General features: G+C 43.7%; 3 protein-coding genes across 5 annotated transcripts; all 3 read right to left on the reverse strand.

Annotated features, from left to right (window-relative positions):
* Positions 1 to 2,384: 2,384 nt before the first annotated feature.
* Positions 2,385 to 23,450, reverse strand: slc9a5 (solute carrier family 9 member A5). The gene is made up of 16 exons (XM_063468953.1): positions 22,789 to 23,450; positions 15,951 to 16,253; positions 14,857 to 15,020; positions 12,545 to 12,623; positions 12,293 to 12,470; positions 11,841 to 12,061; positions 11,227 to 11,429; positions 9,491 to 9,580; positions 9,337 to 9,407; positions 9,116 to 9,242; positions 6,704 to 6,795; positions 6,428 to 6,554; positions 6,081 to 6,230; positions 4,528 to 4,597; positions 4,141 to 4,266; positions 2,385 to 3,367 (listed from the first exon to the last, which is right to left on the reverse strand). Exons 1-16 carry the CDS (start codon positions 23,141 to 23,143, stop codon positions 2,751 to 2,753), a joined length of 2,973 nt encoding a protein of 990 aa, XP_063325023.1. The 5' UTR covers positions 23,144 to 23,450; the 3' UTR covers positions 2,385 to 2,750.
* Positions 23,451 to 25,420: 1,970 nt separating this feature from the next.
* Positions 25,421 to 79,986, reverse strand: fhod1 (formin homology 2 domain containing 1). 3 transcript variants are annotated; one of them, XM_063480550.1, is made up of 26 exons: positions 79,767 to 79,986; positions 68,882 to 68,988; positions 66,543 to 66,607; positions 51,354 to 51,421; positions 47,158 to 47,263; positions 46,116 to 46,210; positions 45,929 to 46,040; positions 45,647 to 45,741; positions 45,423 to 45,566; positions 43,435 to 43,898; positions 41,715 to 41,822; positions 40,970 to 41,059; positions 36,905 to 37,062; positions 36,641 to 36,697; positions 36,392 to 36,526; positions 36,111 to 36,280; positions 34,849 to 35,451; positions 34,207 to 34,362; positions 33,925 to 34,107; positions 33,646 to 33,765; positions 31,692 to 31,853; positions 31,421 to 31,611; positions 31,122 to 31,314; positions 30,251 to 30,428; positions 29,312 to 29,488; positions 25,421 to 27,808 (listed from the first exon to the last, which is right to left on the reverse strand). In XM_063480550.1, exons 1-26 carry the CDS (start codon positions 79,935 to 79,937, stop codon positions 27,723 to 27,725), a joined length of 4,194 nt encoding a protein of 1,397 aa, XP_063336620.1. In that variant the 5' UTR covers positions 79,938 to 79,986; the 3' UTR covers positions 25,421 to 27,722. The 3 variants fall into 3 exon arrangements, with proteins under 3 accessions (XP_063336620.1, XP_063336614.1, XP_063336606.1); XM_063480544.1 differs by having other exon boundaries at positions 36,111 to 36,277; positions 36,392 to 36,529; XM_063480536.1 differs by having other exon boundaries at positions 36,392 to 36,529.
* A 1,955-nt stretch (positions 79,987 to 81,941) lies between these two features.
* Positions 81,942 to 93,272, reverse strand: LOC134631982 (NACHT, LRR and PYD domains-containing protein 14-like). Its single transcript, XM_063480561.1, has 11 exons — positions 93,189 to 93,272; positions 92,533 to 92,677; positions 90,770 to 91,002; positions 88,864 to 90,661; positions 87,942 to 88,115; positions 87,083 to 87,256; positions 85,363 to 85,539; positions 85,081 to 85,254; positions 84,792 to 84,965; positions 83,025 to 83,198; positions 81,942 to 82,380 (listed from the first exon to the last, which is right to left on the reverse strand). Exons 2-11 carry the CDS (start codon positions 92,664 to 92,666, stop codon positions 82,362 to 82,364), a joined length of 3,231 nt encoding a protein of 1,076 aa, XP_063336631.1. The 5' UTR covers positions 92,667 to 92,677; positions 93,189 to 93,272; the 3' UTR covers positions 81,942 to 82,361.
* Between the last annotated feature and the right edge of the window lie 50,907 nt (positions 93,273 to 144,179).

Below are 144,179 nucleotides of genomic sequence, written 5' to 3' on the forward strand. Positions count from 1 at the left end.
ACCTAACAGCAGCTATACTGTTAGGCAGGGAGTTTCAACTTAAAGATCAATAAACTGAAAATGAAAATTCTTTGGAAAATAAAGAAACTGTAACCTTCTTCCATCCTGCAGCTTGGATTTGTATGTATATGATTATTCTATATTTATTACGGCACGTTCCTGATGAGTGCATCGTCTAAAACTCTGGTTTCAAGTTTTACTGAATACAACACGATGTTCATTTTGGAAATTATGGTCCCCTTTAAACTAAAACATAATAAATAATATTTATTACGTGCCATAAATCATAGCGGGATAAAGCCGGCTGCGATTTACGGCACAGCTCTCTTTAACATCATGTTTGAAGCCCGAGGCTTCAAACATGATGCTGTCTTTTATATACAGTCTATGGAGCATCAGCACTGTGAAGAACAGTGAGATCTCATGTCAGTTTTTTGTTCTGTGTGCTTTCTGGATTGAGAGGCCGACAGGACTTTGAGGGTGAAGCTGAGCGGCTGCAGATGCTGCAGATTTGTGATCGACTGACGGAGTAAAAGCAGCTCGATGAGACGTTAAGGCAAAAAAAACATTCTTTGGCAAAACAAGAGAAAACTAAAGAAACCATCACACAAACATGTTTGCCTGCTGGTGGGATAAGAACCTGCGGACGGCCCGGAGACTGTCCTCCACCTCCACACACACACACACACACAGAAAAACACATGCAGTAAGACATGAACACTGAATCAACACACAGCTGAACACAGACACGACAGGGTAAGGCAGTTACAGACGACGCACGCCATAGATATGTTCATTATGCTTGTTATTACACACTTTGGTCATTTAAAATAAACTATTCTGTAGATTTTATATGTCTGCAGTTTTACAAAATACATTTTCAGATTTTTACGGTTTACGAGCAGCTTTGACAGAATAAATACACACATTCAGATTCGGAGCAAAGCAAAGAACTGAAAAGCTTCTATCAGCTCAGGTTAAAGGGTGGCAGCAGGTGGAGGCCTTAACCCCTCTGTGCAGCAGCGCCCCCTGCTGCTGTCTGCAGCTGGGTTTTACAATCTGCACCAGAAAATTTGCTTCAGCCAGCAACTGATTAAAGGACATTTAAAGGAAAAAACTCTGAATTTGTGAAGGTATTTGATTAGTAACAAATCAACATTAAACAGGTAAAATCAGGCCCAAGTCAGCAGCTGCAGAGAGGGGTTTGAATGCACTTTACTACAACCAAGGACCAAGGATTATGTTTATTGTTTTATTCATAATCTGTGATTATATTGCACTCACTATGTCACTTATAACTCCTTCACTTTGTAATAAACTACATAAAATATGAAATTTTCCTCCAACTTGCAATCAAATGGACTTTGTTAATGTCCACCTGCAGCAAGAATATTCTGATAAGTGATTACATAGTCATAAATTGCGGATTTGATCAATAACACACAGATTTTCCTATGCAGACCTACAGCAGAGCAGCAGCGAGACTGAGAGCTGATTCTGTCCATGAGTATGAGGCCAAACAGAGATCAGACAGTTCACGTACAGACTCAAACAGTCAGTGAAAGGATCTACTAAAGAAGTTTGTCTGCAGGACTTTCTGACAGAGAGACAAAGGCCACTTTGACTTCACGGCCCTGGTCGTGCTTTTAAAGTTACTTATAACTCTCTCCCTGTTTGCCATCCACTCTCAGACATCAGGATAAATAAAGCTGGCAAACATGTTTATGAGAGAGAAGAGCTGACAGGAAGCTGCATATATAATCTTTACTAGAACGCTGCACTTGATGATGTTTAAGGTGCCTTGGTTTTATGCCCACTGTGAGGACATCCATCTGTGGTGCTAGCAGTAGAGCTTTGTCTGATAATCACTGGGTTGGCAGGTTGATTCTAGGCTTGAGTCCCTCCGGATGGTGAACAGATAGTTAGTGTTTTGTGGCCTCTCCACTTTTAAAATGAATCAGAAAGCCTTGAAGGGAAACTTCTCTTGGCTCTGGACTGACTTAGATGTTGATTAGCCTGCCACTAAAAATAGTTCCAAATAAATACACTATGTCCTCCTGTTTATCTGATAAAACTACAGAGAGCTTTCTGAAGGAATTACCAAACCTTTTCAGAAAGCTTTAAGGCTTCAGCACTGGGCTCAGAGCTGAGAGCCACAGACTGAGAAGAAACGATCCCGATGAAACAGCAGCAGGAACTCAGCTAATTTACTCAATCATGTCCAAAAACTACAACCACGTGGAGCTTTGGAGTACCATCGGTCTGACCCCGTTTACCCTGCTTTGAGGTCAAAAGACAAAACTCTGCATTTTTGGGGAAAATGAAAAGGCTAAAGAGGCGGAGACAGGAAGCTGAAAGCCACGAGAGACACAAAAACACACGGCTGCTTTGAGTCTGAACATGAGATCTGACGATGATAAAATCTGTAACATCACACCGTTCACCTGCCTAACAGTCACCTGAATCTGAACACCTGTCTGCACCTGTGTCGACTGTTGACGCGCAGATCAAAAGCAGCAGGTGACCTCTGACCTCTGCAGGGTGGTCACATGGAGCTCAGGCTACAGGAGAGAAGATCGGACCTGCTAAGAGGTGCAGCTGTGGGAGGACGGATGATGAGCTAGTTTCCTATTGGACGGCCTAACAGGAAGCACATCACCTGATGTCTGTGAGTATCCTGAAGCTGCTGATTGGTGGAGTCCAGCCCTGCTCTGCAGGTGGCTGATGTTCCACTGATCTGGGATCTGCTGTTACAGTTGGGTGGGCCCTCTGCTGTGAGGCTCGGGAGGGGGCGATGTCACCAGGCTCCTCAGGTACACACAGGGGGTCCTCCTCCTCCCAGAGCCAGGAGCGGAGCTAGGTGGTGGCGGTGGAGGCGACAACGGCCCGGGGGGCTTCAGGGAAGACATGAGCGGCTGCATCTCCGCAGCCACTCCCCCTTCCACGTCCTCTTCTTCTTCCTCCTCCTCCTTCTTCTTGTCTGGGAAGAGGAACGAGCCCTGAGACACCTGAGGTCCGATGGAGAAAGTGCTGCCCGCTGCGCTGCCGGGTGGCGTGTAGGAAGCTGGGCGGGGTCCACCCAGCCTGGAGAGGGCGCTCACCCGTGGGTGGACGGGCTCAGCAGGGGCCGGTGGGGAAGAGATGCTCTCCAGAGAGGAGATGCTCTGGTTCCAGGCCTGCTGGAGGTCCACTGGGATGATCTTTGTGGCCTCCAAAGACACACAGGGGGGAGGCGAGCCCAGACTGCCTTTCCACGGCAAATGACTGTCTTCACTGGTTGGTGAGGAGGGTGCAGGTGGTGGTGAGGGTGGTGCAGGTGGTGGTGGTGGTAGTAGCGGAATTTGACACCCTTCCAGAGCTGCTGGCACTGAAGGATGAGACACAACAGGGTGACAGTTACTGAGCAGCGAGGCTTGAAAGACTTAAAGGTTCATACTTTAAGAAAAGGAGGAGATTCTGATTCTGCTTTTAGTTAGTCATGTGACTTTAATCAGACGTTCACCTCAGGGACTGCAAATCAAAGATGGATGTAGCTTCTGGATCCAATAAGTAAAACCAAGACTGAAGTGCCCAAAATCTGCAGTCTTCCTAGCAGCCAGCAGGGGGCGACCCCTCTGTTTTCTACAAGACGTCTGGCTCAGTTAAAGTCTATGAGAACATGTCCCTAAAACTCAATCTGTTAGCTCAGTAAACACTTCCCTGATGACTTCACAGCTTTATTTGCTGGTTCAGTTCAGTTTGTGAATGCAACATGACTTTAATTTTGTAAATTATGGTCCAAGGGCCGGTGTCCTGCAGGTTTTAGATGTGTCCTTGATCCAACACAGCTGATTTACATGTCTAAATTACCTCCTCAACATGTCTCGAAATTCTCCAGAGGCCTGGTAATGAAATAATCATTTGATTCAGTTGTGTTGACCCAGGGTGAGATGTAAAACCTGCAGGACACCGGCCCTCGAGACCTGGAGTTCCCCACCCCTGCTTTAAAGCGTGTCTTCCTTCGGATTAATAAGTTGCTACATTATGAGCTTACTGTGTCCCTCTGTCTGCCACTCCACTCCTCACTTATTACATCCAGATTCACACACAAAAGAAAGTCTGAGGTCCACTGAGTTTTTGAGTGACACAGTGAGGTTTTACCCGATTTGGGTCGCTGCTTTGGCGTCTCGGCCTTCCGAGCTATGAAGGTGATCCCGACGTCTTCGTCTTTCTCTGGATCTGAATGTTCAGCTTTGTCCTCCGTCTCCACGGGAACAACCACCGGATCTGAACACAAAGACAGAGAATCACACCTGCTGATAGGTGGAGACGTTACCTTTAGTCTGTAGCTCTATTTGTATCGTGCAAGACACATGAGCTCAATCTCAACCTGTGACTTTGTGTCCTGTGAATAAAAAAAGATCCATAATAAAATCCTCTCTGATGGCAGAGGAATCTTTCCTTAGACGCTCAGAGCAGATGTGTGGATGCGTTGGTAAGTAGAAAGAGCCCGCTGAGGCTGCAGTGCTCTCTCTTTATTTGCGTTACCTTTGTCCTGCCAGCTGACGTTACGTCTGGGCTTATCGCTGCCGTCCTCCTTGACGTCGGATCCTCGCCGCTGTTGAAAGGGGAGAGAGCAAACGCAGTGAGCCACAACAGGAAGCAGCCGGCCTTCAATCAGCAGTCCTTCGTGACAGACAGCGGTGAAAGCCTCTGCGCTGTAATCCAGCAACCGTTTCACAGTCTCAAATGTCATGTTACAGTTAAACAGATTGACGCCGGGATCCATGTGCACGTTTAGACATCTTTGTGAGGACAGAAAATTGGATTGCTACTATACTTATGGGGACAAAATGCCCGTCCCCACAAGTTTAAAGGCATTTTTGAGACTCAAAATCACCTTAAAACCTTTAAACGTCGTCTCTCTCTTTCATCTTCCAGCTGTGTCACTCAGTATGAACGTTTACAAAAGTCTAAAATATAGATTTCCTTGGACCCGTCCAACGACCGATCCACCACGTGTCCATAGTAATCTGCGGACTGCACCGTGTCATTTAGAGGGCTGTTAGTGGTAAAATGGGATTCTTTGTGAAAACAGGTTCACTCCAGAATGTGTTTTTCTTTCTTTGTTTTTAAGAAATAATCCAGTCATTTTCTGTCCGTCTGGTTCTTTCTGTTTACTGAGCTTTCCGCACAGGTAGTCCGCTGCATCATGTCTGCATAAATAAAGCTGAATGAATAACTCGCACCTCCATAATCAGCTTCGCCCACACGACACAAACAGCGAAATTTCGCCATCCAGCCGATCCGTCGGCCTCTCTGTGATATTATGGACCTGAGCTGGAAACTAGCAGGACTTTAAATAAAAATGCAATAAAAATGCTAGATTTGGAGCAACGGTGAGAACAGATGCAGGTACTGCATGATGTGTACTTTAAGTCCCAAAACAAGGCCAGTGAGAGCAGACCAAAACCAAGCTTTAAACAACTGATCAGTGCACAATGAGGCTCAGTGACTCGCTCACTGCTTACTCATTTCACAACACAAAGTCACACAATGACACTGTTTGTCTTCATAACCTTTACCCATAAAAATTTTGCTGTGGGTCTGACACCAAAGGAAACATTTTCCAGCTACAGTACAGTAGATGTAGAAGTAGAAATACTTTATGAAGTACATCTACTGTACTGTATTTTCCTCCATCATCATCATCAGGAGTCATCTGATCGTTCCAGATCCATTCAGTCCAAACAAAGCAGGTCATGGGTTTTCTCTTGATTAAAAAAAACCATTGTTCAGAGCATGCTCAGAAAAGTGATTCTTAATCTCAAGCATTTCACTTCCTGGTTCATTAAAGGTGAAAAAAAATATATCCCAAACCAAACTAAACAACCGCAAAAACCAGTCTGTAACGAGAGCTGTTATTTCAGCATCACAATCATTCTGTTTAACACGAAAAGATAGAGGACCCTGGGACCGACTAAATCCTGGAACAGTCTAAAAGCTGTACCTAAAAAACTGGTGTGTGGTGCACTAAGCAGAACTTTATGTTTTCTCTGCACTTTGGTTAAAGCTTGTTTTGGTGACTAAATGCGTCTCACCTTTTTCAGGCTGCGCTCCTTCTTGTGGCGTTTGTGTCGGGTGGATTTGAAGGTCTCCATGCGGCTCCTCATGTTCCTCTGAAACACCTCCCGGTCCTGGCGCTCCTGCTCCCCCAGCGGCATGAAGTGACGACTGTAGTGGGACTGATACTGAACACAGAGGACACCAGCCTCAGCCTCACGCACTCAAACACATTTCATTTCCCAGTGAGACCTGCTCCCCTGTCCTGATCTTCTTTAAAGATCTCAATAATGACTTTAAAGACCCTGAAACATCTTGAGTGCCCTCCAACACAATCTCCAGAACTTTAAGAAACCTTGGGGCTCCCTGATGGAAAAAAACTTACCCGTCTCCTGGGTTTGTACAGGTTTCCAGCGAGGACATGGTGCGTCTCCATGTCCTCCTCCACTTTGGCTCCAGGAATGTTATCGATGACCTGGAGGTCCAGACACACACCGCTGCCGTTCTCACGTCTGGAACAGACAAACATCAGCGAGCATTCAGGCCAGTCAGAACTGAAAAGCTCACAAAGAGTTTGATAATTCACTTATCAAAGGGCACAGGGTGAAATCTGAAACTTTTATTAGTCCAGCAGGGCAGATTTTGCAGTCATGTGACTCACAGATAGTTTGTGACGTTGGTGACTTCGGGGAACGAGGCTCTGCTGGCCATCGAGGGCAGAGACAGTCTGGCTGAGGTCAGGACATTCCCACCCTGCGCATGCACACACACACACACACACACACACACACACACACACACACACACACACACACACATTCAAAACATGTCTTACTGCAGGTGCACTACTTGCAAATCACCTGGTGGTACAGTTTGGTAGTTCAAACGAAGCGGTGACCTCCACAAAATCAAATGGAACCAACAGCGAAGCACCAAAACTTGCAGTTCCTTTAATGACCACAAGAGGCCCCAGCACTGAGTCAGTCATAAACAGTATTAAATCTGAGACCCTCCTCATTTGTTACAACCCACAGTTAATGTTATTGTATAAATGTTTGTGGTTTTCTGACAGGCAAAGGGACATTTCACCCTGAAGTCAAATTAACAGAGTTTTTTCTTGAAAGGAGCCACCTGAGGAATTCCAAGCATGTCCCACTGGGAGGAAGCTCCAGGGTAGACCCAGAGTGGATATTCCCACCTGTTGTGCTGTTTATCCATCTAAACTGTTTTGGTGTGAGGTATTCAGCCACGTCATGTTGCTCAAAAAATATGTTAAAAAACTAAAAGTCTGTTTCCAGAAATGCTGACCTGGTTTCTAAGAAGATAAAACCACAAAGTTTTCTGTAGGAAAAATGATAGTTACTTAATTTTTAAATGCTGCGTATGGAATCCTATTTTGGGATGGATTTTTAGGGGTGGAGATTTTTATGCTCTCCTAAAAAACACATATGATGGATCGTCATATAATAAAAAGGCTGTCTCGATGTGAAGCAGCATTCTGCTTCATGAAACTTTCCTGTTTTCCTCATAAATCTGGTCCAGGGGTTTTCCTCGTCTCAGTTGGTGGGCTGATAAATAAAACTCACCTCTGCTCTGACTCTAATGTCGGCCTCACGGGGGGACTGACCGTTAGCCTGGAGGCCCCTCACTGTGTTTCAGGCTGATTTATTAAAACGCTCAACTTGTGCAGGTGCGGGTCAGACTGTTTGTGTTTCACTCTGCTGAACAGGAAAGTTCACAGTCGTGAAAGGAGACGCCAACAAGTCCAAAATCAGAGCCAGCTCAGTCTGAGAACACTGAGACAGATTTTAAAGGAAGGACCTAAAAACAGGAAAATTTTCAAAACCATAAAAGAAACGATTTCATGTCTTTTCACAGGCAATTTATCTCCAAAGGTGGGAAATTCTTTTGTCAGAGAGGTCAGTGTAGTCATTCTTCTTCTTCTTTCAGCTGGTTCCTTCAGGGGTCACCACAGCAGATCATCTGCCTCCATGTCACACATTCCCAGCATCCTCCTCTGTCACACCCACGCTCCTCCTCTGAAGTCTTCCTCTTTTCCTCCTGCCTGTTAGCTCCATCTCCATCCTCCTTATTTATCCACTATCCCTGCTCTGCCTCTCTAACTGTCTCTGATGTACTCATTTATAATCCTGGTCCAGCTCGGCCTCCATCTCCAAACCACACATCACAGCAGGTCTCACTGCCATCCTGTAAACCTTTGCTTTCACACTTGCTGCTGTCTTCTGTCACAACTCAACTCTGACACTCGTCTCCACCCACTCCACCCTGCCTGCACTCTCTTCTTCACCTCTCTTAAGCACTCTGTTAATCACAGCATTAAACTAAAACAGGAAAAAAATAAAAAAGCAAGTAGAGCAGAATGAAATAAAACAGAATAATACAAAATATAGTATCTCAATAAGTAAAAGCTAAATAAAATAATAAAATGAAAGATAAAATTCCTGAATGAAATAAAAGTTAATAGAAAAAAAATCACTTTCTAAATCTTTTCAAATTATATTTTCAAAGTAAAAACAAATGATGCTGTTTTCTTAATGCTTCTGGATTTGTATGAACTGATCCTCAGGGATCGACCGAGTCTCTGTCATATTTTGAACGTTTCTAAAGTGTTTTGTGTCGTCTTCCTCCTACACACAGTAAACCTCTGTCAGCTTCACACTGAAGCCTATTGGCTCTAATTCTTGGTTTAGTTCTCCACCTAGTGGCTTTCAGAGGAACTGACAGAGACGGGACGTCATCGCTCATCAGTCCATGAAATATGCAAGTCACTGTCAGCAGAGAGGGATTATACCTCGTCGTTTACGGGCACTTGTGTGGTTTTCTTTATGAATCTGGTCCAATTCCTTTTCATTTTCTGAAAGTTTTCAATGTTGGCAAAACCAAAACCAAAAGCCATAACTGACTTTCATCAAATGTTACTGTGCTGCTATAAAACTACGATAGATGTAAAGCTGACATGCTTTAAAACTCTCTCGATATGACAGTGAAAGACTTGCTTACTGCTTTCCTTCTTTACACTTAATGTTAGTAATGCTTGGATGGTTTTTCCGACCTGGTCGATGACGCTGATGGCGTCTCTGATGTTGATCTTCTGATAAGCCTCCCACAGCTCACTCTTCCTGTAGACGGACTTCCTCAGCAGCAGCTTACTCAGGTAGTTCTTGTCAAACTGCTCCCACCTGAGCTCAGACAGGGCGACAGGTATGAAACACTTTGTCTCTGCAGCGTCCTCTGATGTTGCTGTAACATTGCAGTGATGTCGGGGGAACTCACTTGTCTCTCCAGTGGTGATATCCCTGCAGTCCTGCGATGTCCTCCACCGCAGTCAGGATGTGGTCGAAGGCCTGGAGACAAAACATTAATGAGAAGGGCGAAGGTGAAGAAGAAGAGGAAGAAGAAGAAGAAAGGAGGAAAAAAAAGAAGTCACCCTCTCGTGGATCTCCTCGTTGATGGTAGGCTTCCTGTTGGTGGCACGAGGAACTTTGAGCCACTTCACCAGCGGTTTGATGGTCAGACCCTGATGACGAGAGAAGAGTCTCAGAGAGCTTCTGGTCAAAAGGACCTTCTGTTTTGCTAAAGTCGTGATGGCACTTCCAGTCTAGCATTTTAATCTCAAAGAGACATTTACCATCGAGGTGACAGCAAACCCACCAAAACAGAGCCATCTATCTTCGCTGTATACGCGTCTGAATCCATTAAAGGTGGATTTACCAGCACCGGATTCTCCTGTGATGGAAGATTTAGTGGAATTTTCTTTTGCTTTTCTAAATATTCCTGCGCCTTGTAGCAGTGGTTTTGCCTTCTGGTGCTTCTTTTTATACATATTAGATGAATTTAATGTATACTTTATTGATCCCTGTGGGGAAATTCCTCTCTGGATTTAACCCATTCACTCTATACAAGTATAAGCACTGATTCCACGACATTACAGTGGAGCTAAAACTGGTGCGGTATAGCCCTGTCTCATGTCTCAGCCCCCCCGGAAGAAGACTCACAGCCTCTGAAGCAGTGTTCCAGTTTCTTCTACTGTTTCTCTAAAACAGCCCATAAACTTGAGAAGTGATTTGGTCATAATCCAGAGATGAGTCAGTGTTATCCACCTCTAAGTCATGTTTTTGTTATTATCTAAGTGATAAACCATCATCTGTTGCACTCAGACGGTAACTCATTAACAGAAGACATTTGTGGGAATCACCACCATCTGCCGAGGTCCGTGATTCATGACGGGAATCAAAGGTCCTTCAGCTTCAACGTCAACTCATGACTTACACCAAAGTATACTCTTTAGATTTAGTGTTTAGAATAGAACAGAATAGAATAAACACACACTAACTCAGCCGGCTGCTTCTGATTCCAGGGGATGCTTTTAGCTGGATATGCTTATTAAACCTAAATGAACAAGATACATGCATGTGTGATTAAGGATGAATCTGTGAGTCCTCCTAACAGCCTGAAGCAGACACAGTAATGCTGGGTCCTCATTTTGATTGGTTGCTTTGCAGTTGAGTCCGTTTGGTGACTTGTAATGATGGTGAGAAGACCTTAAATGGGTTTTTTTGGAACCCAAAAAGAATTCCTGTTTGTTATTTGCAGAGACTTCAAAGCACACTGAGTGCAGCATGAAGGACAGGGATGGTTGGACCTGCTGCTAAAGTTTGTTTCACTAAAACTTCCAAAAAAACAACGTAAGAACAAAAGTATCAGCAGAGTCCGACTTTCCTCCAATTTCCTTGATAATTTCACCACTGAATGTAATATTAAAGGACATTTTATAACATCGACACAGCTATTTAACAGTGAACAAACTCGTTTCTGTTTTTTAAAATGCTTAACTTGTGACAGATTCCAGGTCTGACACATCAGATCAACAAGCGAGGCAAATTTCAGTCAGTCAGCAGCCAGTTAGTGAGAAAAACAGAAAAATGGCTGAAGCGAACAGACGCTAATCGGTCAAATTTAAGGGGGGAGGGGAGCAGGGCAACCTCAGGTCACCCTTCAGCCACGCCCCTGCTCCCATCTGTGCAACCCTAACCCTAACCCTAACCCTAACTCACTGGTGTCAAACTAAATTTAATCTGTGTAAAAGTCACTGCCTGGGTCACCTGACCTCACTCGTTTGCTTGTCTGTCTTTCAGGGAGGGCGCTGAACGCCGTCATTCCTACCTGAAACATGACGGTGAAGAAGACGACCACGATCGTCGTTGCGACGAAGTAATCCTTGGCTTTGACTTGCTCGCTGTCTAGCAGTACCACCAGTGCGAACGCCACTGCTCCTCGAAGGCCGCCATATGACATCACCACCTGGTCGATCTTCTCCAGTGGCACGAGGCGGAAGCGGTTCAGGACCCAGGTCTGACCAACCACACCTGGAGAAGAAGGGATGACAGTTTCACCTTTGTGCTGCATGAAATATCTTAATTTAAGGGTGGAGATGATTCGACATATTTTCTGGATTCAGTTTAAATTCTGCGCACCTCCTTTCAGCAGGGAGAGGTGGAGCAGGAGGGGGAAAAGAGCCTTAAAGGTTAAAAAGGAGGTTTTTCTCTGTCTGATACAAGTGTGACATTTGAGCGTGTTCAGTTAAAGATCAGCCATGCAAAAGGTCACCGCAGGAAAAGCAAACAGAAAAGGACAAAGCTGGTTTATTCCATCAGTGATCATCGAGCAGATGCTCCATATTTTCTGCTTTTCCGTGAAGCCGCCGTCTCCTCGTGCACTCTGAAACATATCTTAGTAAGATGCTGAACTATTTTAAGACACGATGGAAACCGACTGACCGACAGCTCTGAAAATGAAGATGAAGACGAGGGTGCAGGACACCAGGCCCGTGTCCCAGGCCCACTTTGACTTGTCCACAGCTGAGATGCCCAGGAAGATGAAGATGATGGTCTCTGCGATGCTGGCCAGAGTCTTCATGGTGTACTTCACTGTGGTTCGAGACTTCTGGGAAATGTTGGCCTCCACATATTTGTTGGCCCCGATGCCACAAAAGGTCATGCTGAGATGTGACAAAAAGACAAAGTGAGACATGCTGTAAAACTTAAAATCAGACCAGAGTAAAAAGATGGATGGAAATGTTTTTGTTTTTGCAACCAGAGAAGTCGCCATCTGCTGACGATCAGAAAGAATGCAGATTTGCGACACTTCTCCACTGAGTTAACACCACAGACCCAGAACCCGCTCCATCTTTTGTACACTGGTAGTTCTGATTTATAGAGGATGGACTCACGACAGGATGGCGGACAGGGAGAAGAGCTCGGCGGTCAGGTAGGCCAAGTAGACCATCAGGAAGACGAGGAGCGGCTCGATGATCCGGACTTTCTTAGTGAAGCGAGTGATGAAGCCCAGGATGACGGCAAAGATCAGACCCACCATAGTCCCCCCGATACTGACGATGAGGAAGGAGGCTGCAGGAGAGGAGGAGGACGTAAGTCACAGGACTCAGGTTTAAGTCAAAGTTTGATCCTTTCTGTGGACTCACCGACTCCTTTGAAGTAATCTGCTGTCTGCACATTCTCTGCTCCCACTTCCACAAAGGAAATGTAGACTTTATATAAAACCTGCAGAACACAGACAGGTTTAGACTGTAGGTGTTTGGAGGTCTGAGCCCACGGATGGTCTAATGTTTAGTGATCTGCGTCTCGGGAAAATCCGCTAAAGTGCAAGTGCTTAATAGCACCACAAGGTGGAGCCTCATTCTTTTTTTGCTATGTGGAGCTGGAGCGCTCACAGACTAACAGAGGTCATCATGTATGATCAGGCAGCAACCTTTGACCCCGGGGCTGATAAATGAAGCCGTCATGAGGTGATAAAAACTGTAGTTCCTTGAGTGGCCACTTGAGGCTGACTTCAAAAAGAGAGTCAGTTCTCTAACGTGTTTACAGCCTGAACCACAAATGGTTTCCATTTATAGCTAATTATTTTGTTTTGTTGTTTTTTGTATCTCACCTGTATAGATTTTGTTCACATTTAAGGACTGGCAGCCTCAGCCGGCGGTTCTCTGCTCAGCTTCACCTCAGCTTAATTAAGTTTTTAATATAATCAGTGTCTCAGCAGTGTGGAGGTTTACACGTATTGCTTCACACGCAAAAGATTCCTGATTTGAAAGCAGGAGGTGACACAGAGCAGCCTCAGGGGTCACAGGCTGGTGTACTCCGAGTGTCAGCCCCGTGGGAAGGTTGTGTCAGGTGGGGCACGTGCTGCAAAAAATCTGCTCCCAATTATTGCAGCTTCATTTGCTGTGGCTTCCCTTTGGGAAACCTCTCAAGAAGTCTGTGCTGCAGTTTCTGTGATTTAAACTCTAATACAATCAAGATGAAGAAACGTGTTGTTGCTGTTTGTTTACTGCCAGGTCACCTCTGTACAGCGCATTTTTGAACGTAATGCCCAACACTAGTGATAACCAGCTGGATATCAGCTCACTTCACTGGGTTATATTGCTTTCTTTTTTATTGTCCTGCAGTGGAAACCCCCTCCCTGCTTTTCAAACACTGATTTCATGTCCTCTACTCTCTAAGCTGATTCACACAGTATGAATCTCCACTTTATACCCACAAATAATCATTTCACAGCAGGAATTCCAGGCATTCTTACTGTTTACAGGACCTTAATGTGCTGCGTGACAACAGTAAATTATAGCATGCGGCTTCGGGGAAGCATGCAGCACTCAGCTGAGCCTGAACAGTAATAACTGTGATATGAAGCGATTGAGCAGCATTAGTGTGCGGCCTGCCTGAGAAAATGAACTCCTTCCTTCGTCCTGTGCTTGCAGGTCATGGCTGCAGTGCTCCCACACTTTGGTTTTTTCCATTTCTTGGTGGGATTAGCTCAGATTCGGAGTGCTGCTGAGGATTAGACAGTTGCAGTGTTAATCTCCTCACAAATGATTAATCTCAGCTTTCTCAAACAGTAAATGTGAGAAAATGTGAAGGTTCTGCTCTTCTGTCCTGGTCCGTGTTCATCACGCAGCTCTGCTGCTCCGATTCATCAGATTCTGTCTCTTCTCTGTCTCTCTTGATGTGGAGTAACATCGTAAATCAGCGGACCTGCTGCCGCTCAGACTGGCACTAGCACCCACACTCGACCTTTCACTGCCACCATCACTTCATACAAATGCAACAAGTGGAGTATGAAGTGCAGGAAACAATATGTTCGCACAAACACGGCCCACAGTGCGTCCTTGTGTGCTAGTCATTGTTGACCTTGTAAGCCGCTCTGTTGCCACAGCAACACACCTGACATGATGAGGCATGTGTGAGAGCCTATGTGTGTGTGTGCAGCTCTGCCTTAACATGTCATGTGTTTCTGTGCTGGTTTTACACCTACTGTGGGGACGTATGTCTGTTTGCCACATTGTGGGACACAAAGCAGTAAAGTGCTCAATTTTAAGATGCGTTTTTGAACAGGAAAATACTGTGTGGGGATGCACGTGTGTGTTGTTTATTTTTTATTGTAATTTAAGTTAGAAAATATGACCTTTGACATCAAGAACTGTTTTGCAAATGTGTCAGCAGAGATTTCACAGAATGAAAAAAAAGAAAAACACATACAGAAAATAAGTTTACACATGTATCAGATTTTCTGGTGATATCATCATGATATAAAAACTTGTATTATTATTGGAGTCTTTCAGGATTGGGTGATAAGTTAAAATTTTAACACCAGTCACCATCAGTAACAATAACCAGCTGGGGATTGTTATTGATGGTGAATAACGGTACACGCATGTGTGGGTGTGCGTGCCACTTTCCATCCCCCATCCCTTGTGCCTGACTGACTGTGTGTGGTTCTCACCACGGTGACGGCGTCGTTGACCAGTGACTCTCCAAACACGATGATGAAGAGCGTTTCATTGACGTGAACCTCCTCGAACACGGCCAGCACCGCCACGGGGTCGACGGCTGAGATCAAGGCGCCGAACAGCAGGAAGTCCAACATTTCGGCCTGCACGTGCTCATCTGCAGGGACACGTGGGAATTATGAAGAGACAGGACAACACAACAATAACCGGAAGTTTCCAGTTTTAAATGAAGCAACTTTAACATTTTAAAGGAAATTATTCTGCGCCACTGGTTCTTAGATGGTCGGGGAACTCTGTCAGTACTGTGTATGCAATGATTACTAAATCTATCACAAACCGTGAAGACAACAGAGAGTTCAGAAGAGAGTGCAGGTAGGGTGGAGTGGGTGGAGATGAGTGTCAGGGGTGATTTGTGACAAAAGGATAGCAGCAAGAGTGAAAGAGGAAGACCTCAGAGAGAACATGCAGGGGGTTGGTGTGACAGAGGCAGATGATCTTCTGTGGTGAAGAAGAGGTGATATGTGTTTGTTTATTTGCTGTCATATATAAATCGTGCTCAAGAGTAAGAAGCATGACCACGACCATGATATACATGACCAAAGTAAGTAAGTAATGAGGTCAGCACACGTCTAAAAAGACCCCTGTGAGAAACGAAGAGTTAAAGGAAGAGGTACAGCGGCTCGTTTCAGACAGAGGATGGACCGGAGGGATACACCAAAGCCCAACATGACAACAAATAAGGACTATCTTGAAATTTGGATTATGGAAAGCTGCTCTTATTGAGTCCAGAAAATAACAATAAAGGTGGAAATGAGCACCATGAATCTCCTTTAGAGGAACTTAATGTACTGTAAATTTACTGCACCGCTGGCACATTTAGCTCAAATTTATTCACAACTCACTCCAAGTTATTTCTGTTTCCTGGAAAGAGGCGCTGCCTTAAAGGCTAAACTCAGAGAACAACAAACTGATTGCTGTAAAGAGCTTGGATTGAGGGCAGACTATAAATCCTCTACACAGAGGTGGGGCTGTGCAGGACTGCAGATGCACACCTGTGACCTATGACCCCTGCACCGACAGCACTGACCTATGAACCCCAGCAGTTTGGCAGCGTACAGGGAGAACCCGGTGCAGAAGGCGTTCCACAGCGTTCCCACCACAGCGTATGTCAGGATGGCTCCCAGGTTGTCGAAGAAGAGCCTGGCCGGCATGAAGTATCCGGCATCACCCACGATGGTCGGCAGCAGGAAGAGGAAGAAGAGGCTGGGCTCTAGCTGGTATAGCTGCTTCTTATTGGCTATGAGGACGACCCCGCCCAGGACCAGACCCAGCAGGATCAGCATGCAGCTCTCTGGGACCACGGTGGTGAAGCGCTGGGAGAAGTGGAACACTGCAGGACAAGATGCACCGATTACAAAACAAGGCATGAAAAAGTTTGCATGACTTCGTTAAGTTTAATTATTTATCTGCTTTTTTTAATTTACCTTCTCTACCTTCTATTTCGTGCAACAGCTCCTCTTTGTTCCTTCTGCTACCAAATCCTATGTCAGCTTTATTTTTCTCCACCTGCTTGGCTCCGCAAACATCTGACTCTGCAGCTCCTGACTCATGCTTCATTTTAGACAGGTCTGCAGGTGTGAACACGGACATGTGTCGCACGTGTGCAGAGATGTGAGGAGGGAATTATTTGCTCTCTGAATTGTTGATATTTTTGCATTTGATGAAACACATAAACAAAAATCAGCGCTGCCATTGTGGCCTTGGACATGTAGTTAGCAATCCATCAAGGCCCGCGGTGAGTCACAACAAGACACACACACACACACACACACACACACACACACACACACACACACACACACACACACACACACACACACACACACACACGCATGCTGGTGATGCTCCTCATAAATCAGGACACAGGGAAAAAACATCAAAGTCTGAACGAACATACTGTGTGCGTCTGTTTCCATGATGATTCATTTACACCAATCAGAAGGCTCTGCTCCATCAGCCAGGGCTGGATCACCATCCAGACAAACTGGGAGTCAGAGGAGCCTCTGACTTCCTCGTTATCATTTCAGTCGACATAATTTGATCAGCTGAAGCAGAATGAAGCAGAACTACAACTGATCCTACAAGTCAGATGAACCCAGAACCTTCAACTGCACTGAATATTCTGCAGACTTCGATACTGAACTTTTCCAACTAAACCCACTGAAATAAGTCTTTTTAAACAGGGTAACTCTGCATTTTATTTAAGCTGGTCATCGGGATCAACGCTCCGTGTTCTCCGTGACCATGGATAACAGCGCTGGGTCATCACCACACTGAATTCTCCACATACACACATGGAGCATCAGCTGTTTGCAGCTTTTAACTAGAATAAAATAACAAAACATGAACAAAACTTTAAACTTCATGTGTGAATGAGCTTTCTGCCTCATATATGAACAGATATGTGTGTGACGCTCTTACAGAAAGCAGTTCAGTTACGTGGTGTACTCGTACACGACTCTAACTGTGCTCTGGATAACAGATAGCAGAGGAGGCACAACAAGAGGAGCGACAGAGACAGCGATACAGTCCTTCAGCTCACTGTAAAGAGCGTTGCATAACTTTTGTAATTTTTCTACCAACATCATAAGATAACGTCTGTCGATCTTTGAGCTTCTGGGTCTGTGTCTTAACACTTTAAAACCTGAACCATGAAATAATTACTTAGTTTGGAAAACAGAGTGTTAATTAAACTTTCGGACAATTAAATTAACTATTCGTTTGCATACACTGTACGAGTTTTAATTTGTACCATTTTATTGCAATTTATTTTGTTTTTTGGGGGAAAGACACACAAATGACGTAAAAGTATCAAAAACTCAAATTCTCATGATACACTTTACATTAAAGGCTTAAACTTGCATTATTTTTAATAGCCAACAGCAGACGACTTCTCTGATTGCAAAGAAAGACGTGTGAGTGTGTAAAAGTTTAAGGGGAACGTTATTCTACTGCCTCTGTGAGCTATGACTCCAGTGAGCGCTTTTCTGATTATTACTAGTTAGAAGTATGAATACGAATGAAGTTACTCTCGATTTCTCAGTCGGATCTGCCCGGGTTTCAAACTCCAACACACCAATGGGAAAACACTCATTTTGAAGCTTTACATCAGGACTTAACAAACGATGACCGCGGTCATATTTTTTATATACTATGCTCAATAAACTAACTGCTGTGCATTCAATGAACACATTTAATAAACTATATTTAACAAATAAAATCTAATAAAATAACAATGCAGCCCATAAATGTTGAGTTAAGAGAGAGCTCGTTGTCTGAACAACATCAGTCTGAAATAAAATCCTAGATTTTGGTGCTTGACGCTTCATTGCTTGTTTCAAGAGAAGCATGTTTAATATTTGCTTTGTACAGTAGTACACACACACACACACACACACACACACACACACACACACAGCTGAACCACCTACACACCAGACGCACAGCGAGGACAAAAAACACTGAGAACATTCAGCTGCTCAACATGACGTCCAGACATGGCCATTTTTACACCACACACCCAAAGCAGCTCTGAAAACAAAGACTGACAACGTCTGAGTCTGATTCCTCAGAGCTGCAGAGCTCCACCATTAAAACTCATCCCTGAGGCTTGTCTAAGGAGCTTGGAAAGAAAAGCGTCTGGACTTCTTTAGGTTAGGTCCAGATGCTTTTCTTTCCAAGCTCCTTAGACTACGAAGACCTGGATGACTGAGAACCTTTACAGACATCCCTGAGGCTTCATCACCATCAATCTACACACATACGGTGGTTTATTCTGACTCACTGCAACATGAATCGCCCTGCTGCCAAACAAAATCTAGAACAACAAACACTGATTCATCCACTGCAGAAAATAGTCCCCCAAATGGTCTATTAACTCCTAAATGACAGTGAACAGTCTCTTAAAGAAATGACTGAGCCTAAAGTTATATATCTGTTATGGAGGTTTGACTTTTGAAGATTAAAAGCTTAAAAAGCACAGTTTTAGCTTTAAGAATGTTAAAAGACACCAGGAAAGAGCACATTTGTCTGAGACCATTTTCAGTGTCGGATTAACCCACCCGTGGCGCTCTGTGATCCTGGAAGAATCTCACACTGACAGGAAACGGGGAATTTAACAGTAGATGCTTGTGTTCGGCTTTAACGACAGGAAGCACACGCAAGAGATCACCAGACCTGCTGATTTACGTCTAAATGATCTGAATGTGTGCAGCCAGCTGGAACAGAGCCACAGTGTGTGTCTGTGTGCACGCATGTGTGTGTCACTAACATTACCACATTAGTAAGCAGTATGTATAGCATATGCGTATTATTGTCTCGCAGTGCAGTGACTCACCAGCAGCTTGGGAAACATCTCAGGGTGGTTTATGTCAACAGGTATTCCTCATGTTGTGGGGACTTAAATGTGCAATCACACTATGGGGACGAGTCTTTTAAACAGGGACGAAAGCATGAAATCGTCAAATTTTTAAGGTGAATGCAGCATTTAATGTTTGTCTTTCCAGGAAGTGAATGAGAGTCATGGAAACATGGCTGTGTGTGTGTACCTGTTTAGACATCTTTGTGGGGACCAAAAATTGGAATGTTACTATACTTATGGGGACCAACAGTCACTTATGAGGATAAAAGTGCCTGTCCTCACGAGTTTGAAGGCATTTTTGAGATTCAAAATGTGGTTTTAGTGTCAGGGTTACAATTAGGTTATGCTTAGGTTTAGGCATTCATTTCGAAGGTTAAGGTTAGAGTTATTGTAAGCGGCTAGGGAAAGTGTTATGTCAATTAGATGTCCTCACTAAGATATCAAAACGAGAATGTGTGTGTGTGTGTGTCAGTTAAAGTCCTGCTGCTGTGAAGCGTTCTGAAACACTGAAGCTTTCGAGGACCGAGGTTCAAAGGTTTCTTTGTTCTTTTCACATTTTAATGCTACATAAAGTTTATTGTTCATTACTATTAATGTTTAACTTATTTTAGTGCTGTTTCTTTCTTGCTTTATTTTTTTAATTTTGTGTAAATGTCAAAGCAACAAATACTGCTGCTTAAAGTGATTACACGAAATGGCTGATAAACATAAAAGTTGATTTAGCATAAGGTTCACGTCCAAGGTGAGATGACAGAAATAATGATGTCATCATTCAAAAACATGTCCGACCAAGAAAATAAGCGATAGAAAAGTGGCAGCGGCTGAATTTTAACCTATACCACCTACTTTTTATGAGGCCAACTGAATCGTTTTTAATGACAATTAATAAATATGAATAAATATTCTGTGATGGATTCATGCAACAGCCAATCCCTCCAGCCTCCAAATATAGTTTTTTTTCTCTCCGTTTAAAAGTGAAAAATATGAATTTTATGTACATGGTGTGATGACCCTGCCATCAGTTTGTCCTCAGAGGTCGGGTAATCCTGGGGTGGAGCTGAGGAGGCCTGGACACCTGGTGGTCATCGAGACTAATTGTAGCCTACACTAGCAGACGTGGCCAGTTCTTGGCTGATGAACAGACTCATCAACCCACTCATCCAAGCACACACGCCACGTAAGCAACCTCTTAATCTACCTACAGGGACTCCTTCAGTTGTGTCAAGATGGAGACATCTTGGGGAAACTGGGGTCTCCTCCGGGATATGGACCCGGGACCTCAAGAAACCCAAAAATTAAGGATCATTCCTCTACGCTCTTCTTTCATCTACTCCTGTGCTTGCTGCTCCCTGTCAGTGGGACCCTTTCCAGCTGAAAGTAGGCTCTGACAAGATGCTGAGGTAGCACCGGTTCAACAGGATGCAGCTGATATCGAGCGGTTAGTAAGCTACTTGCCCCACAGGTTCAGGTTTTGCCAACTAAACTACTCTGTTGTGGAGAAAAGAAGCACTCACTTTAATATTGGGCTTTGAAACTCTTTGAAGTGTATTTAGGCAGCAGTGGGAGTCCTCTTGTGGTATATGCCAACCACAATCCTCTTATTTTTGCACACTGTAGAGAACACAGATCAGCACATGATGAGAAGGTGCTCATTTTAACAGCTCTGCCAGCTGGATGTCCAACATTATGTCTGTTTAATTTTTTTATTTTGGGAGTTTTCTTCTTCAGTTCTCTTAAAAGTGCTTTTTAGGTACCAAGATGCTGAGAACAGAATTGGTGAGCACTGTAATTGGTGCCGCAGTAACTAAGGTAATCATAGTATCTTCATAAATACATTTGTTAGTCTTAATGACTGAAGTATGTAACAGCTGGTGTCACTTTTGCTATCTAATCATAACAAAACAAAACCAGCCATATTTCGGACAGAAAGGGTGTAGGTCGAAGTAACAGCTTCTGTACACCTACCCCTCATACATATTACACAGTTTAACCAACCATGAAGTGAATGCTACGACTCAGTACGTAGAATAGTCAGATAAAAATTTGTCCAGAAACAGACATCAATAGCTGAAATGTCCTGTCGATGTTAAAAACTGTTAAATTTGAACATTTACAGTGATGCAAAACCAACAAATACCACCAATACTACTACTACTAATAATGAATGTTATACTTAATATTATGGTGTACAGTACTGATTTATTGTTGTGGCCTCATTTATCTGGAGTCTTTATTTCTTTTTACGAAAACAATATAATGACTGATTCTGTTCATGTTTTATTCACTAAATATGATTTTCCCATTTTGAACTTGGTGATATCTCAGTTTTCTGATCTCGCTTCTTTTTATGGCCTCCATTTATCGTCTAATCTAATCCCCAAGAAACTAAATGTGTTTTTATTACTTCGACAACTTGTTTATCATCTGAAGATTAGTTTTATTTCTGTCTTCTGTCTGGTTGGCTCATTTTTAAACTAACCGAATAATCAGAAATAATCAGATAGATATAAATAAAAGTTGTTCAACACTGGATTAATTAACATGAAAAGAAGGTGCTGTATGGAAGGCCTCAGGTTTGACGATTTCCTTTGGGTTTCTGTAATATTACTTAGAAATTCAACATTTATTAAAAATGTACACCGACGAAGAACATTTCATATGCAATCAAAATCTTAAAAAGCTCAGTTATTTTAGTTTGTACAGATGCCATTTGATTAAACCTGGTCTTTTATCGAGTTGTTCAGCATGTACAGTGACTGATAAATCAAAGATTTCACAGGAGAACTGCGAGGCTAAAACCAGCAGTTAGTTCTTCCTCCTTATCTAAAACTCCAATCATTACTTTCAAACCCAGAAAATATTTTAAACTCTTGTTTCGTCGATTACAAAAGTGTTCATTATCAGAGAAAACTATAAAAGAATGAAATTATCCCAAGCTGAGGTAGGAGACCCCACTGGGGCATACTGCTAAAATAGCGTGGTCACTTATTGGTTAATATTATTAGTAAAATCTTAAAATTATTGACAGTTATAAGTGTCTTTGTTTTAAAAAAGAAAATATTTGTTAATTCATTAAATGGTTGAAAAATAAGTAAGCCGTCAGCTCAAAGTCACCATCAGTAATGAGCCTAATTCTTCTTTTAAAGTTGTTCTAAAAACCCTGGTAACAATCAAACAAAAAAAATCGTTTACTTTTGCTTTTCTCTACCATTTTTTAAAATTATTATTATTATTTTGGTAGTTGACAATAATCAGGGTTAGAAACATCACCAATGATTTAGACATCAGTGTTTACTATATCAAAAATGGGGTGGGTTCGGGGGGCCCAGCAGGAACTTTCTGGCCCGTGGCTCCGCAGCAGGTGAGTCCGGCCGTGGCTGCAGCCATTCCCTGACTCTCATTAAACTTCCAGTCTGGTTCCAGCTGCAGTAAGGAGACCAGTGAAGTTCCAGTCTGTGTACTGGTGCTGGGAAACAAACACACACACACACACACACACACTTACAGATCTTGGCCACGCTGGCCACCAGTAGCCAGATGGCGATGATGTACGGGGTCTGGACGTAGCTCCACTCCCACTGGACCACCCGGTACCCGCCGCCGTGATGATGATCGTGCTCCCCTGCGTCTTCCTCCTCTCCGGTGCCGGTCGGCTCCTCTGCAGCGGACCGGGCCAAGGCGACGCCGGGCGCCCCGTATTCCGCCCCGGGCTGCGGGAGGAGGAGCGGCGGGGCGGAGGGAGAGGCGGGGACCGGCGGAGAGAAGCCGAGCCCCGGCCCCCGGAGCGGCGGAGCGCCCGTCCCGGGCAGGTCGGCGGCGGCGGCCGGCAGCAGGAGCAGCATCAGTCCGAGCGGCAGCATCTCGTCCCTGGAGCTCAGCGGGCGGACATCCTCCGAGTCTTTATATACACACCGGGACACGGAGAGGACGCGGAGCGAGGCCGGGAGCCGGTTTACAACATCAACAACACACACGCGCGCACGGACCCACGCTCACACACACTCAGACTCCGGTAAGACACGGAGGAGGGGACACCGGAGCCGGCATGTGACCCGCCCAGTCCCCCTTTAAAGAGACGGAGACACTGCAGGTGAAGCTCTCCTCCTGACTGACTAACAGCTGACCTGATGCTCGGTACCGATCGGCTCTGACGTCACACATCAATACTGCTCGGCGTGACGTCAGATTTTCAGTTCATTGACATGTTTGAACTTTGCAAACATCTGGTGATTGTAACTGAGTTTGTTTAAATAAAGCTAGATTCCCCCCCCCCCACCACCCCTTTTCTTTTTCTTTTTCTTTTTTTCTTTCTGTGTTGTTCAAGTGTGCTCTGCTCCTTCTTTGGGAGGATTACTGAGGAGGAGCACCAGGAGGTGATCTGGAGAAACATGGTGAAGGGGCAGAGCCAGCTTGGGGGGGGGGGGGGGGGAAACAAAAAAAACAAAAAAAAAAAAACACTGAATGAGAAGACTTGAGGTCACATCTGGGTCATTCTCCAGCAGAAGGAAAAACTATGTGAAAATTTAATAAATGTATGAACAGATGTGATCATCTTGTAAAACCAGAACATGAACAAGTTAAACTACAGTCCTCATCCAAAACAGCACAGTGTAAAACAGGCTCATGATTAAATGACAGCCTCCTGAAACACAGACTGTATATAGAAGATGGGAGTGATAATCGTGTCAACTCGCTGGTCAGTAAAGTCCAAGGAGTAGATGTGACTCGGGCACACTGCTATTGAGGACCACAACTGCCGCACGCATCGAAATAAAGAATTCTGTGCTTAAATAATAAATTGTACAATAAATTATGCATTTATAAATTCATTATTTACAGAATTCTTTATTTCCATGCGTGTGGCGCTTGTGGTCCTCCATACTTCGCACCCTGCATAGCAGGAGCTTTTTAATGATGAGGCCGCCACAACCTGAGGCACTAATTAAAGCAGAGAACGAGAGTGTTCACCTGAGCCGTAGCTAAAAGCCTGGACCCAAGCTGGAAGGGAAAAACTCTCGCCCCATTTAAAAGAAAACAAAAAGCAGTGGTCAGTCTGAGAAAAATAAGTAAAATTTTATCATTTTTCCATGTTACATTTCACACACCACAGTGAAAATACACAAAACCTCCACACAGAGCAGGGATGTCAAACTCGTTTTACATCATGGGCCCGGTTTGGGCTTTAAATGGCCCAGACCAGTGAAGCTTCTCTGTCTGGGAATGCAAAGAAGTTTAACTGCACATTTAATTCCTGCGATATCTTAATATGAGAAAAAAAAGAAAAAGAAAAGAAAAGAAATGCATACCACTCAGTTTTTCTACAAGATAAAGAAATCTGTCAGCACGAGTCTTTGGGCTTAAAAGTAAAATTACAGAAAAGTTTCTGGGAGCTCACTGAAACTTGTTAATGATTGTCGATGAAATATTTTGGTGTAATATTGTAGTATGAATGCCTGGAAAACCCCCAAACAAACAGACTGTAAAACCTGCAAAATATAGTTAAAAACCCAAAGTTTATGTCCTTCTTCAGTCTTTGCTGGGCCGATTCTGCCCCCCGGGCTTCATGTTTCACACCACTGAAGTAGAGATTGAAGAGGGGTGGTGATTAAAAAATACTTTGAATTTTCAGACATTTTCACACCAGGAACAGAAACCAATCAATCACGGCTGATACGAGAAAACGTCATATTTTATTCATTACAACCATGAAACTTGGGTTAGACCATAAACACATCAGGAAAGTGTTTAATGAGGTTTTAAATCACCGGATTTAATAATCTGTTTCCCCTCAGGCTTCTTTTTGTAACCTCAGTTTCTCTTTAACACACAAGCTTTGGCTGTCCATCTTCTATCTACAGTCTTTGGTTTGCAGCTTCATATTGCTGCATTGTTGAATGCATCGTTCCAGTGTGCTGAAAACCCACAGAGGCTGATGTAAGTGTTAGAGAGCAGCTGTTTAGCATGCAGAGTGGAAAAAGAAGGTGTTGCTTTAATCTGTGGGAAATGAAGGGTGTGGAGCCACTGCAGGTGTAGTGGGTGGACGTCCAGTGGAAGAATATAACATGAGACACGAGGAACGTGAAAATATTGTGTGGCATGAATGAACAGACTGCAAACACGTCTCTGTTCTTAAAAATCTTTATTAATTATACCAGCGACACATTCAACCATCCATTTAATATTTTTATAAAATGTTCGTCTTGCTCTTTAAGTTAAAACAAAGTCGTCATCAGTTTGTGAAAAAAAAAAAAAAAAAAAATGTGAAGAAGCTTTTCACACAAACTGACCTGAAGTCAGCCGCAGAAAGAAACAACCACAAAAACACCTCAGAGTGCAAAAAACACCAAGACCGAACGCACACTGTTAGTCCTGTAATCACTCCCTCCCCCCCTCTCTCACACACACACGCGCAGATGTTTGTACCACGTAAGTGATTTTAGGTTTTAATCCAAGTTTTTTTTTAACATGTGTGATTAAAAGTTTCCAAACTGAGCATTAATCGGTTTGAAGACCACGCCTTCCAGTCCGTGCCATGTGTTTTGACCTGATGAGCCCACGTTCACCTTGAATTTAAATAAAGCTATACAACTGTCAAGTTTTTAAACAGACCACCTTTGTGCTGTTTGTGACGCTGCAACAGCAAACTCTCCAACTCTGTGCAGGTCGGAGTGCAATTCAGCTTCAGGATGACAAATTTTAAATCTAACAAGAATCTGACCTTTTATTTGCAACGTATTCCTCAGATAATCCTCAGAACAGCCACTAAATGGACCCTGCTGTTTGATAATTATGTCAGCTGAGCTTTCTATGAAGTACATTTGCCTCCAAATCCATCAAACGCACTTTCATTTACATAGGAAAACAGGTTTAAAATTGTAATTTTATTATATTTTCTAAAGTCTCACAGTCTCTGGATTTAAAGTTAAAACAGACCAGTTAATGAGCTAAACGTGAGGATATTTCACACACTTCAATAAGTTAAATATATTCACCAGCCTGTCGTTTCTATTGAATTTTAAAGTTTACCCTCTGAGGGAGGAAACTCGCAGCCGTTTCTGCTGAACTCTCAGACTCTTCCTGATCCTGCGCTGACAGTTTTTGGCTGTGAAATAAAGAATTTGAGGCCATCCAGTGTGACGAACCTTTAACAGAAGAGTCCATCCTGTGAAATACGACAGCACAGTAAAAATAAAGCTTAGCTTACCATAAAAACTGGAAATGCAGAGAACTGGAGCCTGGATCACCTGACAGCAGCAGTAAAGCCCACCAATTAAAAATGTTTTATGTGCCGGATGACTTATTTCCCTCGATTTCATTTTTGAGGACGGGCGTTTGGATACGTGGCCAGTAAAACAAACTCAGACTGCTCCCATGCCAGTTTCACTCATGATGTCATGTTCAGACTCGAGCGCGTCATCTCACTGTTCTCACTGGCATTAAATCTGCATCCACCTTTGCAGACGTGCTCAGAAACCACACACTGTTGTGGCTCCCTTATTATATACTTTTTACACCTAAATTTAGGAAAAGTTCATATTAAGAACAGCTGTGAAATTTTATTCCCAGTTTATAATTTAAGGAGGTTCCTTCACATCGCTGATCGTCTGTTTACATGCGCTCTAAAGATTATGGTAACACTCCAGTCCAGCAGGTGGCGGTAACGCAGAAGACCGAACAACAAAAATGAGCAGGTACACGCGACGTGTGTCGGAGAGGCCATGCTCGACTTAAAGCAAACACACAGACTCTATAAACTGGGGAAACTTCCCAAAGTTATCTTAAAGTCAGTGAAAATGTAACAAAATACCAAAAGTTTAAATTTAAACTAATCACCAAAAAACCCAGAAACAACTTTCAAAACACCAAACCCCCGGCCTTCTAAACAGCCGGGGTGGCGTGCCCGAGCGTGCCACGTGTTCGAAACCCAGAAACTCTGTTTTGAGATCTCGATGAGCTCGAGCCGAGAGTCAGACAGGAAGAGACACACAGACAGTGACGCTTCAGAGTCAGCAGTGATTCAAGTTAAAACTCCAAAAACAAACATGGGAGCAGTTCGAGAGGTCGAAGGCTTTGCTGCGCTTCTGCTCTCATTTCATTTATCCGACTCTCACACTTTCAGTTCTGGACGGACACCTGACAACGAATCCACCTTAAACTCATTTCTCAGTAAGACCGCAGCTCTGCATCCAGATTTCCTCGTGAGCATCGTGAATGTTTCAAAGCTGCAGGAAACCAGTAAAAATCTGTCACGTGAAAAAAATTCTTCTCACAACTATTTCTACATCAAAGTGTCTGAACAGCTGCGGCAGATGTGCCGGTGGAAGAGTCTCCAAATGCAGAGCGCACGTCTCCCGACGTCTGCTGGAGCCGCTCAGCTGGTCTGGGTTCAGTCTCTGTAATCAATAGTTCGCCGATTTATCGATCAGCTGCAGTCGCAGCTCAGACTCTGTCTCCTGCCGTCTTGTTGTTGAGTCCCAGAGCCTGAACCACATCCACACCGAGGCCGCTCTTCAGAGTCCTCCTCACTGAAACACACAGAAACAACGTCAGCATTACAGGAAGCTGGGGATCAATTTTCTTCTTCATTGATTTTGATTCTTTTCACAAAACTCTTCAGAAAATCTTCAGCCCAAAAATAAAAAGTTAAAATATCTCCTGCCTCAAACTCATTTCTTTGTGTCTTTGGGGCTTTAACGTCTTAGAACAGACCAAAGAGGAGGCATGGGTGGACCAGCGACTCCCAGCTTCTGCCTGATAACAACTATTTTACTTGGAAGAAGAAAAAAAACAGCTATTTATCTCCTCCTAGAAGAGAACGTTTGAGGAACTCATTCCTACAGTTCTCTATAACACGTCTTTCTGTGCTATAAGATTCCACACATATTTCTCTATTATACCATCTTTCAGCCTTTTTCTCAGATTTATAGTGTACATGTACTAATTACTCATGTAATCTGCACTAGTTTCTTGCAGTGTCAGTCTTAGTCATGCAAATGTAAATAATAATAATAATGATAATAATAATAATAATGAGAATAATAATCATCATTTCCTCGAATCTGAGAAGCCAGAAGCTGCAGATTTGGACGTCTTTTGCTTTAAAACACCTTGTGAAGGTCAAACACTCCAAAAATGTTCCAATCAAAGACTTCAGTTTATCGTACTGCCGCCAAGTTACTTAGAAATGAGTCTGCAGCCTGCGAGCAGCAGTTCATCGTGTCCTGCGCTCAGCAGTAGGATGGCTGGACCTGATGATTATCTGCTGCTGTGGACAGATTTACTGAGGAAGAGCAAACAGTGATATGAAGCTGCACAGATATCAGCTTGTTTTGGACACACAGCTGCTGTTGTGTCTCCACGCAGTCTGAACCAGACTGAAGCTCAGAGGACTCGACCTTCAGCAGGACGGGTCCCTAAACCTTGAAAACACAGCAGGGGGAAAGCGAGGGGCAGCCGCTTCCCCTCGGTCAGGTTTTGTTTTTCAGGTCGTTCTTTGGAAAGCAGCGTTGCGTTCATCAGTTTAAACTGTGAGTGGAAAAAAGTGACTAAAGTACAGTAAAACAAAAAGAAGCTTTGAAGAATTCTCAAAAGCAAAAATGTAAATGTGAGCGAAACGGTCTTCAGCTGTGTTTGACCAAAGTCATAAAATTCACTAAAATTAAATAATAAGTAAATACATAAAAGTGAAAGATTTAAAAAAGAAATCTGGTTTTTCTTCCGGGTGCCCCTCAGCAGGCTTCTGAAAGTTAGCCAGTTAGAAGAAAGCACGTATGGAGGGCGGAGCTTAAAGAGACAGGTGCTAGTTTCAGACAGATGATGAACTACATGAGACTCATTTAAATGAAAATGCTGATTTTAAGCTAATAGACCGCTTTTGCAGAAATGCACCCTGGGAGTTGAAGTCACATAAAGCCTCGACTATACTCTGTTAGGGACGCGGGACCGCTCCGCCCACAAGTCTGCAAGGTCACAAAAAATTATTAATGATGTCACAGCGAATCAATATTAAGACGTAAATTCATACTCACGTGACTTCCTATTCAGTCGGGACCGCTTGCGGTTCTTGGGGCTGGACGATCTGCCGGAAGGATTCTGGGTAACAGACTTGACGAGTCGGTCCATGATCTCATCTGTGGCGTCGTCCTGGGAGCTCGTCCCGTCTTCTTTGGCTACAGACATCTTGGGCGGCTCCACCCTGCCGAGACCTGAGGACCAGAACCGGAACATTAACCAGGAGCAGGAACGCGATAAGAAGCAGGACGAGGGCGCCTCGGTGTTCCCATCCCCAGCTGCTCGAACTGGTTCAGAGTTTAGGAAGAGTATTTATCCCAATTTTCAGCTTAATTTCAGTGTGACGCAGCATCTACCAGACTCACTAGACGACCGAATATTTAACAGTGATTGGTTTAAAAACTAAATTAATTCAGAGCGTGCCGAAACAATCGCTCATTACGTTAGTTTATATATGGAGTCATTATGTTGATGGAAATGTTCGGAAAAGAAAACACTGCAGTTTCTTTTTTTCCATTTTAACCACCCAGAGTAACTCTGAATGAGTCCGGAAGGATGTTTCTACAGCGTCCGGTGGAGCGACGCCGGCTCTACTCAGATTTAAGCAAAAGAAAATGATTTCACTTTTTTCGCTGCAGCTCCAGCAGAGGTGAAAATATTCAATTTTTCATGCTTTCCAGTAAAAAAAGAAAAAGCTGATTTAGCGTGTCTGAGTTCAAATCACGACGCTCGTCACATTTTTCTGCGTCCTCACTCTGATGAAATCAAAATGTGGGGAATGTCGTGCTGCAGACTGGATCTCATAATGTCTGATTTTACTGGTTGAACGCTCATTTCTAGCAAAAGCAGCACGAGCCTGACGGCCTTAAAGTTAAACTGATGCTGGAAGTAAACGTGGCGCTGACAGTCAGTTATTGTGGGAGTCGTGTGGAGGTGAAGAAAGCTGCTGGTCTTACTGCGGACGGCTCGGGAGCGCCTCAGGCCTCTCTGATCACAGTTCAGGGTGCTGCTGTGACTGACCAGCAGGTTCTTCATGTTCTCATGCTCCTCCTCCTGATCTTGGTCTGCCTCTGCTGCCATAGAAACGGGGGACGGGCTGTCCGGACGTGGCACCGCCCCTGAAAACTTCTCCGTCTGAGGAAGGGAGAAAGAGGATAAGCCCACTTTAAAATATAATATCTGTAAACAGTGATGTAATCTCTAGATTGTAAAGGTTTTATTTTATTCCTCTCTGTGCAACAGTGAATTCTGGTGGCATCCTCTAAGGATCGAAGAAGCGTCACAAACTGCAGTTCCTCAATTGGCCACTGGAGGCATACTCCAAAAGTGAGTCACTCCCCATAGACTTCCATGTTAAAATGTCCAACTTTACAGCAGAATTAAACACATTTACAGCCTGCTGCAAAAAAAATGTTTTGGTCTGTAAAGCTGATTTCCTCCTTTGCAATAATCACACAGGCAGTAAACTGATTTATACCTCGTCCATTGGAATTTAATTAAAGCCTGAAGATGGAGGCGTGGCGGCTCTGATTGAGAGGTGTGTTTGCAGTGGTTGTGCCGTTTAGAGTGTTTAAATTGTACTGAAAGATCATCCGAGAAGTTCAGTGAGATTCAACCATTATATGAATCTGGTATTTAAAAACTACAAACCTGGGAAGCTAGAAGTCTGTGGGTTTGGGTGCCGTTCTCTAATGAATACAAATATTTGATATTCTATGTAGATAACGGTGTTAACTGATTGGCACTGGTTTAAATCAAGTAACTCAGATTTTGCGATTCTGTTGCCGCTGACCTCTGACCCCTCTGACAAGCAGGGGAGAATCTTACCTCGGTGATCATCTTTCCTCGGGTCTTGGTGCGCTCTCGGTGAACTGCGCGTTTCCGTTTGATGGTGAGCACTCGCTCTCTGGTGGTGCGATATTCCAGAGCGAACTCGCCGATGATCCGACAGAAATTTGTCACCTTGATGTCTCTGACCGAAGACGACGGCTGACCCAGGAACAGCAGGAAGGAGTGGAACCTGGAGGAGGAGGAGGTTAGTGCACCATCATGCCGAGGACAGTGTGTGTGTGTGTGTGTGTGTGTGTGTGTGTGTGTGTGTGTGTGTGCGCGCGCTGATGTGTCACCTGTTGATGACTCTCCTGTGGACGACCTTCAGGATGATGATCCTCTGCGTGCAGTCCTTCAGGAAGTCCGTTAGTTTGTTCTTCAGCGCCGCTTTGGTTTCATGTTTGGCCACCACCTTCAGGTTGTCCCATGATGCTTTGCAGCGTCTCTCAAGCTGGACCAGGTTCTCTGACAGCAGCTCAAAGTCCACCTGGAGAAAAAAAGTCAACTGGTCAGCACCAGGTGATTTTACATCAGGGCGGCGTAAAAGTGAGAAGGACTGAACTGTACTTTGGCCGAGCGGGTGATGGCGGGGATCTCAGAGTAGACGTCAGAGGATTCTGGGTAATTTTCCACCACCAGGTTACAGGTGTGATGCAGCAGAGACTGACGGTGAACCGTGTCCTTCACCTCCACCACTTTCTCCAGGTAACTCAGCTCAAAGCCTTTAGCCTACACGCACACACAGACACACACAGAGATTCAGAGGACGACGTTCGATCTCCGCCTGAAATCTCTAATCTTGACTCTTTATTTAGAGGAATAACAAACTGGCCCTCGCCCTCAGAGATAACTTCTGGATGTAAACAAAGCACCACGCACGTGTTTGAGATTCTTACCCATCACAGAGGCGTCTCATTGGCCAGATCTAAGATCCCAGATGAACTACCGCTTGAAGACACGTAACCATGGTAACCAAACCTCACCCATGACATGATCCAAGTAATAATGATTAGCACATGTGAAAAGTACACTACACCTAGTAAAGTAAAGATACTTGAACTAATAGATCATCACCATCCAGCAGTGTCTGTTGTGACACAGGTCACTACTGCATTGCATTGTGGGATATTTTATTACAACATTCCCACAGAAATAGCTTGGACGTGGTGTAGTGTCCAACAAAACAGCCCTACAGTGCTTTTTAACTGTTCTTTGTGACTTCAGCAAGGTCAAACAGGGCCGGCTGTGATCACTTCCTGGGATCTGTTTTTCTGACTCAACTGATAAATTAGTACATCAGAGGATTTGAATAAATACAGATGTAGACAGATAGTATGTGCAGGCTTTTTAAAGGCCTGATTCAGAGTAATGAGTCTGCCAGCACATGGAAATAAAGCTTAAATCAAGCTCTTTCAACCTGATTTCATCTCACTTTTAATAATGTGCAAATACATAAACACAAACAAATGAAAGCTTCAGCCGAAAGTCAGTTTGAGAGCACAAACCTGCCTCTCGATACAGTACTGCAAAGTCTGAACTTTCCCTTTAGAAATGTAAAATGCTGCTGCTGTGTATTTATTCTAGCTTGGTTTGCTACTCTGTAACCTTTACAGTTTAAACTGTGCAGTGATGAGGAGGAGGAAGATGGCGACGACATCCTAACAGCGCCTTCAATCCCTTTCTGTTAGGGCAGCAAACACGATGCACAGCCTCTGGAACAGCCCTGCTTTGGTTTATGTTCAGTTTTCTTTGATGTGATAAAGTGAGGAGGACAGCAGCTGTTAGCAGACCTGCTGCTACATCCTTTTTAATCAGCCATTCAATATTTTAAGCCCTGGTTCATTTACTGTCACAGATCATAAAATTCTTCCTAAACACTGATGTATTCAGTTTTTATAAAGAAGTCGGGGAATAAACAGCTGCTTCCATCTTCCTGTGAGTAACCGTGCATACAGCCTGTCTGTGAACAGCAGGGTGCAGTGAAGGAAAGGTGAGGCTGTGGCTCTGGTGTTGTGTAGCAGCTGCTGTCAGCTCAGACTAAAGCACCGCTGACCTCCCTGCTGCTGACTGGCTACAGTCAGAGTGCTGTCACATGTCGCTGAACCACCAGGGAAAAGTGTTTTTAACCTGACAACCAAACTACTCTGTGCAGCAGCTGCTCAGTTTATTTGGATATGTCTGGAATGTTTTATCACTGCCTGCTGCAGCAGTAAAATCACTCATATGCAAGTATGTTTTTTTTTAATGACATGTACAAACTGCACATGAGTTTTTCTAACCATGGAGGGATTCACATTTCCTGCTGCGAGAGTTGAGAGTTTCTACACCTCGTCATGTTCTCTGTGTGTGCGCGCGCGTGCGTCTATTTAGACAGCTTTGTGGGTACAGCTAGGTTATGTTATGGTGAGGCCGAGGGTTAGGCATTCATTTTTGATGGTTAGGGTTAGGCTGAGCGGCTAGGGAAAGCATTATGTCCTCACTATGATATCAAAACTAGAATGTGTGTTGGGTCCCTCCTCACGTTGGAGCTGTTGAGGAAGTTTCCGATGGCGAGCAGCGTCGCCAGGATTCTCCTGAAGGTCTGATTGGAGGCGAGCTGCTCCATGCCGAGCTTCAGGTCAAACAGCGGTTCGGCTATCTCCTGCAGGGGGCGACACAGTCACAGTCTCAGCATTACAGTATAACAGCCTAACTATAATCAGATCCAGTTTTTCTGTAATCTAGCTGAGCTGAATTCAGGTGACTTTCAGCTTCTCTGTGACGTGTAAATCTTCTAATAATCTGCAATCAGCTCGTTTACTTTCTCCAGAGCCTCGTAGTTCAGTTTGAAGGCCCAGAGCTGAAGGCGGGGGGTCAGGCCGTTGATGGAGGCCAGGGTGAGCAGGAACTGCTCTGCTGTGCCCAGAGGGAGGTCGGGATTGGCGAGCTGAGCCTCCTGGATCTTCTGCTTCTCCTCCTCTGTGGGGGTCATGGTCAGGATCTTCTGCTCAGGACAAAGAGAGTGCCCATAGCGTTAAAGTTGAAGATGAAACAGCAGACCGATCAGACTGTGATCCGTCTACACACAGGAAGTCAGCCCTACCTCGATGCCCTCTTTGCTAATGGCGAACTCGTCGAAGCTGAGGATGGCCGACTTGATGACGTGGATCGCCGGCAGGACGGTCATACCGATGTTGATGGCGTTACTCCTCTTTGAGTCCAGAACCAGAATCTCAGTCTTCTTGGTCTCCGGTCCTTTCTGCACACAAGCGACATGTTAAAAACGTGACGAGTGCGACAGTTTTCCTGCTCAATAATTCCTCCTCCAGCTTTGGAAGAGAGCCGCTCGCGCACAACTAGCAGTGTCAGCGCTTCCTGTGATGTCATAAAGTTACACAGTAACACTTCTTAACAATCATCACTTTTAATGGTAAACTGATAGTTGGTTAAACTAAATACACTGATCATGAGTGCTGTTCGTTTTCTGTTTAGTAATCACTGCTTGTTTAATTTGTGGTTTGAGTTGAAACATTAAGTGTAAAAGTGAAGGGATTTTACAGCCCGCTGGAGCCCCCTGGTGGTCAAACTGTGGCAGACCGTTTTAAATGAGCTCATATGCGTTTGACATTAGATACTCTTTCTGCAGCCTGTCTTTTTGTCAGCCTCTCGAGTGCATCTCATTTTGCTCTCTGTGGGTCTCAGGCAGGGTTTTAAGTTTTTTTAAGAGAATCTATCATCCACCCACCTTGGCTACAGGGAGCTCCTTGCCTTTGGACTCAAACAGATGCTCGAGGCGGGCGGTGTCCACCGCCACCTTATCCAGAGACGCCCACACCGTCCCCCGACCGAAGCGACACTTCTTCGGTCCGTCTGCCTGCTTCAGCTCCTTCCAGAACAGCTTCACCGTCTTCTTCTTCTTCTGAGAGGCCTCAAGAGAAGGAGGAGGAGGGGGGACACCTGGTGGAGGTGGAGGAGGAGGGGGTGCGAGGCCTCCTGGTGGAGGAGGTGGAGGAGGAGGGGGTGCAAGACCTCCCGGTGGAGGAGGTGGAGGAGGAGGGGGAGGAGCCCCCGGCATGCCAGGAGGGGGAGGAGGAGGGGGAGGGATTCCAGAGAGGGTGAAGGATGAAGCGGAGCTGTCGAAGGTGTCTATGTCCAGGACGTCGATGTCCTCCTCGTCCAGCAGGTCAGAGAAGTCCAGGTCCTTGATGCGTAGGGCGGCGGCGCTCGGCTGCAGCTGGTCCCAGGCGTCGTTGGAGCTGCCGGGGCCTAGCGGGGTCATCTGGGTGGTGTCCAGACTGCCGGCGTGCGCCTCGGCGTCGATGCTGCTCTGCTGCCGGATGTAACGCTTCTGATGGTGGATGGAGACACATTTATCAGCTTTATGTTCAACTTTCAAACTGTTTCACGCACACATGAGCCAAAACATGATGCGGCCCCGCAACTCCACCTGATCTTTAGCACCAACGTGAAGCCAGTGGGCCTCAAACTGGAGCCACTGATGCAGGCGGGTGTGGGAGGGGCTACAACAAGAAAGCAGCACCACTTTAATAAAACAGAGGAGCTGCAGCAGCATGCTCTCTGTTATTGTTGCATGTCATGATTTGTAGAATAAATTTCATGAAAAGCAAACAAAGCTGATTTGTTCTGCTCGCCATGAACGTCGTGTCTCAGAAATGACCTCAGCGCTCGTTACAGGAACTCTGCTGAGCTCCTCACAACACTTCAGAGAATCTCTAGAGTCCTGTTGGAGAGGTTCAGCTCCTCACCTGAATGTTCTCATAGACCCAAGAAACTCAACTTATCCAGACCATCATGTTTTGGCTCATACCTGTACAGTAACTCGGTGCATCAACTAAAACCCGGTACACTTTAAAGAGAGATGCAGATAAGTGACTAAAGAACGAAGGATAAACAGAGTATAGAAACACTGCTTTTAAAAACCTGCGGATCCGCAGAGAAGAAGAAGAAAAGCATCTGCAGACAGAATAACGTCCTTCATGTTCTGACCTGTTCTTCAGCCAGTCGGGCTCGTGCCGCCTGCGTCGAGCCTTCCAGACTCTCCAACTCTGCTCTGCGGGAGGCGCTGCTCTCGTTGGAGGTGGAGGACTCTGCCGAGAGCGCTTTGAAGCTGGACAGACGCTCAGTCACACGACCTCGAGCAGCCACATCGTCACCTGCTGGGAAAGGGAACGAAATCACAGAAGAACATTTTTGCAACTTTATTAATATATATGACAATAAATAAAGTCTGGGATGTGCAGCGAGCTGCAGAAAAGTGGCTCTCTCACCAGGCACGAAGCTCCCCTCTTCTTCGTTGGTGTCTGCAGGTGCAGAGGGGCTCATGGGTCCCGTCTTTGAGTAGAGCATGTCGAGCATGAACTTTGTGTCGTTGGATAACGTGCTGCCCTGTCGCTGCACAGACGCTGCTGCAGACAAAAACACTGGTTTTTAAAAGTTTATACCAACAGACGGATTCAGGAGAAGATGTGTCCTGCAGTTCCCGTCTCTGCCTGTAGAGGGCAGCTGTAGGAATTCACCTGGGTCATCCTGGGAATCTGAATGTCCGTTTGTTTCCAAACTGCTTGATGTTGAGTCTGAACGAACGAACGCACACACACACACACACACACACACACACACACACACACACACACACACACACAGTAAGCAGAAGAGTGGCTGTCAGCTTAACTTAATCTGGAGTCACAGGAACAGCATTAACACCATCACACAGTAACAGAACCACGACGCGTACATCAGGAGGCTGTGTGCAGCTCTGTGACTGTAATGTGAAGCTTTACCGTGACGTGACGGCACTTCGGCTGCGCCCTCGTCCGCTGTCCCCTCCAAAGTTGGAGTCACAGCATCATCAAGTGAGGGCAACTTAATCTCGCTCAAGTCTTTAGTCCTTCGCTTCCTCTGCCACTGTTGGGCAGCCAGGTTGCGCAGGAAGGTGCCTCTGAGAAAAGAGAGAGAGGAGAGGGGGGAAGGGATTAGACCTGATCCCAGACTTCGAGGCTGCTTTGAGGAACCGGGAGGCAAACTCTGGACTTCTCGCGTCAAGTTAAAGAGGACCTTTTCAGTCTCTTCTCTTATTTCCTGTCTTCTTCTGATTGTTGCACTTTTGGACGATCATATTAAACAAAGGTTTGGCCAAAGTTTCAAATAAATAGGTCAACATTTTTAAAAGCTCAGGTGCTACTTATGGAGGTTTGCCAATCAGGAGGGTGGGTGTCAAATTTAAGTGGAAAAGGTCCCCCTTAAGTTACTTTAACACCGAATCATCGCAGTCAAACTGATCTCAGATTCATTTTTATTCTCAACTGCAAACCAAACCAGCTCCTGGCAGATTAAACACCAGCAATTAGACTCCACCCAGAGTTACAAAAGACAAAACCAAACCAAACTCAGGACCGGAGGACGCCATCAGCCCCACCACCAGCAACACACCCCTCCCCCCACATCCGACTCTGCAGCACTGAAACATCCCACCGGCGCAGATTTATGACTTTAATATGTCAGGATTTGGACAGACCGCTGAACCGCGGAGCCAAAAGAAACACACACAAACCCAAACACAGAATTTTTATACGGTGTTTTTATTATTCAGTTGTTCTTGGCCACCAAAGAATCTCTTCTCATTTCAGCGTTCAGAGGTCCGCGCTAATTTAACATTTTCTAGTTAATTTTATGAAATGAGACGCTCTTTGGTCCCATGAAGGGGTCAGTTTGGATGCATGGTAATCATAATGTGTCTGTTTGTGACAGCGTGCAGTTTCCTCATCTACGACTGGTTCTACAAATTAAAAAAAAAAAAAAATGCGCCCAAACAAAAAAAAAGAAAAGAAAAGAAAAGAAAAAAAAGCTGTGAGTAGGAGAGACTCACAAAACGATTGGTCCCAAAGTTGGACCCAGCGATGGGCTCCTCCAAGAAAAGTCATATTTAGATAAAACTGGAGCAGAAGCAGGAGACGCTTCTGAAAAGTCCAAACCACCTTCCAAAACATAACCGACTGTGTTACTGCTGAAAACAGGGCCGTGTGGGGTGTTTTCTGATTCTTTGTGGTTGTTTTGCATCTTTTATCTGAGGTCACTTCGTACAGAGACACGGGGGTCCCGGTTATCGCTGCCCATCCACGCCTGTAGAGCAATTCACTGGGACTCTCACTTTGAAAGCATAAAGAGTATTTTGTAACGTTTCCGTAAAATGTGCAGAAACTTTGCATTAGTTACATATTCAGAAATATTATCATATCATCTTCTGATTAGTTTAAAGTCTTTAATGCTGGCAGAGATTTGGAGGCGTCTTAAGATGTTTCTCTCAGTCAAGTGGAGAGAACAAAGTTCTTATGTGAGAAATTGTTTTTATTGAGGTACAAGTACACAAGTTTTAGCTGCAAGCGTACTGAACAGTACGCTATAGCATGTATATCAATACACATGTAGTTAGCTTATTTCTACCAGTACAGTGCAGTACAGTGGAGTAGAGAGCGGTACTTTTGGAGATGGACCGGGTCCAGGTCCGGGGGACCGCAGAGCTGCCGGGTTCGGCTCTGCGATCGACAATCTGGGCTTCATGTCTGTGTTTAGTGGCTGCAGCTGCCTCCCAAAAATCACACAGCTACATTTTTGCTTCACTTTATGAGTTTCTATTGTTCTGGTCTGAACCACAGTAGGACAACAGATCCAGACCAGGACCAGGACCAGGAGAAAACTACAGCTCAGGAGGGTTTGTGTGCTGGGAAACAGATAATCTACATTTAGCACAGAGATACTGGAGGATTTGCTTGTGCTTCTCATTTGTGTGAGACTTGAGCTGAGAACATTATAGACGGTGTCACTTTGAGCTTCTTTGATCCGTTGCTGCACATCCTGCTGCAAAATGTGACCCCGCAGCAGCTAAAGACCCTGACATGCACACAGACTGCATGTAACATGTGACAATGCATGAATGCATCCAACGCATGTTTCCATGCTACATCCTGCTGCTACAAACAAGCTTCAGCTTTCTTTGAAGGAATCCATGTCCATCTACTCTGAGCGTTTCCTTTTACAGTTCTGCTTTCTCTCTTTGGTCAGTCGACACAGAACGGCAGCCATCGTTGGCTGAAAGATCATGACGAGACCGTGCACGGCGTCATTACACCGAACGACATCGGCACGATTCTTTCACGCCGGTCGCCTCGTTTGAAAACCCAAAATGACAAAAGCAGCAGCCTTAAATCTGCATTAAGGGAGTTTAAATGTCACTCAGACAGCTTCATAACACACAACCCAACCCACTGAGGTGATGTAGTCCAACCAACACACACACACACACACACACACGGGTGAGTTACCGTCACCTTGAATCACATGAATTAATCACTTCCTGCTGACTCACCTTTACTCCAAACTACAAAGAGTCCTAAAGTTGATTTCAGTGATGACACACACAACCCAAACACAAGCACCAGAGCCCGACAACCATCCCTGCAACTCCCAGCATGCAGTGGGGCTGCACCAGTACTTACTGAAACTTCCTCAGCACCGGCTTGTCCTGATTTACATTACAGTCAACTGGGCTGTAGAGACACAATACACATCTGAGCATGACACACACACACACACACACGCACCAGCAGGCTTTCATCATCCTGTTCAGGCAGCAGCTGCATGCTGTAACCGGCTACTTTAACGTAAAACCTGCTGACGGGTGCTCAGCTGCATAAAAACCCTTAAAGGAGCCCCTTCAAAGTCAGACCTCTGTATATGTGGCCCACCTTCTAACAATGAGACAATCCAGAGAATCACGTAAAAAAGCAGAAACCGAAACCAAAAAAATAGAGCCTGAAAAGAAAAGCGTTCAGCACTGAGAGATGAATGAGGTCAGTTAAAGGTTCCCCTCCCTTATTGAAGCACCTGAATCCAGCCTGATGTACAAAAGTGTTACTAGTCAAAGACTCATTTTATGTAGCTGAACACCAGACTGATGACTACAGACACACAGGACGATGAGGAGGAGCAGGAGGAGGAGACGTGTACTTACCAGAAGAGCTCCTCATCCTCCCCAGAGCTGGGAGAGGAATAAAAGGAGACGGGAGGGGGGGGAAAAAAAAAAAAAAAAAAAAAAAAAAAAGGGAGCAGGAATTTTGGAGGAGAGAGAAACAGACAACACATTATAATGTTATAACTGAGAGAGCAAGTGCGCCGAGAGTAACGTAGAGAGCGAAGAAGCTGCGGCTGAACTTTTTACCGTCTGCAGCCCTTCTTACTGCATGGTCACAGTTTTTATCAAACTGAATATCAGAGCCAAAAATCATCTTTGACAGACAAAAATGATTCTGGATCACGTAGAAAAACTAAAAGAAAAGGTAACGAGACATCAACAACTTAAACATGGAAGAAAAAGTTCAACTAAAATGATCCAAAAAGTTAAAAATGTCAGATTTTAAAAGATTGCAATAAAGATAATAATAGATAAGATAAAGAAACAGTCCTAAAAAAGTATCATTTTAGAAAGCAGAAATAAAAACAACGTCAGGAAATTATCCAGGAAAACTGACATAATCCATCTCAAAATAATAATTACATTTTCCGGGATTAAACGGGAAAACATCAGCCAGGAATTTAAACACAGAGTATAATCAAGTTTTTACAAAAGAAAAATAATGAAGGTTACAGAAATGATAAAATAAACAACCCACAAAGTTCCAGAACAACGCTGGACCATTTAAAGGGCTAAACTTGATCCCTCCTGCAGTGATAACCCTGCACAGCGATGCCAGATACACGTGGTTTAACCGTCCGTTAAACAAACAAACACAGAAAAAACAGAGCGCCCCCCCCCCCCCCCCAAAAAAAAATAAATCAACTGATTCACTTACTTCGCTTTAGTTTTGGGGTCCGTCTTGTTGTCGGGCTGCTGCAGATTCGACTGGGAATTCTCGCGCAGAGAGAGATCTGGCGAGGATGGACTGTAACACACACACACACACACACAGAAAATAAGCAAACAGCCAAGAAGAGAGAGAGAGTGAGAGAGAGACTGCTTTAAAAACATTGCTCTCTGCCAGTTCATTCCACCACTGCTCTGTCTGTGTGTGTGTGTGTGTGTGTGTGTGTGTGTGTGTGTGTGTGTGTGTGTGTGTGGCTCCACGTCTGCAGCGACCATCAAGAAAATCAGTGCTACTGTCAGCGTCTGGCTGGTCAGTGAGGAACATGTGACCAGATGTTAGATGAACCCTTAACGAGTTCCTGTTATAGCAGGTTTTTCACAGAGCTGTGTGGACAGCAGAGTGGATGTGACCGAGTCCACGGTGAGTAAGACCGAAAGCTAAAAGTTCAGCTACACGTTATTTAGAAAACACCAGTTTACACAATAGTTGCCTTAAGCTTGTGTGGTATGAGAAATATACATGATAGTGAGAAGCGCATGTTATTGGTCTGTGATTTTGCAAAAAAACGTAAAATAAATAATGACAGTGATTGTGAATACTAAAGGGACTGAAGGCATGGCAGTGGACAGAGTGCTGCAGGGAGCACTAGCATGACTGCAGAGTGTTTGTTAGTCTACAGCAGACAGGCAGGAGTCCTGGTTGCAGGTCTGAGGTCGGCCTCAGTGCTACAGACCTGCCGTCGGCCCGATGCTCCTCAGAGATGGAGCTGGTTTTGGAGAAGAACCTGGACTTCCTGCTTAGACCCAGAGACGACATGTGGTGGCTGAGGAAAGAGCGACTCCTAGTGGTCAAGATGCAGGACAGCACAGCGAGAGAGAGAGAGAGAGAGAGAGAGAGGGGGGAGGGAATCGGTGGTTAAATCAGAGACAGGGAACCGACACCAAGACACCCAGATGAGGGAAAAAACAAAAAAACAAAAACAAAAACCCAAACAGAAAAAGAGCCCGAGATAAGAGGAAGAAAAAAACATAACCAGAGGTGAGAGAAGGCGTCCACGGTGGTGTGATTTGTTGAAAATCACCACAACTGGAAAATCCTCCTGATTATTCTGCCATCATGACAAAAATCACCATTAAAAATATTTACACCCGTTTTTAAATCATCAAACCAGTCAGTTAAATAAAACAAGAAAACTTAGAAGCATTAATCTCTCCTGGGATAAATCAGCAGATATTAAAAAAAAATAACAGGTAATAAAACCAGCTGGCTAACACGTCTCCATTGATCAATCTGATCCCTTTGAGTTTGTACTGCAGAGTTTGGCGAGCGTATGGCAGTGCACTGCCGTAATCTCAGGGAGGACCACAGCCATGAGAGACGGCGGGGCGTTTGGTGTGCAGTAATGTTTAGGCCAGGGGTGGGGATCTCCAGGCCTCGAGGGCTGGTGTCCTGCAGGTTTTAGATCTCACCCTGGGTCAGCACACCTCAATCACATGATTAGGCCTCTGGAGAACTTCAAGACATGTTGAGGAGGTCATTTAGACATTTAAATCAGCTGTGTTGGATCAAGGACACATCTAAAACCTGCAGGACACCGGCCCTCGAGGCCTGGAGTTCCTCCAGGCGGTGGTACATGTTCAAATAAGGACCACATGAAGGCCAGGATGCAACGTTTCCCAGCAAAACATTCCTCTGTAGTGACAGGATCGCTGCTCCTCACGTCAGCTGTTTTCAGTGTTTCTGTTGTTACGGCTGATTGGTGTTTAGATTATAATATAGATCATGACGGTTAACTCTTTAACCTCTACAACAGCCCGTTTTTCACGAACTTTAACAACTCTTGGTTGTGAACCCAGAATGACTGAAACCAGTTTCCTCTCCGGCTCTGCAATGACTAAAACACGACTAACATTCGACCTGCCGGCGTCCCTTTAAACGCCCGTTTCTGCAGAGGCCAAACACGAGCAGAAAGGTTTACCCGCTGAGGACAAACATTCCTGCTGATTGAACTCACAGAAAAGCTGCTTCCAAACAAAACACGCCCCCCGTCTCCCCTCCTCCTCGCTCCGTCTGTCGGTCTAAACTTGGTAAACTCTGAGCAGCGGGAGAAGGCGACGGCGCAGACCACAGCACCCGAGGGAGACGCAGTCTGACCGCTGCCTCCGATTAACAGCCGACACGGCGTTTGACCTGTAGGAGAGTCACGATTGCAGGAAGGACTTCAGGTCGTTTCCTCCCACAAACCAGCAGAAAAGCACGCTCGCACATCTGAACCTCCGCTACTGCCTCGATTAAAGGTTTCTACTTGGGCTCCGTTTAGCGAAACGTCTGGAGCTGTCGAATGTTATACGAGCTTCCTCGAGATTAAAGGTTACCTAGCTGTCATTGATCAGTCTCATTGATTATTAATGATCAGAATCAGGACGTAAAGGTCACGAGCAGAGTGAACTCACGGGCTTGGCGGCGTTTTTGTTCCCTGCTCCGTGTCCACGGTGCCGTTGGGGGACGTGTGGGGAGGCAGTGGAGATTCTCTCCGGGATCCGGACGGACTGGAGGCAGAGCTGCTGTGCTCGGAGGCCAGCGGGGACGAGGCCCTGCTGCCAAGACCTGACGTGGGGCTCGGGGAGGAGATGACCGGGGAGACGGTGGGAGACGCAGCGGGGGAGACTGTGGGAGAAGCAGCGGGGAAGGCGGCTGGTGACACTGAGGAGTTGACAGAAGATGACGAGAAGAGGGTAGGAGTGGTTGGGGCGGTGGAGGGAGACGAGGGCGAGGTGCGGGCGTTGAGAAGATTCTGACTGGACGAGTGGCGGCGGCCCCTCGGTCCGTCCTGCTCGCCGGTCGCCAACTTTCTTCTCTCTTTACGTAGGAGGGGGGAGGAGTCATCCACCTCACCGTCTTCGTACTTCAGAGTATTCTGCACACACACACACACACACACACACACACACACACACACACACACACACACACACACACACAAAGACTGAGCATGCTCTAAGATCTGTGTCCCTCATATAAGGGGTAACAGAAGTCACATGACTGAATGATGATGGTGCTGGCTACAGACGTGCAGCTCATAAATTCAATGCTTCTCATATTAGCGCCATAAATCCTGCGATTGCTGCTCGTTACACACTGAAGCGGTATCACTGTGCACTGACATACATCCTAAATCTCGCCGTATCAGCACTCAATGTTGGGATGTTGTGCAAAATGCAAATAAAGCTGAGATGGAGCCACGATTTTTTATTGATAACAGTAAATGTTTTTAAAGGTTGAACTGCAGCAGGGCAGCTGTAGCATTCAGGACCTGCTAGCAGGGCGCTTTCACCGAGAGACTTTCACTGAAAAAGACTTCTGTTTGGAGGCAGCATGTGTTCCTCAAAAATGTAAATGTATTTAATAGGGGTGCAACAATACTCGTATCGATATTGAACCGTTCGATACAGTGCTTTCGGTTCGGTACGCATATGTATTGAACAATACAAAATTTTTAATTTATTTTATCAACTTTTCTTCTGACGATGCTGTCTGTGTTGAGAGCTCAGTGGATCTGCGTTCGACTTATCCGCATAGGCTGCACTGTCGAGTGCAGATCCACTGAGCGCAGCGCAAGCTAGCGAGACAGAAGTTGCTCATTGCAACATGGCAAATTGAACCTCCCCCACCCTCATTCAGATCTGGCCTTTGGAACTATTTTGGTCTTCTGTAAAGTATGACCCTGAAGGTAAGCGCATCATGGACAAAAGTAAAACAGTATGTCGGATGTGCCACGCAATGCTCAATTACATGGGTGGGAACTAGTGCGTTAGCGCAGTTAGCTTGTTAACGTGTTGACGCCGTCCAGCCCCACACACGGGACGATCCGCGGTAGCTCGTTAACGGAGATTTGCGGTGTTGTGGCGTTAACGTCATTTCAGATTAACGCTGACAGCTCTAGTGGGAACACAACGAATATGGCTGCACATTTACGCCGACATCATCCTAGTGCGAAGACAAGTGGAAGCAGACAAAAACAACAAGCACGCATGCTATAAACTTTACCCGAGTCATTTAGACAGCCGTTAGCACATGATTCTCCTTATGGGGACCTGATATGTTTAATATGCTGCTGAGAGTATACCCCAGAAGAAGCCTATAGTATAGCTTTTATTTTGGAAAGAGCCATTTCTCTGTAATAAACTCTTTTTCCAAAGATGAGGGATTTCTCCATCAGATAGATTTATTACTTTGTTGTTTCAGCAACATTAAATTTAAAAACTGTACTTTTGAGTTAAAATATATATTTATAATTTTAATAAATGACAAATTAAAAAGGCATGAACATTTTTTTGTATCGAAAAAAATATCGAACCGTGACACCAAAGTATCGAACCGAACCGTGAATTTTGTGTATTGTTGCACCCCTAGTATTTAAATCCCTGTTTTTCGTCGTTACCTCATATATGGTGAACTGCGTCCGCAGGTCTGGCTCCGTCCCCTTGTTGTTCATGTGTTTGCGGATGACGGCCTCCATCCCCAGCAGCTCCAGCTTGTCCGTCACATCGTAGAACGAGTCCTGGTCCGGGAGCGCCGCCAGAGTCTGAGAAGCACACGGAGGAGTGAGTTTGTAGACCCTCCGAACTTCTGACCTTCTCGCTTACATTTGGAAATTTTGCTTACCTTGTTGATGAGTGTCATGGCAAACACGAGCAGCTCCGTGTCGGCGCCGTTCCTCTCCTCCAGGACCTCCATCATATAACTCCATGGCTTCACACCTGCCAGACACACACAAACACCTGATCATCATACGGCTGAGCACCTGGTGAAGCTACCCATGTCACATTCAGGGCATCCGTCAGAGGAAGAGGTGATAGGTCACATGGAGCAGCTAATGAGAGTAAACATTACAGACACGTTATATGTGATCTTACATAAAAACATCATCTGCGTTTTTGTGCGCACCTCTCTGTCCAGCCACGGTGTTGACGGCTCTGATGAGCAGAGGACTGTTGGACTCTGAGTACTCCACGAAGACGATGAGCAGCTTCAGGGCAGTTTTCACCACCAGGCGAGACTAAAACAGAAAAACGTGTTGAGTGTTTGACCAGCAGGTGGCGTCGCACCACTGCTCTGAGGTCCGAGGACTCACCGAACTTCCCGTCAGCGTGTACAGCCACTGCACCGTCTCGTTGTGGTTGATCACTCCGTTCATGCCGTCCACAAACAGCATGATCTGACTGAGAGCTGAGGACACACAGACAGATGGATGAGCGCTGGCGTTTCCACAGAAGGCTCCAGCAGCTGCAGACGAGCCTATAATCTGCAGCGCTGACTCAGCTTTCTGTGGGTTTGCTGGACTTGTGAAGCCGAAGCTCCGTTTCCATTCTGACCGAACACGAGAGCATGCGCCGATCCGAGCACGCGGCCCCAGGTCTGTGCTTCTGCGCTGGCGCCGTCGGCACGTTCCCAGTGAAAGCGCCAAGTTTCACTGCTGCCACTGTTTGTGTTCCTGTCATTTAGGTGAAATTGTGCCTGCCGGGCAGAAAGTGCTGCAGCTGACACAATAATTTACACATTTGTTGCTTCTGGGCTTGTTTTTCCTTTTCCAGTTATACTAAAAGCTTCCAGCTGATCCAAAATGCTGTAATTCAAAGTAACCTCAGTAAGCTTTACAGCAAATCTCACCATTAAAAAACACAACACACATCTACACTTTGCATCAACTGAACCAATATTCGATTTCGTCTACTATAACCTTCTGATATTAAATTAAACTAAATCAATTTTCCTGTTAAACTGAAGCTGGTGTTAATGTTCCTGTGTCGCTGTAGATCTCCTAAACGCCCGAGCAGGTGGATTACCTGCAGGATTATGAGCTGCGTTTAGTGCTCAGACCAAAAACTAATCCTAGTCCTACAGTTAAACACACAAACCTTCACATCAGGCAAGTTCACTGAGTGGATATCTGCTTCAGACAGGCTTCTCACAGATCTGTGTTCAGCCGTGTGACAGCTCAGGCACGATGAATCATAAAAAATTAAAGAAGTTAAAGGAGCGTTTTTGGGATTTACAAATGCTTTTTAGCCTTATGTGAATGACCTCTGTGCGCTGAGCATCTCTGCGCACACGCAAACATTCAAAAGGTTTCACAGCCTCCCTTTAATCCTCAGTGAGAGTAGGTGGAGTCTCACCTCTCAGGATGTAGTTCTGGTAGTTGTGGTCGGCCTCCGCCCCGACTTTAATAAAACACGTCAGCCCGTCAGAGGCCACAAACTCTGGAACCAGGTCTTTATCATCCTGCAGACAGAAAAGACTCGTTTAGGAGAGTGTTCCAGCCGGTGTTACAGAGACAGAGCTCCTGCTGCAGAGGCAGTCACGCTGCAGCTTGTTTTTAATACTGAAGTCAGACCTTCGTTCCCCGAGGTTAGCCTGCAAGGCAGCGGCTCCTCACAGGTAACAACAGCTCGCACAGACAGAAGCATGAAGCAACACATTAATATGTCAACAGTTAATCTCAAGAACTTCAGGCCCTTCACAGTTTATGTGCTGACCTTCAGAGTCTGTCGTTTCTCAGAAATGGCTCATGTGACTTTTGTGCTTTATGTGTTTATATTATCTTTGCCGACGGATTAATATAGAAACAGGACGTCCCTGCAGCTGCTTCTCACGGTGAAGCCAGTTTCTTTGGGGGCGATTGGCTCAGGGGATTCGGAAGCTCATCTGTAACTGGAAGGTTGCCGGTTCCATCCCCCTGCTCTCTCTGTCCTGGTCGTTGTGTCCTTGGGCAAGACACTTTACCCTACCGCCTACTGGTGTTGGCCAGAGGGGCCGATGGCGCGATATGGCAGCCTCGCTTCTGTCAGTCTGCCCCAGGGCAGCTGTGGCTACAACTGTAGCTGCCTCCACCAGTGTGTGAATGTGAGAGTGAATGAATAGTGGAACTGTAAAGCGCTTTGAGGGTCTCGAAAAGCGCTATATAAATGCAATCCATTATTATTATTATTATTATTATTATTATTATTATTATTATTATTATTATTATTATTATAATAATAATAAACTCATATAATAATCAAATATTTCCTCATATTTTGCCTTTAAAATGCCAGTTCTGCAGCGTGGGGAAGGCAAGTGCGGGAACGTCGTGTTGAAGTGTATTGTTATGCCTCGAAGTGGCCTCGAGCAGTAAGAAGCCACTCGCTGATTAACTTTGATCAGGAACACCAAACTCGGCTCCTGCAGTCACTTGTTTTTCTAACGTGTGCGTTCTTGTGAGTCTGACTTTGTGTCTGCGTCAGTGCCTGCTGCAGTTACAACATTCATGCCAACGGCCACTGAAGAAATCTGAAGACTGTCTCATAATTACCAGATAATATTACAGGAACCAGCAGCAGTGTGACCTGTGTGACCCATTTCCTTTAATCATGCAGGATAAACAGATCCGAGAGGGTTGTTCGAATTTTTGTTTGAAGCTTTAAACAGCTGGTTTGCATTTAAGACGTTTTTACATCATCGTTAGCCAAAGACACTACGTCAGGTGGCTGCCATTAATTATTTCCACTTTTAGAGGAGATTCTTTTTTCTAATGTTAATCAGAATAAACCTGAAAAAATCCACTTAGAAACCAGAGAAACTAAAACTACAGCCACAGAGCAAACGACAGGTGCAGGCGTCTCCCAGGCTCTAGCTCAGACTACTAGATGAATGCAATCAAGACCTCAGCTGAAAAGAAGTACAGTATTTTTTGGACTATAAGGCACATTAAGCGAAACAAAACAGTCAGATAAGTCAACTTTACTCAACTCGTTCTTTTTGCTTCTTTTACTTCTGTACCATTGATTCATTAATGCTGAATTCTCTGGCAGCTGCTCTATTCCCATGTTGTTGCAGTATATTAATGACTAACCTCCTATTGTGGATGGATTATCTCAGTTGTTCTCCTGACTGAAGTTTGGTCCGTTTACAGCAGGGGTGTCCAAACTCCGCAAGTAATTTTATAAATAGAATATGGCCCGCACTTCAACTTTTGCTTGAGTGTATTGCACTTCTTAGTTTTAACACCAGGGGGAGCTGCTGTTGATCAAGGCAGTTGCGCCACCAAAAAGGACAATCACAGAAGAAATTTACCCCAAGTTATCAAACATGGCAGAACCAAAGAAGCGAAAGGTCGAAAGTGAGTGCAGAAAATTTCAGACACGGTGGGAGAGTGAATATTTCTTCAAAGAATTCAAGGGAAGTGTGTCTGTTTGATTTGCACTGAAACTGTGGCAGTTATGAAAGAGTATAATGTTTGACGTCATTATGAAACCAAACATCAGGCCTATGCATCCTACACTGGTGCTGAGCGAGAGCAGAAATTAAAGCAAATGCTAGCTGTCCTGCAGGGTCAGCAACAGTATTTTTTTCGTGCTCAAAAGGTCCAGGAAAAGGCTCCAATAGCAGCTATGAGGTCGCCCAACTCATCGCAAGACATGGCAAGCCTTTTTCAGATGGAGACCTCATAAAACACGGCCTCATTAAAGTCACCGAAATAACGTGCCCGGAAACAGTGCAGGACTGCAACAACGTCAGCATGTCCAGAAATCCAGTTGTGCGACGCATTGAAGACTCGTCAGCCAACATTAAACTGCAGCTGTCTGACAAAGCTGTGCTTTTGATTTTTACTCCATCGCATGCGATGAGAGCACCGATGCCACAGACACCACACAGCTGCTAATTTCTTTGCGGGGAGTGGACGAGAGCACGAGCGCTTTAGGTGAGTAAAAAATCTATTCTACAGTACCCGTGTGTTAATAAGCATGCATGTGCAGGTACACATGCTTCAAATATCAATAATGCGCATCAATTCTGTCACTACCCTGCTTTTGTGCACCACTTTCTTATATGCGTTTTTCTTGTTAACACACACAGAGTACACACCGCTGTGCACAGCGCACGCAGTCAGCTGATCTCATCTGATGCAGATCTGCTCCTTGATCAGGTGACATTTGTCCAGATTTTTGGCACGAGTGGCGGACGATCAGCACCGCAGCTGGATGGCCCGATTTACATAGCCAGCGCAGCTGATACTCACCAGAATAATTTACTAAGATTATATGCACTCCTGTTATTAAGTCCAGTTCAGTCTGTTAATGTTGATAATCGTTTCAAAACGGACATGAATAGATGTTTTGCTAAGCCTAATAACTTAAATAACAAACTTGAAATTTAACCGTCCCATTTTCCCCTTTATTGTTTTTTCTCTGTGCTGTAAATCTTCTGTCTAAGAAGAAATCTGAGGCTGCTGTTCTGAGAATGAGCTACCAAAGCTTTTTCTGAATAAATCAATAAAGATCCATTTATGGAAAGCTGTGATGAAGGCAGTTTTGTCTTTAATTATATTCAACAATATAACACATTTGACCACTTTTAAGTGATTTTTCTAACTTTAATACAGTAAAGTTAAGGTTATATACCTAATTTCTAGTAAGTGGCCCAGCCCGTCCTATATTTTTATGTATGTGGCCCTCAGTGAAAAAAGTTTGGACACCCCTGGTTTACAGCATCCTGCCATGCGATTGCATTTGTCCCTAACCATCAGGAACCCTCACATTAACTTTTACAGAGTGGAATAAAGTTAGCGTTCATCCTCCAGCTTCACTGTGTTTATGTTATGCTAACATAGCTGTGTCGCTAGCGATCACGTAGCACATCATTATATACCAGCTAGTCCAACTTCAGTAACCCTACAGTCACTGCTGTTTAGTTTTCTGTCTTCATTTATGTTGGAAGTGATAGCAGAGCTGTACGTTTGAATTGTTTCAGAAATCTCTCAGTCAGAACATGTTATATCATGCTTAGGTGGAAGCTAGCGAGCTAACTTCCTGCTAACTTCTAACTACGTTAAATTTAATAAATTCTGTTTTCATGGATGCCTGGATGTTAAACTTAATTGTTACACCTGATAAAGCAGCAACGCTGATCATTTTATTAAAGACAAAAGAAATTACACAGGTTTTACCTTTCAGTGATGCTGCAGTGTTTTGGACCTGAAAGGACGGAGTTTAGGACCCAGATTACTCCGCGAGACTCCTAACTACGGTAGCCGTAGTGCTCTGACAATCCATCAAGCGGTGCAGCTTCGTAGCTTACCAAAGTCTTACCAAAACATTTTTTGACAGATTTTTGAGCGCCGTGTACCACATAAAATCGGTTCGAGGTCAGTAAGCACAACCAGAATTCATACATAAGGTGCACCGGATTATAAGGCGCACTGTCGATTTTTGAGAAAATTAAAGGATTTTAAGTGCGCCTTATAGTGCGGAAAACACGGTAAAATCATTTCACGTGAGTGTAAGCTGAGCTGTGCTTAAACGAGAAGTAAAGTTCCGACAGGTGAGCGTGTTACCTGGAAGAGCTGTTTGAGAGAGAAGAGGGACCGCCGGAGTTCTGGACCCTGGGAGTTGTAAAGTTTCTCTGAAACACAAGGACAGATGCAGGAAGTCACTTCATAACCAGTGGTGACATAAAAACTAAGTACCACAAGCCTGTCTTCAAGTTTTAAGCACAGCACTTAGTACTTAAACTTAACCTACGAAGCTTCCCGTAAACAGAGGATGGAGATGGGGGGGCTAAAAACAACCATTTCCTGTTTTTTTACCCCCCTACCACGGCCTCTGATTTTCTCAGTGTCAATGATATGTTTGAAATGTAGCCGTTCAGAAGAAAAGGCTCATTTCTGATGACACAGCAGTTTAAGTGAATCTAAACCAAAATATCATTCAAATATCATCAATTGCACAAAATTCTCAAACACTCCTTTTACTTTCATTTAAACACAGTGAATCTCTGCAGAGAGCTGAGCAGGAATGACTGGTTTCCACTTAGATGAACATTAAGCGTCTTTACAGCTCTTAAACACAGACTACACCTGTGCAGGTGATGTGCACGTACAGATCTCTGTAATCCGGGAGGAATGATGCAGGTTTCTGAAATTTGAGTCAGGTCAGATCAGGACTCTCAGGTCCACGACAACACAAACACGAGTAATCAGAAAACAAACAAACCTGCAGTTCATCAAACAAACAGCAGGTGGCGCAAAGAAGCTACAGCAGAGGAGACCACACTCATTAAAAAGCTCAATTAAAATGTGCGTTTTCTGACTCCATTTCCACTGCTCAGTGCACCAACCACAAGCATCTTACAACCAGAATGATTGAGTGAGCCCCTGCAGTTTCAGTTGCATGCTCTGTCTTTAAGCCCACTTTGGAATTTTTGGAATTTCTGTGTGAAACTTGACATTCTGCCTGTGTTAGCCAGTAACTGCTGTTTCAGTTGTAAGCAGCACTCAGTCTATAGGAGTGAGCTTGCACTAGTCTCTGCTCAGTTTCATGGTCATGGTCGGTCAGCGACACTGTCATCCACCTGTATGCAAAGCTCTACCAAATTTTCCTCCACGACAGAAGCAAATGGCAACAAAAAGCATCAAACTGATGTCTCACAATTTTTTGTTACCATCTTCTGTGAATTTATGAAGCTGTAACACAAAATTAAAGATCAAAGTCAATATCTGGCTCTGAATCAGCTACAATGTAACCAAGACAGACTTCTCAGAAAATTTCATGCAAATCGCTTCATAATCCTAATTACAAACAAGCTGAACCAATCCCGTGTCCTCTTTGGTGACACCAATGACCCCATAAATCTGTGTTCTGACCTTGTTTTGGGGGAGCCGGCAGAGGACTTCCTTTCTACTTTTTATTTTTTTTTAATCTCCCATTAGATGGAGCCTTATTAGCTTTTTTCTTACAGCAGTACCATAATTAATATGTTCAGTTTTTACTGGTTTCCAGAGTCTGACTGGACCACTGCATGTTGTGGAAACACTGCCCCCTGTCCTGCAGGCGGCCTCGTAACCACGTGTGAGCCTTCAGCCTCAGGCCTCTCGAGACTGGCACCAAAAATGAGTCAATCCCCACAGACCAAAAAAAAAAATCCAACTTCAGCATTAAAAGGCATATTTATAGCCTGGTACAAAATAAATGCATAGTTTCCACTTTAATCACAACAGGACACAATCAAAGCAGCCAAGCCCTTAAATTTAAGATTTAAGGGCTTGGCTGCTTTGATTATGCCGCTGTGATGATACAGGGAGCTGTAACTGCTACACCTCTGAACCGGACCTCCACATCATGTTTTAGGAACAATTATCTGACAATAACTCTGCTTTCTGTTACAGCTCGTCTAAGAAGTTTGTGCTTCGGTCTGGCATGCACTTGAGAGCTGCGTGCATCTTTTATATACCAGTCAGACATTTTTGGTTGCAATGCGATTTGTGTGTCCACTCAGAGTGTGTCCACTTAAAGGTCAACACTGTCTGGGACATTAGAAACGTATCAGCATCGTGCTCAGAGACGTCTCCGCTATTCCTCAAGAGCTCTGGGAAATAATCTCAATCTGATGCTGAAGCTAAATAAACTGGAGACAGTTTGAGTGAAAGTAGAGAAACAGAGAACTGATTATAAGAGTTCATGAGAAACTGACTCTGGAACACAAATCAAAACAAGGAAAAAAAAAAAGGATATGAAACAGAAATAAATACAAACACACAGTAACCAGGGCCTATCGCAGAGGGAGGAAGTCACGGGAGGTGTACGTCGCTACAGCCACATAAACCATAAATCACTCCTGAATGGCCCGCGGTCACCAGCAGCCGCTCGTACACAAATACTGACTGATCGATTTTATACAAATGTGATTGGCTAAGAGCCTCGCTGGCAGCTATGACATCTAACCAAAACAAGGAAGTTCAGTGTTTACACGTCAGACAGTTAAGAGCCTCTTTAATGATGAGGGATGTTTGCATGGTATCAAAACACAATCGTGCACAGAGTTTTCTTCAGACGGAGACGGACATCAGGTGGACGAGCATGGAGAGACACATTTCCTCCATCGCCCTCGGCGCTACAGTGACGCCAGCCCTGCAGAAATAACAGGGGCTTAATAGAAACTTGTGTCGAACAGCTTTGCAGCCTGATGTTAAACGGCTGGAGAAATATTTCACCGGACGGCGTGACATTTCTAAATCTGACAGAGCCATCCAGAAAAGCTGCTCGTCAGCACAATCAGGAGAAAGCATCGCAGGAGCGATTCCCGACACCTGCAGGGAAAGTGAGGACACACACCTGCAACAGCCACTTTCATCGGTTTGCATCTGCACTGCCGACATGAACAGAGTTTGTACGATGTAATAGCCAGCCTGCAGTTGGCATGGCAACGATCACAACAACAACAAGATAGAGGATGCTGTGCGTTTGTTGTGAGTCCTGGTTTTAAGATGGTGACAGAGTTTGCAGGCAGGGTTTCCACCAGAAATATTATGAAGCTTTGAAAGCCTCTACCAGCTACCAGCACTACTTCGACTAAACTGCTTAATTTAAAGGTGAAAATCTGTTTTCAGTCACATCTTAATTGATTTAAAAAAAATCCTCTGTGCAGGTGTCCAAAAGGCAAAAATGGCCACAAAATCTTGGACATGACTGTAATTCGGGCGTATTTTCTGTTGCGGATGCGTACAGACATAACCAAACCTGGACTTCACGTTGTGACCATCTTCTTCGAGAGCTCACTGCTGCTTCCACAGCTTATGTTTAAGTCATTATCTGTAACATGCTGGTCAGTTGTCCTACACCAAGATTTGCTTACCATCATATCTAGACCAATCACCGAAAACTTACATCATTCAAAGGTTCCTGTTTTCCTGGAAAGAAGTGACACTAAAACAGGAACAAAAAAAAGAAAAAAGAAAAAAGAGATCCAACCAAACAGCCTTCAGCTCCTTACGTGTGGATCGAGACTCTTCAGAGAGCTAGAAGATAAACCTGAATGGTCACGCTCAGGGGGCATCTCTTATCTTAGCTCCTGTCTCTTTAAGGCGACACCTGAAAAGCTCCAGCTGTTCTGATTGGTCAGCTGGTTACAGCATACTGTGACCCTGATTTCTTTAGGAGCTGCTGGTTGGTAACCAACATGCACGATGGAAGGAGAATCAGAGCCAGCACAAGTAACACCTCCTGCAGAAGTCCCTCTGTCACACAGTCACTGATCTCTGATGGTTTGCAGTGGGATGATTTATTCTTCCCCAAACTTTGCTCCTGTGTCTCACATTAAAGCTGCAGCTGGTGTGTTCGTCTCCAGAGGTTTAAGCAACATTTCAGAGGCTCAACTGAAACTCCTCAGTGGGCAGAGGCGACTTATCATTTCAAACTAAATTACAGCTGACAGATGAATAGTTGGTGATATTTCAGACAAACAAAGTGAGGGAGATTACAGAGGTGCAGACACAGGCAGGCGGGGGGAGGGGGGCTGGGGGGTGTCGCTGCAGAGTTCCTGTCAGCGGACACGAACACAAATAAAGCTCAATCTGAGGAGCTTTACCAACGTCCGCCCCGACGGGAACGGCGGCCCCCTGCAGCTCCGAGGCTTAAAACAAAGGCCCCAATCAGCCCAGAGTCAGTCTGCACATCTGGGATGGAAAAGATGGAGCTGAATGGAAACAAGTCCTAAAATATTTCACAACCGCTCCAGTGTTTCACCACAGAGCCAAAAATAAAAAAGATGACGTCAGAGGGATGAGTGTTCGCTTCACCACAGAGTCACAGGAGCCACTCTAGCTCCAGTTTGCTGAGGGAACCAATACTGGTCATCTTCATCTGGACTCACTTCATATCAGTCATTATGGACCGTCATTCAGTTTTATTTACAGGGCACAAAAATAACAGCAGTCCCCTCAGAGTGCTTTATAATATAAAGTAGGGCTGTTCGATATAACGATATATATCGGATGACGATATAAAAACGTCTATCGTTTCATTTTACGCTATCGTTTGTTTCGTGGTGTCGCAAAATAAACTGTTTACGGCAATATTTTTCATCATTTTGATGGTCACTGTAGTGGCTATATTAATTTCTTAAAGTTCTCTCTTTCTCTTATAATTAATATAACCACACTACAGACAGACAAGCACTTGTTTTTATGCGTTGTCGTTAGCAACAACGACGGTAAAACCATCGCGTGTCCGCTTGTTTATTTTTCCACATAAACCTTTCACAATAAAGCTCAAGATCCTGTTGAGACTTTTCAAAATAAACTGAATCACGTGAAAAATGCAGAGTATTTACGGATGAGAAGCAAAAAAGAGCCGTCAGGTGCTAAAAAATAAACCTTAGACTCAAACGTTAGAACAGGCTTTTCCCCGCAGCACGCCGTGTAATAAATACTCAAAGAAAACAGCGGCCGTTACAATCTATGTCTAAAAATATATAGTTTCACACATCAGTTAAAACACTCGACTCCAGGTACATGACGCCCAGCTGGAAACACTTCACGGAAGTCGAGCTGCCCGAGGTTCACAGAATTTACAGAAAATGTTGCATTTTTGTGATTTATCTCGTTATCGGACGATAGATGTCTTAATATCGGGATATGAGATTTTGGTCATATCGCACAGCCCTAATATAAAGTAGAGACCCTACAGCAGGGGTTTCCCAACTCCTGTCCTCGAGAGCTACTGTCCTGCTTTTAGATGCATCCCAACTCCAACACAGCTGAATCAAATGATTAGGTTACCTCTTCAGCATGCCATCAGGTTCGCAAAGGCCTGGTAACAAGCCATTCATTTAATTCAAGTGTGTCAGAACAAGGATGCATCTAAAAGCTGCAGGACAGTAGCTCTCGAAGACTGGAGTTGGACACCTCTGCCCAACAATAATACAAAGAATAACCCAACAATCAAATAACCATCTATGAGCAAGCACTCTGGCAACAGTGGGAAGGAAAAACTCCCTTTTAACAGGAAGAAACCTCCAGCTAACCAGGCTCAGGGAGGGGCGGGGCCATCTGAAGTGACTGGTTGGGGTGAGAGAAGGAAGACACGCTGTGGAAGAGGCAGAGATGATTAATAACTGATGATTACGTGCAGAGTGGTGTGTAAGCTCATAGAGTGAAAAAGAAACAGTGCATCATGGGAAGCCACCAGCAGCCTACACCTATTGCAGCATAAGTAAGGGACGATTCAGGGTCACCTGATCCAGGCTGTGCTCTCACCTATGTGTGCATTCAATACTGGCTGAGGAAGACTATGAAAATCAGCTGCGACTCAGACGCCGCCCTGTGTCACAGCTCAGGCCCAACATGCTCCTGTACTTGATCCCACCAACAATATGTTAGCCTAATGCTGAAGAGGCAGAGTGGGGAGCAGCAGGCTGGAGGCGTATCAAGAGCATGAATCCTGAACTCACAGAGAGTCAGCAGAGAAAGCCAGGTTTGTTTACTGACACAGCAAGCTGCAGTTCTGTAGCTCACATTAAGACTCAGGTAATATTCTGACCCGGGTCAGACTGGGCTGTCCGCCCTCTGGAAGCACTCCACTTCACCGCTGCAGACCATTAACAAAGATAACCATCAGGCGGCCGCCTGCACAGTTACACGGAGACCCAACATCAAAGACGCGCAGTAAGAAAAATGTGGAAGACTCCGGCAATTTGAGTCAAATACAGTCCAACCGCCTCTCCTACAAAGCTGCAGTCACACCTGAGTGCAGTCAGACCTGCAAGCCTCCTGATGTGCTCGTCTGTCTCAGCACTACAGACTCGCTTACCTTGTCAGTGACCTTGAAACCTGCCCAGCGACACGAACAGGATCAACGGGAAGTCGCAGCCACTGGTCATTTTTCGCATTAGTATTTCAGTAACAACCCCCCCCCCCAACAACACCAACACCCACCGAGTAACTTAAGCCACACAAGTTCCACCCAGAAAACACTTCACCTGTAATGTGCTGATCTCCGTTTCCTAACAGTAACAAATACCACTTTTAAGCAACGTTACTGTAACCCGACACGCAGCTGCACAGTCTGAGATATTTAAGGATGGGAAAGAAAAAAAAAAAAAAAAAAAAAAGCAAAGCAGGCTGCAGATTTTAATTAACTGTTCATTTAAAAAGCTGGTCAGGTTTAGCTCCCAACAAACAACAAATACTTCCTGCAAATACTAACAGAAGAATACAACCCCGCCAAAATAAAACCAACAATCAATGCCTTGAGATGATTGATGGGATGCATTTAATCCTGCTTATTTTCTCTACATTTCTATTTTTGGCACTCCGTTAGAATAACTTCATGACTGAGTTACAACTAAAAATCCCAAAATATGATGGAGCCCGTTTGAGTAACCAGCAGTTTCTTTCTCTCACGTTTTAGCTCCTGTCTGTGAAGCCTGTTGCCGTATTACTGCTCTGTTTACTTTCCAGAATCAGTACTTAATATTTCCTTCTATTATGGAGCAAAAGTATTGATCTGTTATAGCAACAAGGAAGTGGTTCCACCTCCAATTATGTCTTTCTACTTCCTGTCTGCACAAGAAATGAGGTTGTGTCTCGCTATATAGACAGACATTTCGTGCCTGCACCTGCAGTTTATCACACATATAAACAGCTTTCCATCACATTTCTAACGTGATGAAGAGATGAAGGAGTGAACTGGAATAGTTCTCCTGTACTGACCTCAGATCAGCCCTTTAAACCTGCTGAGCTAACATCCAGCTACGACTTGTGAGCCATTTAATGCTGCATGCCATTTTGCTCCAAAGACTTTTGAAGGAGTTTTTTAATCTGATATGTGCAGTGGACACGGTCCTGCTTTGGACCGGAGTTTAAAGAACCGTTCAGTCTGCTGTATTCAGCTTTTGTGTGCATCTGCAACTGTTGCAGAGCTTTGATGTAACGAAGCACACTACATGCTGTGTATCAGGTGAAAACGTGTGAGCTCCTCGTAGCTTATCCAAGATTATTTGTTGTCACCGAGAACGTTAGCACCTGTTGACAGCAGCTCAAGATAAAACGCTTAAAGTTACTTCTGTCTCTCAGAGGACCGCGAGTCACTCAGACACCCATCTTTGACCCAAGATGGCCACCAGCCAGCCACAGTTTCACTGCCGCGGCCGAGCACCGAGGAGGGAGCGTGCCGGGATTACAGAGCTATAACTGCTTTATGATGCAGCGCAGACGCAGCAGCTGAAATTCCTCCGTCCTGACTGAACTCCCACACTTAGACTGCATGAAGGGCGAAGGATTCATGTTGCTTTTCCACCAAGATCAGACTAACTCGTTCTGACAGCAAACAGAAAATCATTTCAAGTCCGTTTCACCCTCACGCTGGCAGCAGGGAAATAAATAAACAGGCGAAATACAAAAAAAATAACATAAAAAATTAAAATCAGCTGACCCACTGGTTTGTTTACATCCGTCTGACCTGATGTGAAACTTATGAGAACCTCAACCACATTTCAGCTCTCATTTTGTTGGATTTTATTTACAAAAAAAGCATTTTAAGAATTGAATTTAAGAAAAAAAAATGTAACTACAGAATTGTCTCACTGGATGTCTGTTGGTTTTTAGCTACAAACTATTCACATGGTTTTATATGATCGTGAGGCTTAGACTGAAACAGCAGACTGGAAACATTATTTACAACTTTATGAATCAAATTTAAGGTTTTTTTAATATTCTTGAAGTCTTTAAGAAGTCAGACTGTTAATATGAGGCCAAATCTGAAGCTTGATTTATAGCACTGCTTTAATTCTACAGTCCAGCCTGATGTGCAGATTCACAGAGACATCGGTGCAATGCAGACTGTAACTGTGTAGGTCTGTCTAATAGTAATATGAACACGGTATAATGATAACGTAAAATTACTAAGTCTCTGTGGAACAAGCTGTAACTGACAGGCTTGCTGTCCGGTCTGTCCTGAAGTCTAATTTTAGAAAACATATTTTATCATCTGGAAAAGTTCTTTTCATGTATTTGTGTGATTACGGCACTTTGGAGCGGAGGCAGTGTTGCAGTCTCCGGTTCACATCCCGTGCTCTTTCACATTAGCCCTACCAGAAGTCATGCTGGATTCCCTGCTGAGTCTCCAATTTGCTGTGCACCATGTCAGCTTTAGTAACTTCTCAAAAATGGCACATTTGGTTTGACGGTCATTCAGCAGTCCAGCTGAAGCAGTGAGTCGGGTCACTTTCACAGAAGTTTGTCTTGTTTTTGTTTCCTTCAACTGCTTTTGTTTGATTTTCTTTGTTTATTTCCTGGTAAATGTCACCTTCCTCCCTGTGAATCAGGCCCGCTGAAGTGTTAATCAGTGCATCTGTATGAATGCGGATACAGCAGGTCGGAACCACGGATCTGAAGAACTGCACTCATTAACAACAGTCAGAGTCTTCTTTGAGTCGAAGGAAACGTCAGCAAAACGGGAAACATCAAACAGGCAGAGGGACACAATGGAAAGAGGTCAAACGGTGCTTTTGGTGTGTTGACGTTTCTCTCCGGCAGCGGCGAGCAGATGCAGCAGAACATGAGAGATTCCTGTTCTGTGTAAATAAAGTTTGTTTACATCCGTCTGACGGAGACAAAAACACATTTCTAGAGATTTATTTTTCAAGCGTTCCTCATAAATAAAGCCCATCAGACTGCAACAGCAGGGCCCTCGTTGAGCTGATTAATGAGCATGATAGCGATGACTGAAACAGAGGGACACTGGGAAGGATTCCTGTGTTTGTCCTGTGGAGACAGGAAGTGAGCTACATTATCTCAGCGTGGTATTTCCTGTTAGTGTCAGCGTTGCTAATTGAGTCCAAGCCCAAAAGGGAAGAAGCTAACAAAGAACTTCAAAAGCATAATTTACTATAAAAAGTATCAATATAAGCAAAGGCATGTGATCTCAGAGAAGCCATGATTGTAGTTTTCGCCTGACTGCATGGCGTGGAGCTCACGCTGAACACAAAAGGATTTCCCCGAGAGACACAATCAGCTCGTCAATCAGCTGTTCAGCAGGAGGAACACTTTTCAGCTGGAAGGACTCAAATAATTGTGTTTAGCTTCTTGACAATAAGATTTAATGCTTTTTTTGTCCCACGTGACAGGTAACTGAACATTTTCGGGTTTTGGAAACAGTGACACGTTCCTAATTTTTTAACTTAGTATAGACAAAAGATCCATCAAGGAAGTAAAGACCCGAGTTTAATGAATTTAATGGGCAAACTCTGAGATCATATCAGGCTAACATTCACTTCTGGGATGTTTTTTAGCTTTGCAGATGTGAAGATTTGAGGTTTTTCCTTTGCCATTGTTTTTTTCTGATGACTGGGTGGACTGAGTGGCACTTTATTCTATTTCTGACATTGACAAAGACTCTTAGCAAGAACGAAACAATGGCTGGTTGCAAACCTCAGTATATTTATAGCTGACACAGCCCAGACTCTGTTTGAAATGTACAATTATTATGAAATGAAATAAACATTTTATTTTTAAGTGACATATCTGCTGATTTTTCTTCTCTGAATCTTTGATGCTTTTCCTTTTTCCTCTCAAAGTCAAAGACGTCATCTTGGACTTTACAGAGAAACAGTTTTAAAAGATTTGGTAATAAACAAAATGTGATCTGAACTCATGATCAGGAACACCAAGTAAGTGTGTCAACATCCAAGGAGCCGCCACAAAGGAGGGAAGGAAGCACAGTCGGTGCATTATTGATGACATCATCACGGCCGCGAGCCAACAGGACACACAGACAGACACACACACAGACAGACACACACACAGACAGACACACACACAGACAGACACACACACAGACAGACAGACAGCATTGCTGGAAAAATGGCACTATGAGCTTCATGTAGAGTCTTGTCAGGATGTGACTTTAAGGTTCAGGTTGAGACAGGTGAACAAAAAGAAACACATACATGTTTTTACCTGTAAGTTTACAGTAGTTGGCAAACTTAAACCTGAATCTGTGTCTAACCTAAACCCTGAAACCTGGTCTGAACCCTCCGAGGGTCCCAGTGGAAGGACGTGGCCTCCTCGTAATGTGTTAATCTTTTCCTGTGGGCTTCAAACTGATCCCAGAACAGTCGTGTTGCAGTGCTATTTTACTTCATAAAGCAGATAAAGAAATGGATCTTTTTCAGTCTAATAAGACTGGTTCTACAGAAGAAGAAGCAGAGAGAAACAAAAGGTAAGCTCTGTCACTCCAGCGAGGACGGATAGCTCTCAATCACAGACAAATCACAGCGAGGGTTCCAAGGAGTACACATTCTGGGAAATCCCCTCCGGAGCAGGAAGGGTGGGGTCATGCCAGGCAGCACGGGAAGGAGGGAGGGAATAAGTGGCTGACAGCGGGCACTCTGGGAAAGTTCAGCATTTCCCAGGAGAGGAGATTCTGACCAACTGAAGACAGACCTCAGCAGCTACCAGAGAAACGGACACTGATCTCAACAAACACATGGAAACCTCCAACAACCCAAGTCTGAAGCTCTTCACAGGATCCTGAGATTTGAAGACACACAATAACAAAGAAGTGCATAACAATTAAAGAGAAACAAACGGAAAAAGCTAAGTGTAGTTGATGAATCTCAGGGCTCCTCTGTGTCATTTAACAGTCACTGGATCCCCTGAGATCGCTCCCGTTTCACACTCGGCCTGCAGAACTTTCCTGATTGTTTCAAAAACGCCTTAAAGGAAATGAAAATGACACCTTTTGAGTCAGAATGATTCAAACCAGCATAGACGACAGAGAGACGCACTGGTCTTCTGAACAGAACTACTCCATCTACAGGTGGAACCTTTTTGAAAAATGCATTTTAATGATGAGTTTATGGCAAAACACCGTGCTACTAAACACAGTTATGTGTAGTTTATGAGTGCAATTGTCTCAGGATGTCCTCTGGGTCATTTGATCTCTCTCGCTTCTCACTCTGCCTGCAGAACTTTCCAGCATTGTTTTAAAACTCTTAAAGAAAATGAAAGCGAAGGCTTTCTGCCTCCGGCTCTGTCCTTTCTGACGCTGGCGTGTCCAGCTGCTGCGAGCAGCAACACCACAGGCGTAGATAAGGGCAGAAAAGGGCTAAAAATAAAAACCCCAAAACCAGAGTGGAGCTTTGGTCTGCTGGGATGAAAACAGCTACAAACACAGAAGTGTTCAGTGAACCGCCGAGAGGCTCGGAAGACCATTTTAAACAACCATCGTGCCCAAAGCCAAGACACAGTCAACAACAATAAATAATCAGCCACACGCAGAGCAAGAGTGCAGATGAGGTGAATCCGCTCAGTTTGAGCTTCTTCATGTTGTCTGTATTCACTGATGTACACGACTCCGGAAAGGTTTTAGGTAACAACCACAGGGAGGCTTTTAGACCACGATGTGAACGCAAACACGCAACCAAATTTCCATTTACACCACATCAGGATCGAACTGCAGAAACATACCCACAGATTTATTTTTACACAAACTGCTCTGTGGTGTATAAACAGACACTGCCCTTATTTTAACATGGACAACCCCTGCCTAATATGCATTTACTTCTTTGCATATACATCATTCTCATATTGAAATATTGACGTCCCTAATATCGTCCTCAGGAAGTTCTCTTAAAGGCAGAGGAGCTAAAACTGCTTATTTCAGACAGAATGAACTGATAGGTTCAGTATAAAATAAAGTTTTATTTTATTTTATTTATGAGTAGCAAAGTATGCAAAGCTACTATATACTAGTCAGAGACTAAAAATATAAAGCTGGAAACCAGGACAACAGGTCCCCAGATGTGTTCCTGACAGATACAGACAGCACAGCAAATACAACAAAGTGACCAACAATAAAAGCAGGTGGTGCAGATCTCTTATACATGTCCTTATATGCCCTCATTTAACGTTCATGTCTCCTTTTTCACTTGAACACCAGAAAGTGAGAGCCAATCAGAAAGTTAATTTAAAGTGGGTGGGGCTAAACTGGCTCATTTCAGACAAAGGATGAACTCAGACACTAGAGCAAGGCCCAATGTAAGATGATTAAGGAGGATTATGATCTGTGACTCATGCAGAGCTATTCTAGTAGGGTCCTCTAATAGCGTTACATAAATGACTTCCTGTTTGACTCACAATTAAACAACATGATTAAGAAGAAAAAGCCAGCTGGTGTCCAGAGATGAGACTCATTAACCTGCAGAACCCAGAGAGCCGGTCTTTAAACGATCAGCAGCAGGCTGAAGCACTTTAAACCGCGCTCTCCGTTTATAAACAACAACAAACAAAAGAGTATAAATAGAGCATTCAGCCTCTTTGTTTACAAACAATAAAAAGTTAACTATTTGCAGGCTCTGCCCCTCGCTGAGCTCCTCGGGGTTGTCTGATGATTACCAGTCATGAGTCGGTCTATGAGCGTTCAGCACGCAGCCACACCCAGCATGCACCTGCTGCAGCCCGGTGGCTGTGTTTGATTTGGATCTGTCAGTGTGTGCACCGGATGGTGCGCTGGCAGCGATTAATTAGAGGGAGGCACAACCGTTTCTTTAAACTTATGCCAAGCTAATGCCTCAAAATGTGCCTTCCTTTACTCTGTGCTTGCCCCCCCACCACATCCTGATAGTCTGCGCCAGGTCGTCTTTAAGTCTGCGAGTAGGTGTGTCACTTCCATCACGGTGCTGACAGATGAGAAACCTTAAAGTTTAAAACTTATAATATCTGACAGCTTTGAGGAAAATGACAAAACAAACTGGTTTGATAGTGCTGACCTGTAGCCACCAACAGGAACAAGGCTGCAGGCTGCCCTGCTTCATATTACAGGTCTCACGCTTAGGTCTGCTCCACGTGACTGTGGAGGTTTAAAACTGGTACAACAACACCCCTGACAATCAGAGGTCAGAGGTCACAGAAGGAATATAACCAGACACGCAGTGAGTAGAGGAAACGGGAGCAAAGGGAAGCTTTTAGAGATGGAATGAAAAGGTAAATCAAAGCACAGGATTTACAGAAAGTGCTAATACTGCCGTGACTGATAACTGATTCGTTTCACTCGCTCTTTCCCAGTGAGCTCAGATGTAAACTGGTTTATGTGGAAACATTAAAAAAAAAAAAAAAAAAAATCAGAGGGGTAGACTGATGTTCAACACAGCCAGGCTCTCCTTGTGTTAGCTGCCTCGACAAAACCCAAAATCATATTTGAGATAACGGTGCGATGATAGTGGTTATCATCTTTCTCTGCTAATCCCTGCATCCTGGGTGGCTGTAGCTCAGGAGGCGGAGCAGGTCATCTGCTAATCAGAAGGTTGGTGGGTTGATTTGATCCAGTCTGCATGCTAAATATCCTTGGACAAGATACTAACCCAGAGTTACTACAAATGTGTGAATGCTAGATAGAAAGCACTTGCATATAAAAAGTCTATAAAGAACAAAAATAAAAATGTAACACTGCTGCAAATAAGACGAGAGGTTCATACTGCAGAAAATCATCAATCTGGTGATTACAGAGCTGCACAGAGCAGTTAAAAAACCTTTTAATTCGAGGTAAACACTCCCACTGGTGACGGCTAAAACTTAATATTTAAATGGATCCAGTTTAAACTTGCTGTCCTGCAGCCTAATAAAGGAGATGACTGCACAGGTGTTCCTGATGGTTTCTGTGATTTCAGCAGCTTGAAAGCGATGAAGAGTTTAATTTTATGCACAGAAAAGTATCAGAACATTTACATCCTTCCTGCATCACCAACTCCGTACATGCACAGTTCACTGACAAGTTTGCACTCTAAGTTTATAGCTGGTGCCATGTTAGTAAGGCACAGGTGAAATGGAAAGCCTGAAGATAACCTGATCCCAACCAGCTCCTGCATTCAGCGTGAGTTACCACAGGGATCTAAGACGGTAAAAACCACAGAAAGCTCCGACTTTAACCTCGACATGACTCGCGATAGCATTACTCTTGCTTGTTAAATACACTCCTCGGGACTGAAACGAGGCAAGCAGGAGCCACGACTTCATTTTGTTTCTGAAGATGAAATCGGTGATAAACGAGGCTGCTGTGAGGAAACCGCTGGATGAAATGAGTGATATCATCAGGAGATCCACAATATTTCCTAATATAGTCCTGACACTCTTCAACATGCCCGCGCTCCTCCTCCTGTTGTAAACGCAACCAGGACGAGTCCGGACAGGAGCTCGTCTTCTCAAGCCAATCCGTTTCCATGGAAACCTCAATGGGAGATTTTTTTCTGGTCTTAAAAATGTCTGCAGTATCAGACTTTAGTTGGAGCTCACTGAAGTGAGAAGAGTCATGCTAATCCTGTCTTACTCACATTTACATGCAGCAGTGAGCTCCCTGTGGGGTCAGTCTGCAGGAAACTACATTTCCCAAAATGCACTTAAAACCATGAAGCTTTTAAAGACTTTCAGCCTTCCAGCAACCTGCTCAGAGGACACCTCTGATCCCTCTACATAAGCTTCAGAGGAGCTACTGCTAACCTTTCCCGGTGTTCAGCGCCTTCAACAAATAAAACAACAGCTGAGCAAAACTCTAAACCTGAGCTCCACTTCATGTGGAGAAAGTAACCGCTGTATTTTCTAAGCTGCAGACTCAGAGAGAGGAAATCCTCCCAGCTGAGTGCAACACGTCACTGTGGTGGAAGATGGCGAGAGTTTCCCCTGAGTCATCACTCCTGTGCTGCAGGAGAGGACGGAGGGAAAAAGTAAAGCAGAAGACTCTGAGGACATAATTACCCAGGATGGAGTGAACACGAACAGAGAGCTGAGTCCTCAGAATCAGGATGGGCTTCCTTCCTTTCCTGTGGAAAAATAAGAAACCGTTTGAGTTCAGAATAAAAACAGTCACGACTCAGAGTTCAGGTTCAGTCAGAGCAGCCAGCTTCGTGACAGACATGTAACCAGATTAACTTTTGTGTAATCGAATCATCATATGAGAGGGACATGGCACTCAAAGAGTCCCGAGTTGGCATATTTGAGTATGAGTCAGCAAAGACGATGGAAGAAGAACCTCCAAAGTGGGTTTAAGTGGGTTTTATCAGATCTGAGTGCAGTTTTCATACTTCAACAAAACTAAAGGCACTTTTCACAAAGACTTGCTTCTACAAGGAGTCCTGATCCACTGTCAGTGTGATCAGTGTGTGCAGACAGCTGGTCTGAGGTGATCCCAGAACAGCTAAGTTTCCACATACAGTCAGACTGCGGCATGCTGGGATTAGAGTATGGAAAGAACGACAGCATGAAGGTATGGAAAGAATGAGAGCGAGAGAGAAGGAGAAACGGGAGAAGGGAAGATGTAAAGGTGGGCGTGTTTGTCTGGAGGCTAAAAGAGGAATACGTTTTTCAGACGCTCTTACAGCATCGCACAGAGTTTAAACTGCTGGACACACACACACAGTCACCAAGCAGCTACAATGTGTGTGTTTCAGTTCCACATCACTGAAATGACTGATTCTTCACAGAAAGAAGGTCCAGTCTGAGGCCTGGATTTGAACCCAGATACTCCAGCTTCCTCCCACAGTCCAAAGACATGCATCGGGCTAGGAAAACCAACCATAGGTGTGCAGGGTTATCTGTGCACGTTAGTCCTGTGACAGACTGACCTGTCCAGGGTGTCCCGGGCCTCCTGCCCTGTGACAGCTATGATAGGCTCAACCCCCTCCTAACCCTGAATGGGATCAGTGGAAGAAAACGGACGGACGGTTATCTACTGCTTATTTTTTGCTTTTTCATAAATTTATTGTTTTAAAAATTGATTTAAATTTTTTCACTAATTCTACTTCTTTTACTCCTTTTATCCATTATTTTGATTATTCATATTTTTATTACCTCTACCAAGGAAGTTATGTTTTTGGTGCTCCTGTCTGTAAACACGATACCTGGAAAAGTTTTGATCGAGTGGCGGTGATGAGCGGGGGCATGTTAACAACTGATTAAAAAATGGCTTCCATCCCCCGAGGTCTTTGTGGTTAACTTCATGATTTATTGGCTGAAAATTGACGACAACTTACAAGCGTGCTGTCTGTTGGCAACATGTGAAAAGTAAAAATTTAAAATATCACCTTCAAGGTCAACAGATGGAGCTGAAGGTCAAAGCGATGATGCCATACAGACTGACTGAAAACCATGTTTCTGACTCAGACAATGTTTAGGTGCACAGGACCTCTGAGCTTCAGATGTATATTTTAAAATGATTATATATTTTTATATAAAATAAAATGGCAATCATCTTTAACAATTAAATTTAAAATGGTACTTCCTGTGATCTCACTTTCACATTTCACACCTGCCTTTTTTTTTTTTTTTTTTTTTTTTTTTTTTTTAAATTGACCCCAGAATGTTTTACACCTTTAAAGAAAGTGTTGGCAAGAGCATACAGTATTTACAGAATAAGATCAAATTATTCCTGTGCATCTTAGCTGATGTCACAATTAGGCAACATCGTTATACTCTGAGGCACGTATGTTCTCGGGCAGCCGGTCAGTATGAAGCTGCCGCCTGCAGCGAGCAAAGCGTTTAAAGTGCTCGACGACAAAAACTGTTTTCACTTATTTATCACTAAACATGTAAACAACTTTTACTAAACAATGAATGTTACACATGTACTATATGAACATAATTAAAATGAATAACAACAATAGTACTTTAAATTACATAAAGTGTATTATAATGAGTAATGGTAAACTACTATTGTTTTATAAAAAGGATAAAAATGTGATGTGTCTTTATTTTAACTGGGCTATTTTTCCACATATTATTTTTTATTTTATTTTAATATTTTGAGTATATTGTTGACAGCGTTCGTTTTGGTGCGGGTGGGGATGCAGGTGGAAGTGGGGGGGAGGGGTTGTCTGTGTGGGTCCAGTGCTTCTTTTTTCTGTGTTTGTGGGGTTACAAGGACGGCATGTCTCTGCATGACGTGTTTGGCTGCAGCATTAATGAGTCATGTTCCCAATAAAAATACATGTTAAAAATAGACAATTGGCAGGACACACACACACACACACACACACACACACACACACACACACACACACACACACACACACACACACACACACTAAAGCTTTTCTTACGCCACATCTTCATAGAAGCTCTCCAGCTCGTCTCGCTGCTCAGCCAGAGAAGAGTCCAGGTCCAGATAGTTTCCACTGGGAGACAGCTGGAGGGTGCAGTCTTCCAGCTGATGGACACACAGACAGAGTGACATATGTGAAGATCAGGTTTAACCAATGCTGAATTACGACAGAGCTCAGCTGTGAACAGATTTGTTTGTGTGTGAAAAGCCGAGGCAGAGCGAGGGACACCGATCTCTGGTGTCAGTAGAAACAGATCCTGCAGCCGCTGCAAACAAACAAAACCGACTCGACCGGTTTAACCGATGAGGTATGTGGATCTTTGCCTCTATATTCATGTGGGAGAAAGTAATCTGCCCGGATATCTGCTAATCTGGATGAGTCTCACACTAAAGCTGCACCCAGATTTCTAAAGGATCTTCCAGCCTCATAAAGCTGAAGACATTTTGAGATTTGGTAACTAATGCGAGGACACCTGCTGTCTGAATAAATCACAGACTGAAAACAGTCACATTTATGGCAAATACAACAAGATGCAACAATCCTCCAATATCAGGAGTCACACCTTTTGCAAAAAACTTGCCAAAATTTAAGCCACCAACTTCAATTAGCTGATTAATAACAGCTTTTCTGGATGATTGATACATGCATTTATTTACAGCACAGTGTAGGACAGCTGTAGATCCGATGCTTGGCTGCGACTTCTATTTTGTGTCAACTCTAAAGCCACAGCACAAGAAAAACTCCTGACGTCGATTTACTCCAGGATCATATCGATCCATGTTGTCCTCTGTCAGAGAGAAATGCCATTTATACTTCAATATATTTATTATATTCTTGGTAAAAAACACAATGGAGTCCCGGTGTATCAATGTAATGTAATAAGACACAATGTTGTCAAATTCAACAGCAGCAGAAAACACTCGACTGTTGTGCCGATGCTTTAGCTCAAACAAATGTGATTCCTCCACCATCGTTCCTGCAGAACGCCCGATTTTACTGAATTTGCATGACATGTAAATATTCTGGCTGACTGGAAAAATAAAGACAAAGAAACGAATTATCAAGAATGAACCACAACCATTATAAAGCAGGACCGTATAACAACTCTATTGTATTTATATATAAATAATTCATAACAATGGGCATCTCAGGACACTATATTATAAGAAGGTACAGATCCACCAACGTTGTTCAACAGATGCAGTGTTTTCAGTGGGAGAAACGTTTCATCACTGATCCAGGTGACTTCTTCAGTCTCAGCTGACTGCAGGTTTCCAACCTTATAAACAGTACATTTGCACAATGACTGAAACCAGCCCACTGAATTTTTTCTAAACCATTTTTTCACCTATTCACACCTACAGGCCAGTGGACACTCTATCAATGATGAGGATGTAACATCCTGGACAGGGAGAAACGCTGGTTTGAGCGCAGAGTCAAGGAGGCCATTTACGTGAAAAGGGAAAGACCATCTCTCAGTCGAGGAGGGGGCCTAAGGGTACATCTTTCGCCATCACACAATGCTGTGATTGCAGCCATTCCCCAACTCTCTGTGAATGGTACTCATTGATCAATGGGCTTTGATCAGTGGTTGTTGATCAATGGTCATGAGAATTTGCGCATTAATGATGAAGGAACTGACCTCCCAGCCCATTGTTCCTTCAGTGGGCTGGTTTCAGTCAATGTGCAAATGTGCTGTTTATAAGGTTGGAAACCTGCAGTCAGCTGAGACTGAAGAAGTCACTTGGATGAGTGACGAAACGTTTCTCCCACTGAACAGAATCAACTTTTTGGGATTTACTTACCTGGATGATTGAGTATGCTTCAAGACATTATTCAACACAACTCCTTTAGTTACACGCCTAGAGGAGCGTAACTAAAGGAGGGTTTAGGGTCATCAGATCCTCACAGCCAGTCTGCTTCCTATTCTACTCTTCATCACTCTAAGAACCACAAGAAAGCCCACAGTCTGAGACTGAACAGCCATGTAGGGAAATGTAGGAATAATATGATGCTAATAGGTCTTTAATATTACCGTTTGATAACTCACGAGTAGTTTTCCAGAATGTAAATGATAACAGAGACACGGGAGGTTTCGAATTTTTATAGTAAGCAGTCATACATATTTGTTTAATGTGTTTGTTGAAGGAGACACTGATTAAAGTGACTCAAAGGTTCCTTGCAGTGTTAATAGAGGCCAGTGTAATGCCATCAGATTAGGCAATGTGTTTCTGAGGTTAAATACAGTAACTTCAATTTAATCTGAGTTTAGCAGCAGGAAACAGGAGTCGCCCTTTGTCTTTAAAACATGTCTGTAATTTAACTAACTGACTTGTGTATCTGGTTGTATTGCTAAATATAACTAGGCATTATCTGCAGAACAATGGAAATGCATGCAGTGCTTTCATGTTACACATTCTTCCCTTTGGCAGTGAAAATAATTGGTCCCAGCACAGAACCCTGGGGAACTCCATGGCTAACCTCTGAGTGAAGGTGGCGCGCCGTCCAATTAACTTGGATTTTTCTGAATGATGAGTTCCAGTTTCAATAATAAAAATCAATGTAATCTGTAATAAAACCGACTGCTTCATGCAAACAAAGTTGGTTTAGGCTGAGAGAAGCTAATTAGTAACCTTCGCTGCTGTAAATGTTTTACAGCCATTTCTAAAGCTGGAGCTGATGTGTGACATTTGTGCTGTTGGATAATCATACAGTTATTCAGCCGTCGTACCGTCAGCTGTAAAACATGAATGCTGCTCGCGTCAGACGTTATTCTGTTTATTTTAGAAAAGGCTGTTTAACCCCTCCCTCCTTTTGTATCTGTGGTTTCTGTACTTTCACTGTTTTTATTTACATGTGACAGAAAGTTGCTTTACAAAACCGATCCAACAGGTCACACACGCTCTGTGTTTTTTTGGGGGGGGCAGTATGCAACAGGAATGTGTCTTTTACTCTCTCAAACAGTAAACAGGGTCTGTGTTCCACATCAGCTTCATGTCTATTTATAGCCGCCCTGCTCGGCCTGGCAGCATGTTTGTAGCAGAGTCATGGCCAGGTACAATAATCAGTTATCAAACACATCAGGTCTGCTTTTGAGTGTCAGACTCTAGACCTGCAGGGCCACATTCTTCTTCTCCAACAACACAGATCCTTCCCGTCAGCCTGGAGCTGCACGGAGGAGGCAGAGGAGGCTCACCTCCACATTTTAAACTGATGGTGTAACTGCAGGTCACGTGGTTGTTCATGGATTTACATTTTCTTCACTATAATTTTCAGTAAGAATTTAAAGAAGACCTGAAAGTGAACTTGGACAGTGACCATAAAAGCAGCTCCAAACATCCCTCTGACTCAATCTGCACATTTTCAGGTTTAACTAATTTTACATCTGAGTCTACAAAACCTTCCAAATCTTTCTGTGAAAAGTTTGTTGAGTTTGCACTCACATTTATACAGCGTAGTCTAAGGAGCTGGGAAAAAAAAGCGACTGGACTTCTTTAAGTTTCTTGAAGACGTTTCATCCAAGAAGCTTCTTTAGTTCTAAGACCAATTGGCTGCGAGTCCCAGATTATTAAGGCCTACTGGGAGTGTCCCTAAGAGGGTTGTTGACCGACTATTGATCATCTGAGTCAAGGTGTGGAAATGGGTGTAGGTCATTATCAGCCAAGGTTTCAGGCTAACCCATAGTGACACCGTGCCCTACCCTGTCATGTGATTTATTGAGATCAAATGGTCCAGGATGCGAGTGGGCGTTAAGGCGTCTGGGAAGGATCTCAAAACTGCATTATAGATGGCACAGTGGGTGTCATAAGCCCCGCCCTCTGTTCAAAGATGGTTGTTCACAGTGGACATAGATGCCTCTTTCAAACCATTTGTCTTCTCTGTCCAAAATGTAAACACTGGTATCCTCAAAAGAGTGACCTTTGACCTTTATATGCAAACTGAAGAAGCTGCTTCTCGTATGAGAGGTGAAATGTCTTCAAGACACTTTAGTCCAGTTGCTTTTCTTTCCAAGCTCCTTAGATTACAAAGACCTGGATACTAAGAACCTTCAGACTGAGAGCTTTTCTAGTCTTACCAACCACTCAAGGCGCTTTAACGCCAAGTCACATTTGAACCATAGAGCACATCTACCTCACATCCATGGTAATCTAGAATCTCCAGTTAAGCTAACAAGTGTTTGGACCGTAGGAGGAAGCTGGAGTACAGACACAGGAAGCACACACCGACTCTCCATCTCACCAGGATTCTGCCCAAATAAAGGAGTTCGGCTGTGAGTGTTAGTATTTTAAGGAGATCTCCATGAAGTGGGGACAAAATGGTTAAAAATGTTCTGCACTGTGATTTTAAAGCTTTACGTCTGTTAATTATAGAAAAAAAATATATAAATAAATCACTGGCCATTATTGCAAATATTTCCAAAGGAAGAAGCACATCATCCTCTTCCAAAAAACAAAACGGTGAAGAAGAAGAAGAAAAAAAAAAAAAAGATTGAAGTGATGTTTTAAAAGTCATACATTTTAATTTTTCCTAGTTTCTATTTTTGCCTGCTTTTTTAAAACCTAACATCTTAGAGTTGACAGGAATGGCTTAAACACATGCGCACGTCTTAAACAGAGTGTGGAACAACGCCGCCTTGCTCCTCTAACTCCCCCCCCCCGTCATCATTGATTAGCATCCTATTGACCCACTGGGTCAAAATGTACATGCTTCCGTTATGCAGAACTGTGTCATCACTGTGTTTATTATTTTGCAAAACCAAACAGGAAAGGTTGAAGAACACTCCACCTTTTCTAATTTGAATCAGCTGGATTAGATGCCCTGCTACAAACTCTGAGGACAGAGACGGTAACCATGCAAAGAATTCACTCCGAGCACGAGTGTGTGTTCTTGGGCTGCACAATTAGTCAAATCTAAATCTCAATCACGATTTTGGCTTCCCACAATTAAACGAATGTGATCGACCAATACTAAAAAGCGTGCTCTGCCAATATAATGCAAAGCAAAGGCAAATGACGCCCAATACTGTGCCTGATGACATGGCTGCATGTGCCAATGACAGCTGTTCCCTGTTCCAGTCTGTATGAGTAACAAATGTTAAAAGACAGATTTACAACAGCCTGTCAAAACAAACATCAAATGTCTGACACAGCAGGAAGTGAAGAGCTTGCCCCCTGAAGGGGATCATCATCCATTGTTTGGAATTACTTCAGATTTGGGGCAAGTGACGTTAACCTGGAAAGAATCACATACAAAGAGTGCTGCAGAGTTATGACACACAACTGCCTGAAAACACAGAGGCAGAGAAAAACAATGCAGTGGTTGCAAATGCGACTCGTCCAACATCAGCTCGGACGAGTCTGTACAGCGCATCGGCCTATCAGCATATCCATCCAATCACATTTGACTTGACTCTAGATAAGAGTCCAGTAAACACGGGGAGTAATGAAGGCTTTGGGAAGACGTTGAGCTAATTGGACGCCTGATACGTTATCCTCTCTCTCTGTTCTTTTGTGGCAACACCTGACAGGGGAAATTAGAAGAGGCCCCTCAGCTGTTTTGTTCACATTCATCGTGCAGGTACAACAAATGGAGTGAAACCTTTACTAGGAGACGCTCTCATGCCAGGTCAATAAACACCTCGTCTGTCTGCAAAGAAGTTCTAATTGACAGGAACGTAGCATGGCAGAAAAGTGAAAGTGGTGCCCGGATGACTTTGTGTTTTATTTAATTTATGAATTTTATTAGAGCAGTCATCTGTCTGAACTGGTTTGGTTGAGGAGAAGGCGAGACGTCACGCACCGCTTAAACTAAATGAAGTATTTCCAGTAATGACAAAACATATGTGGAGAATCTTGTGCTGTGTGTGCCAAATGCAAGACGGGACAAACTCAGACGATGCTCAGACTGTTTCCGCCGACACTGTCCGGAGATCGTGTGCAAACACAGCTTTACACTCGATTTAAATAAACACTGCTGCTAATTTACTTTGATCCTCTTTAAAGCCGACACTGAGCGTATGAAACAAAACTCATCAACAGACTGTTTGTGCAACTGCTGCCTACAAATTTTAGGAAGGAAAAGCCTGTTCAGCTCTTATCAACACATTGCTCTTAGTATTACATCCGTCCATGCATCCATCCGAGCTTATCTGCTGTTTACAGGTCCCACCCTTTTCCTCCAAAAACCAGGCAGTGAAGCAGGAGGACGGCGATGAAATAAAACCAGCTTCGTGCAGCACAGCAGATGTAATGGCTGTGTACCATTCTCATTATCTCACTGAATCTATCAAGGAGGCGGGGAGCTGCCTCAGGTCGAGCCCTGGGGCAAGATGGGAACAATTAGGGGGTCAGTGGAGGAATGTAATCTATAGGGACCAGCGTTCTCTGGTGCTTATCTGATGCTCGAAATTCCAGCCGGGCTCCGACCGCCTCGCGGCAGGCTGGTGTCGGGCTCACATGATGGCTACAGAACTTAATTTGAAATAGAACTTAATTTTTTAAAAAGTGAGAAATCGCCGTCCTCCTGCTTCACTGCCTGGTTTTTGGAGGAAAAGGGTGATCGAGAAATCAGCACTAATGTGGAAACACACTAGTGTTTCACAGAAACAGTGCAGAACACGTTCAAACAAAGACTGCTGAGCAATGATTGCTTCATCCTTCTTTTAATAACTGCAGAGGGAAAAAGAGCAAAATGTGACGTCAATAAGATGGATGAAGGCAAAACTTTAAATCATACCACTGTAAACTTTCAACTATTAGCAATAATAAATATCTGAAAGTCTGTACCTGGCAGCTCACACGGATATATTTCTATTGTTTTTGTGCGCTGCGCTGTAACTTCTCACCTTCCAAACCCAAATCACTATTGAATGCTCGTAGTTACTGTAGTCTGATTACTGTCTAAAGCGGCACAGTTACATTTCTTCTACATTTTTCCGAGCATTAGCGGAAACATGAGGAGTTTCTCAGTTTGAGCAAGTGTGGCTCTAAAGCCTCCATCAGCTTCTAGAAGTTACGGGTCCCATTTCCTTGTCTGCAGCTATGACCACGGTAGCTCGAGGCTGAAGCTTGTGAGAGCTTTTGATCGCTTGAAAGCTGGAAATTTATCCTGGAAAACTACTTGTGCATTTATGGCAGTCGGGTTAAGACAGATGAGGGAACCATGAGATTCATCACCAGTAAATTGCTCTTGTGACGCTGACTGGATGGACTAACCATTAAAACACATCTTCAGATATGTCATCGTCATGCTTCGGTTTCACTGTTAAAGCTGTGTTTGCACTGCAGGGACTAGGAGGCTTTGGAAGAGCTCAGTGTGTTTCCACTGCCGGGACTCTGTTCTTCACTGGCAAAGAAACCACTTTACAAAATAAATGTCTGAGGGAATTATTATCTTAAGGTTCTGGAACTTTTGGGTCAGCTTTGCAGCTCGAAACGCTCCTGATTGGTGCTCACCACTATTATTAAAAATTTAAAAAAATGTAGTTGTAGCTAATGCGTTTGTTTACTATGCTGTGGCCTTACAGCAGCATGCCAAACATGGACTGAAAATAAGGTGTAGTAGAGTCGTGCACAGAAATGACATGTGTGACTCATCTGGAGTGGAAATGCAGAGAACTAAAGGCCAAAGGTGAACAAGGCTCCTGGGACTAAAGGTTGTGAGTACACTGGGTTTTATGGCAACTTCCATTCTTTTGCGTTACCACCAGATGAAACAAGGTCTAAATTAAGCTCCAAGTTTTACCTCCAAATAATTCCTGATCCAACTTTCTTTCATAAGTACGTGCAGTTTCTTGCCAGGGCTTGCAGCTCTGAACATTTCTGACTGGTTGAGTTATTTGGAGTTTTTTCAACTATTTTTTCAAAGACCATAAAAAAAAAAAAAAAAAAAAAAAAAAAAAAAAAAAAAAAAAAATACTGAAACTACAACATAGAGTTACAAAAGACAGATGGAAATGACCACAAAGTCCAAGCTTCATTAGGCTGTAACAGTGAAGAAGAAATCCACGGGTACAGACAGTTGTGAGCAGCTCTTTCTTGGTGTGTGAAAATAATGCAACTTTAATTCAATTCCAATTAAATGCAGTGGAACTTTATATAGCATCAAACAACACCTCAAGGTGCTTTATTTTTAAAGGTAAAGACCCTAAAACAATAGAGAGAAAACCGTAACAACCAGGCGACCCATTATGAGCACGCATTTGGCGACTGTGGGAAGGAAAAACTCCCTTTTAACGGGAAGAAACCTTCAGCAGAACCAGGCTCAGGGTTCTGCTGCGAATAAAATACTTATTATAAATACCTGTGATAAAAACCTTTAAAAATTAAATAAAGACAGAATGTGAAGAAAAAAGATGCTTCTTTATGTACAAGGCTGCACTTTAGTGTAATACCACTTTTCACCACAAGGTCGTAAAACGAGCGTATCTCTTTTAACCAAACACGTAATTAAGAAGACATAAGGGTCTGGAAAAAAAGGCTGAGCTAAAGTAAATAAATAATAAATATTTGACTTGTAATAAACCCCTCCTGACAGTGGACTAATTAAAACTTGCAGAGTGTCATTACAAAAGGCAGCTTTAAAAACAGCCCTTGCTTTTCTTAATAAGTCAGGTAAATAATGACGTTCTCAAGGAGCTTTAGTACGAGTGAAATCAAAGCTTCTTGGAAATTTTGTGGAAATTAGGTTCGTGTACAGCGGTTGTCACGAAAACCATCAGCCTCAGAGAAATCGCTGCTCTGAAGTTAGCCTGTAAGTTTCCACAGCTTTATAATGCTACCTAATGTCAGACAGTCCCACAACACTGGCACCATCAGGGCTCACTGAATTATAACACTGCTGCTAATCTTCATTTAACAGGCTGCAATTAAAAGCTTCTCGTATTACAGCCCATCATAAACTCTGTAGCCAAAAGTCATTTAGATGTTTCTGACAGTCGCCCATTAAAATGAATCTCATTTCATTTTGACTCTTAAATCAGACACCGCTTTTGTCAGCGATGTTACGCAATCACTTTATTGTGGCGTGTACTTCAGACTATCAGAACTGTGGAATGTGTGCTTACATGTAAAATGACTAACTGCAGTGTAACAGCATGCTGACATAATGCTGAGTGAGCCTGAGTGACATGACGCTGCAGTCACTTCCTGTTTGGAAAAACAGACTCCTTAGCACAAAGCAGCATCATTAGTCACCCAAGCAACAGGAAACAGGACCACAGAGCTTATTCCGCTTTTCCAAACAACGACGTATTAAACTCACCATTTTCAGCCACATTTTCAACTCCTTGACAGAATGGACCATTGTGAAGCGGAGCAACACGACTTTCTTAATTTCATGAGGCAAAACTGCACATACGATAGCTTCAAAGGGCAGGAAGACTACTTCTTCTTCATTTTGAATCAATCCAGTTTTATTTATACAGTCCCTGTTCACGACAGTCACCTGCAGACACTTCCCAGTGATACAAATGTTCAGAAGATCCTGTGTGAGCAGCACTTTGTGACAGTGGGGAGGAAGAACTTCCTTTAAACAGGAAGAGACCTCTGGCAGAACCAGGCTCACGGAGGGACAGCCATCTGCTGAATCAGGTTGGGTGTAAGGGGAAAGAGAAGCAACTGCCCCTAATCTTAAAAGGCTCCTGAATCCAAACTGGGACAGGTTCCATAAGAGAGGGGTCTGTTCCCCGAAGGTCTGCCTCCCATTCTACTTTCCCCTTTGGGGAAGCAAGAAACGCGGGAACCACAAGTAAGCCTGCAGACTGAGAGAGAAGTGCTCTGTGGGGATAATATTATTCTGTGAGGTCTTTACAATATGACACAGCCTGATCATTCAGTTCGAGAGGGAAACAATAGGACTTTATTAAAAAAGTGTCCAGGTTTTGGACCCTTGCTGTTGTCCCCCCTCCTACAGCTTTCAGGCATTAAATGAACATGACATAAAATGGTCTTTCTGATGAAAGACAAATGTTTTGGTTTTAAACCCGTGATGAACACAGAGTCAGCAGGGTTCACCCTGTGGGGAAGACAACCAAGTGTACAAAATGTTGTTGACATTTCAGCCTGAAGGCACAGGATGCTGAACGTTTTGTTTTTTTCCTTTGAGACTTCCCCGTGGGGTCATTCAGGTCTACCTGCTGTCCCTGGAATAAACCTAGAGTTAGAGTCCAGTTTGAGTTTGTTAATTGAACCTTTTCCACTTATCTTACCTTCACTGCACCTGCACTTATTCAGCTCCTAACCTTTAATCTTTCTGAAGGCACATTGTGCATTTTTAATATTGCCTTCTGCCCCTTTTCCATCTCGATTAAACAGACGACTTTATTTTGTCTCAGGATGCTGCTGAATGCCTCTGCTGTGAAAATAACCCTGTAGTGATGTTAAGCCTTATTGATTATGTTCTGATCGATTCTGAATCCCTGACAGAGAAAGGGGGCTTGGGACTAAGAGAAGGAAAAAGCTCTCACGTGGAAAATCAGACTGAAAAAAGAGAAACGGATACAAGTCTAATTAAAACGTTTTCTACTTTAATGAGGAGCAGGTCAATAAAGTCCTGTTTCTCCTACACTTACATTGACTTCAGTATTAAATGTGTAAAAGGAATAACAGCTGCTATCCTGTTGAATGACTCGTGTTTCGGCTCCAACTCGGACACACCAGGCTGTATGATTTTAAATGGAGTCCGGTGTGTGTTTTTGGACTGCAGCAAACATAAACGCCTCTTTGACACCTGAAAACTTTCGCCTGACTCGGATAATTCGAGGCATTTAAAACTTATTCCCACCCCAGCCTCTCTGTCCGGTCCGGTTTCGCAGGTTTCCCCGTAAAGGTTTAAGCTCCCCGGCAGGACTGGCGTTAACCAGGTAGTCCCGTCAGTGACCCACCTTCAGCGGCGGCTCCAGCAGCTTGTGGATCCCGGCGATCTGCTCGCTGAGCGGCAGGTTCTCTTCCAGGTTCACCGTCGGAGGTCTCCGAGGTTCGGGGAAGTTTGTGCAGATAAACGGATCCGAGTCCTCCAAGTACTGGACCCGGCAGACGATGGAGGCCATGGCCATGCGCCCGTGACCCGACTGCGGCTGTAAAAGTGCGAGCTGTCGGCGAAGGTCCGTCCTCCGCTGGAAGAAACTTTAAATGAGAGGAGAAAGTTGTCCGCTCCAGATATAAAGCCGCCACACTCACTTCCGGCGCCTTCAAAGTAAAACTAAACTGTAAAAGAAAAACACATGATTCAAAAGAACACTTTATTGATGATGAGATTATTTCTTGTTTATTTCTTATTTTCATCAGATCTGGATTAGGTTATAGATAATATTTCTTAGTGCATATCAGTGAACTCACCCTCCAATCTGCTCAGACCACCCAAAGTTATGACCACCCTTATGAGATCACACTAAAAGACCAAGTTTTTTTTACTTAGATTGAGGCATTTGAATGGTACTTTCATTCTAATTAAAATTATACACAAAGGTCTGACAAAGTATACTTCAAGATAATCAGATAGCAATACAAGACCCACTTCAGGAAAATCCTAATCTCAGTATTCACTGACCGTTAGTTGGACTAGTCACTGATAACTTGTGTTCTTGTTTGCAGCAAATGCTGCATTTTTTATGCAGACTGGTGGTTTTTGGTGTCAACCAGAAAATAGTCCATCAGGCTGTGCCAGAGACCATCATAAGGTTTAGGATGTCACTGCGGGGTGGCACGCTCTCTGTGCGATTGGCTCAGTCTGTCATGAAAGTGATGGCGAGGACTGAACGTCTTTATGATCGGTCGGTATTTAGACAAGCACAGAGGTTCTGTCAGATTGATCACATGTCCTCTATGCTGAGTATGAGCCGAGCATTGGCTTCTGTATGTCGCAGAACATACGGTGAACTGCTTTTAAACTTCATTCATGTTAGTCAAGCTTTTCAGCAAGTTTTTAAAAGTTATCTGCACATTAAAAAAATGTTTATTGATTCTTTGTGAAGGCAGGTTATGTGACAGAAGCTGAGCACATGTGGTATTGTAGTTTATGTTGGTTACATATAAGAAAACATATGTAACCAATCAAACTGTCACGGGCAGAGCTGATGGATGAGCATGCAGCTCCTGGAGCCTCGGGGTGCAGTGTGTTAGGCTGCTAATCCAGATTTTGCGGGGAACTTTTATTTACTAACCGCTCCATCCTCACGAGGCCCGTCAGCAGAGCTGTTTGTTGATCAGCAGCGTCCTCTGGTGGCTGACTGACTGTAGTACAGACATTTTCAACGACACATTAATGCTTGTTGTTTTTCTAGCCAGCTTAAAGAGTGATGCCGAAAAAACTGTCATTAGGAAATTAAAAAAATATACACCTGCAAACACCTGCGCCTTTTCTCTGTCATAAAAACTGCTTAAATCCCCACAAAGAACTTGGACTCACTTTTGTAACCCCTAGGGATACAGATGTATAAATGTTCAAATGTATATCAAATACTTCAGCAAAAAAAAAAAAAAAAAAAATGAAAGAAAAAAGAAAAATAAAAGAAATATCCTTTCAGAATATTTCTTTTTACATTTCATGTTGCTGAAGTTAATGCAAAAAAATCAGAATACTTTATTAATCCCTAAAGAAATGATATAAAGCTACACACAACCTACATATGCACGCTGTCATAGTCAATCTGACATCCAAGGTATAATCTTACCATAATCATTGTAGCATAAGTATGTATGTCTGTTCCCTAACTCCTGCTAGAGGCATCAATCAATCTGGATTAAACTTTATCAACATCTATGAAGCTTTTAGGAATTATTTTTATGTCACTCACATACTTACAAGTTATATAAATTATGTGCAGTAGCTGATCTTAAAACAAATGGCAACATTACATCTATGTTAAGCAGTTTTTAGCACAGTGGGACTTTGAGACAATTGTAACTAAATGTCAGACAGTGATGCTAACAGTGCCTGTAACCCATCACTTTGTCTTATACAATGAGTATGTAGCTTGAAGAGAAGAAGAACAATAAATACATGTTTATTATTCATTTATTTGCTGTTTATGAACAGAAATTTTCATCACCTGATCATATACAGTATTATAATCAAAATAAAAAAAATAAATTATAAATGATCATACATGTCCATCTTTTTATACATGAGCAAAGCAAAGAACCACTGCTGGCCTGGCAAACACACAGGGTGCTTCTTGTATGATACAATGATATCATGGGTATAATTACAGTTTATCCTTCCATGGTGGAGTTCACATGGTTGGCTCTACATTGTCTGACAGGTGAAATGTTCTCTGGGCATTTCGCACTGCAGCACTCATAGTTTTATGCGCTTCTTCCGATTCTTATATCAGTGACTGATGGGTGGAGCTCTACTTGACACACCACATCCCAGTAACATGGAACAGTGAGAGACTCTATGCACAAACTGCTGCTGCTTTGACCTCTGTGGATCTGTGGACTCAGTTCATCTTCTCTCAGCACATGCATTACCCCATTTACCAAAATGGCAGCCATCTGTGGAGAGAAGAAGAAACACTGAATAAGTGTTTATGTGCAGCACATCCAGTATAAAATACATCAGAGATTCAGATCTCTTCAGAGCAGCAGTGGAGAGGCTGTGCAGTGTAGCTAGCGCTCTCTTAGTTCTTCATGTTAACATGTTGGTGTGAACATGCTGAGCTTGAAGCTCACAGACCTGTAGATGCTTTTAGCATCAAGTCAAATCAATTTCATGAAGTAAACTGAGCGCCCCACAGGCTTCATTACTGCAGAAATTCGTTAGTGCGGATAGATATACACAAATATAATGACAGGACGTCAGCGGGGAATTTAGTCTAGTCTGTGGCTACTAAACAGAGTGAAATCAGATGCGATACTCTGAGAGCGTGATGAATGAGGACTATCTCTGTACATCTTGTAGGGCTGTCAGCTGTAACCGAGCTTTTGTTGGCGTAGGCATGAACACAACAAAAGTAGGCAGTGCTATATCACAAAAAGTGTCTGACTGGCTCATTGAGTTGTCTTTTTGTCTGAAACCTGTCTTCACTCTCCTCACAGACCTTCAGGGAAAGGTTGTGAGAACCTGTACACACTTTTACAGGAAACACTGGATTTAGTACAATACTGTTCAAAGCAACTGGCTCCAACCCTTTACTGACCTCAGAGTCTCCAGTGTAAAGTCTGGATGCTTCACAAGATCAACCAGCTGTTGCACGCCTGAATTGTGCAGCTTATTTCCTCTCAGGTCCAGCTCTCTTAGATGGGAGGGGTTGGACTTCAGAGCTGAACTCAGAGAAGTACAGTTGATTTCTGCTGAGCTGCACCAATGCAGTCTGAAAGAATAAAGACATATAGATAAAATGATTTCCATTTCAGTCACAAGATGGTTCACTGAGATTGTCATGTTAAAAAATGTTCTAAAAAGGCCCAAAAATTTAGATTAGTGCCATCAATATATTATTATCACTGCAAATATAATACTCAGAGTCAACATGTTCATATCTATAGAAAATCTGAACGTCAGAATCACACCTCACAGATAAATTTGATCAATTTATAGATCACATTTGATGGTACAACAGTGTGAACAGATAATGTTTGTAGGCTTTGTTAACAGGAGAACCTTATTGAAACTTCTTTATATCTTTACCAACTATTTTCAGCTGTTTTAAGATTTGTATGACTTAGCTACCTCTTTGCCACTCTGAACTGTGCCGTCCACACATATTTAGTTCTATTTCAATTCAGTTTTATTTATATAACACCAAATCACAACAATATTGCCTCATGGCACTTTATACTGTAAAGTAAGGACCCTACAGTAATACAGAGAAAACCCCCCAATGTCACGGCCCGTGGCTCGGCATCCAGGGAGCCGTGGGAGGCTGCGGTGGCCACACCCTCGGGCTGGGCCGCCTCCAAACCACCTGCGTCTCATCTGAGGCAATCACCGGAGGACTACTTCAGCCAGCTCTGACGGCTTCTCCTCGCCAGTCCGTAAGTCTCCTCCCAGTGTGACCAGCATTCGGCGTGGAAGCCTGTGGCCTGCCTGTCCTCCTGCCTGACTGCCTCCCTCCCTAGGATTCCCTTCCCGGGCACCTCTCCCCTCCAAGCGCCACGGTCCTGCTCTACCTGTAAGCCTCGGCAACTTATGAAGTCTAGCTGTTCATTTCTTGGCAACCTGCGTGCTGTTAACTGTGTCTCCCCTTTCTGTTGCAGTTCCCCCACGGTCCCGATTACGGCGCTCCTGGGCTCCACGCTCCTCGTTTTCCCCCGTGGCATGAGCCTTAGTTTTTCGTTTCCTTAGCTTTGTTAAAAGATTACTCAGTTGAATAAAACTTGTACATAGTTCTGAGCTGCGGTGTGCTGAGTCTGCTTTTGGGGTCCTGTTACCTGAACACTCCGTGTTTTGTGATACCCAAAATCAGATGATGCCCTGTGAGCAAGCACTATGGCAACAGTGGGAAGGAAAAACTCCCTTTCAACATGAAGAAACCTCTGACAGAACAAGGGGTCATGGAGGGGTGGCCATCATCTTTTGATGTAAAGGGCTGGGTGATATTAAAAAAAATTATAACATAATAATTTTTTCCAAATCAATCGATATTAGTATAGATCATGATATAAATCAAATCACTAAATCTTTATACTTTATATTGATTCAGTCCTAACTGGCACAAGTTTATTTTATATATGTAATATAGCTGTAATCTAGTTCTCAAAAACTGTATGGTTATCAACTCAAACACAAGACCACAGCAAGCTTCTGGTTGAATGTGACTGCTTGACATAAGTTATTATCACTGTTCTCCTCTCAGTTGTACTCATGAAAGCCTGCAGGTTTACAGGAAATGCCGAAGGGTTGATACTAACTTCAGTTCACTGTTCCTGAAAACCGTGTGGACCGACTACCATCGTTTACTGACCTCAGAGTCTCCAGTAAACAATGCGGACTCTTCATGAGTTTAGACAGCTGCTTAACTCCTGAATCCTCCAGGGTGTTGTGACCCAGGTCCAGATGTCTCAGATGGGAGGGGTTGGACTTCAAAGCTGAGCCCAGATAAGAACAACTGGTTTCCGACAATTCACAGCCCCTTAATCTGAGTAAAGAATAAAATGTGGAGATAAAATAATTGATAATCCAACCAGATGTGTTCAGGTTCTAAATGTGCAGCTCAAGAATAATGAATGCAACAGATAAAAAAGTAAACTGACCTCAGAGTTTCAAGCCTACAGTGTGAACTCTCCACAAGGCTAGCAAGCTGTTTCACTCCTGAATCCTGCAGCTTGTTGTCACTCATGTCCAGATGTTTCAGATGGGAGGTGTTGGACTTCAGAGCTGAGACTAGAAACTCACAACTCATTTCTGACAAGCTGGATGCCCTTAACCTGAATAAACATTATAACATCAGGTTTAGAATAAACTAAAAAAATCTAGTGTCATCACAACTTCATATCATATTCATCCCAGTGCACAACTAAAACATGGTGTCTAACCTCAGAGTCTCCAGTCTGCACTGTGGACTCTTGAGAAAACCACACAGGTGCTTCACTCCCGAATCTTCCAACTCCTTGTTGTGGCTGAAGTCCAGAAGCTTCAGATAGGAGTGGATTGCATTCAGAGCTTTAGCCAGGGAAGAACAGCTGGTCCTTGACAAATTGCACCGAATCAGTCTGAATAAGAAAATAAATTATATACATTAAAATCACAGATAATTTGATCCAGGGTTTTCAGGTTTTACATGTGCATATTTACAGCATTACTGTAGTGACCCAAATCAAACTCTTCATCAAATGGCCACTGAACCTTTATTATGCCAAGTACATTTTCCAAACTGAATTTGGAAGGAAGTGTATGAACAAACAAACAAAAGCTGGCTCTGGATCAGTTCCATTCAAAGAAAATAAACAACATAGGCCCATAGGTCCCCAACTGGTTGTGGCAGATGGCCGCCCCTCCCTGAGCCTGGTTTCTTCCTGTTAAAAAGAAGTTCTGCCTTCCCACTCTTGCCAAAGGGCTTGCACAAAGGAGGTCATATGATTGTTGGGGTTTTCTCTGTTTTCTTTGTATTATTGTAGCGTCTTTACCTTACAATATAAAATTTTGCAAGGCAACTGTTGTTGTGATTTGCCTCTATATAAACAAACAAAATGGAACTGAATTGAACTGAATCAATTATGACTTAAAATTAGGGCATCCACTGTGTAAGACATTTTTTGCATATCTCTACTGGAGCTTCTGAGTATTATTTGAAGTATCACAATAATAGTATACTGGGATGCCAACCTTGCAAGAGTATGGAAAAAAGGAAAACAATAAAACAGTCAAGGTGACAAAGCTCAGTGTGTAAAGCAGTAGTATGAAAGGTCGTGAAAACAGGCACTATACTGGCTGCAATGAACATCTTAAAGGAGTTTTTCTCTAAATGTAACAGGATTATGGCACCATAGCAGAAATGAAAAAGGAGATAAGGGATTATTCTGAAAGGGTGAATAAGCCAACCTGCAAATGTATTCAGCTGAAGATGAAATTACTTGTTGTTACCGAACAAAACTTATTATTTAATAACGTAATAATGTGTTTAACTTGTAGAGAAGATAACAAGTGTATAACATTGGGCTAGTAAAGCGAATACCCCTCAGAGACCACTAACAATAAAGTTTCTCAACCGCAGAGATAAGCTTGTAACAGTCACAATGGTGTGGTGTCTCTTTAAGACAATGTAAGGCCAGAAGTATGCACCACTGCCCTCTGTGGAGTATGAGAGCAACGTGCTAGCACGTGAGTGTATGGACAGACATGGACTTTATATGTTTTACCTCTCTAACAATTTGCAACGTTACGGGTTGTAGGAACACTGTGATTCATGTATGATAAACAGTAGCCGTTCAACTGGGCCTTGTAAGGTTGATGAAGAGAGTGTGCATTAAAGGACAAGCACTGTGGAATTCCCAGTACCAGTGTGGTCGTGAGTTTTTCTGACTGTCCTGCTAAGTGTTTCTACCGCTCCTCTCAACCACTGAGTACAACCCATGTTAGGCACAGTAATTAATTTAAATTGTACAGTGTGTGCTAATGAATGTTATAAACCTTCTTTATAAGCTCCTCTTTGAGGAGCAGACAGTCATTTGGACTTCAATGGAAATAAAAGGAAAATTTGTTTTTAGACAAAACTTTGAACAAATTCTGCAGACAGACCAAGATTTTGAATTTTACCTCAGAGTCTCCAGTCTACACTCCGGGCTTTCTAGAAAACCACACAGCTGCTGCACTCCTGAGTCCTGCAGCATGTTGTCACTCAGATCCAGATGTTTCAGATGTGATGGGTTGAACTTCAGAGCTGAGCCAAGAGATGCACAACTGAACTCTGACAACCTGCAGTCCTTCAAACTAAAGAAAGAATAACAAGAATCAAGAATCCAGTTATTGCACAAACATTTACATTTTTAATTGTGCACTTCAGTATTACTATAAATAACCAGTAAGCTTTCCATAAATGAGTAGAGTGACCTTGTCCTTTTGCAATTGTGGTTCAAACTCCTGAACAATAACTCATGTCAACACAGATCAACAAACATGCTGCTGTCCTCAGTCAAGTCTCATAGCAAAATTAGTATCAGCTCACACATAAAAGCTGTATATATTACATATGATATATGTAGGCATTTGTCAGGCTAAAAAATCCAAATAAACCTATTAGAAAAATAGTAGAACCTTTAGGTGTGGCCACATTAACAATCTGATATATTATTAAAAATGACATGATGCAATTTTCAGCTCAGCAATAGCAAAAATTCATGGAAAACCACAGAAGAGTGGATACTGATAGAATTCTTTCCCTGGTGAAGAAGATATGACTCACAACATTTACCCAAGTCAAGAACATCCTCAAAGCGTATCTTTGTCAAAGTCTACACTCAAGAGATGCCTTCTATGTACAATGTACAAATACAATTTACAACAGGGTGCAAACCACTGGTTATATTTAAGAACAAGAAGACCAGATTAGACTGCCATAACACACAAAACTTGGCCATTGGCCCAAATCTTATCAAACTAAAGTCTGTGACCTGACCTCAGGTGCTCCAGTCTACAGTTTGGATTCTCCAATGCAGCAGACAGATGCTTCACTCCTGAATCTTGCAGTTCATTGTAACTCAGGTCCAGCTGTGTGAGATGGGATGGGCTGGACTTCAGAGCTGAGGCCACAACTTCACAGTGAGTCTCTGAGAGTCTGCAGCCACAAAGTCTGTAAGGACAAACATTACCCTTTAGATCTACTTTACACATTTGATGACAGTTGAACATATCCCACTAACATGTCAGCTTATCTTTTTTCTTTTAATTATTTTAATAATTGTTTAGCTTTAATCTGCAGAAGGGACTTAAGTTGCATTCAGGCTGTGCACAGTTTGTTTACATGACCTGATTCTGCAATTGGCTCCAAAAAGTTATCATCTGGATCCAAATAACATTTTTACTGGCCACTGTGTTAATGTGATTTTTGTACTGGGTTACTCATTAAACAATTCCAGTTGTGAACGATTATCTTTGTTTGCTGCAAGAGTCATGTATGAATTTAGGATGAAATTTAAATGGTTTTCAGACCTTTGGTTAATGGTGTTCTCTGTGACAGATTTGTGCTTAGCATACACCTGGGTTCTTTTTTTTAAACCACAGAAGTCATTTAGAGACTGGTGATGTAAACAAAGCATGTGAAATTGATAGTTAATATTAGATACTTACGTTCAAAGAGGGGAAATGGGTTACCATATGTTTTGTAGATAATCAAAATCTGATGATTTTTAAATACTTGTAGGATGCTGAAATAGACTAAGCTGATAGATGTTAATCTGTCTGTGAATGGCGCTCGAGGCCATTGATCAATGGTCATGACAATTAATGATCATGAAACTGACCTCTTTGTTAGTCAGTGGTGTTATTTCGCTCATTATGAAAATGTACTGTTTAGTACACTACGTCCAGATGGAACTCACCCAGCCCTTTTACAGTTCCTCACAGCTGGGATCAGTCTCCGTTTTCCTTTCTCTGATGCATTGTATTTCCTCAGATCCAACTCATCCAGAACCTCCTCTGACATCTGCAGCATGTAGGCCAAAGCTGAACAGTGGATGTCAGAGAGTTTCTTATCTGATCTGTTCTTTGACTTGAGGAACTCTTGGATCTCCTGATGGACAGAGAGATTTTTCATCTCCATCAAACAGTGAAAGATGTTAATGCTTCTGTCAGGAGACATTTCATCACTGTTCATCTCATTCAGATTGTTTATGACTATTTGGACATTTTTTGAACTGTTCTCCGTCCGACCCAGCAGACCTCCTAAGAGTCTCTGGTTGGACTCCAGAGAGAGGCCATGAAGGAAGCGAACAAACATGTCCAGGTGGCCATTTTTACTTTGAAGGGATTTTTTCATGACTCTCTGTAGAAAGACATCCATAGATGGGGAGCTGTTTTTGTATTCCCAATCTCTCTTCAGGAAGTCCTGGAGCACTTCTGTCTTTCTGTGGGTGAAACAGTAGAACAGATAGACTGCAGCCAGGAACTCTTGAATGCTCAGATGAACAAAGCAGTAGGCTGCTTTCTTGAAGATCTCACACTCTCGTTTGAAGATCTCTGTACAAACTCCAGAGTACACCGAGGCTTCTGTGACATCCAACCCACAGTGCTCCAGGTGTTCTTGGTAGAACAGGATATTTCCTTTCTCCAGATGTTGAAACGCCAGCTTTCCCAGCTTCAGGAGAACTTCCTTGTCAGCCTCTGTCTGCTCCTGTGGATTCGTCTTATGTCCCTCGTGGTACTTGTTCTTCTTCCTTTTTGTCTGAACCAGCAGGAAGTATGAGTACATGTCAGTCAGGGTCTTGGGCAGCTCTCCTCTCTGCTCTTTAGTCAACATGTGCTCCAGAACTGTAGCAGTGATCCAGCAGAAGACTGGGATTCTACACATGATGTGGAGGCTCCTGGATGTCTTCATGTGTGAGATGATTCTGCTGGACAGCTCTTCATCACTGAATCTCCTCCTGAAGTACTCCTCCTTCTGGGCATCAGTGAAGCCTCGTACTTCTGTTACCCTGTCAACACATGTAGGAGGGATCTGATTGGCTGCTGCAGGTCGGGAAGTTATCCAGACGTGAGCCGAGGGAAGCAGATTCCCCTCGATGAGGTTTGTCAGCAGCTCGCTGACTGATGACTTCTGTGTGACATCAGACACGAGCTTCCTGTTGGTGAAATTCAGTCTGCTTTCATCCAGGCCGTCAAAGATGAACAAAAGTTTACAGACAGCGAGCTTCTCTGCTGTGACCTTCTGTAATGTTGGATGGAAAACATGGAGCAGCTCCAGAAGACTGTACTGCTCATCTCTGATCAGGTTCAGCTCCCTGAATGAAAGCAGAATCACCACACTGACATCTTGGTTCTCCAAGCCCTCTGCCCAGTCCACAGTGAACTTCTGCACTGTGAAAGTTTTTCCAATGCCAGCAACGCCGTTCGTCAGAACCACTCTGATGGGCCCCTGTTGGTCAGGTAAGGCTTTAAAGATGTCGTGGCACCTGACTGGAGTGTCATCAAGAGCCTCCATCTTGGAAGCTGTCTCCAGCTGCATCACTTCATGTTGAGTTTGAAGCTCTTCACTCTGCCCCTCTGTGATGAAGAGCTCAGTGTAGCTCCTGCTGAGGAGGGTTCTACTTCCTGTTTCATCACTTCCTTCAGTCACACGTTCGCATCTCCTCCTCAGACTGATCTTATGTTCATCTAAAACCTCCTGCAGACCAACATCTGCTGAAAGACAAAAAATCAATGAGACTAAAGAGAAAGAAAACTCCTAAATAACACAAGAAGTCGAGTTTTCAGAAATGAGTCTATCAGCAGACAGATGTTCAATCGTACTTTGTACTTTGCGTTCACTGGCTGTCTGCCGTTTAGCTTCTGTTGTGGGGATTTTTCCACACTGGGGACAGAAGAAGTCTCCTGATGAAGCACACGGGTCCCAGTATGAACAGACACACTGTTTGCAGAACCAGTGTCCACAGCTGGTGAAGACTGGATCCTTCAGGACGTCCTGACACAAAGCACAGCAGGACAGCTGCTCCTCCTCAGGAACATCGCTTGTCTTCTTCGCTCTGGACACAAACAAAAAATTATTCAATTTTCTGATAAAATACAAAAACAAAAGTTTAATACCAGCACTGGCTTACAGGGAAAATATTGTTTTTTAAATAAAAACATAAAATGAAATTATAACAATAATAATAACTTATAGACAGAGGGCTGGATCCTGTATCCTGGGTTCTGCTCTGTGCCTGGCACGTGTTCCTGTTACTGGACACTGGGGACAATTTTCAATGAGCAGATTTCATGTGCAGATAGATTCCTTCACTCTGAACAGAGCTGTACAGTAAAAGCTTTAAAAAGTGTTCATTCAGTCTGTAACCCAATCTCAGCATCACAGGAGCATGTGTTGTATTGATGATTCATCCAATCATCAAACACAGACACATGTTATAAAGAAGCTGAACATTCAGATGTCTCTGAAATCTGAGCAAATCAGGTGGCTGCATCCCAATTTTTTTCTTTAAAGTGAAACTTTTAATGCTAAAATGTATGTAAGAGACTAGATTTGAAAGAAAACATCTTCCATCCATCCATCTTCTTCCACTTATCTGGGGCTGGGTCGCGGGGGCAACAGCCTAAGCAGAGAAGCCCAGACCTCCCTCTCCCCAGCCTCCTCCAGCTTGTCCGGGAGAACACCAAGGTGTTCCCAGGCCAGCCGAGAGATATAACTTCTCCAGCGTGTCCTGGGTCTGCCCCGGGGTCTCCTCCTTGTGTGACATGCCTGGAACACCTCACCCAGGAGGCGCCCAGGAGGCATCCTTGTCAGATGCCCAAACCACCTCAACTGGCTCCTTTCGATGTGGAGGAGCAGCGGCTCTACTCTGAGCCCCTCCCAAATGGCTAAGCTCTTCACCCTATCTCTAAGGGAGAGTCCAGCCACCCTTCGGAGGAAGCCCATTTCCACCGCTTGTATCCACAATCTCGTTCTTTCGGTCACTACCCACAGCTCGTGGCCATAGGTGAGGGTAGGGACATAGATCGACCGGTAAATTGAGAGCTTTGCTTTTACGCTTGGCTGTCTCTTCACCACGACGGACCGGTACAGCGTCCACATCACTGCAGCCACAGCACCAATCCATCTGTTGATCTCCAGCTCTCTTCTCCCGTCACTCGTGAACAAGACCCTGAGATACTTAAACTCCTCCACTTGGGGCAGGAATTCATCCCTGACCCGGAGTGGGCACTCCACCCTTTCTCGGTTGAGGACGAGAAAACATCTTCAAGTTCCTGCTCTCGTTTCTAATGCAGCTAAAATGCAACCTAATTCAGACCTTACAGCTAAGACGCCAGCTGGTGACCTGGTGGCTGTTAAATGCATCAAAGGATGGTGTTGTTTAAGAGCCACTGATGGCTCACATTTATGTACCTTGTAAAAGTAGCCTTAATAAGATGTTGGTGTCAATAAGGACCATGCTGTGAAATGCTCCCAGTTTTAATTCAGGATTATTTAAGTGTCACTGATCTAATATATCACTCAGGCAATCTTCCTCGTAGATACATGCAGAACAAGTTGGTTTAAAGGAGAGACAGTCACTTACTTTATGTCTGATGATAGAGGTTCATTACTGAAGTTTAAAGGCTCTCCTTTGGACCTATCACTCTTCATAGATAAACACTTGTACTGCTTTCCTGGAGACTCTGGTGGAGCCTCATCTTCCCCCAGATCACTCATCTCTAGTCAGTCTGAGAGGAAAACCAGCAAAGGTTCATTTTACAGAGGCAGAAATGAAAAACACCAGAAAACCACGAGAAAAGTCACGCATGTTAATCTTTCATTGGTTTTATTTAATATGTCACGTGCCCTAATTTGTCGTTGGAGAAATTGCAAATTTTTTCTTTTAGCTGAACGTTTAGTGGGTGGTGACGTCACTGCTGTTAGTAAAGGCCCTGCAGTATCAAAGAGGGAAATAACGAAACTATTTATTATTTAGGGAATGTAAACAGTTCTTTTTAGGGTAATTACAAAACAGATACAAGTTTACTTCAGACAATTAATAATCTTTATCAAGAAAAATGAAGCTACTCGATCCCTCTGCTGTTTACATCCACGGGAGGAGCTCTGCAAGCCGTTTATAAAACGGTTCAGTTTGCTGCTGCGACCTGCGAGACTTTCATGTCACTTTATTATTTCTCAGATTATTCTATTATTCTATTCTAACACGGCATAAATAAATAAATACACAATAACACTCACCTCGTTGTCCTTTTGTTGTGTAGACTGTAAAATAGAGTCTGAGCTCATAAACGCTTTCACTTTCACTTTCAACCTAACATTATCCCGCCCCCAGACAACGTCACAGATGTGTGACATCAGCTTCTTACAGAGAGATGAGCGCCTGTATTCGACTGAATACTACAAATATGAATCTAAATAAATAAGCGTGAAAGGATGATACTTGGCATCACACACAGACCTCAGACCTCCGTGATTCTACACACATAACCACAGCTGCTGATGCTGGATATAAAGTGTCACGGTGGTTAGCTGTGGTTTGCAGTAATGACCAACAGAATGTGAAGAAAAAGTGGAAATATGAGGATGAGCTGTTGCTGATGTGACAGGAAGCCAAGAAATGGAGAAACGTTTGTAACTCAGTCCAACAAACTCATTTATGAAGTGAAATATGCTGCAGCTGCTCTGTTTGCTGTAATAGTACAGTAAAGTAAAGCTTTTGTGGATCTGAACATCGCCTACAATTCCAGGTGCTGCCATTTGGCCTGTCACTTGGACCAAGACTCAGGTGGTCTCATCAGGTGTAGGCTCCTCCCCCTTTACATCCTTTATGTTTTGAAAAAAGTTACAAGCTGCTGTGAAATGTCAAAGCTAAAAATAAAAAACAAAAAACACTGGATACTGGCATATAAACTATATTAACCTCCCAAGACTCTTCCATGGTATGCATTTTTAATTTCTCTTTGATATTTGGGCTGATTGGCACCTGATGAATGTAAAAACAAAGAATTACCAGATTTTTTTTTTTTTTACCTAATTTTTGTTCCTGAGAAAAATGAGATTCACATATGAGGATATTTGTTTAAAATTTCAATAGAACAGTGGCAGTATAATGTCCTCGTAAGTGGATATCAGGCCCTTGTAGAGCAAAATGTAGTATTTTGGTCTAGACAACCCAAAATGTGATGTCCACATATGTGGACGCCAGGTCCTAGGAGGTTAAATAAATTTCAAACAGAAAGAAGCACAAACGAGTGCAAACTACGCAGAGAACAGTATCTGTGCTCACTTTGCTGTTCTTTGTTTCAGTTGAACATCTGTCGATGGATTAGGCCTTCCACTGCTGGCTGATCTCAGCCCAGTGAGTGTTGATCTAAAGATCACTCCTCAGGAGCCACTTAATTTAAAAAAATATGTAATCAGTGAGTGAGAAGAGTCACCTGATCCAGATTCGTCCCATTCATTCTGGATGTCTGAGCCCTAACTTTATTACAGGCGTATATGTATTTATAACCTGTTTATTATCACTGTAATCCATTGCACTGTGCTTGTCTTTTATTGGTGTTTAATTCAAAAATGCTGTATTGTTTTTGTGTAACTGGGTGAAACTTCTTTTGACGGCTTCCTTATTCACAAAGGGTCACCACAGTGTGCAGTTCCATATGTTTAAGCTGGATGACGCTGAGTTTGGGATCTTTCACTTTATAGGTGAACGTGTGAATCACTACAAATGACAAAGTTTAATCTTGTTTCTCTGTTTTTTAATTTTTTATTATTCTGAGGATGCTGCTTTCTGATACCTTCTACAACATGTCTCAGTGCTCCAAAAGCAGCAAAATCTAAATAAATACAAAAATGTGAAAAAGTGTAGTTTGTGTTTGTTCCAGCAGGTGGCAGTGTTTCTGCACATTTCAGTGGTTGACAGCTTGCAGCGTGATTGCATAAGAAAAGTGATGAAACTGTTTGAAACGCACACACACACATACACAAGGACTTTGGTTATTTTAACTCGACTGTCAGTCAGTCAGTCAGTCACAGCAACACTGAGCAGTGACCCATGAAGGGACACTCACCTGGGTCTGAAAAACGTCCTGTCACCAGTAAAACTTGTTTCCAGACAACCTCTGGTTGCATCTGTCCAGTCAGTGAAAACATCATTTGATCATATCATGGAGTGACTAGTTAGGAGGAGGACAGACGAGGAAATAAATAAGAATGAGAAATACTGTAAGTAGGAAGGGAAGCAAAAGACCAGAGTAAGGAAGGAATGAAGAGGTATGAAGGATGCAGTGAAGAGTGTGTGGAGGTAAGGGAAGAAAATAATCAGAAAGGGGAAAGACGTATAAGAAATGGAAGGAAAGTAATGAGGACGAGGGGTTATTATGTAGAAGCTGGTCTATAAATAGTTGTGCTTTTTACCCTCCCCTGTTTCCTCTTCTCTCTCTCACTTAACTAACCTTTGACCTCTGAGGCGAAAAAAGACAAACTGGCCCTGACAAATTGGCCTGTTGTGGTTTTGGCTCTGCGGTGCTGGTTACTAGCTCTGACTCCATCAGCACAGCTGTTTCTCATTGGCTGCTTCTTCCTGAATTTCTCTGAGCTCCTTCCAGCTACACTGCAACACACAGTCACACTGGGAATACACCAGTTCAGCCGCAGACTGCTGTACTGGTAATGCAGCACTCCCAGAGGATCAGGTTTCTCTGTCTCTTTGGGATATGCTTGTTTGTCTGTTCTGGTTCCCATTCTCTTTGTTTTCTGTGCTAAAATCAGCCAGGTGTGTTCAGGTGTGTTTCTGTCCAGTGTGGTGCACTGACAGAGGAGAGCTAACTGAGCTGCTCAGCTCATTGCACCTTCTACACCCAACATTTGGCTCCATTTTTTAGGAGGCAACAGTTAGATGTGAGAGAAATTTTTGTCTTTTATTAGTCAGTTACTGATTATTGATTTTGGGTAACCGAGCCTGTGGAGTGCACTCAGGGACAGGATGCAGCTTGCTACATAGAGAGAGCTGAGTGTAAAAGCAAAGCTCTCAATTTACCGGTTGATCTACGTCCCTACCCTCACCTATGGCCACGAGCTGTGGGTAGTGACTGAAAGAACGAGATTGTGGATACAAGGAAATGAGCTTCCTCCGAAGGGTGGCTGGCCTCTCCCTTAGAGATAGGGTGAGGAGTTCAGCCATCCGGGAGGGGCTCAGAGTAGAGCCACTGCTCCTCCACATCGAAAGGAGTCAGTTGAGATGGTTCGGGCATCTGACAAGGATGCCTCCTGGGCGCCTCCTGGGTGAGGTGTTCCAGGCATGTCCCACAAGGAGGAGGCCCCGGGGCAGACCCAGGACACGCTGGAGAGATTATATCTCTCGGCTGGCCTGGGAACGCCTTGGTGTTCCCCCGGATAAGCTGGAGGAGGTGGCTGGGGAGAGGTCTGGGCTTCTCTGCTTAGGCTGCTGCCCCCGCGACCCAGCCCCGGATAAAGCGGAAGGAGATGGATGGATGGATGGAGAAACTAATCTAAAGGTTCACAGGAGAGTGTACGAAAGAGGCAGAAGAGGAGGATGAAGAAGGAAAAGAGCTGAGGAGAGTACGTTGTGTATAAGCGTGATCCTCGAAATCTGTAGATGACTATCTTAAGATCTAAGTAAGACACGGACTTCGGGATGAGCCTGAAGCAGATCTGAGATGATGAAATTTACATTACTCATAACTTTGTGGTATTCTCTGAGTTTAAGCAATCAGCCTCAAAGCTCCACCTCGCAGTTTTTCACGGCCACTTTGAGGCATCTACTTTTTCTTCTTCCTCCAAAACAAGCCCTGAAAAAAGTTTAACACTGTTCATTCCTGAACACCAAGAACGAGGCTGGTGTTGTGTTTAAAAAAAAGGCACATTAAGAAAATGAAGTTAAATGGCCTCCTTGCAGGAGCCACTTTCATAATTGCGCTCCGTGATAGGTACGTTGTGCGCCTCTTCGACTACTGACTGACCCTCCTGAGGTGCAACAATGACAGTGATTCACATATTGTTTTTATATCATCTCACCTCTGATCTGCGTTTCTGCTCTGTGATTGAAAACAATATCAGGCCTTCCCATGTGGAGTTTGCATGTTCTCCCCGTGTTTGCGTGGGTTCTCTCCGGGTACTCTGGCTTCCTCCCACAGTCCAAACACATGCAGCTAGTGGGGTTAGGTTAACACATGATTCTAACTTGTCCACAGGTGTGACAGGAGTGTGACTGGTTGTCAGTGTTGGGGAGTAATGGAATACATGTTACGCATTACGTATTTAAAATACAAAACATGAGTAACTGTATTCTGTTACAGTTACCATTTAAAAAGGTGATATTCAGAATACAGTTACTTTGTTGAAATGTCAGACTCGACTGTACACTTTTTTCGTGTTTTCCTCCGGAAACAATAAGTTCAGTTGGTGCAGCCTTTCAGCGCCTCTCTCTGTCTCTCGCTAGCAAAGTTGACCCAGACAACAAAGTAAAGCTAGTTTTCAGCTACGAGCCCGACACGAACCCGACGTATTAGCCAGAGGTCCCTTTACTACGGTTCAGAGCCACGGACCTGTTTTATATACGCGCGGAATAGTTTTCTATACGAGATCGCTGCAAAAACTGCAGCCTTACCTAATGTCCACCTACTGTTACTCATTTATATTAAGATTTAAACATCTAGTTGGTATTGGTATGGAGAGTAGCCTTCGGTAATAGTAATAAATCACACAGCAATAGTACATTCATGTAGTTGTAAAAAGCATGATAATATATTAAGTAATCCAAAGTATTCAGAATACGTTACTCTCACTGAGTAACGTAACGGAATATGTTACAAAATACATTTTGGGACATGTAATCTGTAATCTTTAGTGGGATACGTTTTAAAAGTAACCTTCCCAACACTGCTGGTTGTCTGTCTCTGTGTGTTAGCGACAGACTGGCGACCTGTCCAGGGTGTCCACCGCCTCTCACCCTATTACAGGCTCCACCCCCTCCCGTGACCCTGACAAGGACAAGTGGACGAGAATGAGATATGTATCGTGTTAGCTCCAGAAACGTTTTCTTTCAGTCTTGGTTATTTTTTCTTGCCTCCCTTTTAGTTCGTGCTCTTTTTTTTTTTTTTTTTAAATATTGCGGGTAAAATTGTTTATTCTGTCAGAATCAGCCTGAGAAATGAGAATCTGCTAAAAAAGTGCTGATTTGCATGTTTATGCAAAACAATGACTAATTACTAAACATTCTGGAACACCATAAACTGTATTTTTATAGAGCTTCTACGTTTCGAGGTTGTGATTTTGTTATAGCAGATGGAGTAATAGACTTAATTATACTGAAAAGTTTTTCTAATATTTTGCCCACTCCATTAACATAGAATAATGGGAGTTTATAACAAACAGAACTATTGTGTTTGGATTACACAACTGTACAGGTGTTCCTAATAAAGTGATCAGCGAGTGTAAATTCAGTGTTTGTGCAGTGATTTTCGGCCGGTGGGCACTGAAACGCTTCCTTGTGTAATGAAACTTTAATCTGTTGGTGCCGTCCGTGTTTGCTCAGCACGTTGGATTTGCTCACAGCATCACTGTTGTTTTTGGCAGCAGATTATCAGCTGCTGAACACTGAAGTGTCCTTAAACGCCCCACACATGGAATTTCATAACAGCTCCTGCTTGCCAAATCAACATAGAAGCATCAGAAAGTGACATAAACACAAACACACACTAAGCACAAAAAAGGAAAACCTGACATGAACTCAACTGTAAATATTTCCATGCTGAATGTGGGGTTTTCAATATGAGAAGGGTCTTTGTTCAAAGTTTGAACACCACAGTTATTTATGTATGTTTTCAGTGCAGTTTGTCAATCAGCAAGAAAACTTCATGTTTAGGTGGAAAATGGCGAGTCCATCGAAGTCTGGTCAGGACGCAGATCACGTTTTATTTTAAATAACTTCACAGCAGGGCAATGGCGTTGGTGGAGGAACGCACCCACCAAATACTTTACTCATCATCAGTTTTATAAAACACTTCAATTAACATTTTGACATTGATAATGCAGTAAAGGTTACCATGATTACTGACGAAGTTACTGCTTTGGGATTTTCCTGAAAGGCTTTTACAGCGTGACACATGACAGGAGCTGAGCGGAAACTATCCAGCTGTGCATGAAGGACTGAAATGCTCCAAGTGGCCTGCAGGGGGCAACATCTATCCACCGTGTGCTCCGAGTCAGACACGAAACCACCACGTTTCAGCTGATACTGTGGACTTTCCACTGTACCACTTTATCATTTAACATAATTACAGATAATTTAACAAATTTTAAATGCACTTCTTGTAAAAGTGCATTGAAAGCTTCATTCTGAAACGTTTTGGCTGTAACAGCAAGTGTCTGTTCTTCCATGTTTCTCATTTGAGGAGTAATATGAGAAGGCGCACCTCCTGGCTGTAGGAGATGGAAAGCTCCTGCCAGCCGTCTATAGTGATCGTCTAGTTGTTCACCCATCAAGAACCTAGTGTTGGTAAATGGTGCAACTCCTTAGATCATCATCATCATGTGTAATTTAGCTTTGTGTAATACTGAAGGCTCTGAGGTCTAGTTGTTACTTAATTATGTTCAGGCAGGCTCTGAAATCTAACTCAGACACTGACCTCAGCGCTAGCCCACATCAGCTGAGGGCTCCATGCAAACACTTCTACACATCCAAACGGTAGACCCAACATATGGCACGCTATTGGAGCTGCTTTAGCCAGCCTATAGCTTTTACAGCTCTGCAAGCAACTTTTCAGCCTACCGCCACCCAAACTCCTCCTTTCACGCTCTGTCATGTCAGCTGTCACCTCTTCTCAGCAGAGCCACACCATAAAATATAAATGAGTACAGATCGAAATGACATCCCAGCGGTCCTGACTGACGAGGCAACTCGAGCGCCAACATACAGAGTTATGCTCCAATATGGTGCTCTATTGAAACGACTGATTTTCTCAAATGACAGTGCTGTTGTGCATTTCTGCTTGCTCTTTCAGCCCCTACACACACACCTGTTACCGCTGTTGGCTCCTGCCTAATATATCCATGTGTATCATATCAGCAAAGCACGAAGAGCTCAGAGCCTAGATGCCAGATTTTTACTGTACTCTGCTGCTGTGACAAATCAGCCATTCCACTCACAAGTTTCTGACTGAATTTGAAAGTTCCTGCAATGACTGCAGAGCTTGAGCGGAGTCTGCTGATGGTTCCATTGAGGTTCGAGCTCTCATTTAGGAACTAACTGAGTTAATATCTTTTGGGAGAATGCTCTGCATCACTCCAGAAGGGTTTCACAGACACCATATAGTTACAAAACATGCTGGATTGAACAGACTTGAAACATGCTGTGGCTGTGTTAAACGAGCATTGTGGACTGGTGCACCAGGACGGCTCAGAGCGATGGGGTCAGAGATCGCAGCGTTGAGAAAACTGATGCAAGAATCGAGATGCATGATAGATGCAGAGCGGTCTCTGGTCGGCTTCTCTTTGCCTCGTCCTCTTGCAACCAGCTTCATTAACCTCCAGCATCCATCAGGCTGAGCCAGCAGTTTCAGCCAAATCACCCCACGAGCGAGAAACGACACATCAGCTCGCCAGCTGTTTCACAACTTCTACATCAGCCTGGTTTCTAGAGAGAAGTTAAAAATACACACAGAATGATCAGATAAACGGACCAAGCACAGTCCAGCGTCATCTTATGCAAGCTGTGCTGAGCAGAGTGGGGAGGACAGGAGGAGTGATGGACAGCCTGCAAGCTCTGGAAGGACCCCCTCATAACGCACCCTCCTCCACCCACAGAGGCCCTGAGTGCTGAGGGGGACATTCAGTCCAAAATACCATCGTAAGCCCGTGAGCGTCACAGACGTTGAAGCTTTAGAAGCTCGCTCACACATTTTCAGATAATATGTCCTCTTTGACAAAACCACACTTGACTTTTGTTTATCACACTTTTTAATTTCATTAGAAACTCATACATATCCCCACAGGAAGGTCACATGACCTCACATGTGCTTAACATCAACATCAGCCATCATGGTGCACATGATGGGGCCATTTGATTTCATTTGCAATTGGATGCTGTTTAACATGAGGAAATGCATCCATCCATTCACACATTATTTTCTTAACCACTGTCCAATTCAGGCTCATGAGTTTGCTGGAGTCTATCGCAGCTGTAGAGCACTCAGGGTTAACAAACAGAGACAGGTAAACATTTGAGCTTACATTCACACCTGGAATACCTGGCAGGAACCAGGTGGCCAGTGGCTTTGAACCCAGAGGAGGGAACATGCTAACCACCTCACATTTTAGTCTTGTTCCTGGACCTCTGATCCAGAGTTTGGGTTTGCACTAAACATCTGACTTATGATGAATTATTGTCTGATTTGATTATAATCTCAGTCTTGACGCTTTGAATCTTAGAGCAGCGGTCCCCAACCTTTTTTTACGCCACGGACCGGTTTAATGTCAGACAATATTTTCACAGACCAGCCTTTAAGGTGTCACAACAAAATAAAATGATACGACCAAGACAAAAACGGTGGTATTTTATAAATATAATAATAAACGCGAATTAATTTATTAGCAGCGTCCTCCTGAAATGCACCAACAACATTGAGAGTAACATCCTCCTTTCTGCCCCTTATTGCTCTCTGGTCGCTACGGTAACGTGTAAATATTTCTTTCAAAATAAGACACAACTACAACACGGGAAAAGATTTAGTTAAAAACTCTGAAAACCATAAATTTCACACCCGAGCCTCAACTCTCGCGGTCCGTAGCCCGAGGGTTGGGGACCGCTGGTTTAGAGCTTCTCGGTCTTTGCCTTTGCTAGCATGCCTGCGGGCCCAGTTTTAGTTCTTATCCTTTTGTATTCTGGGTTTTGTAGTCCTTGTTTATTTTGATTCCTGGTGTGTCAGTTCATTCCTGCCTTCCTGTGTCTCCAGGTAAGATTACACTGAATATTTACTGTCTGTGGGTGTGTTTCAATAGTCCGTTGTTCTTATAACATAATAGGAGCTGTTCCAATTCTCTAAATACTAAGGAAAGGAGCTTCAATGCTTCCCTTATTACCTCCTTTAGCAAAGGATACACTGGAGCATCCTTTATGAAAGAAGAGGAGAAAATGCTGTCCGATAATTCAAAGTGGCACAGTTCATGTAAATGTTAATTATAAGTGCTTTTTCCATCATAACTGCAGAAATAAAAACTACGTCTTGTTGAGTTGCTGCCCATGAAGAACACAGTTCTATATACACTCGAGATTCTGATCAATATGAAGTGATAGGTTCTGTAAAATCAGTAAATCAGGAATATCATAAATGTATTTTAAATTCATGTCGGTTGGATAAGTAATGGTTGGAGGGAATTTTGCGCACGGAGGATCCACTGATCACAGCAGGTATGAATATATAAAATCCTATATAATTATAGGAAAATAACATGTATTTCATACTTTTGACTATCGAACAGATTTACTAACCTCAGGAAATCATTGTGATGTCAAATTGTGCCTGAGGAGGGAGCGTGAGGGAGAGCGGGGGCCTGCTAGCCAAAATAATCCAGCTCAGGTTTCACACAAGTGTTTCTCTCTGAAAACAATTCAGAGAGGAAAACAATAAATGAGAGGAGGATGAATGAAAATCAATCTGCTTTTAATATAAGAAGCAACTCTTCTGATAGAAATCACTGCGCTCTGTGGAAACGGAGGCCTCAAGTGCAACACAGGATTTAATCAGAGGATTGCAAACTGTTCCACCGTATAAACCTGAGATCTGTGTGGTGAGCTGACCCGTACAAAGCATTATTCTCCATCAGATCCCGAGTCCTCCACGTGTTAGAGAAAACACTGTCACTGTGCCACATGTGCAAATTTTTAATAGCACGTTGCAACATTCAGGCATTAAACTAACAGACTAACACGAATTGATTCATAGCTGCATTTCTGAATACAGATATTCCACATTAATCCTTACAGATTCAGCAGAGTAAAAAGCCTGTCGCTGTGCGCACTGCTGAGAAAAAGAAGTGAATTTCTGCTCTGTATTACTGAGAAGCAACCAGCGGGATTCACCTCTGAACACTCAGCGAGAGGACTGAGTGCAGAGTCTCAGGACAGTTTCGATAACATTGTTGTCGTTCTGATAATATCTCCCTCTTCTAAAAGTACACACTCCCAGTAGCAAATACCACAACAGGCAAAACAGGATTTTTTTTCATCGTTAGTTTGCGCAATTCACAGTAAATTGTGAGCCACAGGCTTTTTAATTCACATTTGTGTGACTCGCTCTCCTGAAAGGGAAACTTTAACAAGTATATTTGCCACGAAGCCCTCCGCACAAATACTCCTGCTCAGGGCTTTCAGTCACAAACTGACACTGAGTCGCTCCGCTAAGTCAAAGAAGGCTTTCAGCTGCTGCAGGCGTTTGTAGATCTGGCCCTAAACATCCCTTCTTCCTTAAATTTCCAGCCTTTGCAACGAGGCGATGTTTTTCCACTGATTGTTCTCGTTTGCATGACCGGTTTAAAACAGCAGAGTTAGAACAGACTGTGGTGAAGTAAGATGCACATTTTATAGTCTTTTGCACATTGCAGTTTCAACACAGCAGACATGCCGGTGTCCACTGTTAAGGATAGACTAGTGCAAAGCTGTTCCAGGTCTCAGAACACCGATCTTCTCTTTTCCTAACCCCTTCTGAACCTTTCTTTGACCTCGGTGACGTTTTCATCAAGGCCAGAGAGATTAGGAAAAAGAGATAGCAACGTGAGACGACACTACAGAGGGCACGAGGAGAGTGCGTTCCAAAAATCCGTCCTGTGTTCTCCGTGTTCTTCTATTTACTTCCTGGCCCCATTTCTGTGTGTATTTCTTAACTTTGTTTCCTTGCTGTACAGCAATAAAGCCGTTTGCGTCTGCAACCTGCATCCCACACGACGACCTGTGACAGTTTGCAGTTTGTTTATAGGTTGAATCTGGATGTTTTGGCTGTGCACACTTTGATAGTAGAGCCATCATTTGAGCTTTTTCAACTTGTAATTTATAGCCATGGCCACTTAACTGACCATTACATTTATCTGATTACTATTCAACCAAATGCTTACAGTTCTGGTATATTTGCAGCTTGGCCGCTCAGCAGGATCTCTGGGTGAGGCTCCAGTATTTCACAACACAGCTTAGACTCATAAGCCCTTGGTAGCTAATTTCTAAGCTTCTTCGGTTCAAATCAATTCATACAGTGCCAGTTCAGTGCTTTGTACTGTAAGGGAAAGACACCATGTACAGTAATAAAGAGAAAACCAAAACCATCACTTGACCCCCATTCAGCAAGCACTTGGCAACAGTGGGAAGAAAAAACTCCCTAAACCTCGGGGGTAGGGTTGAGAGGAAAAGGAGCGAGCGGAGAGGAGACGGGACAAACGACACGCTGTGGAAGAGACGCAGAGACTGACAATAACTGATGATTAAATGCAAACTTGTGTTAAAGGCGGCGATTTGATCTTTGCTACTCCGTTTTCCTATCAATCAGAGCGCCCACAGAAACAGCGTAGATTATTTTCTGCTCTCTGCTCGGCAACAGAAGGGTTAACCCTGCAGTGATGAAGCTCGTGGAACCATGACACAGCATGATTTTGCAGTTTCCACAAAATGACGCAGATATTTTTATGTGTGTGTTTGTGACAAGTGGAATTTCCATTATCTCTTTGACTGACAGGTGCTTTTGAACGAGCGCTGCTGCTGAACCGCAGAGGATGCATTTTTCCATTGTGATGATGTAGAGAGTTCACACCTATGATCTGTGATCAGATCTAAAAACAGGCAGGAAAAACACCGTGTCCGTTCACGCTTAAGATGAGTGCGGACCTGCTCTGGTCTGAGGCCAGGAATGCTCTGGCTGCAGGTTTAAAACAACACGCAGTGACAGACGGCAGGTTTTCACGGCTCTGCGGTGGCTGTAAATCTCTCACTTAACAAGACCATTATTGATAAAACACAGACCAGTACCGACAGGAAAATCTCACACAGGTGAGTCTATGTCATCCTGCAGGTGCACTGTGTTATTTTAAGATCTGAGGATAAATATTTTACCTACGAATATTTAATTACTAGATTATTATGGCGACTCCAGCGGCCTGACTACACAACAAAACCTGCTGTCAGCCTCATAATATCTTCACTAACAGCAGATTAGTGAATAGAAAACAGCATTATGCTTCCCTCACTGGTCCTTCATTGTACATGAAACTCGACAAAAATGGTGGTCACTAAAGAACGAATGAACGTCACCATGCTGGTGAGAAGAAATGGTCAGAAACTTCATAAAACAGAGAAAAACTGCATCCATCTTTAAAGTTTAGGTTGGCGCTGTACTGACACATGCACGCAGCAGATGTTGGGTAAGAGACACTGGGTGTTTTATGATTTTGGATTAAGCTGCTAAAGAAGCTCGTGTGGGGTGGCTGTGGCTCAGGAAGTAGAGCAGGTCGATGGTTCAAAAACACTGGCATGCAGATCGGCTCCTCCAGTCTGCACGCCAAATATCCTGAGACAAGATATAACCCCACTAACTCTGTGTTCATCAGAGTGTGAATGCTTGATAGAAAGCACTTAAGCATAGAAAAAAAGTGCTTGCATGAAAGGGTGCTAAAGGGTGAATGCATGCTGTATAAAGCGCCGTGAGCGCTCAGGTAGAATAGCAAAGCACTATGTGAGAACCAGTTCATTTAGAAGAAGCACAAGTTGTGTGGAAAAATAAATAAATACTTAAGAGAGGTGTACCTAGGAAACTAAAGTCACCAGAAAAAACTGTGACTGACTGGATTTAATAAATGTGGTGGATCTGCGGATGATGTGGTCCTGCTGGCGCGGTCGAGTCATGACCTCCAGCTTGAATGGGGGGGGGGGGGGGGGGGGGGGGGGGGGGGTTTCGGGGCAAAGGTATCTCAATGATCTACATTCCTACCCTCACCTGTGACCATGAGCTCTGGATAGGGACCGAAAGAATGAGACCGCAGAGACAAGGGACAGAAATGAGCTTCCTCTGGGCGGTGTCAGGGCTCACAGTTCGAGACAGGGTGAGGAGTTTGGCTCAAAGTGGAGTCACTGCACCTCCCCAGCGAAAGAAGAAGGTTATCTGAGAATGACTTCTGGATGTCTCCCAGGTGTTTTGGTCCTGGAGGAAACCCAAATGTTTTAATTGCTGATGCATAAAACTGATCAAGTCCTTTAAATTGGTGTCTTCTAAATAGGGTTTATCTCTGCCCTGCTTCTGATAATAAAGTGAATCTTTGTTAAAATCACCCGGGTGATGTGTGTAATTCGATTAAGTCATCCACAGCAGACATCATCCACATAAAGACAAGACAAACCCCCATTTTTTTCTGGCAAACATGTAATAATATAGCTTTAATGTCGCAGAATTAAAGAATGGGTTTATTATATTATCTATTCAAGTTTTTGTTGTGCTTTCACCACGTTAATCTCAGAGATTTTGCTACGTTGGGAACGCCTACCTCCCCCACAGACTGAAATCCAGTCCGACTTGCTGGAGCATCAATTATTTTTCCATTCTTACCTACAACTTAATACCTGAACTACAGGTATGTTTTTATTGTCCGTGTTTCTAGTTTTAACAGCTGCCAACCAATCAGAATCGAATATTAATGTGACAGTCGGCTGCCAGATTTCCGCAACTTTTGAAGATGTTCTTATCTAAACAGCCTGCGGCTTCGTATGATGCTGTGGAGCTCTCAATCACCAGCAGAGCCAGATTTGTTCTCAACCAGGCTGAATAATGGCAGGATGCCTGGACAATCAGAGGTTATGCAACAGGCGGCTCCCATGCTGCCTGGTCCGACCTGAACCTGCACAACCTCCAGCGTGCAGGCAGCTGGAGGAGGGCTCGCAGCTTCTCCTTCCATAAGAAGAGTCAAAGGTCAGTGAGGAGATGTGTGTGTGTGGGTGATATGTCAACAAAGTATTTATATGACTTATTTTTGTTCTTCAGTTGCATCATGAGAAGATGCCACAGCCTGGGGGAGATTTGATTACAAGCAGCAGCATGCTTCCCGTCCCTGTGAAGGCCGCGAGCTGTTGGCAGGAGTCAGGTGTGATTGTTTCAACCTGTGTGCGGCGCAGGAGGGGGGAGACTGGATTGAAAACTACACTTACTGTGGGTCTTTGTCCTGAAACAGAATAAATGCACTTGCTGAGTAAGACCTCACGTAAAAACACTCAAGTTTAGCTGATGAAAAAGTTCCTGGGACCAGGCTGCTGATCTCTCACTCAAGACAAGTACAATCAAAATCAGGAAGAAATCACACACGAAACAGCTTCAATTTATATTTTTGTCCATTTCGTCATTATGCCTGTAAACACGGCTGAACCGTGTATATTCAAGAACCAGAAGTGCTGTCACTCTAAGAAAAACACTACGTTTACAGTAAGTATCCCTGTTGGATGAACACTGTTTGTTTGTTTTTAAAGAGGGTAAGCGGAAGAGGATACCTGCATGGATGGAAACTACTTTGCATATTTCCAGCTCCATGTTTTTATTCTCAGAATCTACTAGAGTAGCTTTGCATGATTCAGTCCAATTTTGTACAGACCCTCAGCTCATCATGAAACCATTTTAGGTCCTTTCCCTTTAAACCTACCTTCTCCTTATTGGCTGGCCCTTAAAAATCAGAAAGTTTGAAAAGGAGGTGGGTGGGATGTTTTTGCTCATAGCCACATTTATTGCCCATCCTTAATATGAGGAACCACTATTTTAAGAGTATGAAAGTCCATAAGAAGTCCCAATTAATGATGCATCTACAGTTGCTCTTGAACTTGTTGGACCTTCCATTAGTTTGATCCAGGAAAGATGCTCATTGCGTGGTAGAGTGTAAAAATCACCGGCATTCCCTCAGAGTGAAAAGATTCATTACAGTTCAGTTTTATTTATTTAGCACCAATTCACAACAACAGTCAGCTCAATGTGTTTTACATTGTAAGGTAAAGACCCTACAATAATACACAGAAAACCCCAACAATCAGTATGAGTGACGGGGAAAGGAAGAACTGCCTTTGAACAGGAAGACACTTCGGCAGAACCAGGCTCAGAGAGGGGGTGAGGGGAGGAAGACGGGACAAAAACAAAGAGATGAATAATAACTAAGGATTAACACTAGAAGTCCCAGAGAAGAGCCATTTGGCTTTTCTACCTTTAAAACCCGCCATCGAGCCAAATGGCTGGTAGGCTTTTAGCTAATATCCTTAATCACCTGTGAACAGCTGCTTTTGTTATGTAAATAAGGTGGGGCCATGCTGAACCACTTGGAGTGGTTAGTTTCCTGAGCCACAAGGAAACTTGTGTTTCAGTTTGCCTTAGGGAGAAATCAACACACATGAATGTATTTCCATTGTTGCTGAGATTTATTGATAAAACAGTACAAAAAAACAAAACAAAAAACAACCATTTGTACACATATTTACAAATAACAATAAAAAGTGAGTGAGTACATTTCAACATTTTCAGCAATCACTCACATTCCTGGCACTGCCATGGTATCTGTAGTCTGCATTTACCACATGTGTATCTGTAGCAGTGAACACATCGCACAGTGGCATGATTATTCTTGCATTTGTGTTTGACCTGACACGTGGCTCTTTTTCCAGGGCTAGGTGTGGAGGGTTGTGTCTGAAGCAACTGTTCTTTTCTTGCCTTCTTCCCAGCCATATGAGAGTTAGCCAACTCTCTTGCAAGCTCCACCAGGAAGTCCACCCGTCTTTCCTGCGTCCCGGTGCATGCTTGATACAGCACGTGCATTCAGTGCTGCCATGTCAATCATGTTATAGAACACGGCAACTGGCCAGCGTCGTGTTCCTCTGTGGACCGTGTACTCCCGCACCATCTGGTCCATCACATCCACGCCACACTTTGTGGTGTTGTAAAGGGTGACAGTGTTTGGCTTCCTTTTGGTGGTGTTATCAGTCTGAACCACGCTGTGCATGCTGCTAAGAATATAGACTGTCTTCTTCCGTTTGGCCGCATACGCCGTCAGCGTGGCAGCAGAGGTTGAAAACGGCTAAGAAATAAGATAAATTGTTATTTCCATAGCACTTTTACACACAATGAAACACATGAACATAGAACCACAAAAGACCTGCAGCCTACCTGAGTGGTGAATTCATTTCGATCTGTGTATCTAGCAGATTGAGGAATTTCCTGGCGAATCTTGTTGACTGTGCCGAGGATGGTGGTTTTCCGTCTAAGAAGTTTTTGCGCAAGTGAAAGCGATGTGAAGAAATTGTCCGTGGTAACATTTCTGCCCTTGTCTAGGAATGGTTCCATCAGCCTCATCACTACATTTTCAGACAGTCTCTCCCCACTGGGACGATTGGGGTCCTTGCCAAGATATGGGAGGACATTGCAAATGTACTTGGATTTTAGGTCGCAGGCCACCCAAAACTTGATCCCAAACTTGTCAGGTTTACTTGCAATATACTGCAGGAAACAGCACCGAGTCTTTGATGGGAAGAGCTGTTCATCAACGGTGATATGTAGACCAGGGTTGTAGCACGTGATGCAGTTGGTGACAAATGATCCCCACACACTGGAAATTGCAGCGAACTTATCAGTCTTTGCTCGATCACTGCGGGTGGACCTGTCATCAAAGCGTAGGTGTTGCATGATGTCTTGGAAGCGGTTATGCGGCATAGTTCCAATGATCTGTGGGTTTCCCAGGTTTGCTGACCAGCAGTCACGTAGTGATGGAACCCTAGTAACCCCCCGCAAGATGACAATTGAAATAAATGCCATTAGTTCAGGGAGGTCCATGAACCAATGAACATCCTCCGTTTGCTGTGCATGTTGAATAGTCCATTCTTGAATGCTATGAAGCATGTCAAGAGTGATGAAACACAGGAAGCTCTGAAGGCGACTCAAGATACTTTTCCTGGCCTTAGCCGTTGGTTCTCCATCTGCAGAGTACGCTTCTATTGGGGTGAAAGGGAGACAGGTCCCCACCTGTTCTTCACGCCACACTGTGCCATCTTTCGCTGTCTCAGTCCCCAAACAAGCTCTCTTTTTAGGTTGAGAAGCAGTCTCCTCATCTGCAGTGTGAACAAATTCAAATTGTGAGCAATGGGAAGGTCAAACGAAATTGCAAATGCATGCATAGATACTAATTATAATTCCAGTATCTCCTCCTCTGTATCAGAATAATGTCTGAAATATCTTACTTACTACATCCACTTACTTGTTTGAAATGAAATAGGAAATAATATGAAATGAAATATCTTCCTAAATAAAGAGATACAACTAGAGTTAGGGTTACTAGCTCTTCAGGTTAGGTTTCATTTCATATTATTTCCTATTTCATTTCAAACAAGTAAGTGAAAAATACTAAAAAAGCAGAGAAGGATTAGGGTTAGCTAGTAACCCTAACTCTAGTTGTATCTCTTTATTTAGGAAGATATTTCATTTCATATTATTTCCTATTTCATTTCAAACAAGTAAGTGGATGTAGTAAGTAAGATATTTCAGACATTATTCCGATACAGAGGAGGAGATACTGGAATTATAATTAGTATCTATGCATGCATTTGCAATTTCGTTTGACCTTCCCATTGCTCACAATTTGAATTTGTTCACACTGCAGATGAGGAGACTGCTTCTCAACCTAAAAAGAGAGCTTGTTTGGGGACTGAGACAGCGAAAGATGGCACAGTGTGGCGTGAAGAACAGGTGGGGACCTGTCTCCCTTTCACCCCAATAGAAGCGTACTCTGCAGATGGAGAACCAACGGCTAAGGCCAGGAAAAGTATCTTGAGTCGCCTTCAGAGCTTCCTGTGTTTCATCGCTCTTGACATGCTTCATAGCATTCAAGAATGGACTATTCAACATGCACAGCAAACGGAGGATGTTCATTGGTTCATGGACCTCCCTGAACTAATGGCATTTATTTCAATTGTCATCTTGCGGGGGGTTACTAGGGTTCCATCACTACGTGACTGCTGGTCAGCAAACCTGGGAAACCCACAGATCATTGGAACTATGCCGCGTAACCGCTTCCAAGACATCATGCAACACCTACGCTTTGATGACAGGTCCACCCGCAGTGATCGAGCAAAGACTGATAAGTTCGCTGCAATTTCCAGTGTGTGGGGATCATTTGTCACCAACTGCATCACGTGCTACAACCCTGGTCTACATATCACCGTTGATGAACAGCTCTTCTCATCAAAGACTCGGTGCTGTTTCCTGCAGTGTATTGCAAGTAAACCTGACAAGTTTGGGATCAAGTTTTGGGTGGCCTGCGACCTAAAATCCAAGTACATTTGCAATGTCCTCCCGTATCTTGGCAAGGACCCCAATCGTCCCAGTGGCGAGAGACTGTCTGAAAATGTAGTGATGAGGCTGATGGAACCATTCCTAGACAAGGGCAGAAATGTTACCACGGACAATTTCTTCACATCGCTTTCACTTGCGCAAAAACTTCTTAGACGGAAAACCACCATCCTCGGCACAGTCAACAAGATTCGCCGGGAAATTCCTCAATCTGCTAGATACAGAGATCGCAATGAATTCACCACTCAGGTAGGCTGCAGGTCTTTTGTGCTTCTATGTTTATGTGTTTCATTGTGTGTAAAAGTGCTATGGAAATAACAATTTATCTTATTTCTTAGGTGTTTTCAACCTCTGCTGCCACGCTGACGGCGTATGCGGCCAAACGGAAGAAGACAGTCTATATTCTTAGCAGCATGCACAGCGTGGTTCAGACTGATAACACCACCAAAAGGAAGCCAAACACTGTCACCCTTTACAACACCACAAAGTGTGGCGTGGATGTGATGGACCAGATGGTGCGGGAGTACACGGTCCGCAGAGGAACACGGCGCTGGCCAGTTGCCGTGTTCTATAACATGATTGACATGGCAGCACTGAATGCACGTGCTGTATCAAGCATGCACCGGGACGCAGGAAAGACGGGTGGACTTCCTGGTGGAGCTTGCAAGAGAGTTGGCTAACTCTCATATGGCTGGGAAGAAGGCAAGAAAAGAACAGTTGCTTCAGACACAACCCTCCACACCTAGCCCTGGAAAAAGAGCCACGTGTCAGGTCAAACACAAATGCAAGAACAATCATGTCACTGTGCGATGTGTTCACTGCTACAGATACACATGTGGTAAATGCAGACTACAGATACCATGGCAGTGTCAGGATTGTGAGTGATTGAAATGTACTCACTCACTTATTATCTGTAAATATGTGTACAAATGGTTGTTTTTGTAGAAATTTGTTTTGTTTTGGGTTTTTTTGTACTGTTTTTATCAATAAATCTTTTGGAGATTTATTTTCCTGGATGATTGAGAATGCATCAAGACGAACACAAAATGAAGTTCACAGCTTTTAGCAGTTCCCCCTCCCCACACACAAACAAAGAGGCTGTTGGCAGTTAGAAATCAGCAATCATTCACACACCCCCACTCCCCTCCACAATTCTCAGGTAACGACCCAATTTACATATGAATTGATGCTAACAGACTAGCCAAGTTAGCTTCCACTTGGCTGACAGAGGGTTAGAAAAGCCTGGGACTTCTAGTGTTAAATGCAGAGAAGTGTACAAACACATAGTAAAGTGAAAAGATGGAAGTGGAAGAGACACACTGAATGCATCATGGGAATCCACCGGCAGTGAAGAGAAGTGAGTATAGGATAGTCTCTCGCTGCTGCAAATGAAGACTTTTAAAGGAGTTTTTTTCTTTAAATGATCCTGATAATAATAAATTACAATAATCCAGCCTAGAAGTAACAAATGCATGAACTAGTCTTTCAGCATTTCAGGATGTTTCTAATTTTAGAGATATTGTGCAAATGAATGAAGACAGACCTTCATATTTGATTAATGTGCATCATCTGGCTTCAGGCGTGAATATGGCTGGTATCATTCGCAATAACAGTAATAATATTGCTTAAGGAAGGAATTTATAATGTAAAAAGTTCTGGTCCCAGATCTGAGTTGTAGCTACAATAGACAAGGTTGTTTGAGAAAGTCATTCTGAGCTGTTGGATAAATGCTGCTGATCAGAATAAGACGAGTCTGTGGCTCGGTCTAACATTCCCACTGCTTTTAAGACAAATTACTTACTCTACTGCAGTAATACTGCAAAGGACACAGTAATACTGCATGTGTACAGTAACACTGCAGCGTCGTACTGTAATACAGTACTGGCCTTCAGTGCTGGTGGTCCCCGCAGGAGCAGCGGTGGTGCAATTGGCACCTCGCTCCACATATTGAACAACTCTGCGGGGACTCGAGGCCTCGACCCTGGCAGCACGTGTTAAACTGACTCTCGGTAGGCCACCACTCAGAGGGGGTCGCTTGATGCTAAGCCACCTTCCCCCCACATCCACAGCCAATCAGAGAACAAAACAACTGGGTGAGGGGTGGCGGTCGGCCCGCTGCTGTTGCTCAACTGGGCCTCCTTCCTCCTCCGTTCCACGACACCCAGGGCCAGCTCCTGCACTCCAGCGTCCTCTCCAGCGTGTAGCTGAGCACGCCTGTGTTTCCCTCCTACTCTGCACATGCCAAGCTGCCTGATGTGCGTTTCTGGCGCCGCTCGCTGCCTCCATGCTCCCCGGAGGAGGAGTTTCAAAATGAGTTGATGCAACAAGCAGCACCATTGAGCGAACGGACAGACAGAAGTACAATGATTAATGAAGTACCATTGACAAAGTGTGAGTGTGTTTTGTGTGTTTGTGAGCAGTTCAGCTGAGGTTTATGTAATTTAAATGATTGCAGCTTTTTTGTAAATTATACTGGCCAATAACAGCGCCGGACACTGGATCACTGCACGTCAGATGTCCCCCAAAGAGCGCATCAGCAGGCAGGATAAATAAATGAAGACCTTCGCCTTTTTTAAAAATGTAAACTCTCCTTATTTTGCAGGACATCCACAACATGTCAGTAATGCTGATCAGTGTAAACCTGCCTGTGCTAAAGACAGCATATATCACACATGGGCAAAGTTGAGCCCATGTGTGATGTGGACATCAATCACTTTTCAAAAACTAAATCCATGGATCACTTCCTAGCAAATGAATAAAAGCTGTAGACTGGGTAGACACAATCCTTGCTTCAGTGCATTAATAATTGCAGGAGCCTTGATGCAGTTTGTGGAGCTTATATGATTAACATAATTTGGGTTAATGATTGGGACCTGTAAAGTTATGGCCAGTGATGGGAATAACGGCGTTACGAGTAACAACGTTACTAACGGCGTTTCAGTAACGAGTAATCTAACTAATTACTATTCCTATCGTTACAACGCCGTTACCGTTACTAACAAGAAAATGGGGTGCGGTCGCGTTACCCAACCCCTGAACCACGGGCGACCATGCAGACAACAGCAATGGGCGACCGTGGTTCAGGGGGTTGGGAAGCTCATCTTGTAGCCGGAAGGTTACCGGTTACTGGTTCGATCCCCTGCTCTGTCTGTCTTGGTCATTGTGTCCTTGGGCAAGACACTTTGCCTACCGCCTACTGCCATATTGCGCCGCAGCCTCGCTTCTGTCAGTCTGCCCCAGGGCAGCTGTGGCTACAGCTGTAGCTTGCCTTCACCAGTGTGTGAATGTGAGAGTGAATGAATAGTGAATTGTAAAGCGCTTTGAGCGAAAAGCGCTATATAAAAGCAATCCATTATTATTATGAAATGAGACGAAATTACACATTTTCTGGATGCAAAATTGTCATGTAAAACATAAATGCACTCGACAGTCGACATTAAGTGATGATGAGCTGGTCCTGATCTTTTTATACAAGAAGAGGATGAAACAGAGATTCCGGGTTCAGTTCAGGAGAAGGCAGCAGCAGGGAGAATGTCATGGTTTGATACAGGATTTGAAGCCGTGTCATGGCCGCTTTCGTACATATTTCAGGATGTCATTGGGACAGTTTGTGCTCTTGGTGGCAGTCGGTAGCACATCGGAGGAGGCAGAGAAGTCGCGTCAGAGACATGATTGACCAGCATTTTGAAAGACTTCACTGGTTTTCCAACTTGGACTCTCAAAACAGGCTTCAGAACGGTCCAAACTTCTTATTGTGGGTGTTTTTCATTTCCACGTGCTACAGATAACCTTTGCTGTAGGTCCAGTCTTCAGTCTCCAGGAATCTTCAGATTTAGCTCCCCCCCGGTTACAGTCCCCTTCTCTGTTGAAAACATCCTCTGTACATTTCCTGGTAACATATTATTTATGGCTTTATACATAATTTCTGCAGTTTTATATTTTAGGAGGTCCATGGACTTTTGACTTCAGAAATATAACATCAGTGTGGTCCCTAAATCCGACTCAATAATCCTGATCGCTTTTTTCTGAAGTTTACATCATGGTTGTGGTGATGTTTGTATATATTACCCCAGACTTCCATACAGTACTCTAAGTATGGCAATATAAATGAACGGTAAAGCACATAGATAATGCAAAAGATGCTTTGCTTTACTCAACACAGAGATGCTCCGTGACAGATAATTTCCTCTCCCATTTATAATCATCTTTCTGCAGATACATTTTCATCTGTCTTTGATCTTGATGATGCTTTGTTTTCTGAACAATGACGTGCATTTTTTGGTGCATTCTTTTAAAGATCACTGTTTATCTGTTTTAAAACCGGAAGTGCTCCCTCTGCTAAACCCTTACCCTGGATGGAGGACTGAATTTGCTCTTTCATTTGTTGTACAGTTGAGAATTTGTGCAAGTCTCAAAGCTCAAGGTTCACCTTAGTCACCTAAGAGAGCGCTTACATTCTTTTAACAATAAGGTGAAAGATGTGAGGAGAATGTATTCTTCAAATGTATTCACAACAGCAGAGGAAATTTAAAAGTTTGATTTGATACGATCAGAATCATGGTTACACCTTTATCTCCTGATCCAACTCTTCAGTCAAATGAAGAATGTGAAACTTTCCCTCTTTGTTAAAAAGATCCAACATATCAGAGCAAATATTGCCCCTCCTTCTTCCTCTTCAGCCTCATGTCTTGATCGGGTGTCTCCTCTCAGACCTGGACCAGGGCATCACTGAGCTCCTGGAAAGTCTGAGGTGAAACCTGGTGGAGTCGGATGGACTGAAATGTCCCAGAGGTGTTCTACTGGATTTAGGTAAGGACAGCATGAGATATCAATGCCTTCATCTTCCAAGACCTGCCTGCATATCTTCTCCGCACGAGGCTGGACATTGTCATGCACCAGAAGGAACCCGGTACCCACTGCACCAGTGTAGGGTCTGACAGTGGCTCCAAGGATTTCATCCTGATACCTGATGGCAGTCAAGGTGCCATTGCCTTTAGAGGTCTGTGTGTCCCTCCATGGATATGCCTCCCCAGACCAACACCGACCCACCACTAAACTGGTGAATGATGTTATAGGTAGAAATACATTCTCCACGGCTTCTCAAGACCCTTTCTCATCTGTCACATGTGCTCAGGGTGAACCTGTGGAAAACACTGGGCACCAATTCTGGTATTCAATGGCAAATGCCAATCATGGTCCACAGTACTGGGCACAGGGCCCACTAGAGGATGTTGGACCCTCAGGCCACCTTCATGATGTCTGTTTCTGATCAGTTGGTTGGAGAAATTCACACCAGTGTCCTGCTGGAGGTCTTTTTGTAGCTCTGGCAGTGCTTATCCTGGGCTGCTATGCACAAAGGACCAGAGACCAGTCCTGCTGATAGGTTAAGGGCCTTCTACGGCCCTGTCCAGCTCTCTTAGAGTAACAGCCTGTCTCCTTGAATCTCCTCCATGCCCTTGAGACTTTGCTGAAAGACACAGCAAACCTTATGACAATGGCACATATTGATATTGCCTGATAATTTGTTACTATCAGGATGTCCTAAAAACTCCCCGAAAAGCCTTCAGTGATCCAAAATGCACTGGCTCTCTTCCAGAGTGTGTCTTTTGTCCTTTCTTCCTTCCCTCACCTCCACCGGTTGGGGCAGATGGCCGCCCCTCCCTGAGCCCAGTTCTGCTGGAGCTTTCTTCCTGTTAAAAGGGAGTCTTCTCTTCCCTCTGTTGCCAAATGCTTGCTTATAGGCCGTCACCTAATTTTCTGGGGGTTTCTCTGTTTTCTCTGTATTGTACGGTCTTTACCTTACAATACAGAGGTAAATACCATACTTTACCTCTAAAGCACCTTGTTATTGGAAGCAATGTTCCCTCTAAGCTGCACGTGTGTGCAATTGCGCACTGCTGGCACGGTCTCTGCGCACAGAAAATCTGTGTTGCGCACAAAAAAAAAAAAAAAAATCTAACCTGAATTGAAATTAAAATTAAAACTTTAACAATTCTGTTTTGCAGTGTTAGTCAGTAAGTGACTGGCTGCTCCAGTATGGGATTAGAACGATGCCACCTTATCCCATAGTCCAGCCAATGATGTGATTCAGATTCGTATATACGCAGCTAATCAACGTTGCCAGGCTATGACAGCGTCCTTATGCGCTGACACCGGTGTTTTAGCTAGCAAAGCGGCGTGGCTGATGTGGAGTGAAGCCACGTTAATGACAACGTGTACAACCATTGGAGATGTGAGCAGGACAGACGGAACAACTGACGGAAAAAGTGTGGACTTTATACCAGTTTTTAAATTGTGTTGATCGGCCACATAAAACCAGAGTTATAAAAAATATCTGCAATGTTTGTTTTTCTTCCTGAACACTATCGTTGTTTATATTTACTGCGGGAAGAAACAGTAAAAATGGCGTTTTATAAGGAAAACGCTCGAAGCACTCTCCACCTGTGAGCACCCCCCCCCCCCCCCCCCCCCACCCTTTCCTATTGGTGGAAAAATGTACTATGTGGACCAATCAAAAAATGATATGGCAACATGGCATCTAGTTGTTTAGGAAGGGGGACGTTTTAGGAGTGACGGCGTGTTTTGAGATGTGAGAGATTTGCGACGTTTAGCGCAAATCTTGTGTAGTTAGTGTGTAGTGTAGTCAATAGTTTTGTTGTGTGTGTCAGAACAATGAGGCGACTGCTGAATGTTACAGGTGTTACAGGAGTGATACATCTCCTGTTGTCAGGCCTGCAGGTATCAGGCTGTTGTTCTCCTTTATCTCATAGAGGACAGAAATTATTTTTTGGAGAGGCACAAATAATTTGTGTGGCATCAAATTTGATGCAGAACAGCTGATTGTTCTGTAAATATTTTGAAATGTTTATTTAAAAAACGCCTTGGCTGCATTTTTAGGTAAACAGCTGTCAGTGCGCCCCAGGGCAGCTGTGGCTACAATGTAGCTTGCCATCGCCAGTGTGTGAATGTGTGCGTGAATGGGTGAATGACTGAATGTAGTGTGAAGCGCTTTGGGGTCCTTAGGGACTGAGTAAAGCGCTATACAAATGCAGGCCATTTACCATTTACCAAAAAACTACTTTTTTGAAGAAGTAGCTATATAATTAATTGCCCAACATTGGTCATTATATACTGCATTTTGCAGTCAGAGAGTTACAGGACTCTCTCCCAGACCACAGACTCAGACTCATAATACAAGTCAGGGCAAAAAAAATAAAATAAAATAAAATATAAAAAAAATAAAGTTGCGTTTTCAAAATTGGAGTTCAAGTTATTTTTACTTCCAATAGTGTTAACATACTACACAGGTCATGAACAAGATTTTTTTTTAATTTTCATTGTAAGTGGGCTAAAGCAGTTAATTAAAAGTAGTCTAACATAAATGTAAATGCTGTAATTTGATTATTTTAATAAACCATGAAACTTGGATGGATTCGATGCTGGCGTGACCACAGTGCACACGTCTAATGTTGCTCACAGTGGTCCAAGGGATCGCTCAGGGAGTTTGTGTGTTCGCTCAGACACATGAAAAATTAGAGGGAACATTGGTTGGGAGTTGGTGTTATATAAATAAAATTGATTTTAAATTTAAATTGAATGTGCTATCCCGGAGGACTATCTGTTTAACCTCTGCAGGGTCCAGGTATCGCCTCATGCTCAACCTAGCCAAATGCAAAACTAGTGAGTAAAACAGTCAGAAAAGATGTAGAGAAAAAAAACCAAGAATGACTTCCACCTTTAAAAACATTCCAGCTTTGGAGGCGGTGCCACTGTTTCCCCTCTAGCGCTGTTCATGCAGCGCCAAATCACAACAACAGTCGCCTCAAGGCGCTTTATATTGTAAGGTAGACTAGGGCTATGCGATATGACCAAAATCTCATATCCCGATATAAGACATCTATCGTCCCGATAACGATATAAATCACAAAAATTTAACATTTTCTGTAAATTCTGTGAATCTCGGGCAGCTCGACTTGCGTGAAGTGTTTCCAGCTGGGCGTCATGTAGCTGGAGTCGAGTGTTTTAACTGATGCATGAAACTATACATTTTTAGACATAAGTTGTAACGGCCGCCGTTTTCTTCGTGAGTATTTATTACACGGCGTGCTGCGGGGAAAAGCCTGTTCTAACGTTTGAGTCTAAGGTTTATTTTTTAGCACCTGACGGCTCTTCTTTGCTTCTCATCCGTAAATACTCTGCATCTTTCACATGATTCAGTTTATTTTGGAAAGTCTCAACAGGATCTTGAGCTTTATTGTGAAAGGTTTATGTGGAAAAAATAAACAAGCGGACACGCGATGGTTTTACCGTCGTTGTTGCTAACGACAACGCATAAAAACAGGCGCTTGTCCGTCCGTAGTGTGGTTATATTAAATATAAGCAGTGTTGGGGAGTAACGGAATACATGTACCGCCGTTACGTATTTAGAATACAAAATATGAGTAACTGTATTCCGTTACAGTTACCGTTTAAAAAGGTGGTATTTAGAATACAGTTACTTTGTTGAAATAAATGGATTACACGGCGGTACTTTCCTGTTTCATATTGTGGCGGGTCAGGACTGTTTGGGTTTGTTTGACAGCTACGCTCTGTTGTTCCAGGCGGCAGCGTTACGGTTGCCATGGTTACAGGGTGACGCGCTCTCTTTGCGACTGTGTGTTTCCTGGGTGAGAGAGCGCCTTTTTGTTGTTGTTGTTGTGCTAAGCTAATAGGCAGAATGCTACAGGCATGGCCCTAAAGAATGTAGCCTCATGGGCAGTGTAGTCCGTGCTGCAGGGAGAATGGACTGCCATACCCGTTATGTGTCTGTGAGCGCGAGGAGGGAGAAAAAGGAGAGTGGAAAAGTACGAGCTGTCACCGAGCAGAAACGGGAGCTGGAAGCATGTAAATATAATAATAACCACTGCAGCCAAAAAGAGTGCCTGACGAGCCCAGTTGTAAGTAAGCTATTAAGACTCAACTGTACACTATGTTCTTGTTTTTCTCCGAAACAATAAGTTCCGTTGGAGCAGCCTTTCAACGCCTCTCTCTGTCTCTGCTAGCAAACTTGACCCAGACAACAAAGTAAAGCTAGTTTTCAGCTACGAGAACGACACGAACCCGACGTATTAGCCAGAGGTCCCTTTACTACGGTTCGGAGCCGCGGAGCTTCAGTAATAGTAATAAATCACTTTCATGTAGTTGTAAACAGCATGATAATATATTAAGTAATCCAAAGTATTCAGAATACTTTACTCTCATTGAGTAACGTAACGGAATACGTTACAAAATACGTTTTGGGGCATGTAATCTGTAATCTGTAGTGGAATACATTTTAAAAGTAACCTTCCCAACACTGAATATAAGAGAAAGAGAGAACTTTAAGAAATTAATATAGACACTACAGTGACCATCAAAACAATGAAAAAATATTGCTGTAAACGGTTTATTTTGCGACACCACGATACAAACGATAGCGTAAAATGAAACGATAGATGTTTTTATATCGTCATCCGATATATATCGTTATATCGAACAGCCCTAAGGTAGACCCTACAATAATACATACAGAGAAAAATCCAACAATCATATGACCCCCTATGAGCTTTGGTGACAGTGGAAAGGAAAAACTCCCTTTTAACAGGAAGAAACCTCCTGCAAAAGCAAGCTGAAAGTGACTAATAACTCTGCTACTTAACTGACCAGATCAGTATTCCAGAATTTTAATTGTCTTGATGCTATACTCTGATAAAAACAAGTAGACTTGAATCTCAATAGTATGAAGAACTAAATTAAAGCAACAGCTCCCATTTACATGTGGTATTAGCAAGTTATCTGTGTTTTGATCCATTTAATCTGCATTCATCTAAACAACTCAAACACAGCTGAAAAAAAACAGAACCATGGGATAATGTAAGATTCTAGAGAAACAAGAAACAACCAAAATATTAAGTACATTTAAACCCAAGAGGAAACTAACATTTGGACACCTCAAAACTCTGGGTCAGAGACCCTGGACCATGACACAAAATTCCTTTAAAGAAGTGTTTCTTTTCCCGAGAATTCACCTGGTTTCCATTCTGAGATAGTCATGTGGGAGGGATTTGATTAACATGAAACTGAAATGACATAAAATGACCTGTAATATAATAATTGCAGAAAATAAAGAGAAGCAGGGATATATGAAGGGAACATTTGGCATTTGTGGTTCCTGTGGTCGAGATCCTGCTTGTCTGCATCAGGATACAGATAACTTGATGTCACGTGTAAATGGGAGGGGGGTCTGATCACCACTATGGCTCAAACTGTAGCGATCGCCTTTGTTTGAAGCTTGAAATGTTTTTGCTTTCCATGATTTTCTCTTATTGGAGCACAGCCCAGTGTGAACTGCTGGTGGGGTGGTGGAGGGTATGTATGGCTTTGTATGATTCATGAGTTTCCACGCTGACTGCAGTGCTCCCATGATGCTCTAAATTCTGCCTGACAGGCTTTCCCACCTCATACATGAATAAACTTCTGCTCCTCGTGAATATTTTGGCAAAAAAAGCATTGCTGGCGTGAATGCCAGCAAAATACAAGAGCTTCAGGATCACTGACTTCAGTTCACTGCCCAGAAGATGCTCTGTTTCCTAAAGGGAGGCCAAACATTCTCCATAGCAAGAAGTTCTTTCAGGACGCTTGATTTGATGGCGAGGCCTGCGACCATTCACTGTTTTCTGATGCTTTCTGAGGAACACCTGCGTGATAAAAAATGTACACTTCAGCCAGTGGTTCTCATTCAAGCCAGATGTAGCTTAAAATCATAACATAGCATGAAATGCCCAAGGCTGTCCAAGGTTGTGAATTTACACTTACTGAGCGCTTTATTAGGAACAGCATAACACTGGCTGCATTTTCCTCAATGTTCTTAATGAGATTTTGGAAGCCTTCCTTCAGAAATCTGCTTGTTGACACGATTCATCACATCATTTGTGCAGATTTGTCAGCTGCATATTCATGCTGACAGTCAGCCTTTCCACAGCATCCCAAAGGTGTTCTACTGGATTCAGATCAGGGGAAGGCCACCGAAGTCCATTTAACCAGCTTGACTTTTCCAGAGAGGCACAAACCATTTTCCCCAGGAGACGTAAACTGTGGCCATAAACATGCTCAGGTTGATGGGTCCAGATATTTGAATCCGCACACATCAAGGAAGCGGTCAGCAGCAGCACTAAGACGGAAACTAACAGTGGTGATTTTTCTTATGAACCCTCTTTGGTCCAGCCCTAACCTAGCCTTGTGTTTTTGATAATGAAAAACATTCTTCTAAAGACTCCAAGATGATTTTCAAAAGCCAGAGAAAAGAGCTGTATTTTGGTAGTAAAGTGTGGACATGCCAAGAAAACATATCCACACTACTGAAGCAGCAACAGCAGCAGCCTGGAGTGGTGATACGAAGCAGGCTGGCTATGAGGATTCTCACCTGTTACCTGCAGCCTAAGCAGGAATGGCGGTTCATCGTATCGGGCTTCAGCTGTCCAGTTTCCTGTCATCTTCTACAAAGTTTAATCTGAAACGGTTTTCTGCTGCCCGATTCCATCTCGAGATTTTTGTTCAGCTGTTTTTCATGACACTTGCAAAAAGCGGTTCACTGAATTAGTGCTGCCTTTTTATCAGCTCCAAGCAGTCTGACCTCTGTTCCTCTCCTCAGTAAGTTGTTTCCTCACTGAATAGTTTTGGTTTTTCACCACTCTGAGTAAACTCTGGGGACACTTATGGTGAAAAATCCAGAAGATCAGCAGCTTCCAAAACACTCAGACCAGCTGCCTGACACCACTATCCACACCTCGGATGTGGATAGTGACGAAGCACATAACCAGCAGCAGCTGGCTGATTGTATCGCTGCCCTGTTTCCTTTAACACGTACAATACTCAGCTTGGTGCGCTACAGTATCCATTTTTATTAAGTCAATATAGCAAAAAAGGTCTTCAAAGAGTCATTTTGTCGTCACTGAAAACTAAGCTGCATATAGGAAACGATGTGCAGCACTGAGCAGAGTTGATGCCACGTCATCTGTTTAGAAACCAACTCGGCTTAAACTGCTTCGTTTAGGATGTTTTGCTCGCTCGTTTCTGTTCCTTCATTTTTAAGATTAATGGTAGCACGAGTCGCCACATGCTTGTAATTGAATTAAGTTCCTCTCTGCTCTTTCGGCTTTAATTTACTGTCTTTTTATAATGACTTTAAGTCCCTCATATGTAATAATTCATGTTTAATTGATCTGCAACTAATCCAACAGAATAAATCACAGACTTCACAGTCTGACGTGGCGCTTTCTTATCGAGCTGCAGTCCTAATGACTGTGAGTGCGTGTGATTTTATCCATCGTGGTTTAACATGATGCCATGGCTGCAAACTGCACAGGTGTCTGATGAAACACTGGTGGGAGATTAAAACTCTGGACAATCAGTAATCAGCACTTTGATGAGCAGTGCAGTTGCGATCGTGTTTGTTAAACATGCACTGTGCAGAGATGCGGCGACCTGATAAACTCAACATGTGCTCTGAATGAGGAAATCATGGTGACGGCGCTGTTTAAAGCCTTGTTCTCACTTTTCAGGGAGGCAATACCCTGATATTACAGAGCTGCAGCTGTTGTCTGTCTGCACGAGACATGTAGGACTCTCACTGGGATACTGCCCATCTTACTTGATTTGTATAATTGTCTGCAGCTCTATTATCCCCACACGTCCCCACAGGTTTCCAACCACAGTCCAAAGCATGCAGGTGACAAGAAAACTAAATATTATATACATACAATACAGGGGCATCACAACAAAGAATCTACACATGGTTTTTGGCCCTCTTGGTGTACATCCCATTTCTCCTCCCCTGTAGAAAACATCATGGGTTTTGATTACTACAGGAGAGACCCTTAAGTCCCTTGTGCAGGACAAACTTTTTGACTGAACTCTCAGCGGGTCCCTCCTGAGGGTGCGGCTAAAGTTAGGGTGGTTGAGTCAGTGTGGAGTTTATGTTGTCCAAAGAAATGCAGGAAATTTTAAACTGGCTTTAGGAGGCGATGCGAGTCTGTGGCTGTCTGTATATTCGACCTTTCACTCACTGACCCCAGCTGGATAAGAGGAGAGGGTATGATGGGGGTGAGAGGACGTAAGTGCGGGACGCAGAGGGAGATGAAGTCAACAAAAAAGCAAACCGTTAAAAGTTGTAATAAAACATAAGAAACAGGGTGCACAAAAACAGCACTACATGGAAATCTGCAGTGCTTTAACAGATGACATGAAAAGAAAACATGCGACTACAATAAACACACACGCAGCATATTAAACAAGAAGAGGTGGAAACAATTAAGGCCAGGCAGACACTCTCAAAGGAGTGACGTAAAATCACAGACTACACAAAAGACATGACTTATTACACCAGGCGGACAAAGGCGCTAACGCTTAGAGGAGTCAAAGGAGAGACGGGAAGCCTGGGGACCCCAGGTAAATATGAACAAAACCTCAAGTATGAGAATCAAAATTCAACAAACGGTAACAGTAAAAGAGCTGTAACCAGACTGACTGAGACTTTTCATCATGGCTGAAAGTTCAGCGCAACTGCTGTATCATTACAGAGTGTGTATGTCTGCTATTCATCCTCTAACTTCTGCCTTTTCACAATTAAAGTCAAAATATTCTGTCAGCGATAAATACTCGGTCCTCGGTCTCCTCTGTGCCACCTTTCCTCCTGGAAACGCCCCTGGTCCGTCCTTAGAGGCTCTTGGGTTGCACGACCGACCCGAGAGCCAACAGAAGTGGCCGACTGCCACTGGCAGCCCTCCCTCCGACGCATGCCGACAAATGAAATGTTTCCAGCAGCCGTCTGTCGCAGCAGACGCATAAAAAAAATGAGTGACTCCAGTTTAATGGTGACAAAGGTCAGACGGCGTGGTATGATGACAACGTGCTGCGCAGCCTTCCTCTGCCAGGTCTGCAGATAACGCCAGCAGAGCTGAAATTGTGCAGATCAGTCTCAGATTAGTCTTATCTTTGAGCCATCAGCCCGTGTTTAATTTGTGAGCTGCTGTGATGAAAGGGAGGGTGGATTGAGCAACACTGCCCAGGCCTTAAAGCCGCTGCCAAACCTGGCTGCCAGAAACGGTTTCATAACCAAACCTGACCACAGCGGACTGCTCGCCGAGGCTCAGGCACTCGGTAACCCAGAAAGCTTCAGCAGACTGAGATTAACTCATCGCTGGTTTGAAGAGAGAGGTCCTTCTGGTCCACACAGGTGATCAGATTCTCTTCAAAAAGGAGAGCTATCCTCAAACGTGTCGCCACAACACCGATGACACTACAACAAGAAACCTGAGACACAGTTTTGAATCTTAAACAATAATTAACAAGCAAAAAAAAAAAAACCATATAAATTGCACATAGTATCACATATATATGCTGTTATTATTTTTAAAAATCCATAAATCATGAGAGAGAGACATGGACAGGGTTTGGACTAAAGTCACCAAATATCGATTGGCTGGACTGTGGAGCGTCTGCAGGGTCAGAGGTCAAAGCTGAAACCAAAGTCCAGGTAGGAAGAGGAGCAGAGCGAGCGTTCGGGTGGACTGGTCGGCCAATCAGAGCGCAGGAGCAGCTTCACCCAGTCCGATCCTTCGCCTGGCTCCGGGATGACTGTACTTGGATGCCGTCCATTTCTCTATCCGTCATCCCCTCATCGCCGGGGTCATCGCCATCTCAGGCAGGCAGCCAGCCCGATTGGCTCACCCGAGGTGTAGAGGAGCGAGGAGGACACGTGAACACCACGCTTCCACTGTTGCTCAAAGGTCCCTAGGCAGTCATTTACCCCCCCAACCCCTCCTCCTTTCTCCCCTACAGACAGACTCACTGGTCTCTGCTGTACAAAGGTGAGACAGCTGCAACACACACAAACACGCTCACGCGTCTTCGCCTGCGTGACTTCAGCTGCCAAGATTTAAACGATTTAAGTAATCTGGTTTTTTTCACGATTAAAGTGAGTATTTTCTGCATCAGCGAGTAAAACGCAGCCACCTGCTGAACAGCCCACACCTCAAGACCTTGTTGTCTTTTGTGTGTCCACTTCATGCCGCAGACACAGTTCTGTTTTAGAGTTGATCTAAAACTCTTTATTTTCAGTCATATATGCGATTGTGGTCGGTTCAGCTTCAGATCACATTTGGGTTCCTTCAGTATCGAGCTGATGTCGTCGTGTCACAGATTTATTGATCTGGAACAAACACAGCACGTCCACTGAGTGCAGGCAGGTTAGATCACAATCACAGGGTGCTGCCATAGACTGTATATAAAAGCTGAATGTAGCCACCGTGTTATCGCTCATTCATGAGGTCATGTTGTTTTGTTTTCACCATCGCCACCTCTTCTTTGACTCCAACATGGACTCTGAAAGTAGTGACAGAGATTTGAGTATTTTGGCTTTGTGTGTGTGAGAAACAGAAGATATGGTTCTGTTTTATTTCATTATGAGCATTTCTGTGCTATTTGTTCCCGTTCGGGTCACGCTTCTACTCCCCGCCTCAGTTGCAGTGGCTGGGAAAAATGAGGATCATACATTGGAGCAAAAAGGTCAAGCGTCCTGTGGCTCCACCCACAAAAATACATCCTTTCATGATTCTGCTTTTAATCTTACTGAAGGCAAAGAACAAAAAATGGCTCCTGGGATTTGAAAATTACAGATTACAAAACAAAATCATTCCACAAGCCTGAGCTGAAAAAGCAGAAAAGAAAATGGTTGTATGGACTGAAAACAATGTGTTATTGTTGTCAGTTTCCTAGCAACAGCTTTTACACTGTACCTTGTTATTTGCTTGTTTTTTGCACAAAGCTTCACAGCAGGCTTTTATTTAACACATCTCACTGTGGAAGCACAGCAGGATCGGTTATCTCACACTTCTTTGCAGGATTGAAGAGAAGCTTTTCCATAACATATTTATGGCCGTAAACACGAAGCTGCTCTGACAGTCTGAGCTCATCCGTGAGCAGTGAATCATGTGACTTCATCAGCAATGTGTCAGACTTCTGTACCTGTTGCTCTTGCTAGCTGCAGCGGTAAACTCTGCTGCCAGGCCGCAGCCCCTGAGTTATGGTTCGCTTTAATTGGACCCAGCAACAGAGACGCTCAGCGAACTGAACCAATTACCTCCAGACCCATAATTCATCTGTGCAGCAGCAGATTTCTCGACATGTTCGAATTTCAGCCACACAGTTACAGTACAGGGCGGGGACCCACCAGAGGGCCAAAACCAGATCAGGAACTACTGGACTATTTCCACCACGTTTACTAAAGATATCCCTGCTGCACGAAAGATTGGCAAGTTCCTGATTTGGTTCCTTAAACGCTGGGTATCTGCTCCAATTTCTGCTCAGTTTTATTTTAGATTATCTATTCAAAGCAATCATCTCAAGGTACTTTACACTGTAAAGTAGCCTCACGCTAAATTAAGCAAATTCTTCTTAAAGGAGATGTTTTTGTACGTTCTGCGTGAACCTAGGTTTGCATGCGAAAGCAGAGAAATTCAAGACAACTTCAAGAAATGTAACAACGGTACAGAAAGACGAGTAGAAAAATTACAGGAATGACAACAACAAGGAGGTTTACAATGATTCCAACGGGTCCAAAGAAACATGGTGCAACTAAGAAGCAAAATGATCAGAAAGACACAAAAGAGATGCAAAAACAACCTTTTAATTTGGTTAAACTAAAAAACGCCACAGTATCTGATTCCACCGTTTAACCCATGAAGGAGTTCATGGGTAAAATGCAAATCTGTTCAAACGACTGCTTCAGGTTTTTAAATGCTCTGCAGCAGCCTGCACAAATTTAAAAAAATCTAATTTAATTTTATGTTAATCCATTTTTAGTGCTGCACCTGTGACGCCTGCTCAGGCCTCTCGGATGAACTTCCACTGTCCTCTGTGGGAGATTAGAGAAACAGGACAGCATCCATTTTCCTGGTCAGCTGCCCAGCAACACCACCCTTACATCTCTAAGAAGGGAAGGCAAATTGATTTGCGGCGCACATTCCACAGTTGTTTTTTTGTTTAGAAAAACAAGGCGTCTTTACAAGTAATTAAAATCATCTGGATGTATGCCAAAATGTGAAAAGGTCTTTAGTTAACTTTGAAGGTTACAATTAAGACTAAAAGTGATTTTTAACAAATTTAAAATAACAACTTGGAAAAGATTTGGAGCAGAACTCGACTTTTCTGGGTGTGTGTTCAGACGTCTGGAGGATAATAACCTTGAAAGATGATGGGATGCTGTATCGGACTGACCATCATTTCTACACGCATGTATATCTGCGCTTTATTTCAACACCACTGAGCTTCCACAAAGAAGCAAAGGAAAAAAATTCCTAAAAAAACATTATCTTCTTGAATTCGGCTGCACCCCGACCTGCTCCAGCAGCCGCTCTCTGTCAGACCCCGATAGGCTCCAAGACCACAGCTTTTAACCGTTTGTGTTAGAGGTCAAACTCATTGCAGGAGACAAATTGGCCCATAACGATCTCCTCCTAATGGCACTAACACCCCCCTGGGTTAATCATTGCACAGACGCTCTGCGCCTGTGAGGAGTTGCGGAGGTCAAAGTTCAATGGTTTGTCTGAGAGATCTGACAGATCGGTCTGAGGACAGCTTCACCCTCAGCCCACTTCAGAGGCCAGTATCAGGTCACAGAGTACACCCAGTGTGGGGTGAACGTTTGCACATGCTCAGTGGCTGCCATCAGGCATGTGTGAATACAGTGTAAATAAAGGAACGTGCAATCGCTGTAGGGGGCAGGGGTCACCATGCAGATCCTTCAAAATTACAGAAAGCTCAGTCATTTCTCTCTAAACTGAAGTCTTTTTTTATTCGCCTGGCTCAGACTTGTGTTCGCATTTGCACACAAACAGGAAGTCGTCACCTGGTGTTCACAGTGTTTTCCTGAGTACAAAAGTTCGGGCCTTCGTCATCGTCATCTCATAATCGTCCTGCGGCTAATCAACCAGTCCGTGCCTCCATCACAATCACAAAAAATAAATAAATGAATCTATCTGAGTTCTTCAAGACACTCTGAATCCAGCCAGAATGTCAGTGACAATTATTCCCTTACGTTCCCCTAGCCCAGTGCATGTAGCCCCGTTAGTGTGAAGGCAAGTGTCAGGGATTATCCTGATACTTGCTAGGAGCACGTGAATGGCAAATACGTAACAGTCACATGGATAAAAGGCTGCACATTTCAATCACTCAATCAATGAATGTTGGCTGACCATCTTTCCACATGTGCTCCTGGTTAATAAATATTTCTAAATCTAAGGTTATCGTCCGCTTGAACCTTATAGCAAGGGGAAACTTGTGTACATGAATAATTTGATTCTTTTATTGAAATATTTCAGTTTGTGAACAAATTAAACTGAAAAGATAATCTGACTCAAACTGAACTAACTGATCAGCGCTGGCACGGCTTCATCATGCTAAGATACTGTAAGGAGGCAGAGAGGTGACGGCAGCACACGTTTCTTGCTTTGTAACAGATACTGACTGTGTCACGTAATCGCTGTGTGCCAGGCACAGATGCAGGACTCAGGAGACAGGGAAGCACTTCAATGCCAGTAACTCACAGGGAGAAAAAAAATCCAAAATCTAAATATTAGGAAACTCACAGCAAGGAGACACAACAGGGACAAAGTGACAAAAGACAAGGGGAGACTCAGACTATATACAGTGGTGGGAAAAAGTGTTTGCCGCCTTCCTGATTTCCTATTTTTTGGAATGTTTGCCACACTTTAATGTTTCAGATGATCAAACAAATTTAAATATTAGACAAAGATAACACGAGTAAACACAAAATGTAGTTTCTAAATGAAGGAGTTTATTATTAAGGGGAAAAAATCCAAACCTACATGGCCCTGTGTGAAACAGTGATTGCTTCCTAAACCTAATAACTGGTTGGGCCACCCTTATCAGCAACAACTGCAATCAAACGTTTGCTATAACTGGCACTGAGTCTTTTACAGCACTGTGCAGGAATTTTGTCCCACTCATCTTTGCAGAATTGCTATAATTCAGCCACATTGGAGGGTTTTAGAGCATGAACTGCCTTTTTAAGGTCGTGTCACAGCATCTCAATCGGATTCAGGTCAGGACTTTGACTAGGCCACTCCAAAGTCTTCATTTTGTTTTTCTTCAGCCGTTCAGAGGTGGACTTGATGCTGTGTTTTAGACCATTGTCCTGCTGCAGAACCCAAGCCGGCTTCAACTTGAGGTCACGAGCAGATGGCCGGACATTCTCCTTCAGGATATTTTGATAGACGGCAGATTTCACGGTTCCATTTACCACAGCAAGTCTTCCAGATCCTGAGGCAGCAGAACAGCCCCAGACCATCACACTACCACCTCCAGATTTTATTGTTGGTATCATGTTCCTTTTCTGCCAGTTGTAACGGGACAATTACCTTCCAAAATGTTCAACTTTTATCTTGTCAGTCCACAGAGCATTTTCCCAAAAGTCTCGGGGATCATCAGGATGTTTTCTGGCAAAACTGAGACAAGCCTTTATGTTCCTTTAGCTCAGCGGTGGTTTTCGTCTTGGAAGTCTTCCATGCAGGCCATGGGGACCGGGCAACAATGTCCTACGTGGCAGACTTCCAAGGCACCAGAACGAGACTAGAACAGAACGGACACACAGTGAACTATAACTGACCCAAAGCTGAACTAGAAGCACAGGTAACAAAAACTTGTGTGTGAGTGTCACTCAGATCTACCATCACATGCACTCAGAAAATAACAAATGTTCACATTTCTGAGCTGTATCGAAGTCTTCAGGAGAGGTCAGCGTGTACAAAGGAGGTTGCGGTGCAGTCCAGGACGCTGGCAGCAGTTGCTACACATTGATACTGGATGGTAAAATCAGACATTTGAGATCAAATATCAAAATATTTGCAACAAACCAGACGTTTTAATGTTTTCTCATGGCACTGAGAAAAGTGCAATCTGGATGTAATTATTTAATTCTTATAGGAGGCAGGGCTGTTAATCTGTTGTGTCCAATTTTTCTCTTTTATTTGAAACTGAATATTTTGGGGTTTTGAAGCGCTCAAACCAGGAAACCTGAAGACCTTGGTCCTGGCCTTTCAGAGCGCCGGCAGCAGGTTAATCATTAACAAAACGATTTTTTGTGGCTCCGAATGAATTTGACTGTATCAGACAACAAACCAATTTGTTCTTATCACCATGACGTGTTTTAGTACATTTGGTCTCATTCAGATTATTGCTGGGATAAAAAGCTCCACATAAAGCTGTCTGGTGATGTCACCATGCTGATTCAGATATTGATCTCTGAGCTAATTGCTCATGTGGACCAGACTGTACCTGCTGCCAGGTGAACAGGAGAAGTAGGCCAGGGTCTCTTTATCTTTGTGTAAAGACAATGTGTCCTATCACAGATGGAAATTACTGCGATACAGCACACAGGAAAAACAAAGCAGCAGCCTGACAGCTATTGTCCACATGACTGCCTTTGTGTGTGTATCCAGGGCACTGCAGCGCTATCTTTGGAATTAATATTTAGACTGCAGAGACCAGAACAGCTCTGAATAGAGCAGGACCTGCAGAGCAGCCAGGGCTTCACCCCAGCCTCTGTTTACTCTGATTAATTATTCTCTGAAGGAGGCAGCAGCTCACGCACAAGCCTGCTGCCTCACCGGGCTGCACGGAGGCTTTCGGCCAACATTTCGCTTACGTTTGCCGCCCCGCACAACTGACCGTGCAACGCAAGTAGACACATTGGAAAATCCAGCTCCGAGGCTTTACCATTTCACAACCTCAACTTCAGAAAGTGTTTTCAACCCAAGTTTGGGATGCTGTGCAAAACGTAAATCAGAAGAGATTGCAATAATCCGTGAATCATTTAAACTGTATTTTTTTTAATGAAAAACAGTCGTGAGCTACAAATGTCATTGTTTTTTTTTTAAACAATATATCCTCACTATGATTTTGATGCAAGCAACACATGTCAAAAAGTTGGTTCAGGGCATGTGTTGCAGCAATTCTTCTTTTAACACTTCTTGCTTGATATAGGATTTCAGTTGCTTAACAGATCAGGGCCTCATTTGTTGTATATTTTTATTTCATAACATCCCAGCGGGTGACAAGTCTGGACCACAGGAGGGCCAGTTTAGCATCAGGACTCTTCTGCTACAGAGACGTGCTGTTGTTAGACGTGCAGAACGTGGTTTGGAAATTTGCAAGGCAGTCAGTGAAAGGGACATTGTAAGGCTGGCAGCAAGTGTTGCTCCAAATATGTTAAATAGAGGTCCAGGACAGGCACACAGCTTTATTAATTAATAAAAGAAGTTTAGGCTTCATAGGGTACAGTGTCTTTAATAACTGAGACATAATCATAGTTGTGGTGTTGATTAAATATTGCGTTACTGCCAGCAATATTATTGATTAGTTGTATACATCTTCAACAGGTAATAATGATGCCATCAAATATGTTAAAGTGATCCAGGCTATGTGCACTAATTCCAGGACATGGACCTGCATGGTATTGTCCCAGTCTTTCCTCTTTGGTCTGCAGGATATGGTTCCACACACCTGGTGACACTTTTCTACTTTGCCGTTTACTGTAAATTAGCCTAACTCCAGCAGAAGCATCTACAGTATGTAGAATATCTATTTGTCTCACATGCATAATAACTGTAATGGTTCCAGTGAGGACCAGGACAGCAGAGGGACAGAGAGTAAAATCTAAAAATCTAATATGGATGGAAATCAGACGCAGGAAAGAAAAAAAAACAAAAAAACCCAAGTTAACAAATAAGAAAAACAGAAGGACCACTAACAGGATGACCTGGGAAGTGACAATGTAAAATGGGATTCTTTATATACTGAGAAGCCTGAATGAATAACTGAACACAGGTGGTACTAATGAGGAGGGAGCAGACTGTCACACAGGAGGGAAAACTGACATAGAGAGGAGGGGGCAGGAGTGCAGTGTGACCAGGAGAAACAGAAAACCAGGAGAGAAGCTCCAGGTTTTGTCCTTACCAAAAGGTCAGGGACAATTCAATGTATTTATATCGCACCAAATCGTAACAACAGTTGTCTCAAAGTGTTTATACTGTCAGGTAATGACCCTGCAATAATACAAAGACTACCCTAACAATCAGACGACCCCTGTAAGCTAACACTTGGCGACTGTGAGAAGGAAAAACTTCCTTTTAACAGGAAGAAACCTGGGAGAACCATGCTTAGGGCAGCGCAGCAAGCTTCCATGAGTGGTTGGGGTGAGGATGAATGAATGAGTGAATGAATGAATGAAGGCCTAATGAATGGTTCAAAATAGTTTGATTTTTAGTAGTTAACTACACAGAAAAAAGTCAAAACATTCATTCAGTCATATGAACTACAGTAAATTAGATGCTTACAGGATTCTTACAGAACAGATCAGAATCATGTCTGTTGGCTCGATCGTGGCTCAAGAGTTGGGAGTTCGCCTTGTAATCGGAAGGTTGCCGGTTCGAGCCCCGGCTCGGACAGTCTCGGTCGTTGTGTCCTTGGGCAAGACACTTCACCCGTTGCCTACTGGTGGTGGTCAGAGGGCCCGGTGGCGCCAGTGTCCGGCAGCCTCGCCTCTGTCAGTGCGCCCCAGGGTGGCTGTGGCTACAATGTAGCTTGCCATCACCAGTGTGTGAATGTGTGTGTGAATGGGTGGATGACTGGTTGTGTAAAGCGCTTTGGGGTCCTTAGGGACTAGTAAAGCGCTATACAAATACAGGACATTTACCATTTATTTAGTGCCGTTCGAGGGCCTTCTGCCTTTCAGTGCTGATGTTGAGAAATGTTCTTGACCATTGTGGCCACATAACGCCTCCTCATTGTTATATCTGAAAGAGTCATCCTCATTGGGATTCTATTTTTAGCATCCTGATCCTGTTGCTTATTAGCATCTCTATTTGAAAGACATTCAACCAGGTGTTTTTCTTTATTATTGCAAAACCTCTGCAGTCTTTTCTTGCACCCTCACCCAAACTTCTTTGGAAATGCGTTGCTGGCTTGATATCGAACATATCTTCTTCCAAAAATAATAAAATGTCTCACTTTCAACATGAGATTTGCTGTCTTTGTAAAAGTTATAATTAAATGAAGGGTTTGACAGTTATTGCATTTTTATATATGTTTAGCACAATTTCTCAACTTATTTTGAAAAAGATGTTGGACGTGATGTCGTTGTTCCCCACGGCCCAATCATTTTAATGCTACAGTCATTACAAAAACACCAAGTAATAGACAATGGTCCCAGTTATGACCCAGCAGCCTAGGAATGATCACTCAAACCGCTCCCTCTGCAACGACCCAGTGGTATTGCCTTACAGCTGCATCGCACTAATATACAGTTTGAATTACCGGTTGTATTGTGTGAGTGAAGGCAGAGGCAAGGGTTAAATGGTGGAAGTTAAAAAGGAGGAATCTTGCTCAGAGTTCAGACAGGAGTTGGTAGAAAAGAGTTACCAGATGACTGGGAAAGTACGACTGCAGAGGTGTAGGGAACTGCCAAGAAGGTGTTTGGTGTATCCTCTGGACAGAAGGAGAGACAACAAGCAGACTTGGTGGTGGGATGAGAAAAGAAGCAAAGGCTTGCAAAGAAGGGGTTAGTGAAAGTGGGATAGACAGGGAGCTAAAGAAGTAGACAGTACTGGGAGAAGAGGCTAGGACTGCAACAAACCAGAGACTTGAGAAAGACTCAATTAGCTAGGCAGAGACATCGAGCTGCATAGTATGTGCAGCAGGTTAAGATGGTTAAGGGTAGAGATGGAAATATAACAATGAAGAAAGTGTGAGCATATGAAGAAGCTCTTTGAGGAGGTGATGAATGCAGAAAATGGGAAAGAGTAGGACAGATGGAGAAAAGTTAGTGAATCAGGTGGAGAGAATACAATGGAACTAGTGAAAGCAATGGATGATAGATGAGAAGAGGGGAAAGACGGTTGGTTGGTCTTGATGACACCTGTGGTGCTAAGGAGATGTCTAGGAGAGAGAGTGGACAGTGGACTTTTTTTTTTTTTTTTTTTTTTTTTAACCTGTCCCGTTTGGTTCTTTTGCCATCAGAATTATTGTCTAAAGGCGAAGAAAGATGCCCAACGGATTTACTTTACCAAATGGACCATCCCAGCCTTGCCGTAATGGTCCATTTGATTCAACTTTTTATTGTTTATTTTATTTTCACTTGCTGAATACGGGACAGACTTGACTGGAGGAGAGAATGTGGAGAAAGAAAGAGGGAAAGAAAAAAACCTGAGAAGAGGGACGGGGAAAAAGGGCAAAAAACAAAAACCAACAGAATAAGCAGACAAAAAATACATATATCGATCACCTGGATCACCTGTTGAGAAAGAAAAAAGAAAGCAAGCAGAAGAAAACGAGAGTAATAAACAAGATCACAATGATATATGAGAATATGACAGTAAATACTAAATATTAAACATTATTGTGCAGCACGTGAGATCGACAGCGCACAGTGTGCTTTGAGGTAGGAGCCAAAAAGGGTGTAATTTGTGTGTGTGATCACCCGTGTGTACACCTGTGAGCATGAACGCGCTTGTTTTTAAAAGGTTCCTTCATGTAATGATCTGCTAGAGGGTGTGGGGGGCCACTGCCCCGACCTCCAGGGCATGAAGCAGGTATGGAGGAGATCAAGACTCCAGACATCCAGAGGCCCCCAGAACACAAGAGACCAAGGAAGACCAACAGAGGGGCAGCCGCGCCACTATCCCAGAAAGAGCTGAGGAGAGTCCCAGATGAGGGGTCACTCAGCAGCCGCGGAGCAGAAGCCAGGGGGGGTTGCAGTGACGTGCCCGTGAGCTCCGCCGGCAGCCAGCTGTGCCTGAGTGGCCGAGCCCCGGGCCGTGAGGCCGAGGGCACCCCATCCCCAAGGTGGCCCGAGCGAGCCCCAGGCTCCAGGCCCCAATAAGCAGCCGCCAAGGAGTGAGCCGGTGGGTACCTGGGCGCCCACCCCCGGAGACAGAGAACCACCAACGCACCGATGTCTGAGGGCGTCCGCCACCGGCAGGGGAAGTGGTGGGGGGAGATGGGCCTCCAAACCTTGGAGGGCCTGAGATGTCCTCAGAGAGGTGGCGTCTGATACCCAACCTGACATATAGACACAGACAAACAGGCACACACAGATACAAACATCTATTCCCACCCTCATGCTCTCATATACAATTGCTCAACACTCACCCAACGTGGAGACAGACATAGAGAGACGCTGTACACACAATCACACTCCCCAAGCGTACTCTAAGCCCCGAGTCTAGGTACCCTTGCCCCTGGAGGGGGAAACTGCACCCAGACTCAGGTGGTGTAACCCTTTTCTCTGCGGTGGGGAGAAGCAGACCGCCCCGACTCCGCAGCAGCAGGGAGGCCCCATACACCAGACCCCAGTCGGACGGCCAACTCCTCCTCCTAGCCCCCCTGCTCCAGCAGGCCGCAGAGAACGGGGGTGTAGGAAGACTCCAAACCTCCCTCCACCCGCTCATATGTACTGTTGATGTATGTGTGTTCTAAGGTGCATTTAAAACCCAGGAGGGCATGGAGCCACCTGCCAGAGCAGCAGGTAAGCATATAGCCCCTCCTGCTAGCCCTCAATGTCTACATGTATTTAAAATTGAGAGGTGGGCAACGACGCCAGGGGTGAGGTGTACACCCTGATGGTAGTTTGGAATCCGTGTAGCGTGCCCACCTCCAAGATCCTATATGTATGTGTAATGAGAGTGTGAGTAATGTGAATGTCTAAGTTGTGGGATAAAATTGAGGCAGAGGCAGCCAGAAGGGGACAGAGGGGGGGGATGTCTCCTCTGCACCCTGGTGACACACCCCTACCCCAAGGCCCTGCATGTGTGGGTGATTGTGGTGGAGCGGGAAGAGGGAGGCCGCTGGAGATGGGGAGGGAAGGAAGGGAGGGGCAAGTGACCCCTCCCTTGGGCCAGCTCCCCCGCTGACCCCAGTAGGCACCCCCATGCTGTGCAACCCGCCAGGGAAAGGGGGCCCAGGCCCATCCGGACCGGGGCCCAGTGCAGCAGCGCCCCCCGGCCCCACAGAGCCCGGGACAATTCACCTGACCCCACCACAGAGAAAACTGCACCCACCCCATCATCCACTCATCTTCCAGACTACACAAGACAATAGACGCCCAGGCTGAGATCTTCCTCCACCACTCCTGTATCTCCCCCTCCTGCAGAGAGAGTTCCTGAAGAGAGGAAAGCTCCTGCAAGATGTGACAACCTCCCCCACCAGTTGAAGAGCCCCCCAGGTGGCTCGATGCACCGGCGGCACCCCGCGCCAGGGCCGGGCCCCCATACACCCACCCGCCCACAACCTCGGCAACACACCAACCAGGACCCAAGCCCCTGAGGCCCGGCCAGGGCCCCAGCCCAGAGACGGAGCGCCCCCAGAACCTCACGCCCATCCCGGACCCACCCAGGGGCAGCCAGGCTACCAGGTCAGTAACCCACGTCCGTCAGCACAGACCCTCCCCTAGCCCCGCTGCACGCAGCCACGAGGAAACCGTCACCTAAGAGCCAACAGAGCCCCTAATTGGCCATGACCGCTACCCCGGGTTGAGCCCCCCAAGGAAGATGCTCCTGGGGAACCCCCCGACGCCCTAAGCCTGTCCCTACCCCCACACCAATCACAACAGTGAAGGTGGGACCAAACTATGGCCCCCCACCCCCACTAGGTGATGGAGCTGATCAAAGGAGCCCAGAGCAATTGATCTGATGTGGTGGCAGAGGCTGTATCAAGACTAATGTAATCTAATAGATAATTTCTATATTGGTTAGAATTAAGATTATTTTTATTTTTCCAGTTCATGAGGACTGTTTTCTTGGCTATGCATAGGGCAGTGAAAACCATATGGGCTATATTCTTTTCCGTAGTGACATTATCTAAGCTGCCCAACAAACATACTAAAGGAGAAGTTGGAATGTTACATTTCAGACACTTTGATAAGTCTTCACATATCTCACGCCAAAACTTCTGAACTGGTGGACAGAACCAAAGAGCGTGGATATAATTGTCCGGTGAATTGGTTTGGCAGTGTGAGCAGTTGTTGGTAGACGTAAAGCCCATCTTGAACATCCGATGACCTGTATAGTGCACTCTATGTAGTATTTTGTATTGAATTAATTGAAGACTGGGATTTCTAATTAAATGAAAGGTTTTTAAGCAAATCTGAGACCAGAAGTTTTGGTCTAAGTTAACTGATAAATCCGCTTCCCATTTTGCAATAGGAAGTGATATTGATTCATCTGTTTTAGAAAGCATTCTGTATATTTTGGATAGTAATTTGGGGGTTTTAAGAGTAAGAAATTGAACCACACTTGGTGGTGTTTGTAGTTCAACTTGACCCGGTTTAAATCTCTTTTTTACTATGGATTTAATTTGTTGATATTCTAAAAATCTTTTCTTGTTGATCCCATATTGTGTAACTAGTCTGTCAAATGAAATAAATTCTGTTCCTTCTAGTATATGTTCTAAATATTTGATTCCTTTACTACTCCAATCTGAAAAGTTTATCATATTATTGTTTTGTAATATGTCAGGGTTGTTCCAGATAGGTGTACGTTTGCATGGGATTAATGGAGACTCTGTCAACTTCAGAAACTCCCACCACGCTGTCAGAGAGGAGCTGATGTTGACGCTTTTGAAGCATTCATGTCGTTGGATGTTTGAGCTGATAAACGGTAGATCTGAAATCTCTAGATTATTGCAAAGTGCTTGTTCTACATCTAGCCAAGGTTCATCTAAGAGGGTATGTTTTAGCCATCCTGAGATAAACTGAAGCCTGTTGGCCAAGAAGTAGTGCTGAAAGTTAGGTAGTTCTAATCCTCCTTTATCCTTGGTCTTTTGTAGTGTTTTTAAGCTTATACGTGGGGGCTTATTTTTCCAAAGGAATTTGGACATATATGAATCTAGAGATCTGAACCAATCTTGCGGCGGTTTAGTTGGGATCATTGAGAATAAATAATTTATTTTTGGTAATACCATCATTTTTATAGCGGCAACCCTTCCCATGAGTGATATGGGTAGACATTTCCACCTAGCCAGATCACCTTCTACTTTCTTTAAAAGTGGGATATGGTTTAATTTAGTTAGATCTGCAAGCTTGGGAGAAACATTAATACCTAAATATTTTATATTTCCCGATTGCAGTGGAGTAGAAGAGGAATTATGGAAGGAGCAATTAATCGGAAGGACTGTAGATTTTGACCAGTTAATTGAGTAATCTGATATTCTTGCAAAAGAGTTTATCAGTTCAATCACCCCAGAGATATTGGTTTGTGAATTTTGGAGAAAGAGTAACACATCATCCGCATAAAGGCTGATTTTATGTTCCACGTTCTTGCATTTTATGCCCTTAATTACTGAATTCTGTCTAATTGCTGCTGCTAGTGGTTCGATAAAAATTGCAAACAGTGAGGGGGAGAGTGGGCATCCCTGCCTGGTGCCCCTCAGGAGACAGAAGCTGGAGGATGTCTGGTCATTTGTTCTGACACAAGCTGTTGGGGAATTATATAATATTTTTAACCAGTTGATGAAAGAAGATCCAAAACCAAATTTGTGTAAAGTTGCAAATAGAAATTTCCAGTTAACTCTGTCAAACGCTTTTTCTGCATCTAGAGAAAATATTGTAGTTTCAAGGTTTTTACTGTATGAGTAGTCTATCAAATTAAGTAATCTACGTGTATTTGTTGATGAGTGCCTACCTTTTATGAAACCAGTTTGGTCAGGATGAATTAAGAGGGGGGTTATTTTCTCTAGTCTCTTTGAGAGAGCTTTGCAGATTATTTTAAGGTCTACATTTATAAGGGATATTGGACGATAGCTTGAGGGATATACAGGGTCTTTGCCTGGTTTTAGCAGGAGATTAATGTTTGCAGAATTCATATTTGGTGGAAGTCTGCCATTTTCTTTGATTTCCAACAACGTTCTGTAAAAAACTGGTGCTAGAATCGTCCAGAATTCTTTGTAGAATTCTGCAGGAAAGCCGTCTGGACCTGGAGCCTTATTATTGGGCATATTTATCAGGGCTTCCTGGAGTTCACCTGGCGTCAGTGGCGAATCCAGTGCCATTGCTTGAGTGTCTAATAATTTTGGGAGAGTTATGTTGTCTAAAAACTGATCAATTTCCTTTTTAGATGGGTTTATTTGTGGTGAATACAACGTTTTATAGAAATCCCTGAAAATGTTGTTTATTTGTTTCGGTTCATATATTGTGTTCCCAGATGAATCTTGAACAGCACATATAGTTGTTTTTTCTTTATTTATTTTTAGCTGGTTTGCTAGAAATTGACCGGATTTATTACTACGTTCATAATTTTGTAAGCGTAGTCTTTGTACTAAGAATTTTGTTTTTTTATCAATTATCTCATTTAATTCTAGTTTTGTTTTGCGTATTTTGTTCAATGTTTCCTGATCTTGGTGGGACGCGTAGGCTTCTTCTAGTGATTTGATGGTTTTTTCTAATTCCTGAATATTTTTGTTTTCTTTTTTCTTTTTATGTGATGAGAAAGAAATTATTTTACCTCTCATCACGGCTTTCCCTGCTTCCCATAAAACAGAAGCTGATGTTCCGGGAGTGTCATTAAAGTCTAAATATGAAGTCCACTCTTTTTTAAAATATTTAATAAAGTCTTCATCTTTAAGCAGTGATGTATTAAATCTCCAGTTTTTACTTGGCGTAGTATTATTCTTGTGCATTAGTGTTAAAGATACAGGAGCATGATCGCTGACAGCTATAGGGTGAATCTCAGTGTCTGAAATGTCACTCAGCAGTGAGCTGCTGACCAAAAAATAATCCAGACGAGAGTAGGAGTGATGAACATGTGAGAAGAAAGTATATTCCTTACTGTTGGGGTGAAGGAAGCGCCATGCATCGCAAAGACCAAAGTCGCTCATATACTGTTTGATTATATTTGTGGACTGCCAATTACGCTGAGTTCCTGCTGTATTGAGCCTATCCATTTCTTCATTTAGTCCAAGGTTGAGGTCGCCTCCAAGAACAAGTGTGCCATCTAAGTGTTCAGAGAGTGCACTGAAAAAACTGTGAAAGAATGAGGGATCATCAACATTTGGACCATATACACTTACAATACATAGCTTTTTATCAAGTATAGATAGTTTAATGATTAAGAATCTGCCCTCTGGATCTATAACTGTATCGAGTACTGTGAAATTAATATTTTTATGTATTAAAATTGCTACTCCCCTTTGTCTAGAATTATAACAAGCTGAGAACACATTAGGAAACTCAGGTGTTTTAAGTTCATTCGAACCTCTAAGAGGTCTGTGGGTCTCTTGTAAAAGGACAACATCTGCCTGTAGTTTTTTGAGTTGGTTAAATATTTTTAACCTCTTTTCTCTGGAGCCAGCTCCATTTACATTCCATGTAACGAATCTCAGTGCACCCATAGATGTCTGTGTATAACTAGGGGTGTATGCTGTGTGTGTCGCTTAGACAGGTGGAGAGAATACATCACTTGTTCATAAATAAAGAGAGGGAGAGAGAGAAAAAGTGTGTGGCGAGATGCTCCCTGAGTCTGACTATGTGTTTGCATATTTACTAAGATGAGTACGCTTGGCTTAAATGTGTGTATCCTATACAACTGTGTGCGCTGTCTGAGTGATGTAAATGTGCTGCCGTTGAGCGCATGACTGTGCGTGATCGTGCTGTGCGTATGTGTCGAAATAAAGGATGTTGTTTGTGGATGAGTGTGGAAGCAGGTGATCGAAGCAGTGAAAGAAAGAAAAAAGAAAGAAACCAAGGACAAGGGTGAGCAGCATAAAAACAAGAGGGGAAAAGGAGAGAAGAAAAAACAAGAAGAGAGAAAAAAAAAAAAGAAAAAAAAAAAAAAAAGAAAAACCGGAAACATTCTAATCAAACCATTGACGGAGAGTGATGGTGTTAATACTGCTATGATATCACACCTAAGATGCGATTTGATACTGGTAAGTTAAACAGATGTTAATGCAAGTTAGTGTGAGTGGATGGGGAAAGGGTGTAGCGGATTCTTATCTGGTGTGAAGTTAATACAGTGTACAGTGGACTTTTTAATGATGGCGCAGGACATGTATGAGCACTGCAAGACAGAGGTGAGGTGTGCAGTAGGAGTGACAGATGGGTTCAAGGTGGGGGTGGGATTACCACAGAGGAGATTCATGGATGTTGTGAAGGAGGACATGCAGAGGGGCGGTGTGACAGAGAAGGATGCTGGGATACGATGAGACGGAGGCAGATGATCCACTGTGGCGACAACTAACAGGAACAGACTGTGTGTTTTCTGAGCCTGGCTGAGGCTCACAGCGAGCGCTGCTGTGACACGTGGCTTGAAGATAAAATTACCTACACGCCAATTCTCATTTCCACAGTTATAGAGTGAACTCCAGCACTGGCCACTTATTGGCCAATCCAACTAGGATTAGCTAATCCAACCCCCCAGAGGACCGAGAAGGAAGGAAGCGTAGCTGGAAACGAACTGTCCGTGCTTATGAACATAATAAATTAGATTTACAGTAAGATTAAACTTCGACCAGAGGGAATCCCACTGAAGGGAAATATTAATGTGTCCTTTAAAAGAAAACACGGCCTGATTTGATTTGGGCTGGCTCACACTCTGAGCGGCGATGATGTCGGCTTTGAAAATATTAAAATGAAAACACGCACAGTTGAATATTGGACTCATGGGGATAAACTCTGATGTCTCACTTCAGCGAGGGCTTATCACACAAACAAAGGATGTTTGTACTTCAGGTTTTGTGAGGACCTCAAACCTGAAACTTTAGTCAAACATGGTTCCTGAACCCTAAAACCAAGTCTGAACCCACTAACCCTCCACCTTTAGTAATCTGTCACACACTGAGGACAGACACAGTGTCCTCACAAGGTCCAGAACTCCAGCAGGTCCTCACAGAGATATGTGCGCGCACACACTGAGCGTGATGGGGGATTTCTGGTCTCAGTTGTTGTCCAGCTCTCAGGGAGTGTTTCCAGTTTGTGTTCCTCCTCCTGTGTGGAGGAGCGCTGAGAAACAGCACAGGCCTCTGAGTCAGCCCTGTGTTCCTGCAGCGATCACACGCTGCACACATGTAACTGTAAATGAATGCAGTTTGATCCAACAGGCGGGCCATTAACATGCATCTGTAGTAGGAATGCAGACCCCTGCAGGAAACGCCTCGTGGATGGAACTACTCATACAAAGCATAAGCATCAATATTAAATAGCTTATTTCTGCAGGTTGCACTTGGAGTGTGCATGAACACACTGAGCAGAGTTTGAGCAGAAATGCCAAAATACAAGAAAAGGGGGACACTGTGTGTTTCATCGAGCGGTCGTTTTGAAACATCGAGCTGAACCTCCATCAGGAGCCATAGACTCTCTGAGCTCCGTTCGGAGAGGTGAGAGGACGTGAACTGCAAACGTCTCTAGTATCTTTCTCAGCACGAGAGAACATTCCCATCACTGTAGCTCACTGACACGGAGCTCAGCCCCGCACTGAGCGTTTATCTTGTTTATGAGTTGTGAAACCTGGAATAAATCAGCAGCGTGGAGAGCTGCGCTGCCAAGCTCCCAGTGACGTTATCAACCTCCACCATGAATCAGAAACAAGGGAGGTGTTACTCCTCCTCCTCTCCACTCACTTAATTCATCCTGACAAGCGAAGCCCGAACTTGTCAATCACGCTGACCCTGATTGCTTACAGATATCTGGAGGTTTGACAGCATTCTGCGAGCTGCGGCCTTGTGATCGATAGTCGGTATAAACAGCTTCACCTTCACCCTCCTCCACCTCCTCATAAACACGTCTTCTGAC

This window comes from Pelmatolapia mariae, linkage group LG1, assembly GCF_036321145.2.
Source record: "Pelmatolapia mariae isolate MD_Pm_ZW linkage group LG1, Pm_UMD_F_2, whole genome shotgun sequence".
NCBI classification, from domain to species: domain Eukaryota; kingdom Metazoa; phylum Chordata; class Actinopteri; order Cichliformes; family Cichlidae; genus Pelmatolapia; species Pelmatolapia mariae.

Bases quoted from the DNA above. Each gene is read 5' to 3' on its own strand.
- slc9a5 (XM_063468953.1), bottom strand. From the start codon at position 23,143: ATGCTGCCGCTCGGACTGATGCTGCTCCTGCTGCCGGCCGCCGCCGCC. The intron at 16,254-22,788 runs GTAAGTGTGTGT...CTTGTCCTGCAG, and splicing joins GGCCAGCGTGGCCAAGATCT to TGTTCCACTTCTCCCAGCGC. The intron at 6,555-6,703 runs GTGAGTCACATG...TGTCTGTTCCAG, and splicing joins ACCAACGTCACAAACTATCT to ACGTGAGAACGGCAGCGGTG.
- fhod1 (XM_063480536.1), bottom strand. From the start codon at position 79,937: ATGGCCATGGCCTCCATCGTCTGCCGGGTCCAGTACTTGGAGGACTCG. The intron at 68,989-79,766 runs GTGGGTCACTGA...TGTGTCCATCAG, and splicing joins TGCTGGAGCCGCCGCTGAAG to CTGGAAGACTGCACCCTCCA. The intron at 31,315-31,420 runs GTGACACATCAG...CTCCTCCTCCAG, and splicing joins CACAGGAGAGTCATCAACAG to GTTCCACTCCTTCCTGCTGT.
- LOC134631982 (XM_063480561.1), bottom strand. From the start codon at position 92,666: ATGAGTGATCTGGGGGAAGATGAGGCTCCACCAGAGTCTCCAGGAAAG. The intron at 87,257-87,941 runs GTCAGGTCACAG...TTCTTTCTTTAG, and splicing joins TGTAGACTGGAGCACCTGAG to TTTGAAGGACTGCAGGTTGT. The intron at 85,540-87,082 runs GTAAAATTCAAA...TTTCTTATTCAG, and splicing joins TGTAGACTGGAGACTCTGAG to ACTGATTCGGTGCAATTTGT.